This window comes from Strongylocentrotus purpuratus, unplaced genomic scaffold, assembly GCF_000002235.5.
Source record: "Strongylocentrotus purpuratus isolate Spur 01 unplaced genomic scaffold, Spur_5.0 spur5_scaffold_14, whole genome shotgun sequence".
NCBI lineage: Eukaryota > Metazoa > Echinodermata > Echinoidea > Camarodonta > Strongylocentrotidae > Strongylocentrotus > Strongylocentrotus purpuratus.
In genome coordinates, this window is record NW_022145599.1 from 15,271,405 (window position 1) to 15,415,583 (window position 144,179).

The 144,179-nt window shown below is 38.2% G+C and overlaps 9 protein-coding genes across 9 annotated transcripts; 1 reads left to right on the plus strand and 8 right to left on the minus strand.

Annotated features, from left to right (window-relative positions):
- Nucleotides 1-7,794: 7,794 nt before the first annotated feature.
- On the minus strand, nucleotides 7,795-8,952 carry LOC100888781 (5-hydroxytryptamine receptor 1A-alpha-like). The gene is made up of 2 exons (XM_030985097.1): nucleotides 8,607-8,952; nucleotides 7,795-8,045 (listed from the first exon to the last, which is right to left on the minus strand). The coding sequence occupies exons 1-2, from the start codon at nucleotides 8,950-8,952 to the stop codon at nucleotides 7,795-7,797; spliced, it is 597 nt and encodes a 198-aa protein (XP_030840957.1).
- A 9,690-nt stretch (nucleotides 8,953-18,642) lies between these two features.
- On the minus strand, nucleotides 18,643-21,017 carry LOC115923788 (D(4) dopamine receptor-like). Its single transcript, XM_030985098.1, has 3 exons — nucleotides 20,724-21,017; nucleotides 19,424-20,117; nucleotides 18,643-18,893 (listed from the first exon to the last, which is right to left on the minus strand). Exons 1-3 carry the CDS (start codon nucleotides 21,015-21,017, stop codon nucleotides 18,643-18,645), a joined length of 1,239 nt encoding a protein of 412 aa, XP_030840958.1.
- Nucleotides 21,018-30,779: 9,762 nt separating this feature from the next.
- LOC100891247 (octopamine receptor-like) lies at nucleotides 30,780-36,426 on the minus strand. The gene is made up of 3 exons (XM_030985099.1): nucleotides 36,112-36,426; nucleotides 34,751-35,459; nucleotides 30,780-31,030 (listed from the first exon to the last, which is right to left on the minus strand). The coding sequence occupies exons 1-3, from the start codon at nucleotides 36,424-36,426 to the stop codon at nucleotides 30,780-30,782; spliced, it is 1,275 nt and encodes a 424-aa protein (XP_030840959.1).
- A 22,054-nt stretch (nucleotides 36,427-58,480) lies between these two features.
- LOC100888856 (5-hydroxytryptamine receptor 1-like) lies at nucleotides 58,481-60,498 on the minus strand. Its single transcript, XM_030985100.1, has 3 exons — nucleotides 60,184-60,498; nucleotides 58,924-59,632; nucleotides 58,481-58,731 (listed from the first exon to the last, which is right to left on the minus strand). Exons 1-3 carry the CDS (start codon nucleotides 60,496-60,498, stop codon nucleotides 58,481-58,483), a joined length of 1,275 nt encoding a protein of 424 aa, XP_030840960.1.
- An 11,687-nt stretch (nucleotides 60,499-72,185) lies between these two features.
- On the minus strand, nucleotides 72,186-74,579 carry LOC100888937 (5-hydroxytryptamine receptor 1-like). Its single transcript, XM_030985101.1, has 3 exons — nucleotides 74,265-74,579; nucleotides 73,006-73,699; nucleotides 72,186-72,436 (listed from the first exon to the last, which is right to left on the minus strand). Exons 1-3 carry the CDS (start codon nucleotides 74,577-74,579, stop codon nucleotides 72,186-72,188), a joined length of 1,260 nt encoding a protein of 419 aa, XP_030840961.1.
- A 14,601-nt stretch (nucleotides 74,580-89,180) lies between these two features.
- Nucleotides 89,181-92,869, minus strand: LOC105440717 (probable G-protein coupled receptor 101). The gene is made up of 4 exons (XM_030985102.1): nucleotides 92,555-92,869; nucleotides 91,015-91,723; nucleotides 90,342-90,445; nucleotides 89,181-89,192 (listed from the first exon to the last, which is right to left on the minus strand). Exons 1-4 carry the CDS (start codon nucleotides 92,867-92,869, stop codon nucleotides 89,181-89,183), a joined length of 1,140 nt encoding a protein of 379 aa, XP_030840962.1.
- A 7,592-nt stretch (nucleotides 92,870-100,461) lies between these two features.
- LOC115923497 (5-hydroxytryptamine receptor 7-like) lies at nucleotides 100,462-104,426 on the minus strand. Its single transcript, XM_030984290.1, has 2 exons — nucleotides 102,705-104,426; nucleotides 100,462-102,458 (listed from the first exon to the last, which is right to left on the minus strand). Exons 1-2 carry the CDS (start codon nucleotides 103,105-103,107, stop codon nucleotides 102,208-102,210), a joined length of 654 nt encoding a protein of 217 aa, XP_030840150.1. The 5' UTR covers nucleotides 103,108-104,426; the 3' UTR covers nucleotides 100,462-102,207.
- A 20,087-nt stretch (nucleotides 104,427-124,513) lies between these two features.
- On the plus strand, nucleotides 124,514-137,441 carry LOC592077 (enoyl-CoA delta isomerase 1, mitochondrial). Its single transcript, XM_791618.5, has 8 exons — nucleotides 124,514-124,615; nucleotides 127,493-127,624; nucleotides 129,719-129,846; nucleotides 130,839-130,985; nucleotides 132,343-132,441; nucleotides 133,256-133,337; nucleotides 134,083-134,199; nucleotides 135,803-137,441. Exons 1-8 carry the CDS (start codon nucleotides 124,591-124,593, stop codon nucleotides 135,961-135,963), a joined length of 891 nt encoding a protein of 296 aa, XP_796711.2. The 5' UTR covers nucleotides 124,514-124,590; the 3' UTR covers nucleotides 135,964-137,441.
- Nucleotides 137,442-140,134: 2,693 nt separating this feature from the next.
- LOC100892875 (alpha-(1,3)-fucosyltransferase 6) lies at nucleotides 140,135-141,457 on the minus strand. Its single transcript, XM_030985029.1, has one exon. The coding sequence runs from the start codon at nucleotides 141,446-141,448 to the stop codon at nucleotides 140,189-140,191; it is 1,260 nt and encodes a 419-aa protein (XP_030840889.1). The 5' UTR covers nucleotides 141,449-141,457; the 3' UTR covers nucleotides 140,135-140,188.
- Nucleotides 141,458-144,179: the final 2,722 nt, after the last annotated feature.

Sequence of the window (144,179 nt, forward strand, 5' to 3'; positions counted from 1 at the left end):
AAACTTATAAATTTTATACCCACCAATCTACATTGATAAACTATATATTTTACAAAAACGTGACTTTCGTAATCCTAGTGTACCAATATTTGTTAAACTAAAAATTCTCCCAGAGTTTGAACTTTTAAAACTTAATATAGCAGTATTCATGATTAAGTATCACAAAGGAATTCTCCCAGTACCTTTCGAATATGTTAAGAATTAATTCTTCATTCTATACGTATCACACTCGTACACGTGATCATCTTTGTATTCCCATTACCCGTTCAATTAACCCGTTCTATTCTACAGGATTACATGAATTAATGGAATTCAATTTGCAACACAACATTTTCTCGTTTTAGAACTCTATTCAAACGATGCATTTTAAAAAAATGTCATCCTTGACTAAGTAGAACCTTTTTTCTCTTTCTCTTTCCCATCTCTTCTCTTTCTTCTCTTTTTCATTCTGAACTCTCCCTATTTGTTGTATTGCTCGTGTGTGTTTGTGTGTGATTATGGGTAGTGTGTGCATATACATAGGTTATACCTGAGGATAGTTAATGGTAGGTCCTTGTTTTCTTTCTTCCTCTTTAAAGTAATGCTTGCTTTCCATAATTGTATTGAACGAATCCGTTCCACTGGCTGTCTGTCGTAGCAACAAACGGAGTTGACAAAAGACTTAACTCCGTTTCGTTGACGATCAGCCATGCACAAGGAAGACGAAAGACTTGATTCATTCATGATATCTTCAGTAATTTTTGACGGATTTTAATGAAATTTGATATGAAGGTTCATAGTATCAAAACACAGCCAAAGTTCGATTTCGGAGTATGTAGGTCAAAGGTCATAGCTCATTAAATATGCGAATCTGGTTTCCATTCGATAACTTGAGTAATGTTTGACGAATTTTAATGAAATATAATATGAAGGTACATGGTATCAAAAACATGCACAGTCTAAGTTCGATTTCTGAGTATGTAGGTCAAAGGTGAAAGGTCATAGCTCATTAAATATGCAAAAACACCCAATTATATATGTGAACATGTGGTTAACTTCCTTGCCTAGTAATATAATAGTATAGTCCAATGGAGGTACTTGTTCCGACGTATATAGGCCAGTTGTACCCTGCGAGGGGATGCTACGCTTTGCGTTGAGTAGTTTTCTTTAAATTAAGAGACAGTTTATTACTTCTAAATCATTTTGATAATTTTGGTAATTCAGCGTTAATATTTCTTAAAAGGATCTGAAAATCTGAATTGGAACAAAATGCATTGGTGTCATATTCGAATAAAATATACTATAGTGCATTTGATGAAATATGAATATCCTTTACATAATTTTTATATAAAAAAAAATAACAAAGGGCCGAGGATTGACCCTTGTGACACTCGACACGTTATAGATAATAATTCTGATTCATTTTAATCATAACATTCATATTGTTCTATATTTGTTAAATAATTTTTAACCTTTGTATAGCAACACCCCTCAATCCATAGTATTCCAATTTACGTATAAGTATTGTATGGTCAAGAGTGTAAATTGCCTTGCTCAGATCCATGAATACTCCAATAACATGCTTATGATCAGCTAAGGCATTTCACACTCTATCAAATAATTTATTGTAACAATGCTATCTCCGTTGAATGAAATTTTCTAAAACCATATTGATTTTCATACAACAGTTCATTTTTTGTTAGAAAATCATACAGTCTATTATACATCAGTCTTTCTAAGACTTTAGAAATATTTGGTAAGATAGAAACAGGTCGGTAATTTGAAACTAGAGAAGAGTCGTCTTTATTATAAATTGGAATTACTTTTGCTACTTTCAGTGAGTCCGGAAAGACTCCTGTTGTAAGTGATAAATTACAAATATGTACTAGAAGCGTTACGATACTTCCTGCTAATTGTTTTAAAAAGTGCGTACTCATCGCATCATGACTACAAGAATAACTTATTTTTCAATGAATTGACAATATTCAACATTTCAACACAGTTGGTAGGCATAAAGAAAAACGATTTATCACATGGATTTGAAAGGAATTGTAAATAATCTGAACCATTGGATTTTTTTTTTCGATGCCTGAATAGATAATTTTGGTAATTCAGCGTTAATATTTCTTAAAAGGATCTGAAAATCTGAATTGGAACAAAATGCATTGGTGTCATATTCGAATAAAATATACTGTAGTGCAGTTGATGAAATATAAATATCATTTACATATATCAAAAATAACAAAGGGCCGAGGATTGAACCTTGCGGCACTCCACACGTTATAGATAATAATTCTGATTCATTTGAATCGTAACATACATATTGTTTTCTATTTGTTAAATGATTTTTAAACCATTGTATAGCAACACCCCTCAATCCATAGTATTCCACTTTACGTATGAGTATTGTATGGTCAAGAGTGTCCAATGCCTTGCTCAGATCCATGAATACTCCAATAACATGCTTATGATCAGCTAAGGCATTTATCACTCTATCAAATAATAGTAACAATGCTAACTCCGTTAAATGAAATTTTCTAAAACCATATTGATTTTCATACAATAGTTCATTTTTTGTTAGCAAATCATACAGTCCATTATACATCATTCTTTTTAGGACTTTAAAAATACTTTGTAAGATAGAAACATGTCGGTAATTTGAAACTAGAGAAGAGTCGTCTTTTTTGTATATTGGAATCACTTTTGCTACTTTCAGTGATAAATTACAAATATATACTAGAGGCGTTACAATACTTCCTGCTAATTGTTTTAAAAAGTGCGTACTCATCGCATCCTGACTACAAGAATAACTTATTTTCAATTAATTGACAACATTCAAAATTTCAACACAGTTTATAGGCATAAAGAAAAACGATTTATCACATGGATTTGAAAGGAATTGTAAATAATCTGAACTATTGGAATTTATTTTTGATACCTGAATAGGGCCTACATTTACGAAATAGCCTAATTATTAAACAATCTGCTATATCTTTAGAGTCTGAAATTTTCTGACCATCATTGTTAATATTAATTGTTGATCTTTTGGTATTTTGCTTTCGAAGAGTTTCTTTCATGACTTTCCAGGTAGATGCCCTATTGCCGTTAGCATTTTCAAATTATTTTACATAGGCCTAGTACATTTTACAAATTATTGTTGTTAATTTATTCCTATAACATTTATATTCGTATTTATTCTCGTTACTTGGATGTCGGAGACTACGTTTGCACAATATATTTCGTTTCTTAATCGAACGAAAAAATCCCTTCGTTTTCCATGGATGTTGTGGTTTTCTTTTATTTATATTTTGTTTAGTCTTTGGAATACATCTATCAAAGTGGGCTTAAAATATTTTCCAAAATAGTCCATATGCAATATCACTTTCACTACAAGATAGTTAAATCATTCCATGTTTCCATCATCAAATCATTATTTAAAGATAATATATTTTCCGTTTTAAATTCATGAGACATTGATATTTCATTTTGTTTTTTACGAGACATGAGATCAATATTACAAATAAGAAATATAGGAATGTGATCAGATATTTCACTGCAAACTAGACCAGCATTCATATATTCAGTAACAACATTCGTAAAAATATTGTCTATTAAAGTTGATGTGCTCTGCGTAATTCTTGTAGGTTTATCAATGGCTCCAATGAAAGAATTTGCTTGTAAAATATTCACACAAATATTATAATAATTATTATCCGAGTTCAACAGGTCTATATTAAAATCACCCATCAAGTATACATCTTACTAGTCTTATTTTATACGACAACAAATTAGATATATACATTGCAACTCCACTACCTCTTCCAGATTGTCTATCAGAGCGTATAAGTGAATAATCATTGATATTATATATAAGTGGTAAGTTGTCACTCAAGCAAGTTTCAGTAACACATATTACTGAAAAGTGTAATGTAAGAGAATAAGGGAATAAATAATATATCATTTTTAAAACAATCTTTACATTAAGAAAATACCACTAAGCCAAAGCTGCATTTTTCTTCTTCTTCTTCCTGCATTACTCTATATTTATTATTATTCAAAGGTCCGTTACTTCACGTAAATTGCAACTAATCAATTCAATCGCATTTTAAACTATCTCACAGGGTATGATCGATGTAGGCCGATTCAAAGAATAAACGTTTCGTTTTCATTGTAGCCTTTTAATGATAAACCATTCATTGTTTGATCTGCATTATATTTCTGCATTACTATATAAGGAAATAAATAGTACATCGTTTTTTTTTTGGAGCTTGGAGCTTTAATGAGCACAATTTCGTTTTTGCTTAGAGGGGGGGGGGGGGGGGGGGAGTAGTGACCACTGTTTTGTTTTCTTTATTTTTGGCCAGGGATGGGGCCCATGCCCCCTGGCCCCTATAAAAACAATGCTATGCACCTATTGAGGGGGGGGGGGTAAGAACACTTTTTTTTGCCTCCTTGAGCACAAATTATTAATATGTATATATTTTTTTTACATTAAAACAATATGAGGAGCGGTTTACCCCCCCCCCCCCCCCCCCCCGCGTACGCGCCTGCATGAATCAACGGATGGAATTAGGTTCTTCCAAATAAACGTGCTTGCCGCTCAAGATCGCGATCGCGAATGCATATAGCTCGGCAGTATTCACCCAACATTAAAGTGAGGTAAAGTGCGATTTTGCACGATATGCATTTTCACTCTGTTTGCAGAAGATAATATCGTCATGGCATTTTTTTTTCAAAGCTTATCTGCCATAGTTTACAGGAGGGATTAGAGCGCCCTGCAAGGTCACTGGACAGGTGGCTATCTCATCAACTCAGCTCTCAGTTAACATAAGAAAAAGAGGATCATGGGGGACCAATGGTCACCGATTAGGCATTGTTTGTTATATAGAGGGCGCAAGTAGCTACAAGTAGTGCAGTGGGCCTTTAAACACTTTTCCAGTAATTTTTGATTAAAAAAAATTTAAAAAAAAACTAAAATCATCGATATTATTCATTTTTATTCAATCATTTCCCCCAAATAATATAAAATTGAAGTTCATTAATATAAGTTTGTGTTGTAAGGTTTCATGATAATACATAACTGAGTAAACCCGTTTTAGGAGTCAGCTGAAAGGGCGCCATCCGTGTATCAGTTACTTGTAGTTTCGAGGAAGGATATGATTATTTAGATTCAATAATGTAAATTCATGTCAGTTTCTATTTCTACCGGTATAGTGGGGCAGGCAGACCGTCTGTTGGGATTTTGTTTCCTTTTCGTGCAAAATCATCATTTCTTGATATCCCTTCCATCCTCCCCAATATACTTGCTCAAGTTGCTCATATCATTTACCGTTTTACAAAGGTTTATAACCCCATCATCTGATTCCAGAATATACAACGTGATCTCAATGACTTTTGAGCAGGGGCGGTTCTACCGTTATAGAGAGGGTGGGTTTTCAAACCGACCCCTAATTTCTCACCTCGTCAATTTTCTCGATTATAAATGACAAATAATCCAGGCACGTGTAGAAAATCAATGTAAGAACTCCAGAGTTGGCACCAACCCCACCCCTAAGGAAAATAAAACCTTTGAGAAACCAACTTAGAGCAATGCCGAAGACTGTTGTTTACAGAAATCATTTTCGGAACACGTGATATGTCTGCATCAGGTTCGTAAATTGAAAAGGTGACGTAAACGAGCCTGTTATGAATACCTTGGGCATACTGATTTTTTTCTCGAAAGACTTGGCGATTGTACAAAGATATGAGTACTATCTCCATGCCTTCCATGGGGGAGTAGGCATATATTCTAATCATATCGGCACTTCATTGCCACCGACTAATTCTATTGAATTTGATGGAATTATATAAATAGACTTTGGACGAAAGGAGGCTTTGAATAAATTCACTGAGACTCCGATATATCCTGAAACAGGCGATACGACAGGAGTGCTGCCTTTGGTAACTCAGATAGCTACCCCCCCCCCCCACCCTCGCCCCGCCCCTTCGCGGTCCGTAAGAATCTGCCCCACCTTCAGAGTTTGAACAACAGAACGGAAGCTCAAGCCGTGCTCGTGGCGACACCTTTTTTCAATGTATGAGTTTATGCGACCATATAACTATGTTACAAATCAAATTATGTGTGACGATGAATATACATGGAAAAAAAATGAACATCAAACTCAAACACGTCCCTGCTAAATACGTTTATGTGGGTCATGAAAGCAACTGAGAGCAAAACATCTGGTTATTGGTTTTTTTAAAATTTATTTATAAGTTCAAATTCATTTATCCATTTATTTATTTATTTATTTCATTAATTCATTCATTTATTGGCTTGCCAGTTGATTTTTCCAAGCAATTTCACGTTTCGACCCTGGCTTGAAGAAAAATATAACCAATCTTCCAATTAGAAACCAGGAGTATTATAATAATGTATATAGATCGAGTGATAGAAAAACAACATTGACCTTTAATGTCTGTATATTTCGCCAATTCCAAATTATGCATAGTACCTTGCTTTGTATAGGGCCAACACACAGATTCCGGAATTGAACTAATCGTAACCTAATATTGCTAAACAAAATTTAAAAATGAAGAAAGCGAATTGATACTTTGTGAAAGAGACAACATTTAGTGCTCTGTCATAAAAGAGATGGCTTCAATGGTATACTGTAGTTTCGATCTCTAAATCAATTCTTGTTACAACTCAGTTTTAGATTTTAACACTCGGAGTGTGTCTTTTGCTTTGTCATCTCTTTCATTCAATGAAACCAAAAGGTCTCGTAATAATAATAATAAAATCCTTTAAATTGATAGTACATTTCAGAAGAAAAAAAAAATAGGATAATATTATTATCTCCATTCTAAACAGTATAGGTTATAATCATGACTTATAGGTCAACTGTCTATCCATAAAGTTTGATGATAATGATGGGGATTGATGATTGCTTTACCCGAATACTGTGTATGCTTGTTAGTAAGCAACCAGGGGACCGACGGCTTAAAGTCCTCCCTGAGGAACTTGGTATTATGAAGATTAATCCCTTACCAAATGGCACACCGATTTGGATTCGAACCCGGGACCTCCCGGTTGCGAGACAACTGCTCTACCACTGAGCCATCGCGCCTCCTCACATTTCTTGTGTAATTAATCCGGTATTGGATGAATCCCAGAGTTCTTAAGTCTAAAACGAGTCAAACTTCTTTAAAAACGTAACTTAGGTTTAAAATGAAACATGTATTCTAATGTTGAGCACAGTAACCGTAAACTAGAAAAAGAAATATAATGGATCGTGATAACATTTAATATTGAGTGCAAGCGGAAAAATTAATTGAAATAGATGGTTTATACGTGATAAATATGAATTAATAAATCGAAGACTGGATTACTCTTATACTCTTGATTATAAATTCATTTACTCGTGTTATTTAGACGATTAAAACATACACGAGACTAGATTTATTCAGCATTACATTCTTGTCATCCCGATCATAATTACAACCATTTCGACAACTGGCGATTCCTATCTTATAGTGGTATGAGCTTTCAAACATTCAAATTTCATTCGGCGTCTCATGATAATAACGCATAAGATGAAACAGTTTTCTAATTATCGTGTATGGTGTATTATTACTTCTCTTGTGATACAAATTAAATGTAAAGACTACGTTTCCTATTGGCGTTTTTCCTTCTTTTTAACAGACAATAAACACATTTATATGTATATTTTCGGCGGCTTTCCGCTCCATATTTGAACAAACCTTTATCAAAATATCATGCCCTTCGCCGAGTTTCCACGGCGAACATTTTATACTCTTTATGGAGAAAAAAAATCATGCTTCTCCGGAGTTGCATCTAATCACTGTATTCACTCCAATCGACCAACGTCTGAACATGTCACGGTAATGAGCTGCAATTCGTCTATTCATAAACGAGTAGATGAGAGGGTCAAGTAGGCAGTTGAAGAAGCCTAGCCACACCGTGGCCACGCCCATCCAATGGGGAATGTTGATGGATAGGAGACAAGTGTTAACGATATAGTACGGTGACCAACAGACCACCGTGGTTAGCACCAGTAGGGTTCCTGTTAAGAAAGAGACAAACAGACACTGTTGGAAAAAAAAGTGTTGGGTTGAAATTATATGAAACACATCAACAAGGAACAGAATCTAGATGGTAACATTATTTCAGTATTACAAAACACTTAATTTGATGGGAGATTCTGGAAAATATATTAACAGAAAATTAAAGAGAAGACAATGCAGAGGTGTAAATTTATGGGTGGGGTGTAGGCTGAGCTGATGATGACTATTTATTTTGTTCATCACGACATAAAATAACTTTGAGCGTAGGCTAAAGTTTTATGAAACGATGAGCCGTTCCCAAAACGACGAGGTGCAGGGGCTAGTAGAAAGACTTTGCACCCTCGTAACGCCAATATGTACATGTACATTTTTTGCGAGGGGAGCAATGAGAATTGATACATTCTGTCATGTTAAAACTTGGCATTTCATTTCGAACACTTGTGGTAAAACAAGCGCAAGATTAAACATTTCTACAAACTTGAAGAGATTTCAACACAGGAAGTACTTACCAGTCAGGACAATTCTTTTTTCAAGGTTGAGTTTTTTCTGCATGGACCTACGATCTTTTTTCTTGATTCCTGTTATCACAATCCCCTGTTGAATAGTCTTATTTTCCTCGATTTCTCCTTTAGCATGTTCAGCGTCAGGTTCCTCGGTGTTTGAAGACTGGGAGTAGTCCATAGACTCTGGAGTAAGACTCGAGCAGGTAGGTCCTTCAATCGACTGGCCCATGTCATCCATTGGCATGTCATTGTCAGCATGGGTCACACGGTCTTGGTCGTCGTCGTCCTTGTCTGTAACGGAACATACGTTGCTCTCGATACTAGGCTTCTCGTCGGCGTAGGACCTAAGCAACCGTTGTTGACGCCACACTTTCACAAACACACCAACAGAGCATAAAACCATCGTAGGTACTAAGACTACAAAGACGATGACGTTGAGAATAACGTAATAGAAACAGTCTTCCCGAAACTCTGGCGAGCAGTTGTGGGAAATAGTCTTATACTTGATCGAAGAGACGCCTCTGAAAAGGGAGGGTAAGGAGGATCCAATGGCGGCGACCCAACAGAAGACGATAAAGACAATGGTTCTTGATTTGGAAGGAGGAAAGCGGGTCGATCAGACTACGGCCAAGTAGCGATCCACGGCGATTGCCACAACTGTAGCAAGGTTCCCGGAGACAAAAAGAACGTTACCTTGAATCTGCGCACAATGATAAATGAGATTGCATTAATTTTTCATATCCAGGAGAATATCAGCTCTTCGACAAAACATCGGGATTATTATTTATGTGATGAGTAATCACCAAGTATAATGTATGTGAGTATCACACATGGCAACTATCCCGGGTAATTTGACACGCAACTCTGTATTTAAAAAAAAAACAACACATTTTTATCATAGAGATATGGGAATTTAGAAATCAAAGTATGCTGTAAATGATATAAAAACTATAAATCAACTTGCTGCCCAAATATTGATAATTTATAAGTGATTGCCGATTGATAGCTGCATCATTCAACCCCCGAGTATGTATGCAGCAAGTATTACAGGATTGCTAAGTTAGGGTTCATATTCAATGGAGTTTTAAACGATCGAGTTTTACTATTTTGTTTTTGAGGAGGAGAGGAGTCATAATAGATTTGTGATTTGGTATGTGAAATACGAATTATGAGACTCAATAGATTTACCAAAACACTTACATGTTCTTTTCATGAGAAGTATAAAGTTTCTTTAATATCCCAAATCGAAATATATTAAAATCGTATTTGAGAATGGTGGCGAAGAATTCAAAATAGAAAAAGACTTACAAGACACACAGCTTTGTTGTGAAGGAGAAAATAGCCTTGGTCGAACACGAATACTATTGTAAAGCCAAGGTCGTTTATGATGAGATTCAGGATCAGCCAGTTATGGAGGTTCCTTCTCAGAACCTTGTCTCGAAGAATCGTCGCCATCGCAATCAGATTGGCGACCAACGCTCCGTGGAAGATAACGACAATGGTGAAACCTTCAATGACGGCCACCACTGATGTCGACTCGTGGTAGATCGTGACACCATCAGGTCGATCGTACGGGGTTGGGGAGGTATCCTGGCTCGACATCGTATCACGAGGATTTGTTTTGAGAGACTGGTCTTTACAATGACGGATAGCAATGACCGCTTATAATTCAAATTATAAGAGGTGAGGATCAGTGAATCTGGACAGCTTGAAAACAGTCCTAGATTTATAAAAAAAAAAGTCCGTTACTTGAAATTGAAACCAATCAATTCAATCGCATTTCTAACTTTCTCCCTTGACGTATTATGATGTAGGCGGAGTCAAAGAATAAACGTTTCGTTTTCCTTTTTAGCATTTTAATGATAAAGCATTTATTGTTTGATCGTTGTTAAAGGACTACCTCAAGGAAATTATATAGTTAGAATTTGTCATGACCACCTAGCCAAAGCTGTATTTTTTTACTTTCTATTTACCCTTCCACGGGGTCCCTTTAATAAGTTTCAACATAATCATTTTCACAAAAAGATCGATACAATTAATGCACTATTCCATGACTTGTCATATAAATATTCAAACAATAAAATATTACAATGTAGTCTCGGCCGCACAGCGACATTTAGGATTATAAACTTGACAAAATAAAATGTGTACACCAATTCATTAATATAAAGTCATAACAAAATTTGGTAAAATATAACTATTTTTTCACATAATTATTTTTTTCAAGATTTGTTTTTGCTATAATATCTTTCCTTATCATATTAAGTTTAACAGCACAAAGTCCAAACAGTGGTATCTGATTATTGGCTGAATAGATTTCTTTTCTTACAATAATTTAAATGCAATTACAAGCGTTGCTATGACCTCCTTTCAAGCCAAACAATTCGTTTTGTGAGTTTGGCCTTTATATTTGTCTTACTGAAAAACCATTGCTCAAGTTTTGACCATTTTATGTTTGCATATGGGCAGTAACAACACATATGCATAATTGTCTCTTCACTGCTGTTACAAAATGTACAATATTTATCATCAACCATTTGGAATTTCAGCAATGAATCATTCATGTAAAGTATTCTGTTTAAACTCTTAAACTGGAACCACCTCATATTTATATCAACAGTTGACTGATCGAGAATCAGACAATATGAACACCTCAACACCATACTTTATCTTCTAGATCTAAACCCTGTTTCTATTTGGTGAGGCTGTTACATTCTTTCACATTATGTATGAGAACGAGTGCTAAATATGAGAACATCCTTTTTTCGTTTTCAATATAAAAACTTATGATTCAGGTATAATACAAGTAGGTTCCATTAACTTCGATGTAACACTATTTTTACAACAGGCCCGAATAGCATTGCATAACCAATAATATTGAAGGAAATTTATTTGTATATCAAATTTATGTTGAAATTCAAAAGACGAGAGAAACGTACCATCCGTTTTCAAAATGTCATTGATAAAGAGTACTCCTTTTATACACCAAAATTTAGGAATTGTATCGTCATTTACTTTTATCCTGGGATTATTCCAAAGAGGTTGACATGCCACAATCTTTTTTACAGGGATTTTAACCTGAAAAGGCAAAAAGCACCTCCTTCCAAAATGGATTAGGCACTAACAAAAACAGGTACGGAGACAAAGGATATCTCTGACGACCAGGGGCGGCGATTTCTTTTCATGACTGGGGGGGGGGGGAGAAATGCGAGAGACGAGGGAGCAGTAGCGTAATGCGCAAAAGCGTTTTTTTTTGGAAGGGGGAGGGGGGCAGAAAATAACCAAAGCTAAAAGTATTTACGATCATGTAGAGCAAAGCGAGCGAAGCAAGTGGAGCGTGGATTGCCCTAGGGTCCAGGGGCGGAGCCCCCGGAATCACAGGGTTTTAAGGGATTTAATTGCGGTCAGATGAGCAACCAGGGGCCGCCTAAGGACCCTTGGTGGGGTCCAGGGGGCAGAGTCCCCGGAAACTCAGGCATTTTAACTAGTTTCAACTGTGAACCAACTTCGAGGGGAAGGACAGGCGTTGAGCGACCTAACCCATTCCCTACTGGAACCGAGTAGTCCCTGTATTAAGCCCATGGGAAATAAGGAAAACAGTATTCAACGGGTTAAGCTACGGTCACAAAGGTTTGTACGAACCTCCCTGTTCTTACGAATTCCAGAGTTCGTAGAGATTCGTAGATGGGGCATAGTTTTTTACGTCCTTCTTATTGAGTTCATATACGAACGTAATTGTTCGTGATTTTTTCCTCGTAAGAATGCCTTTAGTTCTTCTTACGTCATACTTACGGTCATCTTACGGGTTCTTGTTCTCGCAAGATAGTCGTACGTGTAACTGACGCCGTGGAGGGGGGGGGGGAGTTTTTTTTTTTGCTCTGTGGTAGCATCAAAGTCATACTTCTCCTTTTTTTAGTTTCCCCGTTACCTCCTCTTCATCGCTATTAAACTGGCGTGTCGATGGTTTTCCCATGTGCGGACCCAGGGGGGGGGGGCGAGCTCGCCTCTCCCCCCCCCCCCCCCCCCGCAAAAAGAGAGAGAGAGAGAGAGAGAGAGAGAAGGAAAAGAAGGGAAAGGGAAAGGAAAAGAGGAGATAAAGGGAAGGAAATAAGAGGAAGAAAAAAAGAAAAAAAGGGGGTTTAAGTTGCAATTTTCCCGCCAACAAGTTGTAGATCGGGGGGAGGCCTCGCCTCCCCCCTCCCCTGCCCCCGCCAAAAAAGAGAAGGAAGGGGAAAGGAAAGAGCAGAGCTAAAAGGGAACAAAAAGAGAAAGTAAAGAAAACTGGGGTGAAAAGAAGGGGAGATCAGAAGCGATTAATCCAACCAACAACGTGTGGATCGGGGGGGGGGTAAGAAAGGCCTTTGCCTCCTCCCCCCAGCACACCTCAAGGAGAGAGAAGGAAGGGAAGGGAAAGGGAAAGAACAAAAAAGAGAAAGAAGAAAGGTAGGGGAGATCCATTGCAATTTTTCCGCCAACAAGGTGTAGATCTGGGGAGGGGGAAATAAAATTCGATACCGGTGATTTACAAATGTTGCTGAAATGACGTAATTTTCCGAGATTTTTTCTCACTTTTCAGTAAATTATACTTTTTGATACGTTTGTTGGAAAATGACAAATTTCTAAATTTGCAGTTAGGCAAGAAATATGCTTATTTAAAGGCCTACATGTCAGGACCCGCGGAACGGCGGGGCTCAGGGGCCTCGAGCCCCCCCCCCCCCACACACTTTTTTTGAAAAACTATATTAAAGGGAAATCGAGAAAAGAGAGAGGAAGAAAGAAAGAATAGTGACCTGTCAGTGTCACAAAATAATAAGGTAACAACATATGCTCTTCTGACCGTAATTAAATGCCAATACCCCATGTGCGTGGGCTTGGCCCCTTGACCCCGCTGGGGCTTTGCCCCTAGACCCATACGCCAATTAATGCTACGCTCTACCTGATCGTAAATACTTTAGCCTCTACCACCCACTTTGAAAAACGTGTAAGAGTAGGGTGGTGCGGATTTTTTTTTCTTCTGCCCCCCCCCCCAAAAAAAAAAAAACAGTTTTGCTCATTACGCCACTGCTGGTCACCGTTACGTACCAATATTTTGCTCGTATAATTTCAAATTTGGGCCCACCCCCCCCCCCCCCCCTAAGAAATCCTGGATCCGCGCCCGGGTTCTCCCTCCTCCTCCTCGTCGTCGTCATCTTCCACCGCCTCCTCCCGATCTTCCGATGGCCATCATTTCTTGATATGTTGTTGCTGCTCTCCTCCACTTTCTCCTTCCTCTTCATTTCTTTCCTTACGTTTGTTTCCCTTCCCTCTCTTCCCTCAAACAGATTTCCCTTTTGGTCCCATATTTCTTCGACAGGAGATGCACCCTCGACGAACACTATGAACAGAGTGAGGATTTGAACTTCGCGCGCTTGGCTTGATAACCGCTAAAACTCAAAAATTATATAAATTGTGTACGTACACCTTACGAGCAACTTACGAACGCCTTACGAACGCCAGTTGTTCGTACGAAGACCATACGAATCTTCGCTCGTAAGGCGTTCTTACGAATGCCGTATGGGCCCTCTATGACCAACTTGAGGCATTCTTACGGTCATCGTAATAATTTGAAGCTTCTAGAATTGTCCCTCGACCCTACGAAACGTACGAAGATTTTGCGTGGTTCTGACGATGTAATTACGGCGTTCGTACGGCCGCCTTACGAAGCGAGGGTTTCTTACGATGTTAAAAAAAATCTTGGACAAGACCATCGACCAATCTGCGATCTTACGAAAGGTCTACGAAAGGTCTACGAACGCTCGTTTCGTACGGCCTTCTTAAGAAGATCTTACGAAATGGCCTGAAAATCGTTCGTACGGCGTTCGTAGCAGCCCGTAAGGGTATTTGTGACCGAGGCTTATGAGCACCTAACGAACGCCTTATACGAACGCCAGGAGTCGTTCGTACGAAGGTCATACGAATCTCCGTTCGTAAGGCATTCTAACGAACGCTGTAAGAGCCCTCTATGAACAACTAAAGGCGTTCTTACGATCATCGTTATAATTCTAGGATTCTAGAATTGTCTCTCGACCCTACGAAATGTACGAAAATCTTGCGTAGTTCTTACGATGTTATTGCGACGTTCGTACGGCCGCCTTACGAAGGGAGGGTTTCTAAATCCCCTTCGAGTTCACACAAGAAACTTCTGAACTGTGTTGTTTACTAATATATTCCATAAAATCAAACATGAAGCAGCGGATGGAATTCGGTTCTTCCAAAACGCGCCTGCTGCTCAAGATTGCTAACGCGAATGCAACTAGCTCGGCAATATTCCCCCAACATTAACTTTAGACGAAGTGGGATTTTGCACATATACATTTTTGTTAACTCTGTTTGCAGAAGATAATATATCGTGTTGTTAATATTTTTTTAGAACACTCTTCCTGTTATTTTTAATACTTCTGGTGAAAAGTATTTAAAAAAAAAAAAACACTAAAATCTTCGATAAGTATTCACTTTTATTCAAACATTTACCCCCCAAATAATGTAAAATTGAAGTTCATAAATATAAGTTTGTGTTGTAAGGTTTCAATGATAATGCATAACTGAGTAAACCGGTGTTTGGAGTTAACTGAAGGGGCGCCATCTGTGCATCAGCTACTTGTAGCTTCGAGGTAGGAGATAATTATTTAGATCTCAATAATGTTAATTCATGTCAGTTGCTATTCTACTGGTAATAGTGGGGCAAGCAGACCGTCTGTTGTGATTTTTTTTTCCTTTTCGTGCAAAATCATCATTTCTTGATGACCCTTCCATCCTCCCCAATATACTTGCTCATATCATTTACCATTTTACCTAGGTTTATAAACCCACCTAGCATCCATCCATGAATGAACCTGCATTCAATCAGCAGATGTATTACATTTATTGTATTATTACCAACGCTCCTTCTCTCCCCTTTCCTTTTCTTCTCTGCAAGTCGCTCTCTTTTTTATTTTTATTGTTGTATCTAAGTTGAGGGTTCGGGCACGTCAAGCTACTTTGCTTATTTATGTAGCCCTCCTGCATCTAATGTATGTTAATTATGCATTCAATATATTTGTTTAATTTCGTTTATCATCTGTGTAAAAATCATATACACTTAAAATATTGTATCAAACCATATCATGTTCATGAAAATGTATGATGAAAGAAAAAAAAAAGATGCAGAAACCAATAAATCAAATCAAATCAAATCAAATCATCCGATTCCAGAGTATACAAGTTGATCACTAGTACTTTTGAGCAGGGGCGGTTCTAGAGAGGGTGGGGTTTTAAACCGACCCCTAAGTTTTCACCCCGTCAATTTTGTCGATTACAAATGACAAATGATCGAGGCACATGTAAAACAATCAATGTTAGAACCTGATACCACCGTCCCCGCTCCCAAGAAAAAGGATAAATTCTTTAAAAACCACTCCTGCTTTTGAGAAGCCAACTTAAGACAATGCTAAAGACTGTTGCTTACAGAAATCATTTTCGGAATACGTAATATGTCTCTGTCATGTTTGCAAATTCACCAGGTGACGTATAACGTACAAGCCTGTTGAAAATACCTTGAGCTTACTATTTTTTCTAAAGACTTAGTGACAGCAGATAAATATGAGTACCATATCCATGCATTCCATGGGGAGTAGGCCTATACTCCAATCATTTCGCCACTTCATTGATACGCCATTGCCAATGACTGATGTGTCATCTATTTAATTTGACGGAATCGTATAAATAGACTTGGAATGAAAGGAGACTTTGAATGAATTCACTGAGACTCCGATGAATCTTGAAACAGGCGATACGACAGGAGGGCTCTGCATTTGGTAACTCAAATAGTTAAACCCCCCCCCCACCCCCGCCCCTTCGCGGTCTTTAAGGATTCTGCCCCACCTTCAGAGTTTGAACAAGAGAACGTAAGCTCAAGTTGTGCTTATGGCGACACCCTTTCTTCAATGTATGAGTTTATGCGACCATATACTTTTGTTAAAATTAAATTATGTGTGACGATCAGGCGCGTACGCAGGGGGGTGTTTGGGGGGTTAACCCCCCCCCCCCCCCTTTGGTATTTTTATGTGTATAAACCCCCCTAAAAAAAAAAAAAAAAAAAAAAAAAAAAACCCTTTGGTATTTTTTTTTTTTTTTTTTTTTAATAATTAAAAAAAAAAATCATTCCCATGGCTGACCTAAAAAAGGTGACCTTACCCCCCCCCCCCCAACGGAGCAAAATGTCAAATTTTCAAATTTCGAGACAAAAAAAAAAGAAAAAAGGTGTCCTCTTACCCCCCCCCCCCCCCCCCCCCCCCCCCCGCTTATTCAGCGGCTGGCTGAGTCGATTTAAAAATGTTAAACCCCCCCCCCCCCCTTGAAAAAATCCTGCGTACGCGCCTGGTGACGATGTATATACATCGAAAATAAATGAACATCAAACTCAAACACGTCCCTGCTAGATACATTTATATGGGTCATGAAAGCAACTGAGAGCAAGAACATCTGATTATTGGGTTTTGTTTCATTTATTTATAAGTTCAAATTCATTTATCCATTCATTTATTTATTTATTTTTTTCATTTATTCTTTTATTGGCTTGTGATTTGATTTTTCCAAGCATTTTCACGTTTCGACCCTGGCTTGAATAAAAATATAAACAAATCTTCCAATTAGAAACCAGGAGTATTATAATAATGTATATAGATCGAGTGATAGAAAAACAACATTGACCTTTAATGTCTGTATATTTCGCCAATTCCAAATTATGCATAGTACCTTGCTTTGTATGGGGCCAACACACAGATTCCGGAATTGAACTAATCGTAACCTAATATTGCTAAACAAAATTTAAAAATGAAGAAAGCGAATTGATACTTTGTGAAAGAGACAACATTAAGTGCTCTGTCATACAAGAGATGGCTTCAATGGTATACTGTAGTTTCGATCTCCAAATCAATTCTTGTTACAACTCAGTTTTAGATTTTAACACTCGGAGTGTGTCTTTTGCTTTGTCATCTTTTTCATTCAATGAAACCAAAAGGTCTCGTAATAATAATAATCACTTCCTTTAAATTGATAGTACATTTCAGAAAAAAAAAATAGGATAATATCATTATCTCCATTCTAAACAGTATACGTTATAATCATGACTTATAGGTCAACTGTCTATCCATAAAGTTTGATGATAATGATGGTGATTGATGATTGCTTTACCCGAATAATGTGTATGCTTGTTAGTAAGCAACCAGGGGACCGACGGCTTTAAGTCCTCCCCGAGGAACTTGCAATGAAGAATAATGCCTTACCAAATGGCACGAGCGCACTGATTTGGATTCGAACCCGGGACCTCCCGAGACCACTCTCCTACCACTGAGCCATCGCGCCTACTCACAAATCTTGTTTAATTAATCCTGTATTGGATGGATCCCAGAGCTCTTAAGTAAAAAGCGAGTTAAAATTTCTTTAGAAAACGTATCTTAGGTTAAAAATGATACATGTATTCTAATGTTGAGCACAGTGACCGTAAACTAGAAGAAGAAGTACAATTGATTGTGATATAATATAATTTGGGTGCAAGCAGAAATTTCATTGCAATAGATGGTGGATACATGATATGATAAGTATGAATTAATAAATCGAAGACTGGATCACTCTTACACTCTTCAGTGTAGAGTCATGTAATCATGTTATTTAGACGATTAAAACATAAACGAAGCTAGATTTATTCAACATTACATTTTTGTCATCCCGATCATAATTACGACCATTTCGACAACTGTCGATTCCTATCTATTAGTGATATGAGCTTTCAAACATTCAAATTTCACTCGGCGTCTCATGATAATAACGCATAAGATAAAACAGTTTTCTAATTATCGTGCATGGTGTATCATTACTTCTCTTGTGATACAAATTAAATGTGAAGACTACGTTACCTATTGGCGTTTTTTCTCTCTTTTTAACAGACAATAAACACATTTATATATATATTTTCGGCGGCTTTCCACTCCATATTTGAACAAGCCTTTATCAAAATATCGTGCCCTTCGCCGAGTTTCCACGTCGAACATTTTATACTCTTTATGGAGAAAAAAAATCATGCTTCTCCGGAGTTGCATCTAATCACTGTATTCACTCCAATCGACCAACGTCTGAACATGTCACGGTAATGAGCTGCAATTCGTCTATTCATAAACGAGTAGATTAGAGGGTCGAGTAGGCAGTTGGAGAAGCCTAGCCACACCGTGGCCACGCCCATCCAATGGGGGATGTTGATGGATAGGAGACAAGTGTTAACGATATAGTACGGTGACCAACAGACCACGGTGGTTAGCACCAGTAGGGTTCCTGGAAAGAAAGAGACAAACAGACACTGTTGGAAAAAAAGTGTTGGGTTGAAATTATATGAAACACATCAACAAGGAACAGAATCTAGATGGTAACATTATTTCAGTATTATAAAACACTTAATTTGATGGGAGATTCTGGAAAATATATTAACAGAAAATTAAAGAGAAGACAATGCAGAGGTGTGAATTTATGGGTGGGGTGTAGGCTGAGCTGATGATGACTATTTATTTTGTTCATCACGACATAAAATAACTTTGAGCGTAGGCTAAAGTTTTATGAAACGATGAGCCGTTCCCAAAACGACGAGGTGCAGGGGCAAATGATGCTCCGCATTTTGCTAGTAGAAAGACTTTGCACCCTCGTAACGCCAATATGTACATGTACATTTTTTGCGAGGGGAGCAATGAGAATTGATACATTCTGTCATGTTAAAACTTGGCATTTCATTTCGAACACTTGTGGTAAAACAAGCGCAAGATTAAACATTTCTACAAACTTTAAGAGATTTCAACACAGGAAGTACTTACCAGTCAGGGCAATTCTTTTTTCAAGGTTGAGTTTTTTCTGCATGGACCTACGATCTTTTTTCTTGATTCCTGTTATCACAATCCCCTGTTGAATAGTCTTATTTTCCTCGATTTCTCCTTTAGCATGTTCAGCGTCAGGTTCCTCGGTGTTTGAAGACTGGGAGTAGTCCATAGACTCTGGAGTAAGACTCGAGCAGGTAGGTCCTTCAATCGACTGGCCCATGTCATCCATTGGCATGTCATTGTCAGCATGGGTCACACGGTCTTGGTCGTCGTCGTCCTTGTCTGTAACGGAACATACGTTGCTCTCGATACTAGGTTTCTCGTCGGCGTAGGACCTAAGCAACCGTTGTTGACGCCACACTTTCACAAACACACCAACAGAGCATAAAACCATCGTAGGTACGATGACTACAAAGACGATGACGTTGAGAATAACGTAATAGAAACAGTCTTCCCGAAACTCTGGCGAGCAGTTGTGGGAAATAGTCTTATACTTGATCGAAGAGACGCCTCTGAATAAGGAGGGTAAGGAGGATCCAATGGCGGCGACCCAACAGAAGACGATAAAGACGATGGTTCTTGATTTGGAAGGAGGAAAGCGGGTCGACCAGACTACGGCCAAGTAGCGATCCACGGCGATTGCCACAACTGTAGCAAGGTTCCCGGAGACAAAAAGAACGTTACCTTGAATCTGCGCACAATGATAAATGAGATTGCATTAATTTTTCATATCCAGGAGAATATCAGCTCTTCTACAAAACATCGGGATTATTATTTATGTGATGAGTAATCACCAAGTATAATGTATGTGAGTATCACACATGGCAACTATCCCGGGTAATTTGACACGCAACTCTGTATTTAAAAAAACAACAACACATTTATCATAGAGATATGGGAATTTAGAAATCAAAGTATGCTGTAAATGATATAAAAACTATAAATCAACTTGCTGCCCAAATATTGATAATTTATAAGTGATTGCCGATTGGTAGCTGCATCATTCAACCCCCGAGTATGTATGCAGCAAGTATTACAGGATTGCTAAGTTAGGGTTCATATTCAATGGAGTTTTAAACGATCGAGTTTTACTATTTTGTTTTTGAGGAGGAGAGGAGTCATAATAGATTTGTGATTTGGTATGTGAAATACGAATTATGAGACTCAATAGATTTACCAAAACACTTACATGTTCTTTTCAGGAGAAGTATAAAGTTCCTTTAATATCCCAAATCGAAATATATTAAAATCGTATTTGAGAATGGTGGCGAAGAATTCAAAATAGAAAAAGACTTACAAGACACACAGCTTTGTTGTGAAGGAGAAAATAGCCTTGGTCGAACACGAATACTATTGTAAAGCCAAGGTCGTTTATGATGAGATTCAGGATCAGCCAGTTATGGAGGTTCCTTCTCAGAACCTTGTCTTGAAGAATCGTCGCCATCGCAATCAGATTGGCGACCAACGCTCCGTGGAAGATAACGACAATGGTGAAACCTTCAATGACGGCCACCACTGATGTCGACTCGTGGTAGATCGTGACACCATCAGGTCGATCGTACGGGGTTGGGGAGGTATCCTGGCTCGACATCGTATCACGAGAATTTGTTTTGAGAGACTGGTCTTTACAATGACGGATAGCAATGACCGCTTGTAATTCAAATTATAAGAGGTGAGGATCAGTGAATCTGGACAGCTTGAAAACAGTCCTAGATTTATAAAAAAAAAGTCCGTTATTTGAAATTGAAACCAATCAATTCAATCGCATTTCTAACTTTCTCCCTTGACGTATTATGATGTAGGCGGAGTCAAAGAATAAACGTTTCGTTTTCCTTTTTAGCTTTTTAATGATAAAGCATTTATTGTTTGATCGTTGTTAAAGGACTACCTCAAGGAAAATATATAGTTAGAATTTGTCATGACCACCTAGCCAAAGCTGTATTTTTTACTTTCTATTTACCCTTCCACGGGGTCCCTTTAATAAGTTTCAACATAATCATTTTCACAAAAAGATCGATACAATTCATGCACTATTCCATGACTTGTCATATAAATATTCAAACAATAAAACATTACAATGTAGTCTCGGCCGCACAGCGACATTTAGGATTATAAACTTGACAAAATAAAATGTGTACACCAATTCATTAATATAAAGTCATAAAAAAATCTGGTAAAATATAACTATTTTTTCACATAATTATTTTTTTCAAGATTTGTTTTTGCTATAATATCTTTCCTTATCATATTAAGTTTAACAGCACAAAGTCCAAACAGTGGTATCTGATTATTGGCTGAATAGATTTCTTTTCTTACAATAATTTAAATGCAATTACAAGCGTTGCTATGACCTCCTTTCAAGCCAAACAATTCGTTTTGTGAGTTTGGCCTTTATATTTGTCTTACTGAAAAACCATTGCTCAAGTTTTGACCATTTTATGTTTGCATATGGGCAGTAACAACACATATGCATAATTGTCTCTTCACTGCTGTTACAAAATGTACAATATTTATCATCACCCATTTGGAATTTCAGCAATGAATCATTCATGTAAAGTATTCTGTTTAAACTCTTACACTGGAACCACCTCATATTTATATCAACAGTTGACTGATCGAGAATCAGGGGTTTAAGTTGCAATTTTCCCGCCAACAAGTTGTAGATCGGGGGGAGGCCTCGCCTCCCCCCCCCCCCCCCCCTCCCCTGCCCCCGCCAAAAAAGAGAAGGAAGGGGAAAGGAAAGAGGAGAGCTAAAAGGGAACAAAAAAAGAGAAAGTAAAGAAAACTGGGATGAAAAGAAGGGGAGATCAGAAGCGATTAATCCAACCAACAACGTGTGGATCGGGGGGGGGGGTAAGAAAGGCCTTTGCCTCCTCCCCCCAGCAAACCTCAAGGAGAGAGAAGGAAGGGAAGGGAAAGGGAAAGAACAAAAAAGAGAAGAAGAAAGGTAGGGGAGATCCATTGCAATTTTTCCGCCAACAAGGTGTAGATCTGGGGAGAGGGGAATAAAATTCGATACCGGTGATATACAAATGTTGCTGAAATGACGTAATATTCCGAGATTTTTCCTCACTTTTCAGTAAATTATACTTTTTGATACGTTTGTTGGAAAATGACAAATTTCTAAATTTGCAGTTAGGCAAGAAATATGCTTATTTAAAGGCCTACATGTCAGGACCCGCGGAACGGCGGGGCTCAGGGGCCTCGAGCCCCCCCCCCCCCCCCCCCCCCCCCCCCCACACACTTTTTTGAAAAACTATATTAAAGGGAAATCGAGAAAAGAGAGAGGAAGAAAGAAAGAATAGTGACCTGTCAGTGTCACAAAATAATAAGGTAACAACATATGCTCATCTGACCGTAATTAAATGCCAATACCCCATGTGCGTGGGCTTGGCCCCTTGACCCCGCTGGGGCTTTGCCCCTAGACCCATACGCCAATTAATGCTACGCTCTACTTGATCGTAAATACTTTAGCCTCTACCACCCACTTTGAAAAACGTGTAAGAGTAGGGTGATGCGGATTTTTTTTTTTCTTCTGCCCCCCCCCCCCCCCAAAAAAACAGTTTTGCTCATTACGCCACTGCTGGTCACCGTTACGTACCAATATTTTGCTCGTATAATTTCAAATTTGGGCCCACCCCCCCCCCCCCTAAGAAATCCTGGATCCGCGCCCGGGTTCTCCCTCCTCCTTCCTCTTCATTTCTTTCCTTACGTTTGTTTCCCTTCCCTCTCTTCCCTCAAACAGATTTCCCTTTTGGTCCCATATTTCTTCGACAGGAGATGCACCCTCGACGAACACTATGAACAGAGTGAGGATTTGAACTTCGCGCGCTTGGCTTTATAACCGCTAAAACTCAAAAATTATATAAATTGTGTACGTACACCTTACGAGCAACTTACGAACGCCTTACGAACGCCAGGAGTTGTTCGTACGAAGACCATACGAATCTTCGCTCGTAAGGCGTTCTTACGAACGCCGTATGGGCCCTCTATGACCAACTTGAGGCATTCTTACGGTCATCGTAATAATTTGAAGCTTCTAGAATTGTCCCTCGACCCTACGAAACATACGAAGATCTTGCGTGGTTCTGACGATGTAATTACGGCGTTCGTACGGCCGCATTACGAAGCGAGGGTTTCTTACGATGTTAAAAAAAATCTTGGACAAGACCATCGACCAATCTGCGATCTTACGAACGGTCTACGAAAGGTCTACGAACGCTCGTTTTGTACGGCCTTCTTAAGAAGATCTTACGAAATGGCCTGAAAATCGTTCGTACGGCGTTCGTAGCAGCCCGTAAGGGTATTTGTGACCGAGGCTTATGAGCACCTAACGAACGCCTTATGCCTTGGTCACAAATACCCTTACGGGCTGTTATGAACGCCGTACGAACGATTTTCAGACCATTTCGTAAGATCTTCTTAAGAAGGCCGTACGAAACCAGCGTTCGTAGACCGTTCGTAGACCGTTCGTAAGATCACAAATTGGTCGATGGTCTGGTCCAAGATTTTTTTTAGCATCGTACGAAACCCTCTCTTCGTAAGGCGGCCGTAATGACGCCGTAATTACATCGTAAGAACCACGCAAGATCTTCGTACATTTCGTAGGGTCGAGGGACAATTCTAGAAGCTTCAAATTATTATGATGAACGTAAGAACGCCTCAAGTTGTTCATAGAGGGCTCTTATGGCGTTCGTAAGAACTCCTTACGAGCGGAGATTCTTATGGTCTTCGTACGAACGACTCCTGGCGTTCGTAAGGCGTTCGTAAGGTGCTCGTAAGGTGTACATGTACATGTACGTAAACAATTTATGCTAATTTTGATTTTTTAGCGGTTATAAAGCCAAGCGCGTGAAGTTCAAATCCTCACTATGTTCATAATCATAATTTAATGGAAATTATTGTGAGAGGATGGGAAAGCATTGAGAAGACATGAGCCCCTGAACGCTGGCGTACTGATTTTATTGTTATTTCTTATTCGATACCATGCAGTGATTTACAAATGTTACTGAAAAGATATGATTTCCGGTATTTTTTCTCAATTTTTTTTGTAAGTCATACATTTTAATGCGTTTGTTGGAAAACTAGAAATTCCCAAATTTACAGTCGGGCGAAAAATATGCTTATTTAAAACCTTCATGTCAGGGCCTGCAGAACAGCTGGGCTCGGGGGCTCGAGCCCCCTCACTTTTTGAAAAAGTATGTTACAGAGAAAAAGAAAGAAAGAGAGAAAAAATAAGTGACCTGCCAATGTCACAAATAAGGTATCAAAATATGCTGATCTGACCGTAATTAAATGCCTAATTAAAACCCAAGAGCTTACAGGGGGTCCGCCCTAGGACCCCACTAAGGGCCCTAAGGCGGTCCCCTGGATGCTCATCTGACCGTAGTTAAATATCTAAAAACCTCTGAGCTTCCGGGGGCTCAGCCCCTCGACCCCACGCGAATTTACGTGTAAGAGTGGTGGTGATGCAGATTTTTCTTCTGCTCCCCCCTTCCAAACGTTTTTGCTCATTACGCCATTGCCCCTGGAAGGTGAGCCCCTGAAATGTTTGCCCCCCCCCCCCCACCCCCAATCCTAAACTGCTTCCGGTGCGCCTGTTCATAGTGTCGTCGAGGGTGCCCCCCTGTCGAAGAAATATGGGACCAAAGGGGAAATCCGTTAGAGGAAAGAGAGGAAAGGGAAACAAACGTAATGAAAGAGATGAGGAGGAAGGAGAAAGAGGAGGAGAGCAGCAACAATAATATCAAGCCATCGAAAGCGACCGGGAGGAGGCGATGGAAGATGAACACGATGACGACGAGGAGGGAGAACCATCAAGACGGCAGTTTGATAGCGATGAAGATGAGGCAACGGGGTAACTAAGAAAGGAGAAGTATGACTTTGATGCCACCACAGAGCAAAAACTTGTTGACTTTCTCGGTGAACATGGCTGCTTTTTTAATAAAGGAAGTAACAGATATGCTAACAGTAAACAATTATTTTCGGGAAACAATTATTTTCGGGAACTGGCAGGTAAAACAAAGAACCTTTTTTGGAAAGAAATGTTCATGGCTTACAGTACGCTCTTGTGATAACATTTCTTGCCAACCCTTATGGAATAATGATTACATTAAAATAGGTAATAGCTCAATATATAATATAAAATTGTGTCAAAAAGGAGTTCGCTTTGTCAATGATATTTTAGAGACAAATGGTGATTTTTTTTTCTCTCTGAAACATTTCCAAGAAAAGTATAATATTCAAATAAATTTTCTTTTTTATCGTGGATTATGCGATGCAATTAGACAAGGGTTTAACAATTGTACTATTTTTTAACATGGTGCCACAACCTCTTTTCCCAGATACAATGACATTTGTTATGAAATGTATTAAAGGATGTTTACATATCTATGCAACTTTTTTAAAGAGAAGAAAAGGACTATGTAAACGTGTATTTCGACCTGATTGATAAGAGTTGGGAAACATATTGTTCTATTGGATTTAATTTTACCATTGATGTGGGCTTACGATGGTTTCAGTTTGAAGTTTTGCAACGCATATTATATACGAAGGATCTACTGTTTAAAATGAATTTAGTCCCAAGAAAAGAATGTACGTTTTGTAATGAACAGATTAAAACAGTTATACATCTGCTATGTGATTGTACTAAACCAATTGTATTAATGTTATAAATGTAAATTACCTTGAATATATATTTGTTAATTTGTTTCAAATGAAAATCAATAAAATCCCTGTGGAGGGAAAAATATGGAGAACAAAAAACAGTAAGTTCAAGAATCACTTGATAGAGTTGCAGTTGTAGTCTTCTTGGCAATACTGCCATCGTGAAAAAAACTTTCAACACTCAAATTTTCGACCGTATACAGCAGCGCTTTTTTTGCAACCCGACCAAATATTTATAAAAATCGTAAGATGTTCTTACGAATGACTTGTGAATGCCGTGAGTTACACGTACGACCACCTTGCGAGATCAAAACTCGTAAGATGGCCGTAAGTCTGACGTAAGAAGAACTCAAGGCGTTCTTACGAAAAACGTACGAACTCTAGGGCCATTGTATAACCGAAAATCACTTCGTTTCTCAAGAAGGCCTTAAGTTCTTCTTGCGAATTAAACGGCGTTAGTACGAACTCCGTAAGAAGGACGTAAGAAACTATGTACCGTCTACGAATCTCTACGAATTCTGAAATTCGTAAAAACAGGGAGATTCGTACGAACGAATCGTTCGTACGAACATTTGTGACCGTAGCATTATACGAACGCCAGGAGTCGTTCGTACGAAGGTCATACGAATCTCCGTTCGTAAGGCATTCTAACGAACGCTGTAAGAGCCCTCTATGAACAACTAAAGGCGTTCTTACGATCATCGTAATAATTCTAGGATTCTAGAATTGTCTCTCGACCCTACTAAATGTACGAAAACCTTGCGTAGTTTTTACGATGTTATTGCGACGTTCGTACGGCCGCCTTACGAAGGGAGGGTTTCTAAATCCCCTTCGAGTTCACACAAGAAACTTCTGAACTGTGTTGTTTACTAATATATTCCATAAAATCAAACATGAAGCAGCGGATGGAATTCGGTTCTTCCAAAACGCGCCTGCTGCTCAAGATTGCTAACGCGAATGCAACTAGCTCGGCAATATTCCCACAACATTGACTTTAGACGAAGTGGGATTTTGCACATATACATTTTTGTTAACTCTGTTTGCAGAAGATAATATATCGTGTTGTTAATATTTTTTTAGAACACTCTTCCTGTTATTTTTAATACTTCTGGTGAAAAGTATTTAAAAAAAAAAAAACACACTAAAATCTTCGATAAGTATTCACTTTTATTCAAACATTTCCCCCCAAATAATGTAAAATTGAAGTTCATAAATATAAGTTTGTGTTGTAAGGTTTCAATGATAATGCATAACTGAGTAAACCGGTTTTTGGAGTCAACTGAAAGGGCGCCATCTGTGCATCAGCTACTTGTAGCTTCGAGGTAGGAGATAATTATTTAGATCTCAAAAATGTAAATTCATGTCAGTTGCTATTCTACTGGTAATAGTGGGGCAAGCAGACCGTCTGTTGTGATTTTTTTTTACCCTTCCATCCTCCCCAATATACTTGCTCATATCATTTACCATTTTACCTAGGTTTATAAACCCACCTAGCATCCATCCATGAATGAACCTGCATTCAATCAGCAGATGTATTACATTACCAACGCTCCTTCTCTCCCCTTTCCTTTTCTTCTCTGCAAATCGCTCTCTTTTTTATTTTTATTGTTGTATCTAAGTTGAGGGGTTCGGGCACGTCAAGCTACTTTGCTTATTTATGTAGCCCTCCTGCATCTAATGTATGTTAATTATGCATTCAATATATTTGTTTAATTTCGTTTATCATCTGTGTAAAAATCATATACACTTAAAATATTGTATCAAACCATATCATGTTCATGAAAATGTATGATGAAAGAAAAAAAAAGATGCAGAAACCAATAAATCAAATCAAATCAAATCAAATCATCCGATTCCAGAGTATACAAGTTGATCACTAGTACTTTTGAGCAGGGGCGGTTCTAGAGAGGGTGGGGTTTTAAACCGACCCCTAAGTTTTCACCCCGTCAATTTTGTCGATTACAAATGACAAATGATCGAGGCACATGTAAAACAATCAATGTTAGAACCTGATACCACCGTCCCCGCTCCCAAGAAAAAGGATAAATTCTTTAAAAACCACTCCTGCTTTTGAGAAGCCAACTTAAGACAATGCTAAAGACTGTTGCTTACAGAAATCATTTTCGGAATACGTAATATGTCTCTGTCATGTTTGCAAATTCACCAGGTGACGTATAACGTACAAGCCTGTTGAAAATACCTTGAGCTTACTATTTTTTCTAAAGACTTAGCGACAGCAGATAAATATCAGTACCATATCCATGCATTCCATGGGGAGTAGGCCTATACTCCAATCATTTCGCCACTTCATTGATACGCCATTGCCAATGACTGATGTGTCATCTATTTAATTTGACGGAATCGTATAAATAGACTTTGCATGAAAGGAGACTTTGAATGAATTCACTGAGACTCCGATAAATCTTGAAACAGGCGATACGACAGGAGGGCTCTGCATTTGGTAACTCAAATAGTTACAACCCCCCCCCCCCCCACCCCCGCCCCTTCGCGGTCTTTAAGGATTCTGCCCCACCTTCAGAGTTTGAACAAGAGAACGTAAGCTCAAGTTGTGCTTATGGCGACACCCTTTCTTCAATGTATGAGTTTATGCGACCATATACTTATGTTAAAAATTAAATTATGTGTGACGATCAGGCGCGTACGCAGGGGGTGTTTGGGGGGTTAACCCCCCCCCCCCTTGGTATTTGTATGTGTATAAACCCCCCTAAAAAAATATAATAAAACCTTTGGTTTTGGGGGTTTTTTTTTTGTTTTTAATAATTAAAAAAAAAAACATTCCCATGGCTGACCTAAAAAAGGTGACCTTACCCCCCCCCCCCCACGGAGCAAAATGTCAAATTTTCAAATTTCGAGACAAAAAAAAAGAAAAAAGGTGTCCCCCCCCCCCCCCCGCTTATTCAGCGGCTGGCTGAGTCGATGCGAAATTTTCGGCCCGATTTAAAATGTTAACCCCCCCCCCCCCCCTTGAAAAAATCCTGCGTACGCGCCTGGTGACGATGTATATACATCGAAATAATGAACATCAAACTCAAACACGTCCCTGCTAGATACATTTATATGGGTCATGAAAGCAACTGAGAGCAAGAACATCTGATTATTGGGTTTTGTTTCATTTATTTATAAGTTCAAATTCATTTATCTATTCATTTATTTATTTATTTATTTCATTTATTCTTTTATTGGCTTGTGATTTGATTTTTCCAAGCATTTTCACGTTTCGACCCTGGCTTGAATAAAAATATAAACAAATCTTCCAATTAGAAACCAGGATTATAGATCGAGTGATAGAAAAACAACATTGACCTTTAATGTCTGTATATTTCGCCAATTCCAAATTATGCATAGTACCTTGCTTTGTATGGGGCCAACACACAGATTCCGGAATTGAACTAATCGTAACCTAATATTGCTAAACAAAATTTAAAAATGAAGAAAGCGAATTGATACTTTGTGAAAGAGACAACATTAAGTGCTCTGTCATAAAGAGATAGCTTTAATGGTATACTGTAGTTTCGATCTCCAAATCAATTCTTGTTACAACTCAGTTTTAGATTTTAACACTCGGAGTGTGTCTTTTGCTTTGTCATCTCTTTTATTCAATGAAACCAAAAGCTCTTGTAATAATAATAATCATTTCCTGTAAATTGATAGTTCATTTCAGAAAACAAAAAATTGAATAATGTCATTATCTCAATTCTGAACAGTATAGGTTATAATCATGACTTATAGGTCAACTGTCTATCCGTAAAGTTTGATGATAATGATTGTGATTGATGATTGCTTTACCCGAATACTGTGTATGCTTTTTAGTAAGCAACCAGGGGGCCGACGGCTTTAAGTCCTCCCCGAGGAACTTGCAATGAAGAATAATCCCTTACCAAATGGCACGAGCGCACTGATTTGGATTCGAACCCGGGACCTCCCGAGACAACTTTTCTACCACTGAGCCATCGCGCCTTCTCACATATCTTGTTTAATTAATCCTGTATTGGATGGATCCCAGAGCTCTTAAGTAAAAAACGAGTTAAAATTTCTTTAGAAAACGTATCTTAGGTTAAAAATGATACATGTATTCTAATGTTGAGCACAGTGACCGTAAACTAGAAGAAAGAAGTAAAATTGATTGTTATATAATATAATTTGGGTGCAAGCAGAAATTTCATTGCAATAGATGGTGGATACATAGTATAGTATGAATTAATAAATCGAAGACTGGATCACTCTTACACTCTTCAGTGTAGAGTCATGTAATCATGTTATTTAGACGATTAAAACATAAACGAAGCTAGATTTATTCAACATTACATTTTTGTCATCCCGATCATAATTACGACCATTTCGACAACTGTCGATTCCTATTTATTCGTGATATGAGCTTTCAAACATTCAAATTTCACTCGGCGTCTCATGATAATAACGCATAAGATAAAACAGTTTTCTAATTATCGTGCATGGTGTATCTTTACTTCTCTTGTGATACAAATTAAATGTGAAGACTACGTTACCTATTGGCGTTTTTTCTCTCTTTTTAACAGACAATAAACACATTTATATATATATTTTCGGCGGCTTTCCACTCCATATTTGAACAAGCCTTTATCAAAATATCGTGCCCTTCGCCGAGTTTCCACGGCGAACATTTTATACTCTTTATGGAGAAAAAAAATCATGCTTCTCCGGAGTTGCATCTAATCAATGTATTCAATCCAGTCGACCAACGTCTGAACATGTCCCGGTAACGGGCTGCAATTCGTTTATTCATGAACGTGTAGATTAGAGGATCGAATAGGGAGTTGGAGTAACCTAGCCACACCGTGGCCACGCCCATCCAATGGGGGATGTTGATGGATAGGAGACAAGAGTTAACGATGCAGTACGGTGACCAACAAACCACGGTGGTTAGCACCAGTAGGGTTCCTGTAAAGTAAAAGAAAAAACAGACACTGTTTGAAAAAAGTGTTGGATGGAAATCCTATGAAACACATCAACAAGGAACAGAATCCAGACGGTATTACATTATTTCTTTATTTAATATAAAAACACTCAATATGGTGTGAGATTCTGGAAAATATGTTAACAAAAAATGAAAGAGAAGACAATACAGAGGTGTGAATTTTGGGGAGGGGTGTAGGCTGAGCTAATGATGACAATAATTATGTTTGTTCATCATGACATAAAATAACTTTGGGACATACGCTAAAGTTTTATGAAGTTGCAGAAACGATGAGCCGTTCTAAAACGACGAGGTGGAGGGGAAAGCAGGCGCGGATCCAGGGGGGAGGGCCGAGCGGGCCTTGGCCCCCCCCCCCCCCCCCCCGCAAAAAAAAAAAAAAAAAAGAGAAGAAAGGAAAAGAAGGGAAAGGGAAAGAGGAGAGAAAGGGAAAGAAAGAAGAGGAAGAAGAAAAGAAAGGGGGAAGAAGGAGATCGGAAGGGGGGGGGCGAAAGGGCCTTGCCTTCTAGGCTGTTGACCCCCCCCCCTCCCCAATCAAAAAAATAAGAGAAAGGAAGGAAAGGAAAAGAAAAAAGGAAAAGAGGAGATACTGGCGTACTGATAGGGGGGGGGGGGGGGCTTGGGGGAAATCAAATTAAAACGTGGTTTATTTCTAATTCCACAACGGTGGATTACAAATAATGCTGAAATAACATAATTTCCGAGATTTTTCCTCACTTTTTAGTAAATTATACTTTTGTATGTGTTTGTTGGAAAATGACAAATTCCTAAATTTACAGCCAGGCAAGAAATATGATTCTTGAGATTCCTACATGTCAGGGCCCGAGGTACGGGGGGATCGGGGAGCCTTGAGCTCCCCCTCCCCCCCCCCCCCCCACACTTTTTTGAAAAAAAGTATATTAAAGAGAAATAACATAGAATGAGAGCAAGAAAGAAAGAATAGTTAACTGCCAGTGTTAAAAAATAATGATGCATCAAAATATGCTCATCTGACCGTGATTAATTGCCTAAAACCTCTGATTTTTTGGGGCTCCACCCCCTGGACCCCACGCCAAATAGTGACCTGCCAGTGTCACAAAATAATAAGGTAAAAAAATTAAATGCTCATCTGAGCTTCCGTGGCCGGCTCCGCCGCCTCGACCCCACCAGGGGCCCTAAGGCGGGCCCCTGAATGCTTATCTGACCGTAATTTATTGCCTTAAGCCCCTGAGCTTGCGGGGTCGGACAAGGTATCAAAATGTGTTTATCTGACCGCAGGCGCGTAGCCAGGGGGGGGGGGGGGGCGGTCTCCCCAAATCGGAAGAGGACATAGGAGGAAAAAGGAGCAGACAAAGAAAATCTTTGAAATTCAGACAAGGATTAAGAATCGAGAACGGTACAACGAATCGTCTTCTTGCTCTCAATATCCTCTAAAACGTCAAAGGGTTCCACGCTTCGCGCGTGATTGAGGGGGAACTAAATTCCGACGAGGATTATTTTCGAGAACGGTACAACGAATCGTCTTCTTTCTCTAATGCTTTAATGAAAATTAAAAGCTTCCGCGTTTCGCGCGGGAGGGGGGAACCTGAATTCAGACGAGGATTAAGAGTCGAGAACTGTACAGCCAATCGTCTTCTTTCTCTCATAATCTTATGAAACTTAAAAGCTTCCGCGCCTTGCGCGGGAGGGGGGACCTGAATTCAGACGAAGATTAAGAGTCGAGAACGGTACAACGAATCGACTTCTTTCAGTAATAGTTTAATGAATTGTCAAAGCTTCCGCGCTTCGCGCAGGAGGGGGAGGGGGGACCTGAATTTAGACGAGGATTAAATGAAACGTCAAATGAAACGTCAAAGCTTCCGCGCTACGCGCAAGAAGGGGGAGGGGACCTGAATTCAGACGAGGATTAAGAATCGAGAACTGTACAACGAATCGTCTTCTTTCTCTAATGATTTAATGAAACGTAAAAGCTTCCGCGCTACGCGCAAGAAGGGGGAGGGGACCTGAATTCAGACGAGGATTAAGAATCGAGAACAGTACAACGAATCGTCTTCTTTCTCTAATGATTTAATGAAACGTAAAAGCTTCCGCGCTACGCGCAAAAAGGGGGAGGGGACCTGAATTCAGACGAGGATTAAGAATCGAGAACTGTACAACGAATCGTCTTCTTTCTCTAATGATTTAATGAAACGTAAAAGCTTCCACGCTTCGCGCGGAGGGGGGAACCTGAATTCCGACGAGGATTAAGAGTCGAGAACTGTACAGCCAATCGTCTTCTTTCTCTCATAATCTTGTGAAACTTAAAAGCTTTCGCGCTTCGCGCGGGAGGGGGGGGGGGACCTGAACTCAGACGAGGATTAAGAGTCGAAAACTGTACAACAAATCGTCTTCTTTCTCTCATGATCTTGTGAAACTTAAAAGCTCTCGCGCTTCGCGCGGGAGGGGGTGGGGGGGGGGGGACCTGAACTCAGAAGAGGATTAAGGGTCGAAAACTGTACAACAAATCGTTTTCTTACTCCAATGATTTAATGAAACGTAAAAGCTTCCGCGCTTCGCGCGAAAGGGGGGGGGGAAGCTAAATTCAGACGAGGATTAAAAGTCGAGAACGGTACAACGAATCGTCTTGTTTCTCTAATGATTTAATGAAACGTAAAAGCTTCCACACTTTGCGCGGGAGGGGGGGGGGAGAATCTAAATTCAGACGAGGATTATTTTCGAAAACGGTACAACGAATCGTCTTCTTTCTCTAATGATTTAAGGAAACTTAAAAGCTTCCGCGCTTTGCGCGGGAGGGGGGGGGAACCTGAATTCAGATGAGGATTAAGAGTCGAGAACTCTACAACGAATCGTCTTCTTTCTCTAATAATTTAAGGAAACTTAAAAGCTTCCGCGAATTTTAGACAAGGATTAAGAGTCGAGAACTGTACAACGAATCGTCTTCTTTCTCTAATGATTTAATGAAACGTAAAAGCTTCCGCGCTGCGCGCGGGAGGGGGGGAGAATCTAAATTCAGACGAGGATAATTTTCGAAAACGGTACAACGAATCGTCTTCTTTCTCTAATGATTTAATGAAACGTAAAAGCTTCCACGCTGCGCGCGGGAGGGGGGGGAGAATCTAAATTCAGACGAGGTTTATTTTCGAAAACTCTACAACGAATCGTCTTCTTTCTCTAATAATTTACTAAATCGTAAAAAATTTCGCGCTTCGCGCGGGAGGGGAAAAACTAAATTCAGACGAGAATTATTTTCGAGAACGGTACAACGAATCGTCTTCTTTCTCTAATGATTTAATAAAACGTCAAAGCTTCCGCGTTTCGCGGAGGAGGGGGAGGGGGGGGGGAACTCGCCCCTCCCTGCACCGACCCCCCCCCCCGCATTACGTCACTGTTGGTCACCATTACGTACCAATATTTGGCTCGCATAATTTCTAATTTGGCCCCCCCCCCCCTAAGGAATCCTGGATCCGCGCCTGGGGGAAAGGTAGGTTCGGCATTTTGCTAGTAGAAAGACTTTGCATCCTCTTAACACCAATAGGTATATGTACAATTTTTCCAAAGGGAACAATGATAATTTATACATTCTGTCATGTTAAAAATGGCATTTTATTTCGAACACTTGTGGTAAAACAGTACAATTAAATTGCGATTAGCGCAAGATTAAAACATTTCTACAAACTTTTAGAAATTCCGACACAGGCAGTACTTACCAGTCAGGGCAACTCTTCTGTCAATGTTGAGTTTCTTCTGCATGGTCCTATGATCTTTTTTCTTGATTCCTGTTATCACATTTCCCTGTTGAATAGTCTTATTTTCCTCGATTTCTCCTTCAGCATGTTCAGTGTCAGGTTCCTCGGTGTTTGAAGACTGGGAGAAGTCCATAGGCTCTGGGGTAAGATCCGATGGGGTAGGCCCTTCAATCGGCTGGTCAATGACCTCCATTTGCATGTCATTGTCAGCATGGGACACACGGTCGTGGTCGTGGTCGTCATCGTCGTTGTCTTCAACGGAACATACGTTGCTCACGACACTAGGTTTCGCGTCGGGGTAGGACTTAAGCAACCGTTGTTGACGCCACACTTTCAGGAACACACCAACATAGCAGAAAACCATCGTAGGTACGATGACTAGAAAGATGATGACGTTAAAGGTGGTGCCAGAGATGCAGTTTTCCTGAAACTCTGGAGGGCAGCTGTGGGAAATTGTTTTATACCCGATCGAAGAGACGCCTCTCAAGGCTCTCAATAAGGAGGGTAAGAAGAATCCAATGGCGGCGACCCAACAGAAGACGATAAAGACGATGGTTCTTGATTTGGAAGGAGGGAAGCGGGTCGACCAGACTACGGCCAAGTAGCGGTCCACGGAGATTGCCGAGACTGTGACAAAGTTCCCGAAGGCAAAAAGAACGTTGCCTTGAATCTGCACATAATGATAAATGAGATTGAATTAATGTTTCATATCCAGTAGAATATCAGCTTTTCGACAAAACATCGGGATTATTATTCATGTGATGATTAATCACCAAGTATAATGTATGTGAGTATCACACATGTCAATTATCCCGGGTAATTTGACATGCAACTCTGTGTAAAATCAACTTTCTGCCCAAATATTAATGATTTATTAGTGATTGCCGATTGCTAGCTGCAGCATTCAATACCCAAGTATGTAGCTTATGCAGCAACTATTTTAGGATTGCTCAATTTCTCAAGGGTTCATATTTAATGGAGTTTTAAACGATCGAGTTTTACTATTTTGTTTCCAGGAGGAGAGGAGTCATAATAGATTTGTGATTTGGTATGTGAAACAGTGGCGGATCCAGCGTTGAGAAAAAAAACCATGTAAAAACACGTGATTTTTACCTTTTTGGGGGGTTGGGCCCCCTCCCCTAAGAAATCCTGGACCCGCGCCTGATGTGAAATTCCAATTATGAGACTCAATAGATTAACCAAAACAATTGACATAATTCTTTTCATGAGAAGGATGAAGTTTCTTCAATATCCCAAATCGAAATACAGTAAAATCGTATGTGAGAATGGTGGCGAAGAATGCAAAATAGTAAAAGACTCACAAAACACACAGCTTTGTTGTGAAGGAGAAAATAGCCTTGGTCGAACACAGATACTACCAGGAATGATATGTTCATGATTGTAAAGCCAAGATCATTTATGATGAGGTTCAGGATGAGCCAGTTATGTAGGTTCCTTCTCATAACCTTGTCTCGAAGAATCGTCACCATCGCGATCAGATTGGCGACCAACGCTCCGAGGAAGATAACCACAATGGTGATACCTTCGATGACAGCCACCACTGACGTCGAATTGTGGTAGATCGTGACACCATCGCGTCGATAGTATGGCGTTGGTGAGGCACTCTGGCTCGACATCGTATCACTCATTTTGAGAAAGTGGTCTTTACAATGAAGGATAACAGCGACCGATTATGATTCAAATGATAAAAGATGATGATCAGCGAATCTGGACAGCTTGAAAACAGTCCGAGATTTATGAGAAAAAAAAAGGAGTCCGTTACTGGACATTAATTGAAACCAATCAATTCAATCGCATTTCTAATTTTCTCCCTTGACGTACAGGATATAGGCCGAGCAAAGAATAAACGTTTCGTTTTCATTGTAGCCTTTTAATGATAAACAATTCATTGCTTGATCGGTGTTAAAGGGATGCCTTAATGAAAATATCTAGTTAGAAATTGTCATGACCACTTAGCCAAAGCTGTATTCATTTCCTTTCTATTTATCCTTCCACAGGGTCCCTTTAATAATTATCAACATAATCATTTTCACAAAAGATCGATACAATTAATGCACTAATCCATGACTTGTCATTTAAATATTCAAACAATAAAATATTACAATGTAGTCTCGGCCGCACAGCGACATTTAGGATTTTAAACTTGACAAAATGAAATGTGTACACCAATTCTTTAACATAAAAACATAAAAACATTTGGTAAAATGTAACCATTTTTCCACAAAATTATTTTTCTTTACGAGTTTTTTTTAAAATATATATCTTTCCATATCATATTAAAGTAGATATACATTGATTTAAAAACTAACTTTATTTTAATTATTGCAAAGTTGAAACTTTGATTCGACAAGGTTATCACAATTCAATGCTTGGAAACATTCGAAGTTATGATTATTATAAATTACAAAACGCTTAAATACAGCCCCGGCATAGCACCTGAAGAGCTCTCCGAACGCTGCTGAGATTTGTGAGATCACAGTATGGACATGACTTGCACAAGCAGACGATGTCCCATGACATCTCACACATTTGCAGTGCCTGTGTTTTCATCTATACCTGAGTTCTTTCTCTTACTTCACTACCACAGGCTAAATGTATAATCTATTACCTCACTCTAAACCCCGCGCATGGTTTTATTTTGATGACAAATGCAGCGATACAAAAATAAAGGAATCTGACGCTTGTAAACAAAATAAGACGCCATTGTATATTCAGCTGTCCACACCGGGGTATGTTCGGCGTTTCAAGAGGGAACAAATGCCGTCCTTAATAAAATTCCGGGTTTTTTTCAATTTGAAAGTCTGGTTTCTTTGATTGTTAATTAACCCCTATCCTGAGTATTTACAAGCAAACGATTTCAGTTATCAGAATCGGGTCATACCCCCTTTTGAATGGTTTGACATGCCATTACATTTATATACACTAAACTCATTATAATTTGAGAAATAATAGCTTTGCAATAATGTTCATTCTGGGATGTCGTCTGCTTGGGCAGTGTTGGTCCATATAGTGACGTCACTAAAATATCGTTATTTTTCCGGCGAATCTCTCGTATATCCCAGCTGCTATGGAGGTGGTTGTATTTGTATTTTTATAAATCACCCGATATGTAGTTGACCTAAACCTTGTATGATGGCCATCTGTTAGCTTACCAGTTTTTAGTGATACATTAGTTGACATAAGTTTAGCAGTTCAATTTCGACCAGTGGTATCTGATATTTGGCTGAATACATTTCTTTTCTTAAAACAATTAAGATATTAAAAACGTTGTTATGACCTCCTTTCAAGCCAAACAATATTTTTTGTTTTGTGAGTTTGGCCTTAATATTGGTCTTACTAAAAATCATTGTTCAAGTTTTGACCATTTTATGTTTGCATATCGGCAGTAACAACAAATGCAAAATTTTCTCTTCACTGCTGTATCAAAAATTACAATGTTTATCATCAACTATTTGGAATTTCAGCAATGAATCATTTATGTAAAGTATTTTGTTTAAACTCTTAAACTGGAACCATCTCATATTGATATCAACAGTTGGCTGATCGAGAATCAGTAATATCCGTTTTCAAAATGCCATTGATAAACAGTGGCGGATCCAGGAGGCCGAAACGGCCGCGGCCCCCTGTTGGCGGAGCAAAAAAGAGGGAATGAAAAAAAGAGGAAGAAAAGAAGAGAAAAAAAGAAAGGAGAAGAGAAAATAAGGAGAAGAAAAAAGAAAGGAGAGGAGAAAAGAAAAGAGAAAGAGGAAAGAAACAGAGAGAGAGAGAGAGAGATAAAAGGAGAAAATAAAAAGAAAGCCCCCCCCCCCCTCCCGCCCCCCATCCCACTCCGGAGTCGGAGGGACTGCTTTCGTGTTCCCAAAATCTCTGGTAAAGGGGTACTTTTTACGCAACAAACTCCGGCCCGTACTAACTTTACACACCGGAGATAGGGGGTGCTTTCAAAGAGAGGGAACATGCATATGCGTACCCTAAATAACACTGGGTGGTATTCTCTTAAGTTAAGCCGGGACTAAGTCCAGACTAAACAAAAATTTTAGTTCGCACTTCTATGGAATGCTAGGTTTCATCTTCCTCCTTCAATATTCATGACAAAGATAATCTACCAAGGACTTTGTTAAAATTTAGTTTATACTCATATTATCTTTTTCTTCCTATTTCAGTGCAAAATTAATTTTTTGGACACTTTTCATTGAAGGATTAAAATAATCTGTTCAGGGTAAATTAGTTCACAACAGGCACTCCATAAAAGTGTGAACTAACTAAGCACGCGCTAACTTAGTACGCGCTACCGGAATACCACCCACTGAGTTTAGGGGGGGCGGGGTTTTATCCAAACTCAGATATTTTATACCCACCAATCTACATTGATAAACTATATATTTTACAAAAACGTGCAATACGACTGATACATATTAAGAGTGAATTTCTTCCTAGTCTACCACTATTTGTTAAACTAAAAGTTCTCCCAGAGTTTGAACTATTAAAACTTAATATATCAGTATTCATGATTAAGTATCACAAAGGAATTCTCCCAGTACCTTTCGAATATGACAAGAATTAATCCTTCATTCTATACGTATCACACTCGTACACGTGATCATCTTTGTATTCCCATTACCCGTTTAACTAACCCGTTCTATCCATTCTTGACTACAGGATTACATGAATTAATGGAATTCAATTTGCAGCACAACATTTTCTCGTTTTAGAACTCTATTCAAACATTAAATTTTTAAACAATGTCATCCATGACTATAAAGTAGACCCTTTAATATCTTTCTCATTCTCACCTCTTTCCTTTCTTCTCTTTCTCATTCCCACACTGCAAAAACAAGGGTGTTAAATTCAACACCATGGGTATCTATATCGGAAAACACCAGCTGGTGTTATTTAACACCAGGGTTTGGAATTAAATAGTCAATTCCACTCTTGGTGTTGAAGTAATTTTGCCTTTGGTGTTAATTCTAACACCATTATTTCAACTTGGTGTTAAAGTTCAATTCTATTTTTGGTGTTAAAAAATCGAACACCATGTCTTTCAACACAAGTGGTGTGTATAATTTAATCCTGATCTTTTTGTTAAAATCAATACCAATGATTTAACACTCAATTCAAAGAATCCTGCGATGTCTGTTGGAGTTAGTGGTAACAATTTTCTACCTTTTCTGTCTGCAGAACAAATTTTCACACTTAACAGCATGATTGCGCTGATGAAATAGGATATTCAGACCTTGACTAAAAGTGCCATAACCACGATATCCCGAAGAGATTCTTGACAGCTAGCTCGCGCATGCGCATGCACGATACGACGTCATATCATCATGTCAACTGTCGTCCAATGATTTTGCTCGAATCCACTAACTTATGCGCATGCGCAAGTTCAACACCATAACACCGAGGCTCGGAACATCAACCTGTTATTAAATATTTCGACACTCTGTTGGTGTTGAACGAACGTGAAATTAACACCAAGGGTGTTGGGTTTTTTTCCGTGCTGGTGATATAAATTTAACACCCTGGTTTTTGCAGTGCACCTCTTTCATTTCTTTCATTTCTTGCAAATGATCAAGCTTTATGAAAGCTTCAAAAACCAAAAAACAGAATTGAAATCGGTCAATGCGTTGTGATTTTATACCATTTTTTTTATATCGCAAAATTCCCGAAAAACCTGACAGAAATGGTCAAATTTGCAAAAATGGCATAATTTGACAAAGTTGACAACTTAATTCATCACTTTCTCGGACACAAATAATAGATTAAATTATCAGACACTAAAATATCACCTTTGTGGTAAAAAATACAAAAAAGAAAAATCATATATCCATAACCGTTTTGAAAACAGAAGCCAAAAAAATAAGTCATTTTAGCCATTTTGCGAATCTGCAGATATAAAAAAGTTGTGAAAATAACTAAGTCCGCCTAATTAATATGCGCATATGTAATCAAATCAAACCCGATCATGATACATCAGTGAAACCTATGTATATTAGACAGGTATGGAAATTTAATTTTGAAATTTAAAAAAAAATCATGAATATTTATCAAAATATGCAAATTAGGTCATTTCAGCTAATTATATATTCGCGCACTCATTATGCAAATTAGGAAAGTCAAACTGTTCATTTTTGGGGCAGTTTTTAAATCATATATTCATTGATCTTATTTACACCGATAATATTTGATCGATAATATTTTTACAAATGTACCTTCTTATATTGAATCTGGTATAGTACTTTCCGACTTGAGTGATCACTTCCCAGTGTTTGCTTTCATTCCCAATTTTCATTCACAGTGTAATTCCAGTAAGCAGGTGTCGGGTTTTCGTAATTTGTCCCATGTGAACATCGAACGATTTCGACAAAGTCTTATCTCTACTGATTGGTCTGAATTATATAATTGTCAAAATGTAAACGATTGTTATAATAGGTTCCTTGAAATTTTCGATGATTTATACAACCTGTATATTCCGATATGTATTCCATTGCGTTCTAATTACAAAAAAGTGCCCAGACTGCCCTGGGTCACTAAATCTCTTTTGAAGTGCATTAACCGTAAAAACAAATTGTTCTATAAATATAAAGTAAAAGAAACTGAGGGCTCTAAATTGAAATACAATAGATATCGTAATATTCTTACATCTTTATTGAGACAGGCTAAAAAAGATTATTATTCTTCACAATTCAATTTATATAAAAATGATGCTAAAAATACGTGGAAGATTATTAATAATGTCCTGAAAAGTAAAACTAAGTCTATACACATTGAGAGTGTGATTGATGATGGTGTGAAGATTCAAGACTCTCGTGATTTAGCTGAATCTTTTAATTCTTTTTTTGTTCAAATAGGGCCAAAGCTAGCTGAGAAAATACCCACATCTGGTAAACCCTTTCATTCTTTTCTCACAAATTCCAACCAAAGTTCATTCTTTTTAACTCCAACAGACTGTTCTGAATTAATTAGTATTGTCAATAGTTTTAAGAATAAAAAAAGTGCAGGTGCTGATGGCATAACTAATTTTCTTTTAAAAAAGGTAATCGGTGTGATTGCCCATCCTCTTGCTCATATTTTAAATTTATCTTTACTAAATGGTATTGTACCTCAAAAAATGAAAATTGCTAAGGTGGTTCCTATATTTAAATCTGGTAGTAAAGATGACTTGGGTAATTATCGCCCAATTTCCTTGCTTTCATCGTTTTCAAAAATGTTAGAAAAGCTTATTTATACTCGTACCTTTAAATTCATATCTAAATTTAATATATTATCGTCATCTCAATATGGTTTCCGACGTAAACACTCCACAACTCATGCATTACTCATGTTCATTAATAAGATTGCATGTGCTATTGATAATATGTCCCATACTATTGGCATTTTCCTGGACTTCTCCAAGGCCTTCGACACAGTTAACCATGATATTCTCTTATATAAACTATCCCATTATGGGATCAGAGGGAAGGCCTTGGAGTGGTTCAGGAATTACCTCACAGACAGAATGCAATATGTTAATTTAAATGATCATGACTCATGTCTACGACATATCACTTGTGGTGTCCCGCAAGGATCTCTCCTGGGTCCGCTCTTGTTTCTACTTTACATTAATGATTTCCAAACTTCCTCCCCCATTTTGTCATTCATACTTTTTGCCGATGATTCCAATATTTTCTTTACTCATCCAAATCCCAATATTATTGCTGACGTTGTAAACAATGAATTACTATCTGTTTTGGAGTGGATTAATGCCAATAAATTATCTCTTAATGTGACTAAAACGAACTATATGCTTTTCAGTAACTCCATAACATTACTACCTGGTAACATTTCCATTAATGACATAAACATTTTATTTGTTGAACACACAAAATTTCTTGGTCTTCTTATAGACTGTAAACTTAATTGGAAAATGCACGTTGGAAATTTATGTAAACTTTTATCACGAAATACCGGCGTCATCAACAGACTTAAACACTTTTTTCCTCTTGATGTCCTGTTGAATCTATACTCCACCTTAATTTTCCCTTATTTAAATTACGGTATTTTAGCATGGGGCAACTGCTCCAAGACTCAACTGCATAGTTTATTGGTCATTCAAAAAAGAGCCCTGAGAATAATTCACAATGTTGGTTTCCGGTCACATTCAAACATCTTATTTTTCAACAATAACCTTTTACATGTGTCTGATTTATTTCTCTATAATTTGGGTATTTTCATGTATCAACTTACAACAAATGATTTGCCTGATTCTATTGCTTCTCTTTTCACTAAGAACTTGGATATTCATTCATACCCTACCAGGAAAAGGAATGATTTTCACATCCCCCGTTTACGCACTTCATTTTCTCAAAAAACAATTGTATATACTGGTCCGTCTTTTTGGAACAATCTTCATCCTGATTTACTTCACTCTTCTTCTATTCATCAATTTAAATATAAACTCAAGTTACATTTGTTGAATGCCTACAATAATAATGATGATTAGACATTTCATGTATAATGTTCTTTTTTTATAACGTGTACCATTTTACAATTCATTTTACAATTCATTTGCAATTTTAGGCCTTCTTTTGCGTATGTGACATTTAAGTGGATTTTAAAAGGAAAGGAATAAATAATTCATGATTTCTATTGTTCGGCTTTTGTAAACGTTCAGGTGGTGCAAACATGTATGGTGCATACTCTGCTATTTATTGGCTCGTTACTACTCTTCGGTTTAATGTATTTCTTTTTCTTTCTTTTCTCTGTATTGTATTGTATTGAACTCGCAAACAACTATTTGTCAAACTACTACCGTCTTAATTTTAATTGTGTACCTCTCTCTACTGTAAACATTTTCTGTCCCTGTTATTTTTCAAGTCGCCCAGGAACCTATTCTTTACAAGCTCTGCTTTTCTATAGGTTCCTGCACATTTCACAGTTTGTACTTTTATCTGGGTTTCCTTTAAATGATATTAGTTGTCAAACAAATGTGATGATTACCTTGTCAATTAATATAATCATTTTGTTATATTATGAAACAATATGTCTTTTATGTATATTTTGTTATCTGTATTATTTCTGCATGTGAAATGTGAAATCAATAAACTCAACTCAACTCAACTCAACACCAAATATTAACCTTAAATTCCAAATATTTTTGCAATGCCAATAAAATATGGCGATGGAAATTACTTGGATCACCGTCACAGCTATTTCCTCATATGTTACACAAATAATTCAGAAAAGCCGATCATATGATAAGAATTTGTAGACTTTCAGCTACATCACAGTATATTTGCCTATTTGAAAAATGTCAGATTTCAGGATTTATGACGATTTTTCGAGAAACCATTCAACAGGCCATTCTACAGGGACTGAATTTCAGAGTAGCAAAAACTTTGGTGACCCCAATACAGTTGTGGCTACCTTAAGTGTAAATAAAAAATTGATTCAATGAGTGAAACACATGAGGATATTGCATGTTTGTAGGGGAGTTGTATACATTGAGGTGCATTTTCACCACGCAGAATAGCAGCGCGAGTCAATGGGCGATCAGCGGGCCATGTCACACATGGCTGAAAAGACAATATTCTAATTAAATATTTAACATATTTCTCACATGCCTATAACAATGAAATTACACAGAATTGTAGTTAAAGGTATGCTTGAAATATATGTGAAATACAAATTTAAAAATATTGTTTAGTTTTTTTTAAATACATTTACAAAAATTGCTATTTCTACCAACTGACTGCTGTTGTGTGTGTGTGTTCGCGGGGCAGACTGTTTGCACAGGCAGTGTGATTACCCTAATAGATACAGCTTTGTTTCGAAAAATTAATGCAGTCCATATATATCTTTTATATACCGAATTTACAAACAAATCTAGAAAGAATTATTATCTTATCCTTTTCTTGAGTAAAGATTGGTTGAAACATCACAGAAAATCAGTGACACTGTACACTGTATGTTAATCTGTATGGTATCCGCGCTCGCATAAAGCAACTTTTTAAACCAAACCAATGGGGATTTTAGCAAAATTTAACTGTGCGACCCGTTGCCCTGGGCAACGGACATCTTTCTCATTAACTATTGACCGTTAGGCGGGCATGGCTAAAATCACGATTCCAATTTCGACCAATCAGATGACTAGATTTATTCAACATACTAAATAGAGATATATAAAATAGATATACTTACCGCTATGAAAATCATCGTTGTTTCTATAGGCCCAAGGGGGCGTTACATCCTGATATGACCCCGAGTATAGAAACAGGTATGCTTCGAATTCGATGTATCATTCATAAATCGAATTCACAAACAAATCTACAATGAATTTGTATCTTATCCTTTACTTGAGTAAAGACTGGTTCAAACATCACAGAAAATCTGAGACACTGTCTGTAAATCTTCCCTGGAAAGTGGCCTGAATGTAACGATCATTCGGGAATCGTACACAGAAAGCACTGTATAGTATCTGCGCTCGCACAAAGAATTTGTTTACACGTAAACCAATGGGGATCTCAGCAAAATTTATTCATGCGGCCCGTTACCCGGGGCAACGGCAATCTTAAAAAAAACTATTGACCGGTAGGCGGGCATGCGGGCATTTAAAAAAAAAAAGTATTGACCGGCAGGCGGGCATGGCCAAAATCACGACTCCAATTTCGACCAATCAGATGACTAGATTGATTCAGTATAGTTACTAAAGAGAGCCTGAGGTATATAATAAGTAAGAGCACATTTTTTTTATTTTTTTTTGTGTCTCAAAATTTGAAAATTTGGCCGATCGATATTTCGTTTCGGTTTGGGGGGGGGGGGGGCATGGTCAGCTTTTTGGGTCACCCATTACCACAATTTTTTTTTTTTTTTTTGTATTATTATTATTTTTTAATTAAAACAAAAATCCAAAAGGAGGGGGGGGGTTCTTTCAAAACAAACACATAAAAAAACTTAAGGGTATTTCAACCCCCAACCCCCCCCCCCCCCCCTGCGTACGCGCCTGAAGGGACATTATATTTCAATTTACAGAGAATACAAATATTACGTGAAATAGTATTATAAATATATTGAACATGATTATTCCATCTCAGATTTTCATTGATCAACACACCAAGGAATTTTGTGCTATCCTTTTTTCCAATATTTCACCATCCAAAGTAATTTCAATGCCAGGAATATCGTTATTTTCCTGTTCTGAAAGTATATTTAGTTTGTTATCTCCTCGCCGACGAAGTTGGAGGGGGGTAAACAGTGCGTCCCAGAAAAAACGAAACCGAGAATTATCGGTGTTTTTTCATAACTTAATCACAATTATCATTAATAAATGACACATATTTGTAAAGCGAAGATCCTCCTCTTTCATTTCATGCAACTCTTATGATGCATATTTCAGGCATGAGTGAATAAAAACAATTTGAAGAGAGAAATCCAAAGAGTCATTTGGCGGGCGGTATCTGAATTTCGAAAAGAAAATCACATTTCTAAAAAATTCAATTTCTGGCCTTTCATATGACACCTCAATCAGGAAAAATGAGCCAGGAATAACAAAGTTCTGTTTGTTTACAGTAATGCTTGCATGTCCATAATTTGATTAAACGGGTTCGTTTTCACTGGCGGCCTGCCGTAGCAATTACAAACGGAGTTGACAAAAGACTTATATAACTCCGTTTCGTTGACGATCAGCCATGCACAAAGAAGACAGACTTGATGCATTCTTGATAACTTCAGTACTGTTTGACGGATTTTAATGAAATTTGATATGAAGGTGCATGGTTTCAAAATACAGCCTAAGTTGAATTTCCGAGTATGTAGGTCAAAGGTCATAGCTCATTAAATATGCGAATCTGGTTTCCGATCCATAACTTTAGTAGGCCTATTGTTTGACGGATTTTAATGAAATTTGATATGAAGGTACATGATATCAAAATACAGCCTAAGTTCGATTTCAAGGTATGTAGGTCAAAGGTCATAGCTCATTAAATATGCGAATCTGGTTTCCATTCGATAACTTGAGTAATGTTTGACGAATTTTAATGAAATATAATATGAAGGTACATGGTATCAAAATACATGTACAGCCTAAGTTGAAAGTTCATAGCTCATTAAATATGCAAAAACACCTAATTACATATGTGAAAATCTGGTTAACTTCCTTGCCTAGTAATATAATAGTATAGTCCAATGGAGGTACTTGTACTTGTACTTGTTATGGCTGAGTCGGCTGATGAGCTGCAAGCTGCATTATCAGCCGTACATCAGTATTGTGAGCTCTGGAAATTGTCTGTTAATACTAGTAAAACTAAAATAATGATTTTTTTTTCTCGAGGGAAAGTTCGTAAATACCCTATTTTTAATTTTGGTGCTAGTACAATTGATGTTGTTGATGATTATACTTATCTTGGAACCACTTTCAATTATAATGGTTCTTTCAATAAGGCTATAAACAAACAGGTTAATCAAGCCAGGAGAGCCATGTTCAATTTAACTTGCAAGGCAAGGAAGTTGTGCTTACCTCTTGATATTCAATGTGAACTTTTTGATCAGTTAGTTGTCCCGATTTTTTTATATGGTAGTGAAGTTTGGGGTTTTCAGAAGTTAGACTGTATTGAAATATTTCATAGAAAATTCCTTAAAAGCTTGCTTAAACTCAACCGTGGAACTGCAAACTGTATGGTTTATGGCGAAGTTGGTAGATTTGCTTTAGCTAGTAAAGTGGAGAAACGTATGATCAATTTTTGGGCGAGGGTTAGTCAGGGTAAAAAATCTAAGCTGTCATACATTATTTATAGTCTGTTACGTAAACTTCATGAAAGTGGTGATTTCGAATCAAGGTGGATTGTGAAAGTTAAAAGTATCCTAGACAAGAGTGGAATGTCAAACTTGTGGGTTGAGGATACCCCCTTGAACCTTGGTTGGGTTAAGTCAGCTTTGGAACTTAGATTAAACGATATTGATTTGCAAAACTGGAATAATGAAGTTTATAGAAAACCGTCTATGCTTAAATTATAGGCTTTTTAAACAGGAAGGTGGTTTGGAGAGTTATTTGTTGAAATTGGACGTATGTGATAGGATACCTCTTTGTAAGTTTCGTTGTGGTAATAATAAGCTGCCAGTTACCAAATGTCGTTATTTATCTGATCAGCCTCTTGAGTTATGTTCCCTATGTAATATTAAGGTGCAGGGTGATGAATTTCATTATGTTTTGGTGTGCCCGGCTTTCAATGACTTTCGTAAGCAGTATGTTAAGAAATATTATTACAGTAGACCTAACGTTATCACATTTCATCAGTTATTCAATGCAAATTCTGTTAAGCAGTTAAAGAACCTTTCCAAATGTTGTAAGATCATTATGTCTAATTTTGGATAATTTGTTTTGTCCTTTTTCATACCTTAGAGTTGTTAATTGGTTGTTGCCGTTTTTAGTAGCATAGTGTACATACATGTATATAGTAGTGTTAGTACTGCCAGTTGAGATGTAGGGTTTATTTTTATTTATTTTTAAAAGTAGACCTATACCCTTAAGCTTGCCTTCATTTGTTGTTCGCTGCCAAAGATTTTCTTGCTTTTAAAGATTTTCTGTGTGTGTTTTAAAAAAGAATGTCTATATGAATATCATTTTTGAACATTATATATGTACTATTCAACTGTATTTCTTCTATGCCCCAGGAGGGGCCGTTAAAGAAATAAAAAATCATTGTCATTGTCATTGTCATCATTGTTCTGACGTATATAGGCCATTTGTACCCTGCGAGGGGATGCTACGCTTTGCGTTGACTTGTTTTCTTTAAAAAACCATTTTGATAATTTTGCTAATTCAGCGTTAATATTTTTTAAAAGGATCTGAAAATGTGAATTGGAACAAAATGCATTGGTGTCATATTCGAATAAAATATACTGTAGTTCATTTGATGAATTATAAATATCATTTACATATATCAAAAATAACAAAGGGCCGAGAATTGACACTTGTGACACTCTACACTTTATAGATAATAATTATGATTCATTTGAATCATAACATTCATATTGTTTTCTATTTGTTAAATAATTTTTAAACCATTGTATAGCAGCACCCCTCAATCCATAATATTCCAATTTACGTATAAGTATTGTATGGTCAAGAGTGTCAAATGCCTTGCTCAGATCCATGAATACTCCAATAACATGCTTATGATCAGCTAAGGCATTTGACACTCTATCAAATAATTGTAACAATGCTAACTCCGTTGAGTGAAATTTCAAAAACCATATTGATTTTCATACAACAGTTCATTTTCTGTTAGAAAATCATACAGTCTATTATACATCAGTATTTCTAAGACTTTAGAAATACTTGGTAAGATAGAAACAGGTCGGTAATTTGAAACTAGAAAAGAGTCGTCTTTTTTGTATATTGGAATTACTTTTGCTACTTTCAGTCAGTCCGTAAAGACTCCTGTTGTAAGTGATAAATTACAAATATGTACTAGAAGCTTTACGATACTTCCTGCTATTTGTTTTAAAAAGTGCGTACTCATCGCATTATGACTACAAGAATAACTTATTTTCAATTAATTGACAATATTCAACATTTCAACACAGTTGGTAGGCATAAAGAAAAACGATTTATCACATGGATTTGAAAGGAATTGTAAATAATCTGAACCACTGGAAAAAAATTCGATGCCTGAATTGATAATTTTGGTAATTCAGCATTAATATTTCTTAAAAGGATCTGAAAAATCTGAATTGGAACAAAATGCATTGGTGTCATATTCGAATAAAATATACTGTAGTGCATTTGATGAAATATAAATATCATTTACATATATCAAAAATAACAAAGGGCCGAGGATTGACCCTTGTGACACTCTACACGTTATAGATAATAATTCTGATTCATTTGAATCATAACATACATATTGTTTTCTATTTGTTAAATAATTTGTAAACCATTGTATAGCAACACCCTCAATCCATAGTATTCCAATTTGCGTATAAGTATTGTATGGTAAAGAGTGTCAAATGCCTTGCTCAGATCCATGAATACTCCAATAACATGCTTATGATCAGCTAAGGCATTTACCACTCTATCAAATAATTGTTACAATGCTAACTCCGTTGAATGAAATTTTCTAAAACCATATTGATTTTCATACAACAGTTCATTTTCTGTTAGAAAATCATACAGTCTATTAAACATCAGTATTTCTAAGACTTTAGAAATACTTGGTAAGATAGAAACAGGTCGGTAATTTGAAACTAGAGAAGAGTCGTCTTTTTTGTATATTGGAATTACTTGTGCTACTTTCAGTCAGTCCGTAAAGACTCCTGTTGTAAGTGATTAATTACAAATATGTACTAGAAGCTTTACGATACTTCCTGCTATTTGTTTTAAAAAGTGCGTACTCATCGCATTATGACTACAAGAATAACTTATTTTCAATGAATTGACAATATTCAAAATTTCAACACAGTTTATAGGCATAAAGAAAAACGATTTATCACATGGATTTGAAAGGAATTGTAAATAATTTGAACCATTGGAATTTATTTTCGATATCTGAATAGGGCCTACATTTACGAAATAGCCTACTTATTAAAACAATCTGCTATATCTTTAGAGTCTGAAATTGTCTGACCATCATTGTTAATATTAATTTTTGATCTTTTGGTCTTTTGCTTTCGAAGAGTTTCTTTTATGACTTTCCAGGTAGATGCCCTATTGCCGTTAGCATTTTCAAATTATTTTACATAGGCCTAGTACATTTTACGAATTCTTGTTGTTAATAAAACCTATAACTTATATATTCGTATTTATTCTCGTTACTTGGATGTCGGAGACTTCGTTTGCACAATATATTTCGTTTCTTAATCGAACGAAAAAATCCCTTCGTTATCCATGGATGTTGTGGTTTTCTTTGATTTATATTTTGTTTAGTCTTTGGAATACATATATCAAAGTGGGCTGAAAATATTTTCCAAAATAGTCCATATGCAATATCAGTTTCATTACAAGATAGTTACATCATTCCATGTTTCCATCATTAAATCATTATTTACAGATAATATATTTTCCGTTTGAAATTTATAAGACATTGATATTTCCTTTTGTTTGACATGAGATCATTATTACAAATAAGAAATATAGGAATGTGATCAGATATTTCACTGTAAACTAGACCAGCATTCATATATTCAGTAACAATATTCGTAAAAATATTGTCTATTAAAGTTGATGTGCTCTGCGTAATTCTTGTAGGTTTATCAATGGATCCAATGAAAGAATTCGCTTGTAAAATATTCACAAAATTATTATAATAATTATTATCCGAGTTCAACAGGTCTATATTAAAATCACCCATCAAGTATACATCTTATTTTATACGACAACAAATTAGATATATACATTGCAACTCCACTACCTATACCAGATTGTCTATCAGAGCGTATAAGTGAATAATCATTGATATTATATATAGGTGGTAAGTTGTCACTCAAGCAAGTTTCAGTAACACCTATTACTGAAAAGTGTAATGTAAGAGAATAAAGGAATAAATAATTTATCATTTTAAAAACAATATTTACATTAAGGAAATACCACTAAGCCAGAGCTGTATTTTCTTCTTCTTCTTTCTGCATTACTCTATATTTATCATTATTCAAAGGTCCGTTACTTTACGTAAGTTGAAACTAATCAATTCAATCGCATTGTTTACTTTTGACCTAGACAGGATATGATGGAGGCCGATTCAAAGAATCAACGTTTCGCTTTCATTGTAGCCTTTTAAAGGTAAAGACTAGTTATGGTCATGCGATTGCATTGTGAAAGAAACGTTGTGGAATCGATCAGAAAAGGTTGATCATCTAGCATCTAGCATCTGAAAGGTTCTGGAATCATCAAAATGATAAGAAATTTGGCCCATTCTTCGTAAAGTTACAAGCACTATACACAGAAAGATGTATATAGGACTACCCTATATCTCTCACAGACCATGAGAGAAACAAATTTACCAAATCTATGAATTAGTAGGCGGTTTCCCGGCAAATTATGTATTGGTCAAAACATATTCTTTCACATGATTGGTAATGAGAGCTTCCATTTCATTTTTTGAAATTGGGGCGTTTCCAATACTGGTCTTTAACTTTAATGATTAACCATTTATTCACTGGCGTACTGATGGGGGGGGGGGCTTTGGGGCGCCAGCCCCCCCCCCCAAAAAAAAAATAAATAAATAAATAAATAAAAAAAAAAATAAAAAAAAATTGAACCATGACTTATTTTCACAAGTAATGTATAAATGTTCGTGATATCACATGATTTTCAACAAAATGCTAGTTTCTCCATTATTTCTCGCAAACTAACCCATTCCGAAATAGCCAGGAAGAGCATTTTTTGTTTATAGTCACTAAGCGCCTTATAGTGGCCACTAACAGTAACACTAATTCCTTTCCAGAAGCTACTGTGCAAAGCACTGCCGGGAGATAACGTGCTACCCACCACTGAGCATGCACAGATTTGCAAACGAGCGTTCCATACTTACATCATGTAACACTGCACATATACCGTTAAGGGGCCCCGTGGAGGAAATTGAATTCAGACAAGATTAAGAGTAGAGAACGGTACAACGAATCGTCTTCTTTCTCTTATAATTTAATGAAACGGCAAAGCTTCCGCGCTCCGCGCGGGAAGGGGGGGGGGAGTGCAACTAATTTCAGACTAGGATTAAGAGTCGAGAACGGTACAACGAATCGTTTTAATCTCTCTCTATTAATTAATGAAACGCGAAAAATGATTTCAGACAAGGATTAAGAGTAATAATTAAATGAAACGACAAAGCTTCCGCGCTTCGCGTGGGAGGGGGAACTGAATTCAGACAAAGACACAATAAAACGATTCGTCTTCTTTCTCTAATAATTTAATGAAACTTGAAAGCTTCCGCGTTTTGGGCGGGATGGGCGAAAATGAATTCAAACAATTAGGATTAATAGTAATAATTTATTGAAACGTCAGAGCTTCCGCGCTTTTCGCGAAAGGGGGGGGGGAACGGAATTCAGACAAGGATTAAGAGTCGAGAACGGTTCAACGGTACAATGAATCGTCTTCTTTCTCTAATAATAATATTAAATAAAACGTCATAGCTTCCCCGAGTTTGCGCGCCGGAGGGGCGAAACAAGCTTTAAGAGTCGAGAACAGTACAACGGATCGTCTTCTTTCTCTAATAATTTAATGAAGTGTCAAAGCTTCCGCGCTTTGCGCGGGAGGGGAAAAACTGAAGAATAACTTATTTCCTGGCCCCGGGTTTAAAGGCTTAAATTTGTAGATATTTGGACATTGGCATTTTTATATTTGTCGGTAATAATATTGGTGGCTCGTTTTGTCGGTAATCGGCGGCCTCTACACCCTCCACCACCCCCCCCCTCCCCCACTGAAAAAGATGTAGCGACACCCCTGATAACGACACAGTTTATACACTCGAGATAATTTTTTGCAAGTAATACTGGTGAAGTACCGGACCACCGTCTTTGTGCATTGTGCGGCATCAAAGCATAATTTATACAACGTCTCACGACGTGACAGGTCACTTTTCTCTAACTTCTAACCAATCAGAAGGCCTCCTTTTTTCCATGAAGTGCCGATGGACATTAATGCGCCAAATGTGGTTCTCAAATTGCAAAAGATCCCTACTCTTGGAAGAGGTAGGAGAAAGCAATTTTACATCATATTACTCCAGGAAGTGCTTGAAAATGCGTCTAATTTGGTTATAAAATTGCTCCGCTCCCTCGCCGTTAAAGCCTCGTTCTGTCGCTTCATCGTTTTACATATATTTCACCCCATGCCATTTTGTAACCCCCCCCCCCCCGGTAAGAAATTCCTGGATCCGCCATTGATGCCCATACCCCTTGAACCCCGCCGGGGCTTTGCCCCTAGACCCCACTTTGAGAAACGTTCAGCGGGGCCTGCATGTTAGAGTGGGTTGATTCGGATTTTTGTTGTCAGCCCCCCCCCCCAAACGTTTTTGCTCATTACGCCACTGCATTTATTGCCTTGATCTGCAATATCTTCCAGCATTACTATATGGTGTTCAATAAGTTCGTTCCGCCCCCCCCCCCCTACAGAAAAACATTTTATTGTGTTTAAAACTTAATTTGCACCATGCATTTTAGGTTATTTTGTTAATTTTCTCATTTCTAAACATTATTAGAGTTGTCACTTCCCAATTTATTAAAATTTGTATCTCTCCTTGGTGGTCGATCACCTGTGAAACACGCTTGGTCCAGTTATTGTCCACTGATGACGCAAAGAGTTCCTTATTGATGTCTAGGCTTTTCTCTGCTCGCCGGTTCCCCCCTTAAGTTGAGTTATTGTTCTGCAGTATTGAGTTTCAATATTTTTTCTTTCATAATAGACCATAGTTTATCTATGGGATTCATTTCTGTCAAATTTTCTGGCCAGTTCTTTTTCTTTCTTCAAGCTACTGTTGGTCTTGTTGGGCGCCATCTTTAAATATCTGAGGTTTACAGACCTTTTCCTCCTTTTCAATGTTTGACTTCGTATCTCAGCCCAGCAAAAGGTGTGGTCAATTTCTGCAGGCTGGATGCATTAGTATACATCCAGTACAAGTACATTTGGTTGGTAACAGACTGCGCTATTACTAAAGTAGTCATATTATATGAGCAGTTGAGTTGGCAGATAGGGGCGGAACGAACTTTTTGAACACGGTATATATATATAAGGGAATACAATAATAGTACATACATTTTTTTAAAGCTTAACATGAAGGAAATACCATTTAACCAAAGCTATATTTCTCTTACTCTTTTTCCTGCATTACTATATCAGGTAATAAATAGTCTATAATTTTTTTTAAATCTTTACATTAAGGAAATACCACTTAGCCAAAGATGTATTTTTCTTCTTCTTCTCCCTGCATTACTCTATACTATACACAATTCCACAAATACCAGCAACTTTCTTGTATTGTTATGGGCATTAAGAATAATAATACTATTTGGTTCTTAAAATAGTCTTTTGACGAAAGGATGCTTTGAATGAATTCACTGAGACTCCGATAAATCCTGAAACAGGTGATACGGCATGTATGCTGTTTTTGGTAACTCAAATAGCTGCCCCTCCCCGCCCCCGCCCCCGCCCCTTCGCGGTCTGTAAGGATTCTGCCCCACCTTCAGGCCAGAATTCACAAAGGAGGTTTGTCGACAAACCGAGGTTTATGTACGTCATATGACGCACGAAAACCAAGGTTTATCGACAAACCTCCTTTGTGAATTCGGGCCTCAGAGTTTGAACAAGAGAACGTAAGCTCAAGCTGTGCTTATGGCGACACCTTTTTCTTCAATGTATGAGTTTATGCGACAATACAATTATGTAACAAATTAAATTATGTGTGACGATGTACATATGGAAAATAAATGAACATCAAACTCAAACACGTCCCTGCTATATACATTTATATGGGTCATGAAAGCAATTGAGAGCAGAACATCTGATTATTGGGTTTTGTTTTATTTATTTATAAGATCAAATTCATTTAGCCATTTATTCATTTATTTTATTCATTATATTCATTTATCAGTTCGTCAGTTAATTTTTTCCACAATGTTCATGTTTCGACTCTGGCTTGAAGAAAAGTAAAATAACAAATCCTCCAATAAGAAACCAACGCTTGGGAGTATAATAATGTAAAGATCGAGTGAAAGAAAAACAACGTTGACCGGAAACACCTGTATGTTTAGCCAATTCCAAATTATGCATACGATCTTGATTTGTATTGGGGCCGACATATAGAATGAGGAAATGAACTAATCATAATCTCACATTGCTAACATTGCTTAACAACTTAAAGGTGAAATTCAAAGAAGATCACAAATATGTCAACTAATGTATCACTACAAACTGGTAAGATAACAGATGGCCATCGTACAAGTTTTAGGTCAACAACATATCGGGTGATTTATAAAAAAATACAAATGCAACCACCTCCATAGCAGCTGGGATATACGAGAGATTCGTCGGAAACATTTAATGACGTCACTATATCGACCAACACTGCCCAAGCAGAAGACATCCCATAGATAATGAACATAATTGCAAAGCTATTATTTCTCAAATTAAAATGAGTTTAGTGTATATAAATGTAATGGCATGTGAAACCATTCAAAAGGGGATATGACCCGATTCTGATTACTAAAATATTTTGCTTGTAAATACACAGGATAGGGGTTAATTAACAATCAAAGAAACCAGACTTTTAAATTGAAAAACTCCCGGAATGATATTAAGGACGGCAGTTGTTCCCTCTTGAAACGCCGAACATACCCTGGTGTGTGCAGCTAAATATACAATGGCGTCTTATTCTGTTTACAAGCGAAAGATTCCTTTATTTTTGTATCGCTGCATTTGTCATCAAAATAAAACCATGCGCGGGGTTAAGAGTGAGGCAATAGATTATACATTTAGCCTGACGGTAGTGAAGTAGAGAAAGAACTCGAGAGAAGATGAAAACACAGGCACTGAAAATGTGTGAGATGTCATGGGACATCGTCTGCTTGTGCAACTCATGTCAATTCTGTGATCTCACATATCTCAGCAGCGTTCTGAGAGCTCTTCAAGTGCTATGCCGGGGCTGTATTTAAGCGTTTTGTAATTTATAATAATCAATTCTTCGAATGTTTCCAAGCATTGAATTTTGATAACCTTGTCGAATCAAAGTTTTAACTTTGCAATAATGAAAATAAAGTTAGTTTTTAAACTCAATGAATATCTACTTTAAAACAATGTAGAAAGGGAGTGATCGTTTATGAAAGAGGCAAAATTAAGTGCTGTGTCAGAAAAGATATATCGAGGTTTCCGTTAGGTTTTTGATGGAACTGTAGTTTCGATCTCCAATTCATTGGTTACAACTCAGTTTAGATTTCAACAGTCGGAGTGTGTCTTTTGCTTTTCATCTCTTTCATCCAATGAAACCAAAAGCTCTCGTAAAAATAATAATAATTTCCTGTAAATCGATAGTACATTTCAGAAAACAAAATATAGGATAATATAATTATCTCCATTCTAAACAGTATAGGCTATAATCATGACTTTATAGATCAACTGTCTTTCCACCAAGTTTGATGATAATGATGGTGATTGATTAGTTAGTTAGCAACCGGGGAACCGACGCACAGTGGGCCAGGGAGGAACCAAAGTGCGCAAAACTAATTTTGGGGGGATTTATCTTTTATAAATTCAGAGAAAATGTTTGAATTTCCAGGAATTTCCGCTTAAATTTTATTACCAACATTTTCTCTGATGTCTAAGCTTTAAGTTGATACCAGATTTGGCTGCCCGATTCTGCCCATTATTATGTTAGAGCCGTTTTCCTTGCAACATTGCACCGAAAAATGTGTTTATTTTGGTCCGCGGTGTCAGAACGTGTGTCACGCGCCCCCACGCGCCGTGATTTATGACCGCGAATCCTTCATGATTCAGCCGCGGACCTAAAAAAAAAACACATTTTTCGGGGCAATGTGGCAAGGGAAATCGGCTCTAACATAACAACGGGCAAGATCGGGCAGCCAAATTTGGTATCAACTTAAAGCTTAGACGTCAGAAAAAATGGTGGTATTAAAATTTAAGCGAAAATCCCTGGAAATCCAAACATTTTCTCTGGATTTATAAAAAATAAACCCCCAAACATGAGTTTTGGCGCACTTTGGTTCCTGACCCACTGTGCGACAGCTTTAAGCCCTCCCCGAGGAACTTGGCAATGAAGATTAATCCCTTACTAAATGGCACTAGCGCACCGATTTGGATTCGAACCCGGGACCTCCCGAGACAACTGCTCTACCACTGAGCCATCGCGCCTACTCACATATCTTGTTTAATTAATACTGTTTTGGGTGGATTCCAGAGCTCTTAAGTAAAAAACGAGTTAAAGTAATTTCACGTTTCTTGTTGATCCTTATTACATATTTAGTTTAACCGTACTTTTCATTTCATTTGTTTTGTAAAGCGCTTAGAAACTGTACTTGTATACCAGCGCTATATAAATCTTAAATATTATTATTATTTATTAAAATTTCTTTAGAAAACGTAACTTTAGGTTTAAAATAATACATGTATTCTAATGTTGAGCACATGTGACCGTAAACTAGAAGAAAGAAGTACTATTGATTGTGATAGAATATAATTTGGGTGCAAGCAGAAATTTCATTGCAATAGATTGTGGATACATGATATAATAAGTATGAATTAATAAATCGAAGACTGGATCACTCTTACACTCTTCAGTATAGAGTAATGTAATCATGTTATTTAGACGATTAAAACATAAACAAAGCTAGATTTATTCAACATTACATTTTAATTACGACCATTTCGACAACTGTGGATTCCTATCTATTCGTGATATGAGCTTTCAAACATTCAAATTTCACTCGGCGTCTCATGATAATAACGCATAAGATAAAACAGTTTTCTAATTATCGTGCATGGTGTATCATTACTTCTCTTGTGATACAAATTAAATGTAAAGACTACGTTTCCTATTGGCATTTTTTCCTTCTTTTTAACAGACACTAAACACATTTATATATATATATATTTGGCGGCTTTCCGCTCCGTATCTGGACAAGCCTTTATCAAAATACCATGCCCTTTGCCGAGTTTCCACGGCGAACATTTGATATTCTTTCTATTGAGAACAAAAATCATGCTTCTCCAGAGTTGCATCTAATCAATGTATTCAATCCAATCGACCAACGTCTGAACAAGTCCCGGTAACGGGCTGCAATTCGTCTATTCATGAACGTGTAGATAAGAGGGTCGAATAGAGAGTTGGAGTAAGCCAGCCACACCGTGACCACGCCCATCCAATGGGGGATGTTGATGGATAGGAGACAAGAGTTGACGATGCAGTACGGTAACCAACAGACCAAGGTGGTTAGCACCAGTAAGGTTCCTGTAAAGAAAAAGAGAAAAGCAGACACTGTTTGAAAAAAGTAACAAGGAACTGAAGGTAAATGATAACATTATATATTCTGTCGTGTTAAACACACTTGTGGTAACACAGTGAAATTGACATTACGATTTTCACAAAATTAAACATTTCTACAAACTTTATTAAAGAGATTCCAACACAGGAAGTACTTACCAGTCAGGGCAACTCTTTTGTCAACGTTGAGTTTCTTCTGCATAGACCTGTGATCTTTTTTCTTGATTCCTGTCATCATATTTTCCTGTTGAATAGTCTTACTTCCCTCGTTTCCTCCTGCAGCAAGTTCAGCGTCAGGTTCCTCGGTGTTTGAAGACTGGGAGTAGTCCATAGGCTCTGGGGTAAGATTCGAGCAGGTAGGTCCTTCATTCGACTGGTCAATGACATCCATTGGCATGTCATTGTCAGCATGGGTCACACGGTCTTGGCCGTGGTCGTGGTCATCATCGTCGTTGTCTTCAACGGAACATACGTTGCTCATGATACTAGGTTTCGCGTCGGCGTAGGACCTAAGCAACCGTTGTTGACGCAACACTTTTAGGAACACACCAACATAGCATAAAACCATCGTAGGTACGATGACTAGAAAGATAATGACGTTACGGGTGGTGCCATAGAAGCAGTTTTCCCGAAAATCTGGCGAGCAGCTGTGGGAAATTGTCTTATAGCTGATCGAAGAGACGCCTCTGAATAAGAAGGGTATAAAGGAGGATCCAATGGCGGCGACCCAACAGAAGACGATAAAGACGATGGATCTTGATTTGGAAGGAGGGAAGCGGGTCGACCAGACTACGGCCAAGTAGCGATCCACGGAGATGGCCAACACTGTGAGAAAGTTTCCTAAGGCAAAAAGAATGTTACCTTGAACCTGCAAATAATGATAAATGAGATTAAATTAATGTTTCATATCCAGTAGAACGATCGAGTGATACTTTTTTGTTTTGAGTAGGAGAGGAGTGATATTAGATTTGTGATTTGGTATGCGAAATACAAATTATGAAACTAAATAGATTTACAAAACAATTAATAATAATAATAATAATAATAATAATAATAGCCTAATAGTCCACTCCAAATTTTATTAAACCGAAACGGAAATTCTTTTTGCCCAATTGATCGTGAGCCCGGCAGCCACTGAGCAGCGCCAGATCGACGTTGCTCTATCCCTTATTGTTGAACGCCAAACAAGGTAGCAACAACTCCCATCTTTTAACGTCTTTTGGTATGACGCGGCCGGGGTTCGAACCCACGACCCTCCCGGTTGTGAGGCGGACGCTCTACTGACTGAGCCAACACTCCGGTATCAATTACAAGTTCTTTTCATGAGAAGTATAACGTTCCTTTAATATCCCAAATCGAAATATATTAAAATCGTATATGAGAAAGGTGGCGAAGAATGCAAACTAGAAAAAGACTTACATAACACACAGCTTTGTTGTGAAGGAGAAAATAGCCTTGGTCGAACACGGTTACTACGAGGAATGATATGTTCATGATTGTAAAGCCAAGGTCGTTTATGATGAGACTCAGGATCAGCCAGTTATGAAGGTTCCTTCTCAGAACCTTGTCTCGAAGGATCGTCACCATCGCAATCAGATTGGCGACCAACGCTCCGAGGAAGATACCGACAATGGTGATACCTTCGATGACGGTCACCACTGACGTCGACTCGTGGTAGATCGTGACACCATCACGTCGATCGTACGGCGTTGGGGAGGTATCCTGACTCGACATCGTATCACGAGAATTCATTCTTAGAAAGTGGTCTTTACAATGAAGGATAACAGCAACCGTTTATTATTCAAATGATAAAAGATGATGATCAGCGAATCTGGACAGCTTGAAAACAATGCTAGATTTATACAACAGTCCGTTACTTGACTCAAATAGAAGCCAATCAATTCGATCGCACTTTTAACTTTCTCTTTTGACGTACAGAATATGACGTAGGTCGATTCAGGTAATAAATGTTTCGGTTTCATTGTAGCCTTTTGATGATAAACAATTCATTTCTTGATTGATGTTAAAGGGATGACTTACGGAAAATATCTAGTTAGAATTGTCATGACCACTTAGCCGAAGCTGTATTTTTTCTTTTCTATTTACCCTTCCACAGGGTTATCATTTTCACAAAAGATCGATACAATTCATGCTCTATTGCATGACTTGTCATATAAATATTCAAACAATAAAATATTACGATATAATCTCGGCCGCACAGCGACATTTAGGATTTTAAACTTGACAAAATAAAATGTGTACATCTTTTTGTTAATATAAAAACATGAGAAAAATTTGGTAAAAATGTAATTTTTCACGAAATTGTTTTCTTTAAGATTTGTTTTTGCTGTATATCTTTCCATATCATAATAAGTTTATCATATTTCTTTTCTTACAATAATTAAGATACAATTAATAGCGTCCTGATGACCTCCTTTCAAGCCAAACAACTTATTTGGTTTTGTGAGTTTGACTATTTTGTTGGTCTTACTGAAAAACCATTGCTCAAGTTTTTACCATTTTATGCTTGCAAATGGGCAGTTACAACACTTGCATAATTATCTCTTCACTGCTGTAACAAAATGTATAATGTTTAACATCAACGATTTGGAATTTCAGCAATAAATCATTCATGTAAAGTGTTCCATTTAAACTCTTTTACTGGAACCACCTCATATTTATATCAACAGTTGGCTGATCGAGAATCAGTACCATCCGTTTTCAAAATGTCATTGATAAACAGTGGCGGATCCAGGGGGCCGAAACGGCCGCGGCCCCCTATTGGCGGCGCAAAAAAAAGGGAATGAAAAAAAGAGGAAGAAAAGAAGAGAAAAAAGAGAGGAGAAAAGAAAATAAGGAGAAGAGAAAAGAAAGGAGAAGAGAAAAGAAAAGAGAAGAGAAAAGAAACAGAGAGAGAGAGAGAGAGAGAGATAAAAGGAGAAAAGAAAAAGAAGAAAGCCGCCCCCCCCTATCCCACTCCGGAGTCGGAGGGACTGCAGACGTGTTCCCAAAATCTCTGGTAAAGGGGTACTGTTTACGCAACAAAGTCCGGCTGGTACTGATTTTACACACCGGTGATAGGGGGTGCTTTTAAAGAGAGGGAACATGCATATGCGTACCCTAAATAACACTGAGTGGGGGGTTTTATCCAAACTCAGATATTTTATACCCATCAATCTACATTGATAAACTATATATTTTACAAAAACGTGCAATACGACTGATACATAAGAGTGAATTTCGTAGTCCTAGTCTACCACTATTTGTTAAACTAAAAGTTCTCCCAGAGTCTGAACTATTGAAACTTAATATATCAGTATTCATGATTAAGTATCACAAAGAAATTCTCCCAGTACCTTTCGAATATGTTAAGAACTAATTCTTCATTCTATACGTATCACACTCGTACATGTGATCATCTTTGTATTCCCATTACCCTTTCAACTAACCCGTTCTATCCATTCTACAGGATTACATGAATTAATGGAATTCAATTTACAGCACAACATTTTCTCGTTTTTAAAATCTATTCAAACGTTAAATTTTTAAACAATGTCATCCATGACTAAGTAGACCCTTTAATATCTTTCTCATTCTCACCTTTTTCCTTTCTTCTCTTTCTCATTCCCACACTGCAAAAACAAGGGTGTTAAATTCAACACCATGGGTATCTACATCGGAAAACACCAGCTGGTGTTATTTAACACGAGGGTTTGGAATTAAACAGTTCAATTCCACTCTTGGTTTTGATTATTGAAGTAATTTCGCCTTTGGTGTTAAAATCTAACACCATTATTTCAACTTGGTGTTAAAGTTCAATTCTATTTTTGGTTTTAAAAAATCGAACACCATTTCTTTCCACACAAGTGGTGTGTAGAATTTAATCCTGATATTTTTGTTAAAATCAATACCAATGATTTAACACTCAATTCAAAGAATCCTGCGATGTCTGTTGGATTTAGTGGTAACAATTTTCTAACTTTTCTGTCTGCAGAACGAATTTTCACACTTAACAGCATGATTGCGCTGATGAAATAGGATATTCAGACCTTGACTAAATATCCCGAAGAGATTCTTGACAGCTAGCTCGCTCATGCGCATGCACGATACGACGTCATATCATTATGAAAACTGTCGTCCAATGATTTTGCTAGAATCCACTAACTTATGCGCATGCACAAGTACAACACCATAACACCATGGCTCGGAACATCAACCTGTAATTAAATATTTCGACACTCTGTTGGTGTTGAACGGACGTGAAATTAACACCAAGGGTGTTGGTGTTTTTTTTCGTGCTGGTGATAGAAATTTAACACCCTGGTTTTTGCAGTGCACCCCTTTCATTTCTTCTCCTTCTCTTTCTCATCTCTTCTCTTTCTTCTCATTTTCATTCTGAACTATCCCTACTCGTTGTATTGCTCGTGTGTGTTTGTGTGTGATTATGGGTAGTGTGTGCATATACATATGTTATACATGTACCTGCGGATAGTTAATGGTAGGTCCTTGTTTTCTTTCTTCTTCTTCTTAATGTACGCACATACCGTGCTCCTCAGAAAAAACGAAACCGAGAATTATCGATGTTTTATCATAACTTAATCACAATTAATATAATTCATAAATGACACATATTATTTGTAAAGCTTAGATCCTCTTCTTTCGATCATTTGATGCAACTCGTATGATGCATTAAATCACGCATGAGTGATTAAAAACAATTTGGAGAAAGGGTACCAAAAAGTCATTTGGCGAACGGTATCTGAATTTCAAAGAGAAAATCACATTTCTAGAAAGTTCATTTTCTGCCCTTTCATATGACACCTCAATCAGGAAAAAATGAGCCATGCAGGAATAACAAAGTTCGGTTTGTTTAAAGTAATGCTCGCATTCCATAATTTTATTAAACGAATCCGTTCCACTGGCTGTCTGCCGTAGCAACAAACGGAGTTGACAAAAGACTTAACTCCGTTTCGTTGACGATCAGCCATGCACAAAGAAGACCAAAGACTTGATGCATTCTTGATAACTTCAGTAATGTTTGACGCATTTTAATGAAATTGGATATGAAGGTGCATGGTATCAAAATAAAGCCTTAGTTCAGTTTCCGAGTATGTAGGTCAAAGGTCATAGCTCATTAAATATGCGAATCTGGTTTCCATTCGATAACTTGAGTAATGTTTGATGAATTTTAATGAAATATAATATGAAGGTACATGGTATAAAAAAAAATGCACAGCCTAAGTTCGATTTCTGAGTATGTAGGTCAAAGGTGAAAGGTCATAGCTCATTAAATATGCAAAAACACCTAATTATAATATGTGAAAATGTGGTTAACTTCCTTGCCTAGTAATATAATATAGTCCAATTGAGGTACTTGTTCTGACGTATATAGGCCATTTGTACCCTGCGAGGGGATGCTACGCTTTGCGTTGACTTGTTTTCTTTAAATTAAGAGACAGTTTATTACTTCTAAACCATTTTGATAATTTTGGTAATTCAGCGTTAATATTTCTTAAAAGGATCTGAAAATCTGAATTGGAACAAAACGCTTTGGTGTCATATTCGAATAAACTATACTGTAGTGCATTTGATGAAATATAAATATCATTTACATATTTCAAAAATAACAAAGGGCCGAGGATTGACCCTTGTGACACTCTACATGTTATAGATAATAATTATGATTCATTTGAATCATAACATTCATGTTGTTTGCTATCTGTTTAATAATTTTTAAACGATTGTATAGCAACACCCCTCAATCCATAGTATTCCAATTTACGTATAAGTATTGTATGGTCAAGAGTGTCAAATGCCTTGCTCAGATCCATGAATACTCCATAACATGCTTATGATCAGCTAAGGCATTTGACACTCTATCAAATAATTGTAACAATGCTAACTCCGTTGAATGAAATTTTCTAAAACCATATTGATTTTCAAACAACAGTTCATTTTTTGTAAGAAAATCATACAGTCTATTATACATCAGTCTTTCTAAGACTTTAGAAATACTTGGTAAGATAGAAACAGGTCGGTAATTTGAAACTAGAGAAGAGTCGTCTTTATTGTATATTGGAATTACTTTTGCTACTTTCAGTGAGTCCGTAAAGACTCCTGTTGTAAGTGATAAATTACAAATATGTACTAGAGGCGTTACGATACTTCCTGCTATTTGTTTTAAAAAGTGCGTACTCATCGCATCATGACTACAAAAAAAAATCAATGCCTAAATAGGGCCTACATTTACGAAATAGCCTACTTATTAAAACAATCTGCTATATCTTTAGAGTCTGATATTGTCTGACCATCATTGTTATTAATTTTTGACTTGGTCTTTTGCTTTCGAAGAGTTTCTTTTATGACTTTTCAGGTAGATGCCCTATTGCCGTTAGCATTTTCAAATTTTTGTACATAGTACATTTTACGAGATAGTCTACTTCTTATTATTAATTTATTCCTATAATATTTATATTCGTATTTATTCTCGTTACTTGGATGTCGGAGACTACGTTTGTACAATATATTTCGTTTCTTAAGCGAACGAAAAATTCCCTTCGTTATCCATGGATTTTGTGGTTTTCTTTTATTTATATTTTGTTTAGTCTTCGGAATACATCTATCAGAGTAGGCAGAAAATATTTTCCAAAATAGTCCATATGCAATATCTCTTTCACTACAAGATAGTTACATCATTCCATGTTTCCATCATTAAATCATTATTTAAAGATAATATATTTTCCGTTTGAAATTTATAAGACATTGATATTTCCTTTTGTTTGACATGAGATCATTATTACAAATAAGAAATATAGGAATGTGATCAGATATTTCAATGTAAACTAGACCAGCATTCATATATTCAGTAACAATATTCGTAAAAATATTGTCTATTAAAGTTGATGTGCTCTGCGTAATTCGTGTAGGTTTATCAATGGATCCAATGAAAGAATTCGCTTGTAAAATATTCACAAAATTATTATAATAATTATTATCCGAGTTCAACAGGTCTATATTAAAATCACCCATCAAGTATACATCTTATTTTATACGACAACAAATTAGATATATACATTGCAACTCCACTACCTCAACCAGATTGTCTATCAGAGCGTATAAGTGAATAATCATTGATATTATATATAGGTGGTAAGTTGTCACTCAAGCAAGTTTCAGTAACACCTATTACTGAAAATTGTAATGTAAGAGAATAAAGGAATAAATAATTTATCATTTTAAAAACAATATTTACATTAAGGAAATACCACTAAGCCAGAGCTGTATTTTTCTTCTTCTTCTTTCTGCATTACTCTATATTTATCATTATTCAAAGGTCCGTTACTTTACGTAAGTTGAAACTAATCAATTCAATCGCATTGTTTACTTTTTACCTAGACAGGATATGATGGAGGCCGATTCAAAGAATCAACGTTTCGCTTTCATTGTAGCCTTTTAAAGGTAAAGACCAGTTATGGTCATGCGATTGCATTGTGAAAGAAACGTTGTGGAATCGATCAGAAAAGGTTGATCATCTAGCATCTAGCATCTGAAAGGTTCTGGATTCATCAAAATGATAAGAAATTTGGCCCATTCTTCGTAAAGTTACAAGCACTATACACAGAAAGATGTATATGGGACTACCCTATATCTCTCACAGACCATGAGAGAAACAAATTTACCAAATATATGAATTAGTAGGCGGTTTCCCGGCAAATTTTTTATCATCATGTATTAGTCAAAACATATTCTTTCACATGATTGGTAATGAGAGCTTCCATTTCATTTTTTGAAATTGGGGCGTTTCCAATACTGGTCTTTACCTTTAATGATTAACCATTTATTAACTGGCGTACTGGTGGGGGGGGGGCTTGGGGGCGCCAGCCCCCCCCCCCCCCCCAAAAAAAAAAAAAAAAAAATTTAACCATGACTTATTTTCACAAGTAATGTATAAATGTTCGTGATATCACATGATTTTCAACAAAATGCTAGTTTCTCCATTATTTCTTGCAAACTAACCCATTCCGAAATAGCCAGGAAGAGCATTTTTTTTGTTTATAGTCACTAAGGGCCTTATAGTGGCCACTAACAGTAACACTAATTCCTTTCCAGAAGCTACTGTGCAAAGCACTGCCGGGAGATAACATGCTACCCACCACTGAGCATGCACAGATTTGCAAACGAGCGTTCCATACTTACATCATGTAACACTGCACATATACCGTTAAGGGGCCCCGTGGAGGAAATTGAATTCAGACAAGATTAAGAGTAGAGAACGGTACAACGAATCGTCTTCTTTCTCTTATAATTTAATGAAACGGCAAAGCTTCCGCGCTCCGCGCGGGAAGGGGGGGGGGGGAGTGCAACTAATTTCAGACTAGGATTAAGAGTCGAGAACGGTACAACGAATCGTTTTAATCTTTCTCTATTAATTAATGAAACGCGAAAAATGATTTCAGACAAGGATTAAGAGTAATAATTAAATGAAACGACAAAGCTTCCGCGCTTCGCGTGGGAGGGGGAACTGAATTCAGACAAAGACATAATAAAACGATTCGTCTTCTTTCTCTAATAATTTAATGAAACTTGAAAGCTTCCGCGTTTTGGGCGGGATGGGCGAAAATGAATTCAAACAATTAGGATTAATAGTAATAATTTATTGAAACGTCAGAGCTTCCGCGCTTTTCGCGAAATGGGGGGGGAACGGAATTCAGACAAGGATTAAGAGTCGAGAACGGTTCAACGGTACAATGAATCGTCTTCTTTCTCTAATAATAATATTAAATAAAACGTCATAAACTTCCGCGAGTTTGCGCGCCGGAGGGGCGAAACAAGCTTTAAGAGTCGAGAACAGTACAACGGATCGTCTTCTTTCTCTAATAATTTAATGAAGTGTCAAAGCTTCCGCGCTTCGCGCGGGAGGGGAAAAACTGAAGAATAACTTATTTCCTGGCCCCGGGTTTAAAGGCTTAAATTTGTAGATATTTGGACATTGGCATTTTTATATTTGTCGGTAATAATATTGGTGGCTCGTTTTGTCGGTAATCGGCGGCCTCTACACCCTCCACCACCCCCCCCCCCTCCCCCACTGAAAAAGATGTAGCGACACCCCTGATAACGACACAGTTTATACACTCGAGATAATTTTTGCAAGTAATACTGGTGAAGTAACGGACCACCGTCTTTGTGCATTGTGCGGCATCAAAGCATAATTTATACAACGTCCCACGACGTGACAGGTCACTTTTCTCTAACTTCTAACCAATCAGAAGGCCTCCTTTTTTCCATGAAGTGCCGATGGACATTAATGCGCCAAATGTGGTTCTCAAATTGCAAAAGATCCCTACTCTTGGAAGAGGTAGGAGAAAGCAATTTTACATCATATTACTCCAGGAAGTGCTTGAAAATGCGTCTAATTTGGTTATAAAATTGCTCCGCTCCCTCGCCGTTAAAGCCTCGTTCTGTCGCTTCATCGTTTTACATATATTTCACCCCATGGCATTTTGTAACCCCCCCCCCCCCCCCCGGTAAGAAATTCCTGGATCCGCCATTGGTGCCCATACGGGGTTCAAGGGGTATGGGCATAAGATCTTGATTTGTATTGGGGCTTGATCTTGATTTGTATTGGGGCCGACATATAGAATTAGGCAATGAAATAATCGTAATCTCACATTGCTAACATTGCTATCAAAACAACTTAAAACAATGAAGAAAGGAAGTGATAGTTTATGAAAGAGGCAAAATTAAGTGCTCTGTCAAAAAAGATATACTGAGGTTTCCACCAGGGTTTTGATGGGACTGTAGTTTTGATCTCCAAATCAATTGTTGTTACAAATCAATTTTATATTTTGACACTCGGAGTGTGTCTTTTGCTTTTTCATCTCTTTCATTCAATGAAACCAAAAGCTCTCGTAATAATAATAATCATTTCCTGTAAATCGATAGTACATTTCAGAAAACCAAAAATAGAATAATATAATTATCTCAATTCTGAACAGTAAAGGCTATAATCATGACTTATAGTTCAACTGTCTATCCATAAAGTTGAATGACAATGATGGTGATCGATGATTGCTTTACCCGACTACTGCGTATTCTTGTAAGTAAGCAACCAGGGGACAGACGGCTTAAAGTCCTCCCCGAGAAACTTAGCAATGAAGAATAATCCCTTACTAATAGCACGAGCGCACTGATTTGGATTCGAACCCGGGACCTCCCGGTTACGAGACAACTGCTCTACCACTGAGCCATCGTGCCTCCTCACATTTCTTGTTTAATTAATCGTATATTGGATGAATCCCAGAGTCGAAAACTAGTCAAACTTCTTTAAAAACGTAACTTGGGTTTAAAATAAAACGTGTATTCTAAAGTTGAGCACAGTAACCGTATACTAGAAGAAAGAAGTATAATTGATCGTGATAGAATTTAATTTGAGTGCAAAGCGGAAAAATTAATTGAAATAGATGGTATATACGTGATAAATATGAATTAATAAGTCGAAGACTGGATCACTCTTACACCCTTGAGTGAAGAGTAATTTAATCATGTTATTTAGACGATTTAAACGTATACGAAGTAAAATTTTATTCAACATTACATTTTTGTCATCAAGATCATAATTGCGACCATTTCAACAACTTATGATTCTTATCTATTAGTGACACGAGCTTTCAAACATTCAAATTTATCTCATGATCATAACGCAGAAGAAAAAAACACTTTTCTAATCATCGTGCATGGTTTATCATTACTTCTTTTGTGATACAAATAAATGTTAAAACTACGTTTCCCTTTTTTTTTTAAAACAGACCACAAATATATTTTTACACCCTGTTGCCTAGTTAAAATATTTTTGTGGAAAAATGTCTTACTGAAAAAAAAGGACGAAAGCTCAGGACCAAAGAGTTCTCTATGTTAGATGTGTCCAATCCCTGGGGGATGTGGGGGCAACGATGAATATAATTCTCATCTATCGGCGACAAGTTTGATAGTTTGTACTCCCTCCCTTGACTGTGAATGTTCATTTTGATCACCACCACCCCCTTCCTTATTGATTGTTTTTTAATGTTGTTCAGTGATGATGTATGCTTTTTTATCACGCAAAAAAAGGTCATAATAAAATTTCGTCTTTTTATACCTAGGCGTTGTGTGTCCAGACAGGTTTTGTATCCGGACAGTTGATTTAAAACAACTATTTGAAGAACTCTACAAGCAATATTTCCTAAATCTTCTTAGACTTGTTTTGGACAATATTAATATCGTACATTTTATGATGTTTATGGCAAAAGAGAAGGCTTCACTTTTTGTTAAGTCTCCGGACACCCCCCCCCCGCCTTTTTCACACTGCATATAAAGATATTGACTGGCAGGGGATGTAATATTATAGATATATTGACTGCTATGAGAGGCATAGCTGTTTCTATAGCTCAAGGGAACATTAAATCCTGCTATGACCCCGAAGCGCACCGTGGCGGGCGTCGCGCCGAGGGGTCATAGCAGGTTGTAACTTCCCCGAGAGCCAGTATGCCTCGAATATTACAGCAGTCCATATATCTATAATATTACAACCCCTGCCAGTCAATATCTTTTATAAACCGAATTCACAAAATAGTTTACAAAGAATTCTTGCCTTATTATTATACTTTTTTTGAGTAAAGATCGGTTAAAAAATCAAATAATCTGAGACACTGTCTGTTAATCTACGCTGGAAAGTTGCCTGAATCGCACACACACTGTATGGTATCTGCACACGCACAAAGACATTTTTTACACGTAAATCAATGGGGATCTCAGCAAAATTTAACTATTTCCCGTTACCCGGGCCAACGGGCATAGTTCATTTCTTTGCGGGTACGGGTAAAATCACGACTCCAATTTCGACCAATCAGATGACTAGATGTGAACATTAGGGGTGGGGGGGAGGCGTCTATTTTCGAGGACAAACCGAATTTAGAGAAAAAACTGACTAAAAAAAAATTGAGAAAAAAAAATTGAGAAAAAAAAATTAAAAGGGAAGAAATAAATTTCACGAAAAAAAAATGTCAAGGGAAGAAAAAAATTGTAATTCTCCCAAATTACGAAATGTTGTGTTTTCCTCGAAATTGGTAGTGAATTGGGATTTAGGGCGATATACATGTTACAAAAATATACGAATTTTCGTGACGTAACAGCACTTGCGAGGATGACCGGTTGGGTAATATAACAATTACGATCCTCGCAAGTACTGTTACGTCACGAGTTCTGGACCAATCAATATATTAGTAGATTTGTCGTGGAGTATAAAAACAAGATATGGTATATTTTTGCGGCGGCTTTCCGCTCCATATCTGAACAAGCCTTAAAGAGAAGGTTGAGGTCTGGGAAGAGGTGAAAAATAATTTGTGAGCGTTATCATTGTTATTATGCAAGTGTGGAAGAACATCAGATAAAACATGTTCCCTGAAAAGCATGGCTCTTCAGATGCCTTCATATTCTAAATATGTCATGTAACATCGTAAAATCGGGACGGAATTTTACACCACGTGTTCGTGTAGTCCAATATACATGTTTATGTGAACAGTGTTTGTAACTTTACCAAGACATGGCCAAAGTTCTTATCATTTTGATGATTCCAGAACCTTGCAGTATACACCAATACTATGTGCTAGATGTTCAACCTTTTCTGGTCGATTCCACCCCGTTACTTTCACAATGCAATCGCATGACAAGAAGTCAACTTCATCTTTAATGCCTAGGTCACATTTGCCGCGGCGGCCATTTGGTCAAAAATATATACGGCCAATGGCAATTATAGGGCCGCCACAGCATTCCCACGGTCACATACGGTAGCGGTCACATAATTATGTTAGGTTAGCCGCTCGGCGTATTTTTGAATTTGTGGAGACAGAAAATCTGCGGCTCCCGTACGGCCTTTGAAGTTATTACGCCTAGGGGCGTCCCTGCGGCGGCCGTAGATTTTTGACAAATACTATGGTAGATGCAAGGTAGCCACAAGGTGCCTGCAGGGCGACCGAAGGGGGATCATACGGCGACCGTCCCCAGACTGATGCTACCGCTTTACCCCTGGAGTATATAAAACGCAAGGCCACCGTACACCCGACGTACGGTCGCCGTGGAACCGCTCTACGGCATGACTACAGCGTGTCTAATCGCTACCGCGAACCTAGAAATGAAAACATTTATAACTCCGCGTTTTAATCCCACGGCGACCCGTACGGTCTGTACAGATAGGGATACGCCCTAGAGTGACCCTGAGGCAACAGCAGATTCTCCGCGGCCACCGCAAGTATCTCTCGATTTTGGGGGCGTACGGCCGCCGAATCCTAGCCGTAGAGCAAATGTGACCTAGGCATAAATCAATAAATATATCATGCCATTCGCCGAGTTTCACGGCGAAATGGTTATGCTTTTCATGGGGAAAAAAATCATTCTTCTCCGGAGTTGCATTTAATCACTGTATTCAGTCCGATCCACCAACGGCTTAACATGCCCCGGTAACGGGCTGCTATTCGTCTATTCATGAACGTGTAGATTAGAGGGTCAAATAGGGAGTTGGAGTACCCTAGCCACACCGTGGCCACGCCCATCCAATGGGGGATGTTGATGGATAGGAGACACGAGTTAACGATGCAGTACGGTGACCAACAGACCAAGGTGGTTAGCACAAGTAGGGTTCCTGATAAGAAAGACAACAACCCAAAAACAGACACTGTTGGAAAAAAAAGTGTTGGATGGAAATCATATAAAACATATGAACAAGGAACATAAGCCAGATGGTAACATTATTTCTTTATTATTAAACACTCAATATGATGAGGGATTCTGTTAAATATGTTTACAGAAAATTAAAGAGAAGACAATACAGAGGTGTGAATTTAGGGGAGGGGTTTAGGCTGAGCTAATGATGACCTATGTCGGTTCATCACGACATGAAATAACCTTAGGGCTTAGGCTAAAGTATTATGAAGTTGCAGAAACGATAAGTCGTTCCCAAACGACGGGGGTGGGGGGGGGGGGGGTGAGAGGGGCAAAAAGATGTTTCGCATTTTGCTAATAGAAAAACTTTGCATCCTTAAAACGCCAATAAGTTAATGTACAATATTTGAGAGGGGAGCAATGAGAATTAATACATTCTGTCATGTTAAAACCTTGCATTTGTGGTAATACAGTCAAATAAGGATTGCGATTTGCGCAAGATTAAACATTTCTACAAACGTAAGAGATTCCAATACAGGAAGTACTTACCAGTCAGGGCAACTCTTTTTTCAATGTTGAGTTTCTTCTGCATGGACCTATGGCCTTTTTTCTTGATTCCTGTCATCATATTTTTGCGTTGAATAGCCTTATTTCCCTCGTTTCCTCCTTCAGCATGTTCAGCGTCAGTTTCCTCGGTGATTGAAGACTTGGTGTAGTCCATAGGCTCTGGGGTAAGATCCGAGCAGGTAGGCCCTTCACTCGACTGGTCCATGTCATCCATTGGCATGTCATTGTCAGCATGGGTCACACGGTCTTGGTCGTCGTCGTCGTTGTCTGTTACGGAACATACGTTGGTCTCGATACTAGGTTTCGCGCTGGCGTAGGACCTAAGCAACCGTTGTTGACGCCACACGCTCAAGAACACACCAACATAGCAGAAAACCATGGCAGGTACGATGACTACAAAGATGATAACGTTGAGGATGACGTAATAGAAACAGTCTTCCTGCCACTCTGGAGAGCAGCTGTGGGAAATCTTCTGATACTTGATCGCAGAGACGACTCCAAATAAGGAGGGAAAGGAGGATCCAATGGCGGCGACCCAACAGAACACGATAAAGACGATGGTTCTTGATTTGGAAGGAGGGAAGCGGGCCGACCAGACTACGGCCAAGTAGCGGTCTACGGAGATGGCCACGATTGTAGCAAAGTTCCCGAAGGCAAAAAGAACGTTCCCGTGAATCTGCACACAATGATAAATGAGATTGCATTAATATTTCATATCCAGTAGAATATCAGCTTTTCGACAAAACATGCCAAGACCATCACACGGGGATTATTTTGTATGTGATGATTCGCCAACAAGTATAATCTATAAAATTATGTGACTATCTCACACGGCAACTATTACCCAAATAATTTGCCATGCAAGTTATGCAACCCTGTATAAACAAAAAAATATCATAAAATATTGATGATTTATTAATGATTGCCGATTGGCAGTTACAGCACAAATCCCCCGTTTATGTATGGAGCAACTATTTCAGGACTGCTTGATTTCTGAAAGGTTCATATTCAATGGAGTTTTAACGATCGAGTGATACTTTTCTTTTTGAGTAGGCGAGGATCCGTATTAGATTTGTGATTTTGGTATGTGAAATACCAACTATAAAACTAAATAGATTTACCCCAAAAGTATTACATATTCTTTTCATGAGAAGTATGAAGTTCCTTGAATATTCCAAATCGAAATAAGGTAAAATAATATGAGAATGGTTGCGAAGAATGCGAAATATAAAAAGACTCACAAGACACACAGCTTGGTTGTGAAGGAGAAAATAGCCTTGGTCGAACACGGATACTATGAGGAATGATGTGTTCATCATTGTAAAGCAAAGGTCGTTTATGATGAGGTTCAGGATCAGCCAGTTATGGAGGTTCCTTCTCAGAACCTTGTCTCGAATAATCGTCACCATCGCGATTAGATTGGCGACCAACGCTCCGAGGAAGATAACCACAATGATGATACCTTCGATGACGGCCACCACTGACGTCGACTCGTGGTAGATCGTGACACCATCAGGTCGATCGTACTGGGTTTGGGAGGTATCCTGGCTCGACATCGTATGTTAAGATGCTAAAGTATAACTTTCGCTACACCGTAACCTACCGCCTATTACTGAATAAGTTCACTCCAGCGGATACGTTATATACCCACTGATGCACACCGTAACATTTGGGGAGCACATGTGATTTGTAGCGCAACACACGCGAACCATGAAGGTGACCCGGAAGGGACATCGAGAATTAAAAAAATTTGTTCTGAAACTCTATACGCGACAGAATATGCATCTTGTCGCATATTTTGTAACGAATTTTGTTATTGCTTTAGTTATCTTCTTTCTCCTCTATCTCTGCTTTCTTTCTTTCTCTCTCCCTCTCTTTATTAATATCTCTCACGTCTGTAACCTCTCTCTCTCTCTCTTCCTCTCTCTCATCTCCTTCTCTTTCTCTCGTTATCCTTCGCCCTCTTTCTCTTCCTCTCCCTTTCTGTGTTTCTCTCTCTCATTTCTCTCTCATTTCCTTCCTTCCTTCTCTCTCTGTTTATCTTTTCCTTTCTCTCTCTCTCCATTTTTTAAATTTCACTCTCTTCCTTTCTCCCTCTTCTCTCTTTCTATGTAATAATAACTGCTGCTTTGCTACAGCCAAGCTTTAAAGCCTCTTTAAATTGTTGGGAGGCCCACACATTTGATGGCTTTTTTCACTTAAATTGTGTAATTATGTGAAAAAGGAAGTCATTTAAGGCACAATTCTGCAAGGATTGTTAAAACAAAAAGTGTTTGAAAACGAATAGACCGCAATGGCTCCTCGCTGCAAGCAATAAAGAAGTATATCGCTACCAGAATACTAAATTTGGGTTTTCTGCGTACAACACAAAACCTAAATTTGACTTTCCTTCATCAATACTCGTCTTCCAACATATTTGTTTTATAAATCATTGCAGTGTAATCATTCAAGTGTATGTTAATTGACGACCTCTTTCACATCATTATGTAATTTAATTTAAATTTTGCCATAATATTTAGGGCAAATGTTGGGCTCCCAACACTTAAGAGGGGTTTTAAAAGGGCTTTGTTTATAATCTGTTCAGTACATACATTCAGAAACATGAGAAAAAGCTCAAAACCATATATACGCGTACCATTCTATACACTGTTGTTCATATATTTGGAATATTTTATTTTTACCCCAATTTATGGAATTATTTTGACAATGATTTATTCCTAATAGATCTAGATAATAGTATAGATTCTCAGATTTTATTGCATAATAATTTGCCAGTGTTTGTTGTGCGTGACAGCTAAAGCATGTGTATGCTACTATGCTTATCAACTAGGGGACCTACGCCCTTAAGTCACAAATGACAGTAATGAGGATTAATGCCCCACAAAAGGGCACTAATATAGCACATCGACACGGTTTTGATCCTGGGGCCTCACAGTTACGAGGCCATTGTTTTGTCACTGAACCATGACTGTACGCAGTGGGGGCTAGGGTAGGGGGCAGTTCCCACAAATAAAATAAAAAATAAAAAATGCAATAAATTTTCAATAATTCATTGAATCCCCGCCCCCCGGTCCCTAACATAAAACCATCCTTACGGCTCAAGGCATGGGCACATAGAGGATTTTTTAATGTTAGGGACCGGGGTAAAATGCAATGAATTATTGAAAATTTATTGCATTTTCTTTTTTATTTGTTCAAACCTCGTTTTGGTTCTAAACATACACATGATTGTTTTATGGTGAAATAATAATGCCTGTGAAAATTTCAGGTGATTAAAGCCATTCTAAAGTGTTGGGAGCCCCACAAATGTCATGGCAAAAATTCAATTGAATTGTTTAAGTATGTGAAATTATGAAATACACATGTAAAACATAAACATGACATGCGAGATGACAATCTCGGGCAAGATTTCTTTGTGTAGACCTATCCCCATCCCCCTCAGAATCTTTATGGATGGTATAGATATTTTGGTTTTGATTATTTTCATTTTTATTTTTTAGGGTAAGAAAAGAGTTTAAAAACGTCGAAATAATTTTTAAAAAAAAATAAGTATAAATGTAGATCTTTAGCCCCTCTAAAGGAGGGAGGGAGAGAGAGGGAGAGAGAGAGAGAAGAGAGAGAGAGAGAGAGAGGAGAGAGAGAGAGAGAGAGAGAGAGAAAGGGAGAGGAGAGAGAGAGAGAGTTTGGTATCACTGCATTCATTATGACTATTAGGACTATGTAAGTATTACAGTCATCCCTCACTTGAAGCTGATGACTAACATAAATAAGGAGCAGGCACCAAAATAGCAAAATGTTGATGTTATATTTCATATTGGAAGTGGTATTTGTCCCCTTTCCATGAAATGTACTAATACTATAACTGTAATGAGAAACTGTGATGCATAGACTCCTGTACACTGGTCAGTTCCTCATCGGCCATCCGCTCGCGCCGATAACACGTACGATACGCCCTCGATGCCCGTTTGCTGAAGTGAACTTTTTTTTCAGAAACTTCGGCGGCGGGTTTTACTCCGAGGGGGGGGGGGGGGGGGGGGGGTACTCAGTACTTTGTTTTGACGGGGATGTGCCGCTCAAGCCTCGACTTTTCTCGATTTCTCAATTTTCGGTTGTATTTGGCATGCAAACACCTGAACATTTGGGAAATTTTGAAAAAAATGGACCAGTATATTTTATGTTTAGGGATTTTGGGTGAAAAAGTGACCCATTAGAGCGGCACACCCCGTATCTCTAAATATGTGAGTACCTCATACTTTAAAAGGGGTGTAGCATGACGATTCTACGTGTCTTTCCCGTGGCCTGACTCGTGGCCGATCGGGTATTGCGGTGGTCACAACCCGCCGTACTTGCATGTGCGTGCTGTCTACGTGCAAAAACGTGGGCAAAATTTGGGTATCCGTACGTGGTGAGTACCGCCTCCGTACGGATTTGGGAGCACGCAGACACACCGTAGCACTTTTAGTGCACGAGGAACTTTCGCTGCGTTCGGGCTGCGGTCGGGCTACCGATTAACCCCAGTGCGTGTGACGTGCGTGCCCGGTACTGCCAACGAGCGCACAACGCACTGACTCCGTGCGTTTTTAAAATTTGTTACCCACGGTCACTTGCTCTACGGAAGGCGCACTAAGTACGTGCGTGCTGCGCACGTGATAAGTGCGTGGTCCGTGCTTACTCGCCACTTCCCCAGTTCAACTGTCCAATGAGCACGCAGAACTCACGTGGACCGTACCGAATAAGCACGTGCTCCGCACTTACAACGCACATTGTGTGCACTGATTTATGCAGTATATAGTCTCTGCGGTGGAATGGGCGGCATCTTGAGGCAGCAGCAGCTGGAAATTCTGGAGAACATCGGAATGTTGTCCTATATATACCCCGACATCGGGCGGAAAAACTCACCGAGTTCATCGCACGTGCACGCACTTACGACGTGCGAGTCAGGACACCGTACGAGGGCAGCACGTGTAAGTACGGCCTCCGAACGATAACGTGGCAAACGCAAAGAGACCGTACGCTGTAAGCACGTACAACGCACTTACCACGTGAGCAACGTACGATGCACGCAACCGCTCACGACCAGGCGTGGCGTGCGGGCCACGTACTTACACCGTGCGTGTGACGTAGGTTGCCGGTACTACCTCCCTACCTTTGCCACTCCCTCCCTACGTGTTCAGAAAAACGTGGCAGCCGTGGCCTCCCCAAAAACCGTACGGACTAAAAACACGAACGGTGGGTTGTGACCAACGCTTAACGACTTCGGACGACGGGACCGCAGTATTCACGTGCGTGCAACATACGTAAAACCGAATCGTGCATGAGGAGAACTTCGGTCTGTTTCGTGAACGCTTTAGCGCGCGCTGACCGTTAATCAAGTCCATTAGTTACTTGCAGTTGTCCAAAAGAAGTTGTAGATGGCGTTAAGTAGTATTTGCCATGCTACACCCCCTTTAACGGAGTTTGGAGTTTTCGCTTTTAAGCAGCCTAACAATCATATCACGATAATTAATTCTGAGAAAGTGGTTTTTACAATGACCGCACATAATTCAAAATCAGGTGATGATCAGCGAATCTGGACAGCTTAAAAACAATCCTAGATTTATAATTACACAAAGGTCCGTTTACTTGTCGTAAATTGAAATCATTCAACTCAATCGCATTTATAAACTTCCTCCTTTGACAGGATATAATGAAGGCTGATTCAAAGAATGAACGGCACGTTTTCATTGTATCCTTTTGATGACGAACCATTTACTGCTTGATTGGTGTAAAAGGGATGCCCCAAGGAAAATAATAAAATTGTTTCATGACCACTTAGCCAAAGCTGTATTTTTCTTCTTCCTGCATTATGATATACCGGAAATAAGGAAAAAATAGTATGTAATTTTTTTTAATGTCAGCATTAAGAAAATAATAATTAATAGCATTTTCTGACTACACGTCAAATATTTGTTTAAAATCAAGTTTATATTTTGTCCGCTCTTAATTTCTGCTAATGATTGATCATTCTAAAGTCATAACTACTAAAGGGATGTTTTTATTTGGCATGCTTGAAATGGATCGCACCAGAGTTTATGAATCTATCGGATATTTTTCTATGTCCGGGTTTCTTTCTTCTTATAGGATTACAAAGGTCCGTTACTTCACGTAAATTGAAATCAATCAATACAATCGCATTAATAAATTTCCTCCTTTGACAGGATATGACGAAGGCCGATTCAAAGAATTAACGTCTCGTTTTCATATTAGCATTTTAATGATAAACCATTCATTGCTTGAGCGGTGTTAAAGGGATGCATCAAGGAAAACAATTAATTATAATTTTTCATGACCACTTTATAGCCAAAGCTGTATTTTTCTTCTTCTTCTTCTTCCTGCATTACTAATTAAGGGGGAAAACAGTATATCATTATTTTGTTAAATCTTAACATTAAGGAAATACCACTTAGCCAAACCTGTATTTTTATTATTCTTCTTCCTGCATTACCCGATATTATACAAACATCCACAAACTCCAGCAATTTTGTTGTATTAATATTTGCATAATGAGTCACTGCGTGTCCTCTTCTTCTTTTCTCCCTGCATCACGATATAAGGGAATAATGAGTTTGTAATTATTTTTGTAATGTTAGCATTTGAAAAATATTAATTTATGTCCCGTATTTGAAACCAGGGGATATTTATTCATAAACGGTTATATAAGCGGTTGAATTTATGTTCTTCTTCTTCTTCAAGATAATCTGCCTCCTTCAATACTGAAGATTCTTGCAGATGCCGTATACTCGGCCTGGTTGGGGTATGCAGGTGGACCATTACACCGGGGTTTCCCCCTTCTCTTATACGAATAGTGCAATGGGTTCTTAACGTGCAATGGTGGTGACTCTCCTGTACACGGGGCCTCCATTTAACATCATATCCGAGGGACGGAGTGTTTTCCACTTGACATAACCTGCGTCTATGAACAAGGGAAGGGGCACGTTAACACACAACGCAGACTTCAGTCATCCGCCTGAATGGCAGTCGAACCCGGGATCTTTGGTTCGACAGGCAGACGCTTTACCGACTGAGCTAACTCGCCTCCTTAACAGTATCCGGCGTTTCCATGAAGCGAAATACAATGTTTCCCTCTGGCCGAACCCTAAATCGAAGTAAAGATGCACAAGTTTGCCCCTGTCAACGGGCGCGGATTCAGGCGGAGGCACAGCCGGCCTATGCCCCCTCCCTTAGGAGTCTAAACAAAAGGAAAAAGAAAAAAGAAAGAAAGATAGGAAAAGAAAGAAAGATAGGAAAAGAAAGATAAAAGGGAAAAAATAATCATTCATATGGCACATGTCGTAAAAATGTCAATGACATTATCATCAACCATGTCATTCATGAGATATAAAGCGAAAAAAATCCATACAGAAAGAAAGGAAAAAATATAAACAATGTGAGTCCAAAAAAGTATACACCTAGGAAATTGCTAATTATTTTAAAAATCATCTTCAGGGAATAATTATACATCTTATGAAAGAGTGTTTCATCCCAAATTATTTGGTATCATTTTGTGTGGTACGCGTTAACGCTTGGATGACCAGGAGACATTGTTTAAGAGAGTGCAACAATTAACTTGCGCCAAACGTCTAATGTGATGTTTGAATAAAACAATTAGGGATTTCGGTATTAATTCGGTCTTTGCAGATCCAAATAAAATCCCTAACAAAATTAATCATGCCACACATATAAGATATAAAATATCAAAGAACATTTGTGCGCGTGTGTATGTGTGTGTGACTTTGCTGATGCAAAAAGCATATGCAATGCATCTCATTTGATACATTCAATTAATTCTCTCACTTTAATACTTTGGCGCAAGTCAATTTTTGCACTCCCGCAAACAATGCCTCCTGTTCATTCAAGCGTGAACACATATTACACAAAAATGATACCAAATTTTTCGGGATATTTCCCCATATTTTCACAAAGTAGGTCAAGGCCAAATACGAGGTGGGTGTTATTTCCTGTTATTTTGAACTCTCATGATCTTTCTTTCCTCATCCGGTGCAGAGGTCGCCTCAGATGATCTACGGATCAACATAGTCTACAACAGTCCCAGAGAACTATTAAAAAGGGATATATAAAGAGAGAGAGAGAAAGAGAAGGAGGGGAGAGAGAGAAAGAGAAAGAAAGAAGGGGAGGAGGGAGAAGGAGAGAGAGAGAGAGGGTGAGATAGGGGGTATAGAGAGGTTCAGAGAGTTAGAGAGAAAGAGTAAGAAAATATTGCCTCTGACAAAGTTAAGGTATACAACAAAAGTTTTCATCTAGAAAGTTGCTCGTGTGATGTTTGAATAAAACAATCGGGATTTGGGTATTAATACGGTCTTTGCAGATCCATATAATATCCCTAACAAAATTAATCATGCCACACATATCAATATCGAATATCAACGAACATTTGTGCTCGTGTGTGTGACTTTGCTTCTCCAAAAAGCATATGCAATGCATTTCATTTGATACATTCAATTCATTCTCTCACTCCGCTAATACATAATATACATGCTGTAGGCATCACTTTGACGCAAGTCGATTTTTGCACTCTCGCAAACAATGCCTCCGGTTCATCCAAGCGTGAATACGCACCACACAAAAATGATACCAAATGATTTGGGATAAAACATTCTTTCATAAGATCTATAATAATTTACTATTGATAGATGATTTTAAATAATTAGCAATTTTCTAGGTGTAAACTTTTTTTTGACTCACACGAGTTGTACTAGGCAGATGACCTGATAGTTTGCAGACACAGAACCTTGCCAGTTGCTGTGCGTAACAGTGTCTGCACAGTGAGACTAGGCAAAGGGCATGCTGCAAAGGCTGTACTAAGCTGATTTGATGTAGACATAGACTGGTAGAGCTAGACTTAGTTCAGAATCTGATCAGTTCTTAAAGGTATAGACCAGTTTTGGAAACGCCCCCCTGTCAAAAAACTAAATGGAAGCTCTTATTGCCAATCATGTGATAGAATATGCTTTGACTAATACGTGATGATCCCGGTTGATGATACAAATTTTGCTGGGGAAACCGCCTACTAATGATATATTAGGTAAATTATTAAATCTATTTGGACTGGATGCGCCGCATATTTTTTTTACACAACTGTTTTGCCATTTTCGCGAAAAAGTTCCAAGACGTGCTCTGGTGAAAGAGTCTAAGTCGTCAGCGCACTATATGTGCAAGCACGTACATCCAGGGAAGGGAAAATTATTGAAAGGGAAAAACAAGAATAGTGGAGAGGATATGGAGAAGGAAAAACAAGGAAATACATAAGTAAAGAGAAGAGGATAAGTCAAAGGAAGAACATAGAAATAAATAATTGAAGGGCTAAGAGGATCATAGACTAAGGAAAAATGGGGAAATACGTAAAAAAGGAGAAAGGAAATCTATCAGATTAAAACAAAGAAATAGATGACGAAGGAGAAAAGAATAGATTGAAGGAGAAACAAAGAAATACATGAAACAAAAGAGAAGAGGTTAGAATGAAGGAGAACAAAAGAATTACATAACGAAGGAGAACTTGGGGATAGATTGTGGAAAAACAAAGAAATATATAACGAAGGAGAAAAAGGATAGCTTGAAGAAAAAATAGAAATACATGACAAAAGAAAAGAGGATATATTGAAGGAGAACACAGAAATACATAATGAAAGAGAAGAGAGGATAGATTTAACCCGAAACAAATAACGAGTATGTACAATGTGTAACACTGCTAAGGGTAATGCTAGACTCTGTCTCTAGTCGTTTGCACAGTATATTTGACTGAAGTGGCTAAACAGTTGTGTAAAAAAAAATATGCGCGGACTGGATAGATATCGCGTAGTACCATATACATCTTTCTGTGTACATTGCTTGTAACTTTACCAAGACTGGGCCAAATTTCTTATCATTTTGATGATTCCAGAACCTTGCAGTACACACCAATACTTTAAAAAAAATCCTCTGTACGGCCATGCATTATGGCTCAAGGCATGGGCACACAGAAGATTTTTTTTTTCTGTTGGGGACCGGGGGGGGGGGAATTCAATGAATTATTGATAAACTTTGTTTGTTTTTACCCTAGCCCCCGCTGCGTACAGTCATGCTTCAGTGGCAAAGCAATGACCTCGTAACCACTCAGAGGATCAAAAGTGCTGATAGTCCCAAACACGCAAAATTTCGTTTCCAACCTGCTTTTTCGTATTTCCGATAAAACCCTATAGTTAGTATACTTCTATGCCATGGTATTGCTGTTTAATGAGGCATGAAGTGAACATATCTATTGTCGGCGCTGATGGTCAACTACAATCATCTTATTGCCCCAGTCTGCTGCTACCCAGGATTTTATTGTGGACACTTTAAGCTTCATTGTTGGTAATTTAATCCAGCTCTACCGAAACCAACGATTACCATGGCAGATACAGACAAAGCCCAAATGAATACAAGGGGGAAGGAGAAAGAGAAATCTGCTTTGCTGGCATCAGTGATACAGGACATCTTTCGGGATAAAAGATTCATCGACTTAGTGGAAGAGCGCGTTAATAAACAACTAGCTGACATCAGGGAAACCATCGACACTCAACAGGCAAGGATCTTCGATCTCGAAATCGTAACAGACAGCAAGTCGAAGGAGATCGCAAACTTCCAAAACCAACTTGAAAATCAACACGAGCAGATTAAAACACTACAACGCAAGCTCGACCAACAGGAGCAATACTCCAGGCGAAATTGTCTCCTGTTCTTTGGCTTCGAGGAACGCAGTGAAGAAGATACCGATGACATCATTCTTCAAGTGGCAAATGAAGTTCTCCAGGTCAATCTCTCCAAGGATGATCTGGAACGTACCCATAGAAATGGCTCCAGGCAGAAACATCAAGAAAAGAACCTGCCACGCCCAATCATCGCGAAGTTTACATCATATAGAAAGCGCCAGGAAGTAATCCCCAATCGACGGAAGCTCGCCGGTAAGCGGAAGTCCATCCAGGAAGATCTGACGAAAGCAAATCAAGACCTGCTTGCACATGTACGAACCTCTGAGAAAGTAAAAGCAGCATGGACACGAGATGGTCGTATTCCAATGACTGACAAAAACAACAAAAAACACTTGATCTTGTGCAAAGACGACCTACGGAAGTTTTAAAGTCTGGTTAGGGTAGGCACATTCTGAACTAAGTGAGTGAACTTTTCATTTAATTTTTTCCCCCTCATTTAACAAAAATACTTGTTACATACTTTGTTATTACAGTATATTAATTGTTATTTTCTGTATTTATTGTACCCCTATGTTTTGTTGTTTGTCTTTATGTAGACGGATTGCCATGGTCATATTTAATGTTCTCCTTTTACATGGATGATACACATGACGCACAGTATCCCATATGCTTAAACCCAGTGTTTCCATTTTCTGATTTGAGCGATGATGAATTTAAGAATATTTTTTCAACACCATTGCATGAACATAAAATTAATATAAATAAATTTTAAAATACATTCAAACATTCTTTAGAATGTGATCCAGCGTGTGACAATGATGACGATGATTTTTTACAGGACGATATTGTTGAAAGTAATTATTATTTGGAAGATGAATTTATGTCTTTACCAAAATTAGATTCTGATTTTAGTATTATACATTTCAATGCAAGAAGTTTATCCAAGAATTTTTTAGCTATAAGTGAATTTATTCATTCATTAAGTTACTCTTTTTCTATTTATGGTTTCACGGAGACATGGATTCAAAGTAATACCCCCATTTTATTTCATTTAGAAGGATATTCATTCATTCATATTGATCGTATCAGTGGTAGAGGAGGAGGAGTGGCTTTTCTTGTTTTGGACTCTTTGAATTTTAAAATTAGAAATGATATTTTATTGCAATGCGATGGTAATGAATGTCTTTTTATTGAGATTACGAATAAGAATGGAAAAAATATAATTGTTGGAATAATTTATAGGAAACCGCAATCAAGAGTAGAAAGCTTTATTAACGCATTTTATGTATGTTTATAAAAACTTAATAAAGAAAATAAATTTATTTATATTATGGGTGATTTTAATATTGATCTTTTAAAATGTTCAAATAAATATAGTGCTGATTTTTTAGACATGTTACATTCCTCATCACTCTTCCCACTTATTGTTAAACCCACACGTATTTCTGTAAATAGTGCAACTCTTATAGATAATATATTTACAAACAATGTTTTTTCATGTATAACCCCGGGAATAATTTTTAATGATGCATCTGACCATCTACCAATATTTCAAATAACAGGGACAATTATTTGTAGAGATTATGTGTGTAATATTCCTAAAAAACGTATAATCAATGAACGTACTATAAATAGTTTAAAGTTAGATTTGAATGATGAGGATTGGAATGGGGTTATGTATCCCAGTAATGTAGAAGTAGCATATGGTCGGTTTAAACATAGATTTATGGTATATTATGATAAAAACTTAACGTATTCTACTAGAAAAAATAAGAATAAGTGCAAGAAACCTTGGTTAAGCGAAGAATTATTGAATGTAATCAAAAATAAAAACAAGTTGTATAGAATATATTGTAAGAATTCTTCTTCTAATAATAAACTTAAGTATTATAAAGCTCGCTACAAGGTAAATAAATTATTAAAAATGGCACGCAAGGCATATTATGCAAATAGATTTAAGAAAACTAAAGGTAATATTAAACAAACATGGTCTGTAATAAATGAAATATTTGGTAAATCTAGGAAGACTTTGCCTTCATATTTTATAGTAAATGGACAAAATATACATGATCCACATGATATTGGAAATTCTTTTAATGATTTTTTTTATTAATATTGGATTGAATATATGCAATACTATTCCTGTAAATAATATTGTAAATTATAGAGATTTTCTGCCTCAACCATGTGTTACATCTTTATTTCTAAAACCTGTTAATGCAAATGAAATAACTACAATTGTGCAATCATTAAAAAGTACTCAAAGTTGTGGAGTAGATGATTTTAATCCATGTGTAATTAAGAAAGTTATTGATTATATTTTAGAACCTCTTATTCATATTTTTAATATGTCTTTAAGTACAGGAATTATTCCATCTGATATGAAAATAGCCAGAGTCACCCCAATATACAAAAAAGATGATGTTCATAATTTAGGCAATTACAGACCAATCTCAGTTTTAACTTTTTTTTTCAAAAATCTTAGAACGAATTGTATATAATCGTTTGAATACATTTTTATTAAACAATACAGTATTACATTCTTGCCAATATGGATTTACCAAAAATGTATCAACTGAAATGGCTCTAATTGATGTTCATGATTATTTAGTATCTTCCTTAAGTAATAAATTACACACTGTAGGTCTTTTCTTAGATTCAAGCAAAGCCTTTGATTCTATAGATCACAATATTTTGTTAGATAAATTGAATTACTATGGAATAAGAGGTGTTGCTTACACATGGTTGAAAAATTATTTGAATAATCGACACCAAATAGTTGTATATAACAATGTTTTATCTGACCCAATGCAAGTCACGTGTGGAGTCCCTCAGGGCTCAATTTTAGGTCCTCTTTTATTTCTATTGTACATAAATGATTTAAATTATTGTTCAAACATTTTGAAATTTGTCCTTTTTGCTGATGACACAAATATCCTCTATTCTCATAAAGATATTAATATTTTATGTCAGACTTTAAATAATGAGCTGCAGCATGTATCGCAATGGTTCAATAGTAATAAATTGTCTTTGAATACATCTAAATCAAATTTTATATATTTTCATTATAAGCAAAAAATTATTTCAGCTGATTCATTAAATGTATTAAATATAAAGATGAATGATGTTCCGATAAAACGAGTGCAATCAACTAGCTTTTTAGGTGTAATTATTGACCAAAATTTAACTTGGAATGCTCATATACTTATCATTTCAAACAAAATTTCAAGAAATATTGGTGTCATCAGCAAATTACGTCATATCTTGCCACAAAATATTTTGATTTTATTGTATAATACAATGGTTTTACCGTATTAAATGTATTGTAATGCTGTATGGGGCAACACATACCCAACGAGATTACAACGACTGCATATATTACAAAAACGTATAGTAAGAATATGTCTTATGTCTGATTTCGATGCCCATTCAATACCATTATTTCAACAACTACAGTTTTTAAATATTTTTCAATTGAATCAATATTGTATATCACTCATGTTTTTAAACATAAAACTGATAAACTGCCGATTAATCTTACCACTATGATGAAATGTAAAAAATATGTTCATAATTATAATACTAGAAATCCTGATAACTATTTTATTGAAAAATGTCCATCAACAAATTCCTTATTTACTTTTAGACACACTGGCCCGAAAATATGGAATTCTCTCCCCAAAGATATACGTGATACTGCTTTCTTAAACTCTTTTCAATCTAAACTAAAAAAATACTTCATCTGTTTTTAAATCTATAATAATATTTGCATGTTAATACGTCTCCTATGTTTTGTACACTGTTTTGTTATTGTTATACTTTTTATAGCCAATTGTTGGAACTTGTATATGTATCTTTTAATAACAAGGAGCTGCCTCGACAGAACCTTATGGTTTTATTTGCAGTTTCCCCAATTCATTTCTATTGCTGTTTAACTTTTTATAATTCCGATATATTTGTAGACATGTTTCCATTTTGTGTGTATTTTGTGTTTTCTATATTGTATATAATCTGTATCTTATATGTTTTTTATGGACTTGAATTGAAATAAAACTTGAACTTGAACTTGAACTTGAACTGTGAGGCCCCATGATCAAAACCGTGTCGATGTGCTACATTATGCTAGGAGTCCACTGGGCCATCGCCAGTTGGTGTCAGTTTGCGCCAATGCAAATTACTGTGGCGCCTAGTGGCGTGTAGTGGCTCAAACTGCCTCCCAACTGGCTCGTGGTGGCCCGTAACGGCACCAAATTTAAATGTGGCGGCAAGAAAATTTCAAAATGTTTGAAATTTTCGTCGCGCCACTTGCATCGAGCAATCAGCGCCAAGTGTCCGCCAAGTGGCACCAAATGGCGCGAACATATCCCCCTTTGGCGCAAACAATCCGCCTATTGGAATCCACTGGAATGTAATGGCGCGCGCCTGACCAACAGGTCATCAAACATCTCTAGGGACACCCTGGTTAAGTTCTTGAACTTCCTCCTGTCATTCTCCCTCAGCTCTTCCATCAAAGTGTGGTACTGTCCACGTTCGGCCCTCAACTGTGGGTGGAGCATGGGTCTAAACCACCAGTTGTGCTTCCTTTTCTTCTTAGGAGGCTCTTCTTCTTCAGGATTGGCCAGCATAAGTTGATAGGTAGTGGCCACCTCAGCATCTCTCATCATCTTCTGATGGAGCAGCATCATCACTCCAACATTATCAAAAGCCTCAGACATATTAAAATTGTAAATATTTAGTAGAGATGTTGTTCATACAGCAGCTGAGGAGGGTCTGAACCAGGTAGCCGATGGCCGGTATTTATATAGTCGGCAAGTAGCGTCAAGCGGCGGCAAGTTCAAACCAATTTGGCGACCTTTGGCACAAACTAATCACCAAGTGGCGCAAAGTAGCCGTCTATTGGCGCGAATGGCGCCAACAAGGTGAATTTTGGAATCAAATGGCCGTGTAATGGCGCGAACTGGCGCAAACTGGCGCAACATTTTGGAGCAAGCCGGGTGGCATTTGGCGCACGCCATATGGCACCCAGTTTATTCCACTTGGCGACATATGCCGAGCGGACATTAAATCGGCGCCACAGCGAGCCACTACGCGCCAATCACATAATCTTTGGCGCGAACTGGCACCAACTGGCGCTGGCCCAGTGGACTCCTAGCATTAGTGCCCCTTCTGTGGGGCATTAATCCTCATTACTGTCATTTATGACTTAATGGCGTAGGTCCCGTAGTTGATAAGCATAGTAGCATACACATGCTTTAGCAGTCACGCAAAACAAACACTGGCAAATTATTATTCAATAAAATCTGAGAATGTATACTATCCTCTAGATCTATCAGGAATAAATCATTGTCAAAATAATTCCATAATTTGGGGTAAAAAAAAAATATTTCAACTATATGAGCGACAGTGTATATGGAAAATAAATGAACATCAAACTCAAACACGTCCCTGCTCAATACATTTATATGGGTCAAGAGAGCAACTGAGAGCAAAATTATTGAGTTTTTTAAAATTTATTTATTTATATATTTCAATTCATTTAGCCATTTATTCATATCAGTTCATCAGTTATTTTTTCCAAAATGTTCATGTTTCGACTCTGGCTTGAAGAAAAGTAAAATGACTGATCCTCCAATATGAAACCAATGCTTGGGATGATAACAATGTAGAGATCTTGGCAATGCAGATTAATCCCTTACTAAATGGCACGAGCGCACTGATTTGGATTCGAACCCGGGACCTCCCGAGACCACTGTTCTACCACTGAGCCATCGCGCCTACTCACATATCTTGTTTAATTAATCCTGTATTGGATGGATCCCAGAGCTCTTAAGTAAAAAGCGAGTTAAAATTTCTTTAGAAAACGTAACTTAGGTTTAAAATAAAACATGTATTATAATGTTGAGCACAGTAACCGTAAAATAGAAGAAAGAAGTACAATTGATCGTGATAGAATATAATTTGAGAGCAAGCAGAAATTTCATTGCAATAGATGGTGGATACTCTTACACTCTTCAGTATAGAGTCATGTAATCATGTTATTTAGACGATTAAAACATAAACGAAGCTAGATTTATTCAACATTACATTTTTGTCATCCCGATCATAATTACGACCATTTCGACAACTGTCGATTCCTATCTATTAGTGATATGAGCTTTCAAACATTCAAATTTCACTCGGCGTCTCATGATAATAACGCTTAAGATAAAACAGTTTTCTAATTATCGTGCATGGTGTATCATTACTTCTCTTGTGATACAAATTAAATGTGAAGACTACGTTACCTATTGGCGTTTTTTCCTTCTTTTTAACAGACAATAAACACATTTATATATATATATTTACGGCGGCTTTCCACTCCATATTTGAACAAGCCTTTATCAAAATATCGTGCCCTTCGCCGAGTTTCCACGGCGAACATTTTATACTCTTTATGGAAAAAAAAATTCATGCTTCTCCGGAGTTGCATCTAATCAATGTATTCAATCTAGTCGACCAACGTCTGAACATGTCCCGGTAACGGGCTGCAATTCGTTTATTCATGAACGTGTAGATTAGAGGATCGAATAGGGAGTTGGAGTAACCTAGCCACACCGTGGCCACGCCCATCCAATGGGGGATGTTGATGGATAGGAGACAAGAGTTAACGATGCAGTACGGTGACCAACAGACCACGGTTGTTAGCACCAGTAGGATTCCTGTAAAGAAAAAGAAAAAACAGACACTGTTTGAAAAAAGTGTTGGATGGAAATCCTATGAAACACATCAACAAGGAACAGAATCCAGACGGTATTACATTATTTCTTTATTTAATATAAAAACACTCAATATGGTGTGAGATTCTGGAAAATATGTTAACAAAAAATGAAAGAGAAGACAATACAGAGGTGTGAATTTTTGGGAGGGATGTAGGCTGAGCTAATGATGACAATAATTATGCTTGTTCATCATGACATAATATAACTTTGGGACGTAGGCTAAAGTTTTATGAAGTTGCAGAAACGATGAGCCGTTCTAAAACGACGAGGTGGAGGGGAAAGGTAGGTTCCACAATTTGCTAGTAGAAAGACTTTGCATCCTCTTAACACCAATAGGTATATGTACAATTTTTCCAAAGGGAGCAATGATAATTTATACATTCTGTCATGTTAAAACGTGGCATTTTATTTCGAAAACTTGTGGTAAAACAGTACAATTAAATTGCGATTAGCGCAAGATTAAAACATTTCTACAAACTTTTGGAAATTGAAACACAGGCAGTACTTACCAGTCAGGGCAACTCTTCTGTCAACGTTGAGTTTCTTCTGCATGGTCCTATGATCTTTTTTCTTGATTCCTGTTATCACATTTCCCTGTTGAATAGTCTTATTTTCCTCGATTTCTCCTTCAGCATGTTCAGTGTCAGGTTCCTCGGTGTTTGAAGACTGGGAGAAGTCCATAGGCTCTGGGGTAAGATCCGAGCAGGTAGGCCCTTCAATCGGCTGGTCAATGACCTCCATTGGCATGTTATTGTCAGCATGGGGCACACGGTCGTGGTCGTGGTCGTCATCGTCGTTGTCTTCAACGGAACATACGTTGCTCACGACACTAGGTTTCGCGTCGGGGTAGGACATAAGCAACCGTTGTTGACGCCACACTTTCAGGAACACACCAACATAGCAGAAAACCATCGTAGGTACGATGACTAGAAAGATGATGACGTTAAAGGTGGTGCCAGAGATGCAGTTTTCCTGAAACTCTGGAGAGCAGCTGTGGGAAATTGTTTTATACCCGATCGAAGAGACGCCTCTCAAGGCTCTCAATAAGGAGGGTAAGAAGAATCCAATGGCGGCGACCCAACAGAAGACGATAAAGACGATGGTTCTTGATTTGGAAGGAGGGAAGCGGGCCGCCCAGACTACGGCCAAGTAGCGGTCCACGGAGATTGCCGAGACTGTGACAAAGTTCCCGAAGGCAAAAAGAACGTTGCCTTGAATCTGCACATAATAATAAATAAGATTGAATTAATGTTTCATATCCAGTAGAATATCAGCTTTTCGACAAAACATCGGGATTATTATTCATGTGATATGATTAATCACCAAGTATAATATATGTGAGTATCACACATGTCAATTATCCCGGGTAATTTGACATGCAACTCTGTGTAAAATCAACTTTCTGCCCAAATATTAATGATTTATTAGTGATTGCCGATTGCTAGCTGCAGCATTCAGTCCCCAAGTATGTAGCCTATGCAGCAACTATTTTAGGATTGCTCAATTTCTCAAGTGTTCATATTTAATGGAGTTTTGAACGATCGAGTTTTACTATTTTGTTTTGAGGAGGATAGGAGTCATAATAGATTTGTGATTTGGTATGTGAAACAGTGGCGGATCCAGGGGGGGGGGGGCAGGGGGCCCGCCCCCCTCCCCCTTGAAGAAAAAAAACCATGTAAAAACACGTGATTTTTACCTTTTTTGGGGGGTGGCCCCCCCCCCCACTAAGCGAATTTTCGACCGGCACGATAAAAAAATAGTGCTCACTACCCCCCCCCCCCCCCCCCCCCCCCACTGAGCGACTTTTCGGCCGGCACGATTTTCAAATTTTCGGGAGCAAAAAAAAAAAAAGTTGGGCCCCCTCCCCTAAGAAATCCTGGATCCGCGCCTGATGTGAAATTCCAATTATGAGACTCAATAGATTTACCAAAACAATTGACATAATTCTTTTCATGAGAAGGATGAAGTTTCTTCAATATCCCAAATCGAAATACAGTAAAATCGTATGTGAGAATGGTGGCGAAGAATGCAAAATAGTAAAAGACTCACAAAACACACAGCTTTGTTGTGAAGGAGAAAATTGCCTTGGTCGAACATAGATACTACCAGGAATGATATGTTCGTGATTGTAAAGCCAAGATCGTTTATGATGAGACTCAGGATCAGCCAGTTATGTAGGTTCCTTCTCATAACCTTGTCTCGAAGAATCGTCACCATCGCGATCAGATTGGCGACCAACGCTCCGAGGAAGATAACCACAATGGTGATACCTTCGATGATAGCCACCACTGACGTCGACTCGTGGTAGATCGTGACACCATCGCGTCGATAGTATGGCGTTGGTGAGGCACTCTGGCTCGACATCGTATCACTTATTTTGAGAAAGTGGTCTTTACAATGAAGGATAACAGCGACCGATTATGATTCAAATGATAAAAGATGATGATCAGCGAATCTGGACAGCTTGAAAACAGTCCGAGATTTATAAAAACAAAAGTCCGTTACTTGACATTAATTGAAACCAATCAATTCAATCGCATTTCTAACTTTCTCCCTTGACGTACAGGATATGATGTAGGCTGAGCAAAGAATAAACGTTTCGTTTTCACTTTTAGCTTTTTAATGATTAAGCATTTATTGTTTGATCGGTGTTAAAGGGCTGCCTCAAGGAAAATATCTAGTTAGAATTTGTCATGACCACTTAGCCAAAGCTGTGTTTTTCTTTTCTATTTACCCTTCCACGGGGTCCCTTTTATAATTCTCAACATAATTCATGCACTATTCCATGACTTGTCATATATATATTCAAACAATAAAATATTACGATATAATCTCGGCCGCAAAGAGACATTTTGGATTTTTAACTTAATAAAATGTGTACACCAATTCTTTAACATAAAGACATAAAAACATAAAAACATAAAAACATAAAAACATTTGGTAAAATGTAACCATTTTTCCACAAAATTATTTTTCTTTACGAGTTTTAAAAAAAATATATATCTTTCCATATCATATTAAAGTAGATATTCATTGATTTTAAAAACTAACTATATTTTAATTATTGCAAAGTTGAAACTTTGATTCGACAAGGTTATCACAATTCAATGCTTGGAACCATTCGAAGTTATGATTATTATAAATTACAAAACGCTTAAATACAGCCCCGGCATAGCACCTGAAGAGCTCTCCGAACGCTGCTGAGATTTGTGAGATCACAGTATGGACATGACTTGCACAAGCAGACGATGTCCCATGACATCTCACACATTTGCAGTGCCTGTGTTTTTATCTATACCTGAGTTCTTTCTCTTACTTCACTACCCACAGGCTAAATGTATAATCTATTACCTCACTCTAAACCCCGCGCATGGTTTTATTTTGATGACAAATGCAGCGATACAAAAATAAAGGAATCTGACGCTTGTAAACAAAATAAGACGCCATTGTATATTCAGCTGTCCACACCGGGGTATGTTCGGCGTTTCAAGAGGGAACAAATGCCGTCCTTAATATAATTCCGGGGTTTTTTCAATTTGAAAGTCTGGTTTCTTTGATTGTTAATTAACCCCTATCCTGAGTATTTACAAGCAAACGATTTCAGTTATCAGAATCGGGTCATACCCCCTTTTGAATGGTTTGACATGCCATTACATTTATATACACTAAACTCATTATAATTTGAGAAATAATAGCTTTGCAATTATGTTCATTCTGGGATGTCGTCTGCTTGGGCAGTGTTGGTCCATATAGTGACGTCACTAAAATATCGTTATTTTTCCGGCGAATCTCTCGTATATCCCACCTGCTATGGAGGTGGTTGTATTTGTATTTTTATAAATCACCCGATATGTAGTTGACCTAAACCTTGTATGATGGCCATCTGTTAGCTTACCAGTTTCTAGTGATACATTAGTTGACATATTTGTGATTTTCTTTGAATTTCACCTTTAAGTTTAACAGTTCAATTTCGACCAGTGGTATCTGATATTTGGCTGAATACATTTCTTTTCTTACAATAATTAAGATATTAAAAACGTTGTTATGACCTCCTTTCAAGCCAAACAATTCCCTTTGTTTTGTGAGTTTGGCCTTTATATTGGTCTTACTGAAAATCATTGTTCAAGTTTTGACCATTTTATGTTTGCATATCGGCAGTAACAACAAATGCAAAATTTTCTCTTCACTGCTGTATCAAAAATTACAATGTTTATCATCAACTATTTGGAATTTCAGCAATGAATCATTTATGTAAAGTATTTTGTTTAAACTCTTAAACTGGAACCATCTCATATTTATGTCAACAGTTGGCTGATCGAGAATAAGTTTCCATCCGTTTTCAACATGTCATTGATAAACAATGGCGGATCCAGCGGGCCTAAACGGCCGCGGCCCGCTATTGTCGGCGCAAAAAAAAGGGAATGAAAAAAAGAGGAAGAAAAGAAGAGAAAAAAAGAAAGGAGAAGAGAAAATAAGGAGAAGAGAAACAGAGAGAGAGAGAGAGAGATAAAAGAAGAAAATAAAAAGAAAGCCGCCCCCCCCCCCCCCCCTCCCGCCCCCCATCCCACTCCGGAGTCGGAGGGACTGCTTTCGTGTTCCCAAAATCTCTGGTAAAGGGGTACTTTTTACGCAACAAACTCCGGCCCGTACTGACTTTACACACCGGAGATAGGGGGTGCTTTCAAAGAGAGGGAACATGCATATGCGTACCCTAAATAACACTGAGTTTGGGGGGGGCGGGGTTTTATCCAAACTCAGATATTTTATACCCACCAATCTACATTGATAAACTATATATTTTACAAAAACGTGCAATACGACTGATACATATTAAGAGTGAATTTCTTCCTAGTCTACCACAATTTGTTAAACTAAAAGTTCTCCCAGAGTTTGAACTATTAAAACTTAATATATCAGTATTCATTATTAAGTATCACAAAGGAATTCTCCCATTACCTTTCGAATATGACAAGAATTAATCCTTCATTCTATACGTATCACACTCGTACACGTGATCATCTTTGTATTCCCATAACCCGTTCAATTAACCCGTTCTATTCTACAGGATTACATGAATTAATGGAATTCAATTTGCAACACAACATTTTCTCGTTTTAGAACTCTATTCAAACGATGCATTTTTTTAAAATGTCATCCTTGACTAAGTAGAACCTTTTTTCTCTTTCTCTTTCCCGTCTCTTCTCTTTCTTCTCTTTTTCATTCTGAACTCTCCCTATTTGTTGTATTGCTCGTGTGTGTTTGTGTGTGATTATGGGTAGTGTGTGCATATACATAGGTTATACCTGAGGATAGTTAATGGTAGGTCCTTGTTTTCTTTCTTCCTCTTTAAAGTAATGCTTGCTTTCCATAATTGTATTGAACGAATCCGTTCCACTGGCTGTCTGTCGTAGCAACAAACGGAGTTGACAAAAGACTTAACTCCGTTTCGTTGACGATCAGCCATGCACAAGGAAGACGAAAGACTTGATTCATTCATGATATCTTCAGTAATTTTTGACGGATTTTAATGAAATTTGATATGAAGGTTCATAGTATCAAAACACAGCCAAAGTTCGATTTCGGAGTATGTAGGTCAAAGGTCATAGCTCAGTAAATATGCGAATCTGGTTTCCATTCGATAACTTGAGTAATGTTTGACGAATTTTAATGAAATATAATATGAAGGTACATGGTATCAAAAACATGCACAGTCTAAGTTCGATTTCTGAGTATGTAGGGCAAAGGTGAAAGGTCATAGCTCATGAAATATGCAAAAACACCCAATTATATATGTGAACATGTGGTTAACTTCCTTGCCTAGTAATATAATAGTATAGTCCAATGGAGGTACTTGTTCCGACGTATATAGGCCAATTGTACCCTGCGAGGGGATGCTACGCTTTGCGTTGAGTAGTTTTCTTTAAATTAAGAGACAGTTTATTACTTCTAAATCATTTTGATAATTTTGGTAATTCAGCGTTAATATTTCTTAAAAGGATCTGAAAATCTGAATTGGAACAAAATGCATTGGTGTCATATTCGAATAAAATATACTGTAGTGCATTTGATGAAATATGAATATCCTTTACATATATAAAAAAAAATAACAAAGGGCCGAGGATTGACCCTTGTGACACTCAACACGTTATAGATAATAATTCTGATTCATTTTAATCATAACATTTATATTGTTCTATATTTGTTAAATAATTTTTAACCTTTGTATAGCAACACCCCTCAATCCATAGTATTCCAATTTACGTATAAGTATTGTATGGCTAAGAGTGTAAATTGCCTTGCTCAGATCCATGAATACTCCAATAACATGCTTATGATCAGCTAAGGCATTTCACACTCTATCAAATAATTTATTGTAACAATGCTATCTCCGTTGAATGAAATTTTCTAAAACCATATTGATTTTCATACAACAGTTCGTTTTTTGTTAGCAAATCATACAGTCCATTATACATCATTCTTTTTAGGACTTTAAAAATACTTTGTAAGATAGAAACAGGTCGGTAATTTGAAACTAGAGAAGAGTCGTCTTTTTTGTATATTGGAATCACTTTTGCTGATTTCAGTGATAAATTACAAATATATACTAGAGGCGTTACAATACTTTCTGCTAATTGTTTTAAAAAGTGCGTACTCATCGCATCCTGACTACAAGAATAACTTATTTTCAATTAATTGACAATATTCAAAATTTCAACACAGTTTATAGGCATAAAGAAAAACGATTTATCACATGGATTTGAAAGGAATTGTAAATAATCTGAACTATTGGAATTTATTTTTGATACCTGAATAGGGCCTACATTTACGAAATAGCCTACTTATTAAACAATCTGCTATATCTTTAGAGTCTGAAATTTTCTGACCATCATTGTTAATATTAATTGTTGATCTTTTGGTATTTTGCTTTCGAAGAGTTTCTTTTATGACTTTCCAGGTAGATGCCCTATTGCCGTTAGCATTTTCAAATTATTTTACATAGGCCTAGTACATTTTACGAATTCTTGTTGTTAATTTATTCCTATAACATTTATATTCGTATTTATTCTCGTTACTTGGATGTCGGAGACTACGTTTGCACAATATATTTCGTTTCTTAATCGAACGAAAAAATCCCTTCGTTTTCCATGGATGTTGTGGTTTTCTTTTTTTTAATATTTTGTTTAGTCTTTGGAATACATCTATCAAAGTGGGCTTAAAATATTTTCCAAAATAGTCCATATGCAATATCACTTTCACTACAAGATAGTTAAATCATTCCATGTTTCCATCATCAAATCATTATTTAAAGATAATATATTTTCCGTTTTAAATTCATGAGACATTGATATTTCATTTTGTTTTTTACGAGACATGAGATCAATATTACAAATAAGAAATATAGGAATGTGATCAGATATTTCACTGCAAACTAGACCAGCATTCATATATTCAGTAACAACATTCGTAGAAATATTGTCTATTAAAGTTGATGTGCTCTGCGTAATTCTTGTAGGTTTATCAATGGCTCTAATGAAAGAATTCGCTTGTAAAATATTCACACAAATATTATAATAATTATTATCCGAGTTCAACAGGTCTATATTAAAATCACCCATCAAGTATACATCTTACTAGTCTTATTTTATACGACAACAAATTAGATATATACATTGCAACTCCACTACCTCTTCCAGATTGTCTATCAGAGCGTATAAGTGAATAATCATTGATGTTATATATAAGTGGTAAGTTGTCACTCAAGCAAGTTTCAGTAACACATATTACTGAAAAGTGTAATGTAAGAGAATAAGGGAATAAATAATATATCATTTTTAAAACAATCTTTACATTAAGAAAATACCACTAAGCCAAAGCTGCATTTTTCTTCTTCTTCTTCCTGCATTACTCTATATTTATTATTATTCAAAGGTCCGTTACTTCACGTAAATTGCAACTAATCAATTCAATCGCATTTTAAACTATCTCACAGGGTATGATCGATGTAGGCCGATTCAAAGAATAAACGTTTCGTTTTCATTGTAGCCTTTTAATGATAAACCATTCATTGTTTGATCTGCATTATATTTCTGCATTACTATATAAGGAAATAAATAGTACATCGTTTTTTTTTTTGGAGCTTGGAGCTTTAATGAGCACAATTTTGTTTTTGCTTAGAGGGGGGGGGGGGGGGGAGTAGTGACCACTGTTTTGTTTTCTTTATTTTTGGCCAGGGATGGGGCCCATGCCCCCTGGCCCCTATAAAAACCAATGCTATGCATCTATTGAGGGGGGGGGGTAAGAACACCTTTTTTTGCCTCCTTGAGCACAAATTATTAATATGTATATATATTTTTTTTACATTAAAACAATATGAGGAGCGGTTTACCCCCCCCCCCCCCCCCCCCCGCGTACGCGCCTGCATGAATCAGCGGATGGAATTAGGTTCTTCCAAATAAACGTGCTTGCCGCTCAAGATCGCGATCGCGAATGCATATAGCTCGGCAGTATTCACCCAACATTAAAGTGAGGTAAAGTGCGATTTTGCACGATATGCATTTTCACTCTGTTTGCAGAAGATAATATCGTCATGGCATTTTTTTTTCAAAGCTTATCTGCCATAGTTTACAGGAGGGATTAGAGCGCCCTGCAAGGTCACTAGACAGGTGGCTATCTCATCAACTCAGCTCTCAATTAACATAAGAAAAAGAGGATCATGGGGGACCAATGGTCACCGATTAGGCAATGTTTGTTATATAGAGGGCGCAAGTAGCTACAAGTAGTGCAGTGGGCCTTTAAACACTTTTCCAGTAATTTTTGATAAAAACAAAACAAAACAAAACAACTAAAATCATCGATATTATTCATTTTTATTCAATCATTTCCCCCAAATAATATAAAATTGAAGTTCATTAATATAAGTTTGTGTTGTAAGGTTTCATGATAATACATAACTGAGTAAACCCGTTTTAGGAGTCAGCTGAAAGGGCGCCATCCGTGTATCAGTTACTTGTAGTTTCGAGGAAGGATATGATTATTTAGATTCAATAATGTAAATTCATGTCAGTTTCTATTTGTACCGGTATAGTGGGGCAGGCAGACCGTCTGTTGGGATTTTGTTTCCTTTTCGTGGAAAATCATCATTTCTTGATATCCCTTCCATCCTCCCCAATATACTTGCTCAAGTTGCTCATATCATTTACCATTTTACAAAGGTTTATAACCCCATCATCTGATTCCAGAATATACAACGTGATCTCAATGACTTTTGAGCAGGGGCGGTTCTACCGTTATAGAGAGGGTGGGTTTTCAAACCGACCCCTAATTTCTCACCTCGTCAATTTTCTCGATTATAAATGACAAATAATCCAGGCACGTGTAGAAAATCAATGTAAGAACTCCAGAGTTGGCACCAACCCCACCCCCAAGGGAAATAAAACCTTTGAGAAACCAACTTAGAGCAATGCCGAGGACTGTTGTTTACATAAATCATTTTCGGAACACGTGATATGTCTGCATCAGGTTCGTAAATTGAAAAGGTGACGTAAACGAGCCTGTTATGAATACCTTGGGCATACTGATTTTTTTCTCGAAAGACTTGGCGATTGTACATAGATATGAGTACCATCTCCATGCCTTCCATGGGGGAGTAGGCGTATATTCTAATCATATCGGCACTTCATTGCCACCGACTAATTCTATTGAATTTGATGGAATTATATAAATAGACTTTGGACGAAAGGAGGCTTTGAATAAATTCACTGAGACTCCGATATATCCTGAAACAGGCGATACGACAGGAGTGCTGCCTTTGGTAACTCAGATAGCTACCCCCCCCCCCCCACCCTCGCCCCGCCCCTTCGCGGTCCGTAAGAATCTGCCCCACCTTCAGAGTTTGAACAACAGAACGGAAGCTCAAGCCGTGCTCGTGGCGACACCTTTTTTTTCAATGTATGAGTTTATGCGACCATATAACTATGTTACAAATCAAATGATGTGTGACGATGTATATACATGGAAAAAAAATGAACATCAAACTCAAACACGTCCCTGCTGGATACGTTTATGTGGGTCATGAAAGCAACTGAGAGCAAAACATCTGATTGTTGGGTTTTGTTTTATTTATTTATAAGTTCAAATTCATTTATCCATTTATTTATTTATTTATTTCATTAATTTATTCATTTATTGGCTTGCCAGTTGATTTTTCCAAGCAATTTCACGTTTCGACCCTGGCTTGAAGAAAAATATAAACAATCTTCCAATTAGAAACCAGGAGTATTATAATAATGAATATAGATCGAGTGATAGAAAAACAACATTGACCTTTAATGTCTGTATATTTCGCCAATTCCAAATTATGCATAGTACCTTGCTTTGTATGGGGCCAACACACAGATTCCGGAATTGAACTAATCGTAACCTAATATTGCTAAACAAAATTTAAAAGTGAAGAAAGCGAATTGATACTTTGTGAAAGAGACAACATTAAGTGCTCTGTCATAAAAGAGATGGCTTCAATGGTATACTGTAGTTTCGATCTCCAAATCAATTCTTGTTACAACTCAGTTTTAGATTTTAACACTCGGAGTGTGTCTTTTGCTTTGTCATCTCTTTCATTCAATGAAACCAAAAGGTCTCGTAATAATAATAATCATTTCCTTTAAATTTACAGTACTTTTCAGAAGAGAAAAAAATAGGATAATATCATTATCTCCATTCTAAACAGTATAGGTTATAATCATGACTTACAGGTCAACTGTCTATCCATAAAGTTTGATGATAATGATGGTGATTGATGATTGCTTTACCCGAATACTGTGTATGCTTGTTAGTAAGCAACCAGGGGACCGACGGCTTAAAGTCCTCCCTGAGGAACTTGGTAATGAAGATTAATCCCTTACCAAATGGCACAAGCACACCGATTTGGATTCGAACCCGGGACCTCCCGGTTGCGAGACAACTGCTCTACCACTGAGCCACCGCGCCTCCTTACATTTCTTGTGTAATAATAATCCTGTATTGGATGGATCCCAGAGTTCTTAAGTCTAAAACGGGTCAAACTTCTTTAAAAACGTAACTTAGGTTTAAAATAAAACATGTATTCTAATGTTGAGCACAGTAACCGTAAACTAGAAGAAAGAAATATAATTGATCGTGATAGCATTTAATATTGAGTGCAAGCGGAAAAATTAATTGAAATAGATGGTTTATACGTGATAAATATGAATTAATAAATCGAAGACTGGATTACTCTTATACTCTTGATTATAAATTCATTTAATCATATTATTTAGACGATTAAAACATATACGAAGCTAGATTTAATCAACATTACATTTTTGTCATCACAATCATAATTACGACCATTTCGACAATTGACGGTTCCATATCTATTTTAGTGATATGAGCTTTCAAATATTCAAATTTCATTCGGCGTCTCATGATAATAACACTTCAGAAAACACAACTCTCTAACTATCGTGCATGGTTTATCATTACTTCTCTTGTGATACAAATTAAATGTGAAAGCTACGTTTCCTATTGGCGTTTTTTTCCTCCTTCTTTTTTAACAGACAATAAACACATTTATTTATATTTTCGGCGGCTTTCCGCTCCATATCTGAACAAGCTTTAATTAAAATATTGTGCCCTTCGCCGAGTTTCCACGGCGAACATGTTATACTTTTTATGGAGAAAAAAAATCATGCTTCTCCGGAGTTGCATCTAATCATTGTATTTAATCCAATCGACCAACGTCTGAACATGTCACGATAACGGGCTGCAATTCGTCTATTCATGAACGTGTAGATTAGAGGATCGAATAGGGAGTTGGAGTAACCTAGCCACACCGTGGCCACGCCCATCCAATGGGGGATTTTGATGGATAGGAGACAAGAGTTAACGATGCAGTACGGTGACCAACAGACCAAAATTGTTAGCACCAGTAGAGTTCCTAAAAAGAAAGACAAAAAACAGACGCTGTTGGAAGAAAGAGTTGGATGAATATCATATCAAACACATCGACGAGGAACTGAAGTAAAATGGTAACATTATAATATATATTCTGTCTTGTTAAAGCCTGGCATTTTATGTCAAACATTGTCTTGTGGTAAGACAGTCAAATTGACATTACGATTTTCACAAAATTAAAAATTTCTCCAAACTGTATTACTGAGATTCCAACGCAGGAAGTACTTACCCGTCAGGGCAACTCTTTTTTCAAGGTTGAGTTTCTTCTGCATTGACCTACGATCTTTTTTCTCGATTCCTTTCATCACATTTTCCTGTTCAATAGTCTTTTTCTCCTCGTTTTCTCCTTCAGCATGTTCAGCGTCAGGTTCCTCAGTGTTTGCAGACTGGGCGTAGTCCATAAGCTCTGGGGTAAGATTCGAGCAGGTACGTCCTTTAATCGGGTGGTCAATGACCTCCATTGGCATGTCATCTTCAGCATAGGTCACACGGTCATGGTCGTGGTAGTCATCGTCGTTGTCTTTAACGGAACATACGTTGCTCACGACACTAGGTTTTGCGTCGGCGTAGGACCTAAGCAACCGTTGTTGACGCAACACTTTTAGGAACACACCAGCATAGCATAAAACCATCGTAGGTACGATGACTAGAAAGATGATGACGTTCACGGTGGTGGCATAGAAGCAGTCCTCCGGATACTCTGGCGAGCAGCTGTGGGAAATTGTCTTATACCTGATCGAAGAGACGCTTCTGAATAAGAAGGGTATAAAGGAGGATCCAATGGCGGCGACCCAACAGAAGACGATAAAGACGATGGATCTTGATTTGGAAGGAGGGAAGCGGGCCGACCAGACTACGACCAAGTAGCGATCCACGGAGATTGCCAAGACTGTGACAAAGTTCCCTAAGGCAAAAAGAACGTTACCTTGAATCTGCACACAATGATAAATGAGAATTAATTAAATATTTCATTTCCAGTAGAACGATCGAGTGATACTTTTTTTTTTTGAGTAGGAGAGGAGTCATATTAGATTTGTGATTTGGTATGCGAAATACCAATTATGAAACTAAATAGATTTACAAAACAATTACATGTTCTTTTCATTAGAAGTATAAAGTTCCTTTAATATCCCAAATCGAAATATATTAAAATCGTATATGAGAAAGGTGGCGAAAAATGCAAAATAGAAAAAGACTTACAAAACACACAGCTTTGTTGTGAAGGAGAAAATAGCCTTGGTCGAACACAGATACTACGAGCAATGATATGTTCATGATTGTAAAGCCAAGATCGTTTATGATGAGGTTCAGGATCAGCCAGTTATGGAGGTTCCTTCTCAGAACCTTGTCTCGAAGAATCGTTACCATCGCAATCAGATTGGCGACCAACGCTCCGAGGAAGATAACGACAATAGTGATCCCTTCGATGACGGCCACCACTGACGTCGACTCGTGGTAGATCGTGACACCATCAGGTCGATCGTACGGGGTTGGGGAGGTATGCTGGCTCGACATCGTATCACGAGAATTCGTTTTGAGAGACTGGTCTTTACAATGACGGATAGCAATGACCGCTTATAATTCAAATTATAATAGGTGAAGATCAGCGAATCTGGACAGCTTGAAAACAGTCATAGATTTATATTAAAGAAAAAAATCCGTTACTTGAAATTGAAACCAATCAATTCAATCGCATTTCTAACTTTCTCCCTTTACGTACAGGATATGATGTAGGCCGAGTCAAAGAATAAACGTTTCGTTTTCATTTTTAGCTTTTTTTATTGATAAAGCATTTATTGTTTGATCGGTATTAAAGGGCTGCCTCAAGGAAAATATCTAGTTAGGATTTGTCATGATCACTTAGCCAAAGCTGTATTTTTACTTTCTATTTACCCTTCCACGGGGTCCTTTTAATAATTCTCAACATAATCATTTTCACAAAAAGATCGATACAATTCATGCACTATTCCATGACTTGTCATATAAATATTCAAACAATAGAATATTAGGATATAATCTCGCACAGGGACATGAAGGATGTTTAACTTGACAAAATAAAATGTGTACACCAATTCTTTAACATAAAGACATAAAAACATTTAAAAAAATAAAAACATTCGGTAAAATGTAACCATTTTTTCGCAAAATTATTTTCTTTAAGATTTGTTTTAGATATATATCTTTCCATATTACAGTGGCGGATCCAGGGGTGGGCCGAAACGGCCGCGGCCCCCCCTATTGGCGTAGCAAAAAAAATTGAGAAGGAAAAAAGAGAAAGAAAGAAAGAAGGAAAAAAAGGGGGGAAAAGGAGAAGATAAAAGAAAAGAGAACAAAAAAGTAAAGAAAAGAAAGAGAGAGTTAAAAAAAGAGGAAAGAAAAAGAAGAGAGGAGCCGGGGAGAAAGAAAGACAACGAAATGGCACTAAAAATTAGTGACAATGGCAGTAACGACGAATAAGGGAAAGACAAAGGGAAGGGGGTGCGTGAAGGCGGATGCATTGAGGAGAGGGGGGGGGGGGGGGAAGGGGTGACTGGCCGTATTCTTATTTATAGGTTATGCGAAACTGAGTCGAAATTATGCTTCTTTTCAAAACAATCTTAGCATGCTTGTTTATGTTAAGCCGGAGTGCATGAAAAGGTTAGTGTAGAAACACTTCTGAAAAGGCCGCGCCCGGCCCCTCCAAAGAACGGCAGAATGGTAATCTATAAATTATGGGGTCATTCTTGATGGCTTTGGAGTCGTTATTAAGGAGGGGGCCGGCCCTACTCAAATGGTAGTGACTGTAACGATGGATAAGGGAATAAGGAGGAAGGGATGCACATGCAGGCGCGTATACGCAGGGGTGGAGGGGGGAGGGGGAGGGGGGAGGGGGGTCGAACCCCCCTCAAATTTTTGTCAAGTTGGTCCTGATGTGTATAATGCGTAGACTAGGGGTTCTCAAACTTTTTCTTTGACGGTCCAGAAGCGATTTCTATGAAAGCTGTAAGGTCCGAAATGACACTTGTATACTGAAGATAATGAGGCTTGTTTTTGGTCTATATCTGATCCAAGGAGAATTGTTACAGTTTAAAAAAACAGAACCGCCAGTGCTTCCACTCGTTTAAATAGAGTTTCCTGAAAAAGAACACCCAATATCCTGGAATTTGAAAGAATTTTCTTAAAACTTTCAAAATGCCTCTTACTTGGATTTCTTATTTGGATGAATCGCTATGACCAGCGCTCAAAATACACGGGGGCGGTGGGCGATTCGCCCCCGTGAGCTACATAATCGCCCCCGTCAGGTTGCTCACGGGGGCGATTGCAAAATTAAAAATCGCCCCCGTGGAATTATAATATAAAGATTTTCTTTTCTGGTATAACTTTAACACGATATTGAGTTTCAATTTTCAAATGAAATGGAACTTAGATTAGCGTGCAAGATTTCTTGTTTTATGAGTAGGCCTATTATTACCGATTCAGCTCACAGTGCAGTGCCGCCGTCAGCAGTGGTTATAGGCCTACTGCGCCCTTAGTAGCGGTACGTGTGCACGCTGCCGCGCTATGTCTGCTGGAGCTGGAGGCGATCGCGCAAGGGCAGAAACATGGTCATGGAGAAGTTTTTCGTTGTGAAAGCGTTAACCCGCTGAAATCTGGTGATTTCAAATGACTAGCAAATAATGAACCTCGACCAGTAAATCAATATTAGGGACCTTTAGATTTGCACGATGGGAACGTGGACTGAAACGTGTGACCTCCTTTTAAGGCAGTGCCAGTGCTTAAAAGGACGTGACATGTGACTGCCAGTGCCTTAAAAGGACGTAACACGTCCACGTCCACGCAAATCTAAAAGTCCCTATTGAGAAGAAGAGGAAGACCAAGATGTCGTGGAATGATATGGTAACATGGGCAGATCTACGGGGGGGGGGTTAGGGGTTTAACCCCCTCCTCCCACCCCCGGCCCCCTTGGGCTGCCAAGTGAAAATGTGATATTAAAGCGGGGGGGGGTGCTGGAGAGGAGGACTACTAATCTATTTTATTTTTTTCATGGGGGGGGGGAGTGAAGCGCCGTTTTAGCATGACTTTCTTTTTAACTCTTACTTTCACCTATCTCAGATAACCCTAAGTTTTTGGTTGCTGCTTTATATGTAGTTGATAATGCATGATTAAAGTAAAGAGAGAGAGAGAGAACCACCATCATTTTGCAATGGTTCAGGGTTCGTGTAATGTACATTTGAAACCATTTCTTAGCGTCTCAACCCTAACAAAATGGCAAAACTATTTTTGAGGAAAAGCATTATACTGAATTAAATAAAGAATAATAGCTTTATATTGCATGATACTAATACTGATACGGGCTAAAGACAATGTGGTATTTGTTTAGAGGTATTCCAAAATGACATTCTGATAATCAACATTTGTTCTGGTATCATAATGTATATACGCATAATACAACTGATCTTTATGATTTCTTAACGTGACATAGCTTCTTTTCCCCCTGCAAACAAAAAAGAAAACAAGGTTATTTAATAAAAGGATCATGCGACAAATAATCATTGTGATTCAAATTGATGCAAGGATTTTTTTTGAATAAGCAATGCTTTTCACCAGAATCTTCTTTGTAAAAACGACTTTTACAAATCTCAGCCATGCAAATCTGCCACTGTGTTGTAAGATCACTTTCAGATTAGGAGAAGTGTATTCTTTAATGAGTATTTTACATTGAATGGAACGTCTCAACTCAGTAAGCATGACTGTGATTTGTAAAAGTTGTTTTTACAAAGAAGATTCGGGTGAATAGCAGTGCTTATTCAAACAAATATTCGCATCAATTTGAATCACAATCATTATTTGTCGCTTAATCCCTTTTAATGACCTTGTTTTCTTTCTCGTTTGCAAGGGGAGAAGAAGATATGTCACGTTAAAGACATCATAAAGATCAGTGTTGTATGCGTATATATTATATACACAGGCCAGTAACAGCTATGTAGCTTGTAAATTTGTAAGAGGGAAAATGCTGATTGGAATGATAATGATGAAATAGCAAATAATTGAGGAGTATCATAGGTACCAATTCAATGGATATTTGTATAAAAAAGAGCCCCCGTCAGTACTAAAAGAGCCCCCGTGAGAAGGCTCACGGGGGCTCTTTTTTTTTGGGGGGGGAAGAGCCCCCGTGGACAAAAAATTAATTTGATCCCTGGCTATGACGTTTTAATATAATTTATATCAATTATTGAGTGGGCTTATTTTGCTTTCTAATGGATCCATACAACATGGCAGAGCTTGAGGGGTCTGGCAGAGCCTTTTCAAGAGAGAAATTGTCTTTAGGAGAAAAAAGAGGTTATTTCTAAAATGAAATGAAAGGGTTATTGACTTTCAAGAGAGAAAATTGTCTATAATGCTATGGTCACATTACCCAAAAGTAGACTGCTCGGCGGCCGAGCGGCGAGTTTTTAGCCAATTCTGCCCGGCGCCTGCCCGGCCACCGAGCGGCGACCGCCCAGACACCGATCGTTTTTAGGGCATCGCTCGGTCGCCGCTGAAGTTTTAGCGCGGAGTTAAAATTTGGGCGGCGCCTGCTCACTTTTCACTCGCCGCCCAAAATACGCTCGGTGCCTAGGCGGTCGCCGCCCGGGCACCGACCTAATCGCTGGGCGATGCCTAATTCAAGCAGCGACCGAGCAGGCTACTGATCGTCGGTCGCTGCTCTGATTTGTGACAGCGACCGACCGATCAGTAGCCTGCTCGGTCGCTGCTGGAATTAGGCATCGCCCAGCGATTAGTTCGGTGCCCGGGCGGCGACCGCCCAGGCACCGAGCGTATTTTGGGCGGCGGGTGAAAAGTGGGCAGGCGCCGCCCAAATTTTAACTCCGCGCTAAAACTTCAGCGGCGACCGAGCGATGCCCTAACAACGAGCGGTGACTGGCCGGTCCCCGCTCGGTGGCCGGCCGGTCGCCGCTCGGTGGCCGGGCAGCCGCCGGGCAGAATTGGTTAAAAACTCGCCGCTCGGCCGCCGAGCAGGCTACTTTTGGGTAATGTGACCATAGCATAAGAGAGGAAGAGAGGTTATTTCTAAAATGAAATGAAAGGGCTCTTGTCAAATAGCCCTTTCATTTCATTTTTTCTCTCGAAATAAACTCTCTTTCTCTCTTATAGACGATTTTATGAGATGGAATCTTCAATCTGAAGCCTTTTTGTGCTCTTTGAAAATGGCACACTGAATGGGGGCAGTGCAATTTAAATTTCAAGGGATGGATTAGAGTTTTTATTGAGAGTCAAATAGCCCTTTCATTTCATTTTAGAAATAAACTCTAATACATTCCTTGATATTTAAATTGCGCCGCCCCTATTGTGTCATCTTTTTAAAGAGCACAACAGAGCCCTCAGATTAGGCAGCAAGTAGCAAAACAAACCCGTAACACTGGACACAACATTCAATGGGATGATGCCCATATCATTGAGTTTGAAACGCACTTCTGGTCAAGAATGGTAGAAGAAGCATCTGCATAAAAAGGATGAATCCTTCACTAAATAGGGATTCTTGCTATACACTTTTACCTTTGTGTAACTAATAAAAGGTCCACGGGCGTGGTTGTTAGAAGCTTAAACTACATAAAACTCTCTCCAATTTTGCAGGGGGAGAGCCTTTGTCGGGAGTCTTTAATAATAAAAGGGATAAATCCTTCACTGAATAGGGATTCTTGCTATATGTTACCTTTCTTCGCTCCAGTGATCTCGAGGCAGCAGACAGCAAGAAATTGTGTAAATAATTTGCTGTTGCCGAGAGTCTTGCATGGGGCGGAGCCCCAGGAAGTTCTTGAACTTTAAAAAAAATTAGGAAATTCCAAATAGTCGTCATGAGCGATAGAAATTGTAATTTCCTCCTTGAAAGTCACATAACCCCTTTCATTTCATTTTAGAATTTAACCTCTCTTTCTCTCTTAAAGACAATTTCATATAACTTCTGTTTTCGTATTGTTGTACTTTCGTCCGCAGACTACTTAAGCACATGTCGAGCCAACTCAGTCGGAAATGTAATAATATGTAGGCCTAAGTGTAAAGTTAAGTTTCATGTTCTTCCTTTTTTCTTTCTTTCTTTCTTTCTCTCCCTCTCTCTGTCTCTCTCCTTTTCCTCTATCTTCTTTTAAAAAAAATTATTCTTTCTTTTCTTCTCATTTTTCTGTGTGTGACATGCGTTACGCGTACGTCTATCAATGTCTTAATATGGTAGATTTACATTTTGATGTTTCCCTTTGTAGGTGCACCTTATATTCCAGAAAGTGCCCTATTTTGATGGTGCCCCCCCCCCCATGTATTGATCTCGATAAAAAATAACTTTCTCATTAATTCTATTTCCAATATATCTAATACTTGCACTAATCTCCAATTTAAAAAAAAATCGTCTACTTTCTCTCAAGACAACATTATATAAAGGATTCATTAATGCAAGGCTATCACGCGAGTAATCTCTCAATTTCTAACTTCCTGCTTTCCTCATCTCCCAGTCTCCCTTGCTTCAATATTCCTCGTTACTTCCTTCTAATTGAACTCCAACTTAATTGATGTTATACACTGTATCTTTTCTTCAACTACAGGTAGATGCAAATGTTACTCAAAATCCATTATATAAATCACACTCAGGATACAGCCAATCGACGAGAATTGCTTCAATCTATATTTTACATGTATCATTAATATATGGTTTTACAATGGCTATGGTGATGAGTTGTCTAGGTAACATGTTGATGTGTTTGTTAAATGTATTACCATGGTGCACCTTCTTGGTTACAAAAAAAAATATGTGTATGTATTAACGTAAGTTCGTGCCTTTACATATCACAGTAGAAATCAATGTTTTATATTTGATGCAGAATAATATTAATATTTGAAGATTAGAAACACAAACAGTTTCCATAACCGTTCAAATGTTTCAAGAAAAAGTTAAGCAAACTTTCTCCTGGATGTAAATTGGAATTTTAAGCGGTTTCATTGGAATTAATCGAGAAATTCCCCTCGCTAGCGTGTAAATAAAAAATACGCCGGCCGGTGTGACCGCGCCGTTTGTCCTACCAGTTTCGTTTGTCCGTGCGGATTGCTATCCGCGCAGTCTGTCCCCCCATTGCTTTACGTGTATATTTGATAAAAAGGAAGAAATTTGGCAAATCAATGTATTTAGACTCATTGTAAATCATGTGGTTGGCATTTTTTCTAGAAATTACATAATAATAACTCTTTACAATTTTTTAAAGCAAATGGGCCAGTCCTTTTGAAAGTAGAAGTGAATATTTTCTTTAAAACATTTATTCTATGAAGGCATACTCGTGATATTGGCCCCACAATTACTGTTGTAATCGATTGTACGTGGCTTCGTACTTACGGTCAGATGAGCATATTTTAATACCATATTCATGACACTGGCAGGTCAATAATTGGCGGATGGTCCAAGGGGCGGAGCCCCCGGAAGCGCAGGGGTTTTAGACATTACAATTAAGGTCAGATTAGCATCCAGGGGCCAGCCTTAGGGCCCAAGATGGGGTCCAGGGGGCAGAGCCTCCGGAATTAGCTCAGGGGTATGGGCATTTAATTACGGTTACATGAGCATACTTTCTTTTCTATTTCTTTCTATTTAATTCTCTTTAATATACTTTTTCAAAAGTGTGGGGGTGGGAGGGGGGGGGGGGCTTGAACCCCCCAAGCCCGCCGTTCCGCGGGACCTGACATGTCGGCCTCTAAATAGTAAATAAGCACATTTTTTGCCTGACTGTAAATTGTGATATATGTCATTCTCCAACAAACGCATAAAAAGTATTCAGCAACATCTGTATATCACTGGTATCAAATTAGAAAAAAATAATCACTTTTAAAGTTTATATTGGTGGGGGGGGGGGTAGGAACTGGCTGAATACTTACACCTATGGTGTCGAGGGGCTCTTTCTTCATTTTTTTATTCGGTAATAAATAAGGTTAGTTGTGTGGGTGTCACTCAGGCGCGGATATACGGGGGGCGATGGACCCGCCCCCCCCCCCTCTTTGAAAAAATAAGAAATGAAAGGAAAGAAAAGAGAAAGGAAAGGAAAAAGTGAAGAAAGAAGGGCTAAAAACACGAGTTAGAAGTAGACCCATCAGGGCACTCACTTATCCGTATCAGGAGGAAAAATACACGGGGGCTCGGGGTGAATTAGCCCCCGAAATGCCAAAAAGAGCCCCCGAAAGTCAAAAAAGTAACCCCCGAAATGTTTAAAGTATTTTTTCTCTGATCCGTATATAGGAAAAGGCCCTGGGGCAGCTTGCCATACTCCGATATTTGGGTCGTTTTCCGATCAGAACTAGCCCTAACTATCATTCCAGGATTTTTTGATTCAGAACCTAAAACAAAGTTACCCAATCCCTTTAAGTTTAAAAAATAGACTTCATTGAACTGTAATTAGGCTTAGGAATCGGGGGGAGGGGGATTGGGGGGCGCAGAAAAAAAATATTGGGGGGGGGGGGGCTCAGAGATCATTGAGCCCCCCCCCCCCCCCAATATTTTTGGCGGGGCATATAGATATCATTAATTGAGCCCCCAATATTTTAAGTGGGGCTCAGATATCATTGAGCCGCCCCCGAGACTTATTGCGGGGCTCGGATATCATGAACCCCCTCCTCCCCAATGATTATATTCTAGGCATGAAACTCATGTATACCTATAATCTACAGACGTACCATTCAAATATAAACATTTTATAAATATTTATTTAGGGAGGAGAGAGGGGGGCTCAGACATCGGATCTCGCTTATCATTGACCCCAAAAATATATTTGGTAGATCTCGGATATCATTTAAACCCCCAAATATTTTGGAGGGACTCTGATATCATTGAGCCCCCCCCCCCCATATGTTGGTGGGGCTCAGATATCATAAGCCCCCCCCCCCCCCTCAAGTATTTTTGGTGGGGCTCGGATAAAATCACGGAGCCCCCCGATATTTGTGGGGGGCTCGGATAACATCACGGAGCCCCCCAATATTTTTGAGGGGCCCGGATATCATTGAACCACCCCCCCCCCCCAAAAAAAAAAAAAAAAAAAAAAAAATATATATATATATATATATATATATATATATATATATATTTCAGCCGGGCTCGGTTATCATGAGCCCCCTCCCCAATATTTTGTTTGTGCTGATGAGTTGAGGGAAGTGTATGCCGGAGATATTGACTTTGTAGCATTAACTCGGCAGCTAACAAGCCTCCAAGACGTGTGCGACGATGAGAGTAAACCTATCAAATATACATTAAAACAATTTGTGAGATTTTCAACAACAGTCCAATCTATCAGAGATCATTCTCAGAGGTGCACATCCTTCTTCTCATTTACCTTACAATCCCGGTTACAACGGCAACTTGCGAGAGAACATTCTCTGTCTTGAAACGGATCAAAACTTCTCCGATAAGTACAATGACCCAAAGAAATCTCAACCAAAGCTTAATATTACACGAAATCTCGTAAAGATAAACTGAACTTGAAAACTATTGCCCAAACTTTGTTTTCAGGAATACAAGAAGACAGAACTTCTTTGGCACATTTGTCTGAGGCTGCATGAAAAGAAGAAAAGTCTGAAATTTTTCGCCGCGATGACATAGACGAGGAACAAAGAATTTATTTTCAGGTGCAAATTAAAGACAAAGACAAAGTGCCACATTTCCGTTTTTAAATATGTCCGATTATAGGCATGTGTGACAATAAAAGTTTTGTTTTTCACGTTCCTGGGGTATTATTTTTTCCAAAGGTGTTAAATGTGTGTTTTGTCATACTTAATAAAATAAACTGAATATCTTATAATTCAACGATTTCTTCAAGTAGGCCTACTTTTATTAATTTCTTCAACTGCTTAAAAGTAAGGCTACAAATGCTTTGTTATTGTAGAGCTGTAGTGTGAACAGGCTACTTAGTAATTCACATGTATAGATTGCACATCATTATGCTCGATCATCCTCTCCTATCTGATTGTTTTCATTCCTCTGTTAGTCATCCTTTATTTGCTACCTATGATATTTGAATATTCATTATTTCCTTTTATTATATAAATGATCATGTAAATCCCTATATATGCAAAATAAACCATGGAGGTTTAAAGTTGTAAAGCCCATGGCAGTTCAACACACGCAATCATGAAATAAAGGTGTCTTCATCGAAGTGTCTCTGTAAGTTTAGAACCACGCCCTGTGCCTACCCGCTCAGGCCACTCTACATTCAGGGGCGTCGCTAAAGGGGGGGGGGGGTATGGGGTTGAAGTCGGTGGTATTTTTTATGTCGGTCGGCCAGCAATTTGTTCCCCTTAAAGCTGTGACTTTTTATCGGACAAAGAAACATTTTTGAAACTTCAGACAATGATTTAGAGTCGGTTCAATGAATCGTCTTCTTTTTCTAATAATTTAATGAAACGTCGAAGCTCCCGGGCTTCGCACGAGAGGGGGAGAAACTGAATTCAGACAATTAGGCTTAAGAGTAGAGAACGGTATACAACAAATTGTTTTCTTTCTATAATAATTTAATGAAACGTCTAAGCCTCCGCGCTTCGTGTGGGATGGGGAAACTGAATTCAGACAAGGATTAAGAGTCGAGAACGGTACAACAAATCGTCTTCTTTTCATAATAATTTAATGGAACGTCTAAGCTACTGCGCTTCGCGCGGGATGCCTTTCACCCATCCCCTCCCCCACCTAGGGAGCGCTTTGCGCACTCTTTAAGTGATTTGCTTGCTCAATACCGCCCATCCCTGAAATAAGATCCTAGCTACGCGCCTGCATTAAAATATATAGCCATGATGCTTACTAAGTTGACGAAATAATTTGTATATTGATGTCGTCGACGACAATGACCATTTGCGCATAACAATTTAGCCTTTGGCCCCGGGTTTATAGGGTTAAATTTGTAGATATTGGAACATTTGATTTTGTCGGTAATTAATTGGTGGCTTGTTTTGTCGGGAATCGTTGACCTCTATCCCCCCCCCCCCCCCCCCCCCCCCCCCCACTGAAAAAGGACTAGCGACGCCACTGACGACACATCAGGCCTATACTTGCGTTTTGTGAGAGGCTCAAGTATCCGGGCCAGCTATTTATAGTTGAGTAAGTTTTGAAGAAAAACAAAAACGAGTACTCGCTCTCCAATCGTATTGGTTATTGGGGAATTTCGAATGTCATCACATATGTTTTTTTTCCTTTTAACATAATAATTGTTTTGCGACTCAATTCAGGCCTGACTAAATATAAACTTTTTCGTAAGGCAACAGACAAGTAATTTAGTCATATACCTGATTAACATTTGAAGATTTCCTACACTAGTGCCTGGCCGTGCGTGTTCCATATTTGAACACTAAGTTGCACCTGAAATTGCAACATGTGCATTATAAGCTCCAAACGCTTTCTTTCAAACAAATACACCAACAAAAAATCCCCAAAGCTTGAATGCATACTATTTCACAAGATGTAATTAAACAATATGAATTATATTAATGATACACTGACATGTACATGCAAATGCATGATAATTTTTGCGCTTCTTGCTCCCAGCAAGATAGTTTCCTTCTACATTTAATTTTGTTGCTGTTATGAGTTTATGAGTTTATATTCATATTTTTGTTATCAAACAAGAATAAATAAATGAATATATAAATACATTTGTACAATGATAATTGCAAATTGATGATATCAGAACCAATGAAAATCGCAACTGATCTTCCCTAATTACTTTTCTTTTCTTCCTCTTTGTTTTCTGTCCCTTTCTCTCCTCTTTCCCTTTCACTTCCCTTACTTCTCTCTCTCTCTCTCTCTCTCTCTCCCTCTCTCTCTCTCTCTCTCTCATTTAAGTTTGCTGAGGGTGGCAGGGGCCCTTCACCCCCTCCCCCCGATCCACGCGATTTTGGTGGGATTAATCGCAACTGATCTCTGCTTCTTTTCACCCTTTTCTTTTCTTCTTCCTCTTTTGTGTTTCATTTTAGCTCTCCTCTTTCCCTTTCCCTTCTTTCTCTCTTTTTTTGGCGGGGAGGGGGTGGGGTGGTCGGGGAGGGGAGGGGGCAGAGACAAAGGCCTTTCTCCGCGATCCACATCTTGTTTGCAGAAAAATTGCAACTGATATTCCTTCTTTTCTTTTCCTCTTTTGTTTCTTTCCCTTTCCTTCCTTCTCTCTTGTTTGGCGCGGGGGGGGGGGGGGGGGACAACAGCATGGGCGGCAAGGCCCTTCCGGCCCCCAATCTCCTTCTTTTTGCTTTTTTCTTCTCTTCTTCTTTTTCTCTTATTTCCCTTTCCCTTCTTTTCCTTCCTTCTCTCTCTCTCTTTGCTAAGGGGGGGGGGAGGGGTATAAATCGGGACAAATTGCAACTGATCTCCCTACCTTTCTTCTTCCTCTTTTTTCCCCCTTTCCCTTCCCTTCTCTCTCTCTCTCTCTCTCTCTCTCTCTCTCTCTCTCACACATTTAAGTTTGCTGAGGGAGGCAGGGGCCTTTCGCCCCCTCCCCCCGATCCACACGAATTTGGTGGGATTAATCGCAACTGATCTTTGCTTCTTTTCACCCTTTTCTTTTCTTCTTCCTCTTTTGTGTTCCATTTTAGCTCTCCTCTTTCCCAACTGATAATGATATCCCTTCTTTTCTTTTCTTCTTTTGTTTCTTACCCTTTCCTTCCTTCTCTCTTGTTTTGCGGGGGGGTGAGGCAACAGCATGGGCGGCAAGGCCCTTCCGCCCCCCGATCTCCTTCTTTTCCCCTTTTTCTTTTCTTCTTCCTTTCCTCTTCTCTCTTCTTTCCCTTTCCCTTCTTTTCCTTCCTTCTCTCTCTCTCTCTTTGTTTGCCAGGGGAGGGCAGGCGAAGGCCTTTCGCCCCCGATCCACACCGCGTGATGGGAAAAATCACAATTGATCTCCCGTACCTTTCTTTTCTTTCCCTTTCCCTTCTCTTCCTTGCTCTCTCTTTTAAGTTTGCTGTAGAAGGGGGGGGGGACAAGGGCCATTTGCCCTCCCCCCGATCCCCAACTTGTTGGCGGGAAAACTGCAACTGATATCCCCTTCTTTTCTTTCTTTCCCTTTATCTCCTCTTTTCCCTTTTTTCTTTTCCTTCTCTTCCTTCTCTCTTTCTTTTTGCTTGGGGGGGGGGGGGGCAACAACCTGGGAAGCAAAGCCCTTTCGGCGGCTCCCCGATCTCCTTCTTTCCCCTTTTCTTGTCTTCTTCCTTTCCCTTTGTCTCTTCTTTCCCTTTCCTTTATTTTTCCTTCCTTCTTTCTCTCTCTCTCTCTCTCTCTCTCTCTCTCTCTCTCTCTCTTTTGCTGAGGGGAGGGGGGAGGGGGTGGCAAAGGCCTTTCGCCCCCGATCTCCTTCTTTTCCCCCTTTTCTTTTCTTCTTCCTCTTCTTCCTTTCCCTTACTCTCCGCTTTACCTTCTCTCTCTCTCTGACTCTCTCTCTCTCCCTCTCTCTCTTCTTTTTTTTGTTGGCGGTTTGGGGTCAAGACCCTCTCGCCCCGCCCCCCCCCCCCCCCCCCCTCCCCCATGGACCCGCGCCGGGAAGACCTGTAGTGTAGTCCCTAGCTAGCTGGCAAAGCTGAATATGGGTTATCCAGTCGTTTCATTCATTAAGTATAATTATACTTGTATTAGTGGGGGCTGTTAGGGATATTTTGGTGCAGATTCTTCTAAAAGCACCAAATTTGCCCCAGAGGTAGATTATACCATACTATTACGATTTCTGCCGGACGCCAAGAAGGGCGCTCTCTGGGACTGCCATCTTGGGCAAATCCAAAATGGCCACTATCTGAGTTAAAGGTCAAGCGTAGTTCCAAAAGGAAAAGCGCTTGTATGATTATAGTTTATATATTTATAGGGTTTTGGGGGTCAGAGAATCTGATTTTGATGTTCTTTCATTGATTTGAGGTCTCCTTGGGGCTGCCTTACTCGTCATATTGGTCAAATCCAAAATGGCCGCCATCTGAGTTACAGGTCAAGTATAGTTATGAAAGGAAATGGGCTAGTATGATAAAAGTTGATGAATTCATTGGGTTTTCGGGGTCGGATAATCTGATTATGATGTTCTTTTATCCATTAGCGAGTTCGTAATTGCACACTCCGCATGCGCCAAAATCGGGAACGAACTTTTACAAAGATTACATGAACATAAAGAGAGCTGAGAGAGGAAATGTAATTTGTTTTTGTGTGCTGGCCTTTCCTTTGTGAATGATCACATCTGACACATCAGTCACCGAAAATCATTTCTGAATGTCGGAATTGGTTCTTTATAGTAAACTTTACTTGAAATCTGGTCATCGGTAAAGTATTATCGGCATTATCGTGATCCAAGTCCCCAGGGACTCGACTTATGTCTAGACGTTGCATAATGCAATTCGTATTGGTATTTTATTCCATCTCAGAGTGATTATAGACGTTATTTTTTAAGGATAATAAAGATAAAGCTGTCTGGGTTTTTAAATTGATATTTAAATTGCACTGCTCCTACTTCGTGCTTTGTTCACACTCTCCCTGTTCTATAAAGGGTGTTTTCTCTATTTGATCATCAACAGAAGCAAAATGCTAGGCCACGAACTTTTCGAAGCGTGACCAGATTATAAGTATGCTTAAATGGGGGTATTGATGTATGTAGAAAAAACAGGATTAAGATCCCATGCAACGCTTCGAAATTTAAAAGAAGAATAAGAAAAATAAAGTTGAGATTTCACTTTTATGTCTAGACGTTGCACAATGCAATTCGTTTTGGTATTTTAATTCCATTTCAGAGTGATTATTTCTTAAATGAAGTGAAAGGACTCTTGAAAATAAAATAGCCCTTTCAGTTTCATTTCGCACCAGAAAGCACGATCACATCACTCCAGTCATCCGCACCCTACATTGGCTCTTAATTCCCCAACGTATCCAATTCAAGATTCTTCTTCTCACGTTCCACATCATCCATCAACACGCACCATCATACCTGATTGAACTGATCTCACCCAAACAGACTACCGGCATGAACCTTAGATCATCATCCAGACCCCAGCTCGCACTTGGTCCTCGCACCCACAACCGCTATGGTAACAGGGCCTTCTCAGTCTGTGCCCCCACTCTTTGGAACATTCTCCCCGCCCATATCCAGGACTCACCCACCATTGACATTTTCAAAAAGAATCTAAAAACTCATCTATTCCAAAAGCAACCCAAATAACTCTAAAATAAGTTCGAATAAATATTACCATGCCTTCATTATGTCTTTTCAAATTATTACTATTACTGATATAATGTGTTAATTTCCAAGGAATTTACATGTTTTGTTAATTTCTTTAGTAATATTAGTAATGTTTGATCTTCTTGGTAATTTGAGTAATGTCAATTTGTTAAGTTATGATAGAAATATTTGATTTTCTTGTTAATATAAGTAATGATAATTAGTTGTTATGTAGGTAGTATTTTGTTTTCTTGGTAATTTGAGTAATGTTAATTCCATTAGTAATATCGATTTTGTTTGAAGTAATTTTGATTTGTGTACATGTACAGCGCTTTGAAACTTTTGTCACAAGCGCTATATAAATTTGTCATATTATTATTATTATTATTATTTCATTTTAGAAATAAACTCTAATCCATCCTTTGATATTTAAACTGCACTACTCCTACTGTGTGCTTTTTCACACTCTCCCTGATCTATAAAGACTGCTTTCTTTATTTGATCATCAACAGAAGCGAAAGGCTAGGCCACGAACTTTTCGAAGCGTGACCAGATTCCAAGTATGCTTAAATGGGGGCATTAATGTATGTAGAAAAAAAAACAGGATTAAGATCCCATGCAACGCTTCGAAATTTAAAAGAAGAATAAGAAAAATAAAGTTGAGATTCAACCTTTATGTCTAGACGTTGCATATGGCAATTCGTTTTGGTATTTTATTCCATCTCAGAGTGATTATAGAAGTTATTTTTTAAGGATAATAAAGATAAAGCTGTCCGGGTTTTTAAAGATAATGCGTCAAAACAAATCGAACAAGCTATTTATTTCTTTATTCATGGTCTGTTTCTACTGTTTATCTATTTTCATTGCCAACCCTCGAAAACGAATTTAGTATGCATTTCACAGAGGAAGTTTGCATAGGAGAACTATATATATATATATATATATATATATATATATATATATATATATATATATATATATATACAAATTATTTATTGGGCTTATTTTGCTTTCTAATGGATCCGTACACTATGGCACAGCTTTAGGGGCCTGGAAGAGCCCCTACCAGGGGTTCCAGGGCGGAGCCCTAGGATGCTCTCGAGTTTATTTGACTTTCAAGAGAAAGTGTCTCTAAGATATAAAGAGAGGTTATTTCTTCAATGAAGTGAAAGGACTCATGAAAATAAAATAGCCCTTTCATTTCATTTTAGAAATAAACTCTAATCCATCCCTTGATATTTAAATTGCACTGCTCCTACTTCGTGCTTTGTTCAAACTCTCCTTGATCTATAAAGGGTGCTTTCTCTATTTGATCATCAACAGAAGCAAAATGCTAGGCCACGAACTTTTCGAAGCGTGACCAGATTCAAAGCATGCTTAAATTAAGATTAAGGATTAAGATCCCATGTAACGCTTCGAAATGTAAAGAAGAATGAGAAAACTAAAGTTGAGATTCGACCGTTATGTCTAGACGTTGCTTAATGCATTTCGTATTGGTATTATCTCCCGTCTGACAGTGATTAGAGACGTTATTTATATGGATAATAAAGATAAAGCTGTCCGGGTCTTTGAATATAATGCTTCAAAACAAATCGAACAAGCTGTTTATTTCTTTATTCATGGTCTGTTTTTACTGTTTATCTTTTTTCCTTGCCAATCCTCGAAAACGAATGTATTATGCATTTCACAGAGGAAAGTTTGCATATTGATGAAACATGTGGGCGCAGGCCAAGATTTAAACCCACTCAAGTGTGAATTTGGCGCATCTTCACTCATCTTCTTCAACTAGGAAATGGACTTCATTGTAGCCTTAGGACAGGATGGTGAAATAAAATTGATAAAAGAACATCATAATCAGATTATCCGACCCCGGAAACCCCATGAATTCATCAACTTTTATCATACTGGTCCTTTTCCTTTTGAAACTACGCTTTACCTTTAACTCGGATGGCGGCCATTTTTTATTTGGCCAATATGGCCAGCATGACAGCCCCAAGGAGACCTGCAATATTGATACAAGCAACATCATAATCAGATTCTCTGACCCAGAAAACCCCCTTACTATATATTTTTTTTTATCATTTTAGCTCTTTTCCTTTTGGAACTACTATTGATCTGGAACTATCAAATGGCGGCCATTTTGGATTTGACCAATATTACCAGTATGACCCGAGGAGATCTCAAATCGATGAAAGAATATCATAATCAGATTCTCTGACCCCGAAAACCCCATAAATATATAAACTTTTATCATACTAGCCCATTTTCTTTCGTAACTACACTTGACCTGTAACTATCAGATGGCGGCCATTTTGGATTTGACCAATATGACCAGTATGGCAGCCCCAAGGAGATCTTAAATTGATGAAAGAATATCATAATCAGATTCTCTGACCCCCAAAACCCCATAAATATATAAACTATTATCATACAACCGCTTTTCCGAACTACGCTTGACCTTTAACTCAGATGGCGGCCATTTTGAATTTGCCTAATATGGCATACCCAGAGGGTACCCTTCTTGGCGTCCGGAAGAAATCGTAAAAGTATGGTATAATCTACCTCTGGGGCAAATTTGGTGCTTTTAGAAGAATCTGCACCAAACAACCCCTATTTAGCCCTAACAGCCTCCACTATATTGACTATGTATATGTGTGGACTAGAGTACGGACATTCGGTGCGGCAGGCGGACTATTGGTGCGAGACCTCTTCCGCATGGATTGTCCGTCAGACATTTGAGGCGCACACGGAATGTCCGACACGGACATTCTGCGCGGATAAAATCCGCACCGATCGTCCGCTCTCGATCGATCTCTAATAGTCGGACGATCGGTGCGGGTTACATTCTACGCGGTCACACCGGCCATACGTAAATGGCAGTGACGGTAACGACGAATTAGGAGGAAGGGGTGCATACGTGAACTACAAGCGTATTGGGGATGATCATACTATCATTTTAGAGTGTGCAATCTGGGTCAGAATCCAGCATAATATATTTATAAAAAAAGAGGTTCACATAAAAGCACTCATGATAAAGCCGCGCCCGGCCCCTACAACATCATTTTGGATTTTCAGATGATGGGGCGGGTGGCAGGGGTAGGGGGCAAAGTTCGCCCCACTCTTCAAGTACCCCCCCCCCCCTAAAAGGGCCACTTTTACTTTGTAAAGAAGTGCCCCTTCCCCTTTTTAACTCGGATAAGCGCACATTTCATCAACACATGTGCCCCCTTTCCTATCTGATAAGGGCTATTTAGAAAAATGAGGCCCTTCATAAATAAAAAGTGTCCCTTTTCATCTCTGGTAAATGACCATTTTCATATATATGAAGTTAATTCGTTTCACTTCAGTGCGCTCTTCACCTCCGATAATTGCCCCTATTCGAATCTGAGAGATGCTCATTTTACCTTGAAAAGTACCCCTTCCCCTCCTGATAAGTACTCTTTTCATCTATGATGGGTGCCCATTTTCACCTTTGCTAACTGCCCTTTAATTTTGAATCGTGCCCCTTTTCCTTTCTATATAGGGACCTATCCCCTTTTCATAAATGCCCCTTTTCACCTCTGATAAATCAATTTCTGATGGATGCCTCTTTTCCGTCGACAAATGCCCATTTCCCATACTCATAAGTGCCCTATCTCATTTCTGGTGAGTGCCTCCTTTCAGGTGTAAGAAGTGCCCAGTTTGAACCTTTGATAATTACTCTTTGTACCTTGACACATGCTCCTTTTCTTTTCTAATAAGTGTCTTTATCCCTTTCGATATGTGTCCCCTTAACCTCTCATCATCGGGGGGGGGGGGCACGTGCCCCCATAACCTGCTCATCATTAGTCTTGCACCAAATTTAAAGCGACTAAGAGTAATTCCCCCTAAAGCTCGCTCGCTCGCTCGCATTTATAGATGATACAATTATAATTATGTCACTTTAAAACAAATGTTTTTTTAGTCTTCCGTGATGCTTATAACCCCATCATGATTTCCCCCCCCCCCTCTTTATAAGATGTAATTTTTTACTCTACGACCTCACAGATCTTAAATTTTTTCTCGCTCGCTTTGCTCGCTCGCAAATGAATATTCAGACAATCACACTTAGCCGAAAGTGTGATGCTTAAGCAATAACTTGTATGATATATAAAGAAAAACAAATATTGAAATCGTCCCTGATAATGGGATCACAATGAAAGGGTATATACCAATGTCTAAAAAAATGTATATTTTCGCTTTGAGATTTCGCTTTGTAGGTGCCCTTTTTTGTTGGTGCTTTCCACTTTGGAAATAGCTCCTCCGCCCCTGCTTACGCATTAGCGCCAGCGTTAATTTCACGCTGGCGCGCACAGGGTGTGTGTGTGTGTGGGGGGGGGGTTCCTCTCTAGCTCTGAAGCTGATTTTTTTTTTATACCTAGATTCGTGCGATTCGGTTAATACTTTTAGAGGGAGTCTGATGGGTGATGTGCCCCCCTCTGAAGCTGACATTTTTTTGGATTTTTGAAACTGGATTCGTGCGTTTTGGTTAACAATTTTTTGGGGAGTCTGATTTGATTTCAAAACACCTGCAGTTAATGCGTGATGGTGTTGCAGCCTCTCTTTCCCCGAAAATTTAAAAATTACCAATATGCATTTGTTATATCTTATCTCGTATATTTTGGTGACAATTAACACTTTTCACAACATACATAAGCTCAAATTTCCGCTCACTCGCTTCGCTCACTCGCCAAATTATTAAACCAGGAAATAGATATTAGGGCAAGAGGCTTCAGCCCCCACTGATGGAAATGTCAAAAAAAAATTGCGCGCGAGCATAACTTGAAAACGGGGAATGTTGATATCGGACAAGAGATGTGACGTGAGCATGTCCCCTTTCCAAAATAATTGTGCCCGTTTGTAGGTACCAATACACTATTAAAGTACAGTGCTTCTAATATGACCTTGTCAGTATTGGTAAGTTTATATAACGGTCTGCGCGAATTTCGAATTTCCGGCCCCCCCTATTGGAAAATCCTGGATCCGCGCCTGATATTATATTAAGTTTAACAGCTAAAAGTTCAAACAGTGGTATCCGATATTTGGCTGAATAGATTTCTTTTCTTACAATAATTAAAATTAAATTGAAAGCGTTGTTATGACCTCCTTTCAAGCGAAACAATTCATTTTGTTTTGTGAGTTTGGCCTTTAAGTTGGTCTTACTGAGAAACCATTGTTCAAGTTTTGACCATTTTATGTTTGCATATCGGCAGTAACAACAAATGCATAATTATCTCTTCACTGCTGTAACAAAATTTACAATGTTTATCATCAACTATTTGGAATTTCAGCAATGAATCATTAATGTAAAATATTCAGTGTGAAAAGAGCATTTAACCCCACCTAGGCTATAGTACGGGGTTAAGCAAAATATTGCCAGTGTGAAAACAGTATAATCAAAGCATGGTTCGGGGCATGGTTCAATTACTTTACCATAAAATGGTTCACATCTGCCCAAAAGAAATGGTAGAATTTTAATTGCCTAGGGGATTTATTGTTTTTCATATTTTGTAACATAGTATTAACTTCATCAATACTCAGTGGACATTCAAGTAATAAAGACATTTCTCAATTCTCAAGACAATTTGGGGTATCAGAATAATTCATTACAATTTCCAAATTTGAAAGATTTATAAAATAAGTCACTTTTGCACTAAAACTGTGTATATGTAGGATTTTGCTGTTTGAAGGAGTGAATTTATATCCTTATTGTGCATACCGGAATTAGATATTTTACTGTGGCATTCTTCAATGTATTAGCTTTCAATTGGGCAAGAAAAAAAGGGTTCCTCCGATCCCTGGCCCCACTGTACATGTGCGACGGAAGCGATGTGAGGCAAGCGGAGGACATGATATCAGCTGTAGCGCCATCTGTTGATTGATATTGCACAGCTTTCTGCTAGAACTTTATTTTAGGTACTGAGCTGGGCCAGTGAAAATATGTCTTTCCTCTCCCGTTTCATCAGTAAGTATGACAAAACCACAAGTTATACCATATTGCGTGATACTAGTTTACAAATATCTGAGATGTTTTAAGTAATTAATTGTTTTTTTAAAGAAAAGATATCTCCACGAATAACCCAAACTGATTGTGAGGGCCCACCTATTGACTTTCCTTGAGCCATTTCGCACAATAAATTGAAGACGGTGATTTATGAATGTCACAAGAAGGTCAGTACAAAGTCAAGTTTAGACGATCGCCTTTTCCTTGCATTGAGCATATTATTAACCTCGTTATTGTTCTACAGTATTTTCATGTAGATCTATGTGAACAACACTCAAAATGACATAGGTCTAGTACTAGATCTAGTAGAGTAAAGTACCCGGTAATCGGTCAGCTCCGGTTTTCGGCCAATTGGTTGGATACATGGTAAAATCACTTTAAAATACATCGCATAATAGCATAACACATATCCCACACATACCATACCATGCCAGTGTCACTGAAGAACCACATTTGCAATGAAAAATATATCCTAAAATATCACATTTTAGCGATGTAATCGGCGGTCCCGCTACCCAAATCTGAAAAATCGAGTTTCTTACGCGTGTATGTAAGAAATATGGGTACCATAAAATGAGCTTTATTTCAAGTATTTTTCAGATATAGAGCCCGATTTTGTGCTGGTCGCAAGCTCAAAAGTATCTCATCGCATGTATTAAATCAATGCAGCCGCACACCGCGACGCACACACGATATGTCTGTCTAATTCAGATTCCAACTTCCGATCACCGCTGTGCCTGTATTCGGCCAGGCGAGCACCCGGGAGCTCCGGCGTGGGATACCTGCTCCGCCCGCTTGTGCTATACATCAGCGCAGAAACGCACGGCGCGCGCGAGCGCTTCCTATTGACTTTGTACATGCGGCCGTAAACTGAAACGCTCGGCCGATAACCGGCTCCAAAACAGTGAAAATTGAAATGAATATTGTCATGGCAATTCGTGATTTTTTTTGGGGATTCTTTTTTTGTTTAAATAATAATAATATTTGCTTCATGATTTGAACAAGAAATGATAATAAATAGGAAGTAAAGAGTCCAATAAATAGGATTTTGTCTTAAGTGGCCGAAAACCGGGTACTTTACTCTAGTAGTAGAGATGATGCTACTTTATATTTGAAGACTCAGAATAGTTAAAAATGAGAGGCCTTGGGCTTGGGCTTGGCTTTGCAAGTTTTGCACGTAACAATACAAGTTTTGGTAGCCTATTTTGGAAACGTCTCCCATTCACGGCCGTTGGGGCAGCTCTAGGTGGGACACGCTTCACACACGTTGAATCCTCGACCAATGCACCCTGGCCCTTCTCTACAAGATCCATCACCATCGCTGCTACATACTTTGGAAGACACGACCACAACCTGAAGTACAGAGATGCCAAGTTCAAAGATCAGCTATGCATGACATTTTCATGACTCGGCGTGCAAGCGCACAGGCAAGGGTATAGCGTACGTTAAATGTACATTTCAAAATTGCGCATGCGCGTGAAGCAACGTGATAGACGGCCTGCATGCATGCTACGTGCTAGAACGTCCAATAGCTACCGTAGCTACATACGAGTCGGCCCGGCTTGACCAACGAACTCCCACGAAACGAGTGCTCTGATTGGCCATTGGCTATGTTTTGGTAGGTGGACCCGGAAATATATCGGCCGCCGGGTAATATTTTGAATGCATGAACGTACTGCTTCGCGGTTCTGAGATACAAATTGGATAATTCATATAAGTAAGTCCGTAAATTATTTATTTAATATTAAGTTATCAAATTTTGAAAACTGTAATTAGGACAAATGACATACCGACCTAATTTACATCTGATTTTATAGAAATCAGAAAATTAGATCTAAATAAAGAAAATCGGGGGAGAAATGTCGGAAACGAAAAGCTGTTCCGCTGTGGCTCTAATTTACCCGCACGGTACAAGATCTCTGGGTTGCCATCTGTATTGGGGAATGACAACAAATGTCAGTTTTATTAAAGAAATGACCCAAATCAGATGGTTATTGCTGTCTAGCTACGTGCATGCGATATACGTACATGTACACAAACCCATGCGAGGAGCTAGCGAAGGCCTCGGGGCGGTCGGCCAGTTTTTAGTCTAGCAATTACTACCTTTTTTCCCTTTTTTTCCCCAGTCTGACCCTGACGCGTTTTTCAATGCTTCACAGACAAAACAAATGAAGTTTTGAACTCCAAGTCCAAGTAGTGCAAACATTTTGATGGGAAAATTGTCTTGTATCTTTTGTCATTTTGTAAGTAGAAAGTCTCCAATTTAGAGGAGGCGAATTGGCTAGTTGGCTTAGTCGGTAAAGCATCTGCCTGTCAAACCAAAGATCTCTGGTTGGAATCCCACCCAGGAGGATGACTGGAACTTGCGCTGTGTGTGCCCGTCCCGTCCCCCTCCCCGTGCCCCCTCCCCTTGTTTTATAGATGCAGGCTATGTTAAATGGAAAACACTCGGTCCATCGGAAAGGATGTTAAATGGAGGTCCTGTGTAGAGAAGAGTCACCACCTTTGCACGTTGAGAAGTGAGAACCTGCTGCACTATTCATATAAGTGTATGGGGGAAACCCTGGTGTAGTGGTCCGCCTGGACACCCCTGTATATAAACATCTGCAATAATCTTCAGTATTTAAGGAGGCAGATTATCCAGAAGAAGAAGAAGAATATGGAAGATTGCCTTACAAGTAGAAGGGATAGAGTTTCCCACTGGAACTTGGCCTGTGCACCTCTAGGCCTACCGGGTATCATAAATCCATGCCAAAATTTTGACCATCTAGTGAAAGTTTCTAATTTGATCTTTATCTTTGCAGACCTAGTAATGTTCAGTTTATTCATTTTGTATAGGACCCTGTGTGCACCATGCCCAGAGGTCTTCGGCAGCATCACATCTGTCCAGGAATGGTGCCCCAGCTAGCCAGACCCTCTCCAGGCTGTTTAGCAGTGACGCTGGACTGGTCAAGGTAGACAAAGAGCAAGGTAATTAATGATGTCCTAAGTCCATCGCACACTACATGATCTGGCTACGATCAAATTTGTTAAGAATTTGTAATAGCATTTGATGTCATTTAAAGTTCTTAAGTCCAAATGATCGATGATCTGAATAGGCATATGATTTATTATAATCTAAATTTCAATGGATTTAAAGCTTCTTTGAAGGAGAAAAAGCTAAATCCGCTCATAGTCATAGAGAGGTTGTACCATTACTGCGACCGTCTACAATTTGAAGCCAATCTGCTGTAATTCTGACTAGAAGGCTTCAATGCACTAAAATTTCAGTTGTAAGAAGTCTTATGATTATTTAGAACCGAGAGCATAAAGATGAAGGTTGATATCCAAAAATAATATTTAAAAAATGAAATTTTGAAAATCAGATTGCAGGAAGATAGTATAGTGTGCAGTGGGCTTTAGTGGAGGATGATGTCGGTAAAATTTAAACCAGTTAAAATGAAGATTACATTCATAATTTTTGACCAGTTAAGTTTGACATAGAACAAGGTCATGCTGTCACATTAGCACAAAGTTGACAAAGAGTTCACAGAGACAGTGCTGGCAAAAGTTGATGAGCAAAAATGTTTATCACATTCTATTATTCTATTTCTGGACCATTCAAGTTCAACAAAGGAAAAAGTAATGATCGCTTTAGTGGTGCAAGGAGTTGATAGAGATGGTGTTGGCCAAAGTTAACCGAGCAGAAATTGATATTTCCTAACCTTTTAATTCTGGACCGGTCAACATGGACAAAGAACGAGGTAGTCATTGATGTCTTAGTGGCACAAAGACAAAGATGTAATGGAGACAGTGCTGGCCAGATTTAAAAGAACAAAATTGCTATCCTAGAATTATAACTTTGGACCAGTGAATTTTGTAAAAATTTAAAAGAGGTTAATTTATCTTAACCTTTTAATTCAGTGAATGTCCGCACTTTTTGAAAGACATGACATTTAATCTTTTTTTTTTTATCTTATTGATTCCCGAGGACAGTAGTGTGGTAGAAGTGGATGAAAGAAGTTAGGGGTGATGTTGCAAACAACTTCAGTATTCAGTGATCATATTCAGTTTGCAAGCTGGCCTACAATTGATATTTAAAAGAATATTGCTGTATGGCCAGGATGGAAAATGGAATCTTTCTGTACGTTTAATTTTTCTGCTGGGCCATTTTTATTAATGAGGTGGTTTCCTTCCTTGTGTGAACAAAGAACATTTGGTTTGGTATTTAAGTACATGTATATATATGCTGTCCTACACTTGAATCCTCCTCTAGTCGACAGCCTGATCAATGATTTGTGAGATAGTTTTCTGCCTTGTGTGAACAAGCCCAAAGTGTACACTCTATTTCATTTATTGCAGGATATGCTGTCCTAAACATGAATCGTCCTCCAGTCAACTGTCTGAACAAATTATTGTGAGATGTTTTACTTCCTTGTGTGAACAAAACCTAAGTGTAAACTATATTATCATTTGTTTTAGGATATGCTGTCCTACACATGAACCGTCCTCTACTAGTCAACTGTCTTAACACAAAATTTGAGATGGATTACTTCCTTGTATGAACAAACCCTAAGTGTAAACTCTATTTCATTTATTTCAGGATATGCTGTCCTACCCATGATTCGTCCTCCAGTCAAAAGCCTGAACACATAATTGTGAGATGGATTACTTCCTTGCATGAACAAAACCTAAGTGTAAATTATATTATCGTTTATTTCAGGATATGCTGTCCTACACATGAATCGTCCTACAGTCAACTGTCTGAACACATAATTGTGAGATGTTTTACTTCCTTGTGTGAACAAACCCTAATTTTAAATTCTATTATCATTTATTTCAGGATATGCTGTCCTACACATGAATCGTCCTCCAGTCAAAAGTTTGAACACATAATTGTAAGATGGATTACTTCCTTGCATGAACAAACCCTAAATGTAAACTCTATTTCATTTATTTCAGGATATGCTGTCCTACACATGAATCATCCTCTACTAGTCAACTGTCTGAACAAATTATTGTGAGATGCTTTACTGCCTTGTGTGAACAAACCCTAAAGTGTAAACTCTATTTCATTTATTTCAGGATATGCTGTCCTACACATGAACCGTCCTCCAGTCAACAGTCTGAACACAGAATTCCTCCAAGAACTGACAGCTAATATCGAAGAGCTCGAGAGTGACAGGCATATGCAGGGTCTTATCATTACATCAGTGAGTGCAGTCACACACATTCTAATTGTTGTATAAAAGATTCTAGTAGAATACGGGCCTATTAGTTAAGGTACATGAAGGTAGGCCTTATGAACGGGTTTCTGTAATACCGACCGTTTTAAATCATAGACATACAAAAAATAGTAACATTTTGAATGTAAAGACCACTCAGGTTAAAGAGGAAGCCGTTTTTTTTAGCTGGATGAATAGGCATATTTCTTTACATAGATATTTATTCTACTAAAAAAATTAATTAACTTTGTTGCACAGATTAGGTTCATATGTACAGAATTTATTTTGGAATTACTTATAAGGAGAAAATCATAAATTCTTACCAGTATTGTAGTTAAAACCTCATGGTCCAAGTTTGAGAACGAGAATTTCCCATCCGAGACCAAGACCGGGACCTTATCAAAATTAAGTTATCATCTAGGGTTGTTTGTTTTAAAATGAGTATGTAGTAACAGAAGTGTGACCTAATACAACTGACACCTGACCTCACCAGGTCTTACCAAACTTCTCGAGAGTGTGTTTGTAGTTTTCTTTTCAGTTGGGACTTGAGAAATCTCACATGTTTTTATTGAGACTTCGAGGTCGCAGACCAAGATCGAGACCGAGACATCTAGGTCCGAGACAGAGACCATATAAAAATGGGTCTCCACTCTCCGGACAGTCTCAAGACCTACAACGCTGATTCTTTAGACCAAGATTGAGACCGAGACCCTATCAAAATGGGCCTCGGGACAGTCTCAAGACCTACAACGCTGATTCTTTAGACCAAGATTGAGACCAAGACCCTATCAAAATGGGCCTCGGGACAGTCTCAAGACCTACAACGCTGATTCTTTAGACCAAGATTGAGACTGTGACATCTACATGTAGGTCCGAGACATAGACCGTATAAAAATGGGCATTTGGACAGTCTCAAGACCTACATCACTGATTCTTACCCCTCTCCCCCTCACCCCTCCCCTTGTCTTCTCACCTTCCAGGCATGTCCAAAGATCTTCTCGGCGGGACTGGACATAACTGAGATGTACCAGAAAAGTCCAGAATCGACGGACCGCTTCTGGCGTAGCCTCCAAGACTTCTGGCTGACCCTCTACGACAGCAGGCTGGCTACAGTGGCTGCAGTTACGGTAGGATGAGCTTTCACACACTCCAACAAGAATCACCAATATAACTACCTCTTTTTCGGTCATGATTTGTCTGCTTCTTCCTTCTTCCCTTTTTCCCCTTTTCCCTTTTCCTTCTTCTTATCTGTTTTACTTCTCCTTGTTGTTGTGTTATGTTGTATTGTGTTTTCCAAGTCTTTGTAGGCAAAATTTGAAACAATTATATTTTTTTTCCTTGGGTTCCACAAACTACAAGCACTGCTTTTTAGTGGATCCCCCCATTCCTTAGAAATTAAGAATTTCTTGTAATAATTTTATTATGTGCACAGTTACCAGAAAAAAATGAATTATGTATGAAAAAAATGTAATATCTTTGTTTATCTTACTGTTGGAAATAAATATGAATTGAATTGAATTGAATATGCTCTGGCGACGATTGCTCTGTTTGCTATTTTCATTTTGTCAAAATGGTAGGGTTAGTTTTAGGGTCGTCGCAACTGGGTGTGAGGTTAGGTTTAGGTTAAGTGGCTAGATTAGGTGAAGCGTTGGGTTGAGTGATCAGGTTTAAAGTTAGGAATTTGTTTCATGTAGCATGTTGACAATGGAGCAATTTTGGAGTATGTGTCCTGCGCAGAAGATTCTTCTTAGTGTGCATGCCCTTTTATGGTATACTTGCCATCTTGATGGGGGTCTTTCTAGCATGAGCAGTAGAGAAATGACTTTGAAAAATTTGAAAAATGGACAAATAACGTGCAGCTGAAATAATGATGATAATATCATTGCGATCTTAATTGTTGTTATTGTTATTAGTAGTACAGTCAAACCTGCTTTAGTGACCACCTGTCTACAAAGACCACCTGTCTACACCAAGCATATTTCTTGTTTCCCTTGAAAATGGTCTCTCATTGAAACATGTACTAAAGGAACCTGTCTACAACAACCACCTGTCTATAACAAGCACGTTGTTTGTTTCCCTTGGGCGGTCGCTGTAGACAGATTTGACTGTAGTAGTAGTAGGATAGTGTTAGTGGTGGTGGTGGTAGCAAAAGTAGTAATAGTAGTAGGATTCAGGGTTGTAGGAGTACAGTCAAACCTGTCTATAGCGACCGCCCAAGGGAAACACAAAAAGTGGTCTTTGTAGACAGGTTCCTTCAGTGCATGATTAAATGAGAAACCATTTTCAAGGGAAACAAGAAATTTGGTTTTTGTAGACAGGTGGTCACTAAAGCAGGTTTGACTGTAGTAGTAGTAGTAGTAGTAGTAGTAGTAGTAGTAGTAGTACTAGTACACATAGTTATAATATTAGCAGTACTACCATCATTCATAGTGTCATTATTATTATTATTCAAAACCCTGCATTCTCTCTCTCTCTCCAATGTAGGGTCATTCCCCTGCAGGAGGATGCGCAATAGCTATGTCATGTGACCACCGGATAATGGCTGAAGGGCCTTTCACCATGGGCCTCAACGAAGTCAACTTGGTAACTTTGCTTTCTTTCAATGAAACCATGTCCATGCATTGTTTCCCGTATGACATCTATGACATTAAACCATTTCTTCCGTCTAAAAATGAAAATCTCTTCTTAGGATCATTGAATAATGATTTGTTCTTGAATAGTGGTAATGTCAAATTATTTTTCATTTTGAACAGAAATATCTGGGGAAAAATATGTGTCGTACGAAACACACACCGCCCAAATTTTTGCACTGCAACCTCACAAATCTTATATTTTTTCCTTGTTTGCTTCTCTTTATTTAAGTAGAACTTTAACGAGGGTATTAAAAGAAGGAAAAAAGAATACCAGTAGATAATGTAAATGCACGCCTGCGAGATCAGTGATATCTAAAATTCTTTATCGACTTATAAAAGAGTCCAAAAGATTTTCTCTTCTTTAAAATTCCATTCATCTCATAAACTCATCGTTAAAATCTCCTATGTAGAAGAATAGATGTAGAACTCAAATTTCTAAATGAATATTATTTGTATAATCATAAGAAAAATGTAACTACATGTATATCACTGCGGTGGAAGAAATTGTCAATGAAATAGCCTTCACATAGGGATCTTACCGAAGCTCCCAAAGATAATTCTTATTTGACCTCGTGCGGATACTGTCAAACATATATTTCTCTGAATACTAGCTGTACCTATTTTTCGAACAGCTTGGTCAAATCGAACTGTTCTGAATTGTATACGCTGTTGTAACAGCCAACAAAAGTAAATTCGTATATTTGTACCTCATGTTTTTATCAGTTTCGCGGCCGTGAGAATCTTTATTTTCTGTTTTATCACAGGGTATTGTGGCACCGTTTTGGTTCAAAGATACAATGCAGAATACGATTGGCCAGAGGGAAACAGAGAGGGCGTTAGGGCTAGGTAAGCTTCATGTAATTTTACTTTAAAAGGGGCAGGATGCCAAGATGTCCTTTATTTTGAAACTCTCAAATCTGATTTTTTTTTTTTTTTTTTTTTTTTTTTCTCTCTCTTTTTTTCTCTTTTTTTTCTTCTTCTTTCTTTTAAATATTTATTGCTAAAATTCAAAGCATATAACGTCACACAAAAGACTTGGAAGATACGATCAGAATGTTGCAGAGTAATTTAGAAAAAGCAATGTTTTGCACACAGATATATGCACAACTTCAATTCTCATTCATGGATTCGTGTACAGTGAGGGACAAAAAATGATGTCCTTCCCCTCTTATGACGGCGGACGCGGTTAACTATCTGGCACATGTAAAGAGAGCATTTATTACCCCAAATTCAACAAATTCTCTTCCAATATTTCTTTCTTTCTTCCATTAGTCTAGAGGTGTTGTGGTCTAGTTGATAAGTCTTTGGACTGTGATCCACAAAGTACAGGGTTCAAATCCCTGCCACAGCACCTTTGGCAAAAGATTACTTTACATTTGCCACATTTGCCTCATTTAACCCAGGTGAGGTAAATGGGTACCTGGCAGGAATTCATCCTTTAAAACTTAGCATGGGTACCAAAATGGGAGCCATGCTAAAGGGGGAGCATCTAGTCTGACAGATATGAGCTCTATACAAGAACTAACAACATTATATTATTATTATTGAATATTACCTTTGAGTTATCTTCTGCCTTTTTTTTACCTGACAGGTCTTTTGTACAAGCCTGATGAAGCCCTGAATGTTGGTCTGATCGATCAAGTAGTACCTCTTGAGAACGTTGTTGACCAGGCCAGAGAGGAGATACAGAAATGGATCAAAATACCAGGTAGGGACGCTATCACAGTCTTCCAGCTCATTATAGAAAATGGCGTGCTTCCAATCAACCAAGTTTTGTATTTGTAAGATTTTTTTTTTTAATAATTAAAAAAAAAAAAAATTATAATCATCAGTATAAGCTAGGTGTGATGATATTTGCTTGCCTCTTGGACATGATAGAGTGGGTATAATGTTATATATGCCAATATTTGCTTCTATTTTTTGTTAAAGGCATATTGATTAATAATTAATTCACTCGTCTTTTAGTTGTAAAGATCTAGACGTCATTGTTTGTTTGCCTGGGTGTCATAATGAATGGATGATGATGATGATGATGATGATGATGATGATGAAGATTATAGGTAAGGAAAGGTACGGTATTTATTCATCAACATATTGCAGCTGAAGGCTGAATTGCATGCATGATTTACAAATATTTGATTAAAAAACATATTTACAATTCATTATTGAACAATACTTCAAGATCATGAAACACATCAGGAACACATGAATATTAAAAAGGAATTAATGAATATCAGGCAAAAGTAAAACCCAGAAAGGGAGAGAAGTACCGTAAAGGAAAAATAGGGAGCAAAATGGGGAGCAGGAATCGTCTTCAATTCACTATTTTGTGTGTGATAAAACTCTATCAATGTTTCCAATTATTTGAAATATGAAAATGAAAGAAAGGTGTATTGTTGGATATTCAAGCAATAAGCGATCATGGATCCAGGAATTTCTTCCCGGGGGCACACGGGGGGGGGGCACGCGGGGGGTAAGAGGACATATATATTTGATTTTTGGTCCCCACAAAAAATGGCAACAACTCAGCCACCCACTGAAAAAGCGAGGGGGGGGGGGGGGGACATTAATTTTCCTTTTTTTTTTTTTTTTTGATTTGATTTTTGGTCCCCACAAAAAATGGCAACAACTCAGCCACCCACTGAAAAAGCGAGGGGGGGGGGACATTAATTTTCCTTTTTTTTTTTTTTTTTTGGTCGGGGGGGCACATCCCTGTTTGGCAATACATTTTTGGCGAATTCGGGCTGATTTTAACATATTTTTGGTTGGCCGGGGGGGGGGGGGGGGGGGGGGGCCCTGTGCTCCCCCCCCCCCCCCGGATCCGTCCATTAAATACATGTTCTAAAAACAACAATAGTTAGATGAAACAGAACATGAGTAGATGTCTCAGGTTCGATCCTGGTCTGGGACCTCAAAGTCTCGATAAAAACACTTGAGATCTCTCAAGACCCGACTAAAAAAAAAACTACAAACACACTCTCAAAAGTGTGTGATAATGATGATAAATATTGATGTGGATGATGATGATGATAATGATGTGATGGTGATGGCTGTGGTGAGGATGATAGTGAGGATGATATAATAATAATGATAATAAATAATTGATTGATGATGATGAGGATGATGATGATAATGAATAATAATAATAAATTGATGATGATGATGATGATAATGAATAATAATTAATTGATGATGATGATGATGATGATGATGATACCATGTAATAGTGCTTTACCTGAGAATACAAAGCAGTGGATTTCATACCATTAATGGGTTTTCATTCCAATCTTTGTTTTCTATTCTACGTTTAGGTGTAGCGAGGATGGCTTCTAAACGTATGATCCGTGAGTCCACCCTCACCAAACTCAGAGACATCAGAGAGGACGACATCAACATGTTCACCAACTTCATTCAGATGGAAGCCGTCCAAAAGCATCTAGGGAGTTACATGGAAAAGCTCAAGAAAAAATAGATTATAATTGTGTCCAATTTCGATATTTGGTAATTTACGTTGGTCCTCAGATCAAATCTTGGCTTTTTATTTGTATATGTTATTCAAATTTGTTAACTTTATTTGTCATGAGAAATCATGATGCTTAAATTATTTAAAGTTGAGCAGCAAGCATTCCTTACCGGTACACATTGATATATCCATTAAAGGTATTGTATATCGGGAAGCACATGATACTGGAAGCACCCTATGAATGTTATGAATTTTATGAATTATCCACCCATAAGCCATATTATCACGATATAAAAAAATATTCAAAAATTCTTTCTTGATGTTTTGTTAACACAAATACAAATGGGATTACATGATTTCCTTTATGATCAACTTTTAATAATTCAGAAAAGTTCTGTCACGCTATAGCCACTTTGTTCGGTGCCATATTCTATGTCATCAGGGACATTGTTCTGTTACATTTCTTCAATTTGTGGGAGAATTACATCAAAAACTGATTGATTTACATTTTTGTATTGATTATGATTGATAGGTTACATGGGCATTACTTTTATGGTTCATATTACACCTTTCTGTCTGTTTGGAGCCTAAAAGGCATTAAATCATGTGTTTTTACTCAGAGTTAATGCCCTTCTGGCTCTCAACAGACAATATATCATTGGTATGGACCCAGAAGGGTGTTAACTCTTGTGACACACAGGTAATGCCTTACTGGCTCTCTTAAGATGATATGTCTGTGTTATTTGCCGTTAGTCATGGTTGAGAGTGATAGCAGGGTTTCGCATTATTTTTCATGTTTGGTTTATGAACCTGAAAACGCTGTGTGATGAATTTTATATTCCCACAATTTCAAAATTTCCTGTCTTCATTAAATTATGAAATTAAGAAGAAGAAGAACAAAAAAGGGTGACTAGTTTCTTCTACAAAATGAACATTGCAAATTCCTGACCAATAAGGTGCCCACTAAGGATACAGATGCAAAATTTGCTTAATTAACTTAATAAGTTTTCTTCAGAGTCCCTAGGTACCTATGACTTTCCTCTCTTTACATGAACTTTTGTGTCTGCATAAACGAAAGGGAAAGCTGATAGCATGAGGTGACACTCCCTCGCAAAGATGATTTCACATGAGAGCTTATGTCCTCTGGCTGAATATCAATTTTCCAGTTTCTAAATTTTGTAAGCGAGCTATTAAAGCAAGTAAGCAAAAGTGTTGACACCTAATTACAGGGAAATGATTTTTCATCTAGAAATATGAAATTATATGTTAACTACAATAAGACTACATGACTGTCCTTGGATGCACAAATATTGGTAATTCCAGAAGCGGTGGAAAAATACTTCTGAAACATCTGTTTTTTTGTTCCTTTAATTCAAACGTGGGCTATGACTGTGAGAGCTGATTTTTGGAGGTTGATTATGATATAATGTATCTTATATGACTCCAAACCTATGACAATTTAATAAAGAGATTTATTGCAAAGCAAACACTTGATGCTCACATCAACACGTTTTGTTATTTTCATGCTATCTATCATTTATGGACACACGATTTCCGCTTAATATGCACCTGGGCAAATATTTGCTGAAATTATGCCCTCATTTTTTTTTAGGAAGACATGTTGTTTCAGCATTAGGAAATAATTGTAGGCTTGCTTTGAATCAACGCGTCCGATCGGGTGGTCGCGCTACACCACGACAGAATTTTGTGAAATGTAAGCGGAAGATCATGTGAAGATGCGCGACCTTCCGTAGATTTGCCGTAGGGTTTTCACTAAGTGTCGGGTGAATTGGACCAGACCCAGGGGCGTCTCTAGGGGAGGGGGGGGGGGTGGTGCGACACCCCCATCTGTCGGGATATTGTCGGTAAAATTGCGCTGCCGTCGGGAAGAAAGAGAGGGAAAGGGAAAGAAAAGAAAGGAAAGAAAGGAAAGTGAGAAGAAAGAAGGGAGAAAAAAGAGGGAGGAGAGGAAAAGAAAGGAAAGGAGAAAAGGAAGGGGGAAAAGTACTTAAATAGAGAAAAAGGAAACAAAAGAAACGAGGGGGGGTGGTGAAAGAGAGGAGAGAGGGTGGGGGGGGAGGTAAGAGCCTGAGGGAGGAGGGATGGGAGTAAAAGAGAGGGGGCGTTGTTGGGTGGAGTCGTCTCGTCGAGGAAGCAAGAAAGACACGCATAAATATGTTGCTGTGTCGGGTCAGCTGTGTCGGTATTCGTGCTCGATCCTCGTGTACTATATCAATGCAGATGTTTGAAATGCTGTGACGAATTTTTTCATTTCATTTCATTTATTTTCATATTTCTCATGTTACATATACATTTCAAATAAAGTACAAATTGTTTTTTTTTTACAAAAATCAGAGGTTTACAAATTTTGGGGAAACTAAATTTAAACAAGGATGGTACAACGAATTGCTTCTTTCTCTAATATTTAAAGGACACGTCAAAGTTTCCACGCTTTGCGCGGGAGGTGGAGAACTGAATTCAGATAATTAGGGTTAAGAGTCGCGAACTGGTACAACGATCCGTCTTCTTTCTATAATAATTCAATGAAACGTCAAAGTTTCCACGCTTCGCGCAGGAAGGGGGGAATCTGAATTCAGACAAAGATTGAGAGTCGAGAACGGAACAACCAATCGTATTCTTTCTCTAAAAATTAAAGGGAAACTGAATTCAGACAAGGATTAAGAGTCGAGAACAGTACAACGAATCGTCTGCTTTCTCTCATAATTTAATGAAACGTCAAAGCTTCTGCGCTTCGCGCGAGAGGGGGAAACTGAATTCAGACAATTAGGGTTAAGAGTCGAGAACGGTACAACAAATCGTCTTCTTTCTATAATAATTCGATGAAACGTCAAAGCTTCCGCGTTTAGCGCGGGAGGGGGAACTGGATTCAGATAAGGATTAAGAGTCGAGAACAGTACAGCGAATCTTCTGCTTTCTCTCATAATTTAAGGAACCGTCAAAGATGAGAGGGGTTTTATTTCACAAACATTACCCCGACACTTCTGGAAAAAGGGGCATGTTTTCACAAAAGTTAGGGTCACCCGACCAAACGGGTTGATCCGATGGTTCGAAGTAAGCCACTTGGCAAGATATATAAGTGATGTGTGGAATTTATTGGAAAAATTAATCTTATTTTTTATTTTGTCGTATTTTCCAAAGGGATGGTAGTATAGCTGGAATTAACAAATGCAATTTTGCGTAGTACACAATTCCATTACTTTAATTTATTTTGTACACAAAATGTCAGCTTATTTATTTTTTGTAAATTTCAAGGATAGTAAAGACTCTTCAGTTTTGTTTTTTTTTTGCAGCCCGTGTCCATGTTACTCATACTATCCATACTACATATTTTGCACAGCCCATTTGAAAAGTAACCCAAGAAAACGATTTGAAAGAATTTTTGAAAGACCGATTCAGGTAAAAACAAAAACAAAACAAAAAAACAAGATACATTGCGATCATAATACATATTCGACAACTTGAGACACCTGATGAACTTTCAATCTTTCAGTTATTGTTGGTCAGGCTTTACGCATCTTTTCCATTTTCTGCATTTTTTGTTCTTCTTTCATGAAATCGACTAGTCATGAAAGTTGTATTGCACTTCAGGAATGAGCAGCTGTTTGAAAATTTCGAGGCTTTGAAACGGAATTCATGTCTCAGGCAAGTTCTTCAGTTTTTTTCATCCCCATCTATATTCTAATATAGCTGCCTCTTCTATAAGCCATTTCACACACAGCTAAAATTCATCGAATCTAGAGATGATTAGTATAAACGTGTTTCACTCAACAGTTTTAAACATGTTTATAGAAAATTTTCCCAGTGTGAACATCGTTTATACGATATTGGGTTAGATACGAAGTCGCGATCCATACGCCCCTAAAAGCAGGCTGCAGATACAAAGTTCGTATCTATAGAGAGCTTGACATTTTATGTGTGAAAGTTTATTCGTGTTTAAACGTGTTTCAGACGTGTTTAAACTGAATGGAGCGTGCGCTTTGATTGATATGACATGACCTTCAATGCGCAATGGCACTACTGCGCATTTTACGAGCAGTAGTTAATCACGAAACGATTAACGATCGCACCGAAATTTCTGTGTGTGAATGATGTCGTATGTTCAGGTGATTAGTTTAAACACGTTTATACTAATCATGTTTATAGAATTTTAGCTGTGTGTGAAAAGGCTGCAAGTCACACGGTCGCAAAGACTTTCGAGATATCATCTTGTAAGTTATTTCCAAGGTGACCAATTATTTATATCTCCTCGTTCAATGAACCGCGCATCTTTATCCTCCCGACATCCTAAAAAGTACTTCGTATCTCCGACACGTTTAATAGGAACTCGTTCGTTTTCTCGCGGAGATAGCAACGGCAGCAAATCACAAAACGCCGTCGGTCGAAGATTCGGATAAATCTTCTCGACCCGACCGTACTTTCGCCACGCGAAGAATCCGCTGTATCGCTCGTCGTCCTTATCAAGCTTAATCAAGTAGTCGGCAAGATCTTTGGGTCTAGCGAAATCCGCAGCGTAGATGAAGGAACCGGGCGGAGCGATTTTCTCGTACGTCTCCCTCCGACCGCCGTACACGACGGGGACTACGCCGTTCAGAAGACAGTTATCCCAGAATTTCTCCGTCATGTAATCGTCGCATTGGGTGTTCTCCAACGCCAAGTAAAACTTATACGATTTCATCAGGTTGACGCATTTCTTTGAGAACCTTGGCAGACAGGTCGCCTGACCGCATCTGCCGTGTATGTCGACATGGATGAATTCTTGAAGCCTCGACACCCACTCGTATCGCGGCCAAAATGTAAAGTTACAATTGCTGGCCATCCATGCCAATATCTTGGTCTTTCCTTCCGTATAGTTCACGGGTTGATCAGGGCTATCCATGGGGCTACCTTGGACGTACCGTCCGTACGGGTGAACCACATCACTTGAAGAATGATACGTCATAGAATAGTGGAACTGAATATCCCTTACAGAATTATCCCAAAAAGTCATCATGTTGGCACTCTCCATTGCGTAAAATACTATCTTCACTTTCTTTGGCAGAGTGTTCAAAAGTCGCTCCGAAATTTTGCTCGCGTTAGGTCTTACCAAGAGCGGGGCCAAGTTCAGTAGGGTAGCATCGCTCGCAGCAAGGATAGTATCATCATTGGTTGGTATGAGGTTGATATCGCAGGGCTGGTCTGGACATACGACATACCCTGTCGGCGAAGATTCGATGTTGCCCGAAAAGCGTTGGCCATCTTCGAACAACCGTTTTAGATCGCTATACTCTGGCCAGTATCCGAAGGGTGTAACATTAGGTGTATATAAAGTTATTAATCGGGTACACTTACTACGAAACTGTACAGCATTCATATTTGATAAGTTTGCGTTTCCACCTTGGTTATGGGAGTGTACACCTGTCATACTTTTCATAGCAGTTTTATTGGCAATATTCACTACCTCCATGCCTTCTGATGGCACGTTGCCCTTTAGCATGTTTCGAAACAAGTTCTGTCTGTGTCCATTGTTTGTACTTAGTCCATTAACAGGTTCTTTCAAGGTGTTATTGTATCTTCTCGCTCGCCTTAAGTTGATTACGCGCTTTCTCAGCTCTCTCCGATTTGTGCCATTTCTTCGACTTTGAGGTTTCCCTTCGGTCCTTCTTGCTGACAAACTAGCACTTGCATTGACTTTGGTGTCGCCAGCCGAAACATCTCCGTGTTGCTTCCTCTTTTTGTTTATTCTGCCATCAACATCATTCCCTTCTTGCATGGGTAGATGGACTTTAATCGTCTCCTTAGGGCCGAGTAGTTCAGTCGGTCTTCTTTGAGTATCGCTTCGGACGAGACCACGATGGTCTTTCTGCACGCCTTCACGCCGGTCTCGCAATTGGATGTCACCAAGAGGGATGCCTTCATCCACCTTGTCGTCACGGGTTAGTACTGATCCTGACGGGATCTTGTCACCGTGGGAGCTCACTGGGTCCCGATGCCGCACAGGGAGGATCCGATCGGACTCGTGAACCAAAAACATGTCATTTTCAGGTTGTCCGGTTCCTTGATGGAGTGACTGAGTTTCCAGGTATATCAGGTTAAGCGCAAATACATATGCCACAAGGACCAGCACTATCCAAAGGACTCGCCTCGAGTTTCCCTTCCGACGTAGCGTTAGAATTTCCATGTCCAAAATAACCTGTGGTAAAAAAAAAAGTGAATTGAACGTCGATTTCATAGATTTACAAATTTGCTCCTTAGCGAATGCTATCACTTTTAATTTGAACACAGCAATCAATTTTGTCTTCAAAAAAAAATTGTCAAGAAAGAAAATATGCCGGTTTGTATTTGGCAATTTTTGTGTTGCTTTAGTATAGCAATTTGCTGAGTAGAATCACAAAATATGAATGATGATAACTCTCTATTTTGTTAACGCCAATTTTTTAAGAATGTAAATAGGAAGGACAATAGAAAACTACTTCGATCAAACGGTGCTACAGCAGCTACAGACTAGAAAGAAGAGTGGATACAGTCTGTCGCGTATCCAGGTATTTCAGAGCCTCGAGCAAGCAATGACATAGTGGCCCTTCCAAACATATTGCATAGGCCTAATTGTACAAGCAATTGAAGGGAACGAATTAAAAAGACACCTTCATGAATTCGTCATCACAATGAAATATAAATACTTCAGAATATATTTGCATTTTACAACCTCAAAAGCTCAATTTCTACATAATCCTTAAGGGATGTGACTTTTCTTCCTTTTAACCAATAAATCAAATCAAATCAAATCAAATCCCCATTCTCTTTTTCTCTTTTACAGTTACGTTGGGCCTCCTCTCTTTTGCTTTTTTTGGGCCCCCTCCAAGTGCCGCCGGGGCAGGTGCCCTTGTCTCCCATTTGAAAGCCACTGGATATAACATTGATAGTCAACTCGCTCTATGTACCTCTGTCATCAATTTGTGACAAAACAAGATTAAGAGATAAAGGGAAAACAAGTAAGTGACACAACACACATAGGCGCTACACACAAATACAGGATGTCTAATTATCTACACGAGGGAAGGTATAGGGGGAATAGGAAAGTCCAGGTTTTGCCATATTTTTCAACTATTGCCTCTTTTATTTTGTTTTCTGTATGATCAATAAATAGAAATGCAAAGATCTGCATTATGATATTGAAAGAGCACTCTCATTTTTGCCTCACACACCCCAGTATCTACTTGTTGTTGTTCTTGGGTTTTAAGGCTGACCAATCTAAAAATATTATTTCTGCCACTCCCACCCCTATTGCTTTTATATTTGTTTTATTTCCATAACAAAAATACATGAATAATGATAAATATTTGTTCACCAAGGGAAGCCTCATTGGTTTGTTATGTGCTTCTTAATGGCCCTGCCACTATGATTATCCCGTCGACTGCCAGGTACCCATTTACATCTAGGTGGAGATTGGAATGGCACATATGGATTAATATCTTGCCAACGGGCGTTAGTGCCGGGCTGTGATTCGAACCCTCAATCCTTGGGTTGAGAGTCATACATACCATACATATAGCATGTAAGATTAGAAATTGCCCGATAGCTCATTATTTTAGCTCTTATGGCAGACAACAGCTGTACACCCATCGGGTTCCAAATATTTCAAAACGATTATGGCATACACTTTACAAACAGAAGAAATTAATAATACGATCACGATTTCACGTGGAAAGTAGGCTTAGAAATTCAATGTCTCATTGAGCCTATAAAAACAATTCTCTTTGAGGGCCCTGTAATCAATATAATTCCCCGCTCAAAATATTCAAAGGAATTTCTTCCTACCGGGTACACATGCATTTATCAGGAGGAAGAAGATGGAGGATAAGGGGAAGGTGAAGAATCATTCCAGCGACAATAGTGATTAAAAACTTATTACATCCTCTATGATCGAGGTATACACATGCACATTACATACTTTGTGGTAAGAAGGAAGAAAGCAAGGAAGTAGGAAGGCAATGATAAAAGAGAGAGAGAGAGTTTAGCCCGGGTTCAAATTCATTTTTCGTGAAATTATGAAACTCGGCACTGATGATGATATATCTGCCATGTTATTGCCAAGTGACGCTACATAAAAATAATACCAGAGTGCCTTCTATTGTCATCGAATATTGTTCAAATAGCATTGTAGAGACGATTGTAGAGACTGCTAACTAATCTGACCAATGGAATCAACCGAGCGGAATCAACTGTTA

Bases quoted from the DNA above. Each gene is read 5' to 3' on its own strand.
- LOC100888781 (XM_030985097.1), bottom strand. From the start codon at position 8,952: ATGGTTTTATGCTCTGTTGGTGTGTTTGTGAAAGTGTGGCGTCAACAA. The intron at 8,046-8,606 runs GTAGGTCCATGC...CTTTCTTAACAG, and splicing joins AGGAATCAAGAAAAAAGATC to GAACCCTACTGGTGCTAACC.
- LOC115923788 (XM_030985098.1), bottom strand. From the start codon at position 21,017: ATGTCGAGCCAGGATACCTCCCCAACCCCGTACGATCGACCTGATGGT. The intron at 20,118-20,723 runs GTAAGTCTTTTT...CATTGTGCGCAG, and splicing joins ACAACAAAGCTGTGTGTCTT to ATTCAAGGTAACGTTCTTTT. The intron at 18,894-19,423 runs GTAAGTACTTCC...CTTTCTTTCCAG, and splicing joins AAAAAGAATTGCCCTGACTG to GAACCCTACTGGTGCTAACC.
- LOC100891247 (XM_030985099.1), bottom strand. From the start codon at position 36,426: ATGTCGAGCCAGAGTGCCTCACCAACGCCATACTATCGACGCGATGGT. The intron at 35,460-36,111 runs GTGAGTCTTTTA...CATTATGTGCAG, and splicing joins ACAACAAAGCTGTGTGTTTT to ATTCAAGGCAACGTTCTTTT. The intron at 31,031-34,750 runs GTAAGTACTGCC...TTTACTTTACAG, and splicing joins CAGAAGAGTTGCCCTGACTG to GAACCCTACTGGTGCTAACC.
- LOC100888856 (XM_030985100.1), bottom strand. From the start codon at position 60,498: ATGTCGAGTCAGGATACCTCCCCAACGCCGTACGATCGACGTGATGGT. The intron at 59,633-60,183 runs GTAAGTCTTTTT...CATTATTTGCAG, and splicing joins ACAACAAAGCTGTGTGTTAT to GTTCAAGGTAACATTCTTTT. The intron at 58,732-58,923 runs GTAAGTACTTCC...TTTTCTTTACAG, and splicing joins CAAAAGAGTTGCCCTGACTG to GAACCTTACTGGTGCTAACC.
- LOC100888937 (XM_030985101.1), bottom strand. From the start codon at position 74,579: ATGTCGAGCCAGGATACCTCCCAAACCCAGTACGATCGACCTGATGGT. The intron at 73,700-74,264 runs GTGAGTCTTTTT...CATTGTGTGCAG, and splicing joins ACAACCAAGCTGTGTGTCTT to ATTCACGGGAACGTTCTTTT. The intron at 72,437-73,005 runs GTAAGTACTTCC...CTTTCTTATCAG, and splicing joins AAAAAGAGTTGCCCTGACTG to GAACCCTACTTGTGCTAACC.
- LOC105440717 (XM_030985102.1), bottom strand. From the start codon at position 92,869: ATGTCGAGCCAGAGTGCCTCACCAACGCCATACTATCGACGCGATGGT. The intron at 91,724-92,554 runs GTGAGTCTTTTA...TATTATGTGCAG, and splicing joins ACAACAAAGCTGTGTGTTTT to ATTCAAGGCAACGTTCTTTT. The intron at 90,446-91,014 runs GTAAGTACTGCC...TTTTCTTTACAG, and splicing joins CAGAAGAGTTGCCCTGACTG to GAATCCTACTGGTGCTAACA.
- LOC115923497 (XM_030984290.1), bottom strand. From the start codon at position 103,107: ATGGTTTTATGCTATGCTGGTGTGTTCCTAAAAGTGTTGCGTCAACAA. The intron at 102,459-102,704 runs GTAAGTACTTCC...CTTTCTTTTTAG, and splicing joins AAAAAGAGTTGCCCTGACGG to GAACTCTACTGGTGCTAACA.
- LOC592077 (XM_791618.5), top strand. From the start codon at position 124,591: ATGTCTTTCCTCTCCCGTTTCATCA. The intron at 127,625-129,718 runs GTAATTAATGAT...CATTTATTTCAG, and splicing joins CAAGGTAGACAAAGAGCAAG to GATATGCTGTCCTACACATG. The intron at 132,442-133,255 runs GTAACTTTGCTT...GTTTTATCACAG, and splicing joins GCCTCAACGAAGTCAACTTG to GGTATTGTGGCACCGTTTTG.
- LOC100892875 (XM_030985029.1), bottom strand. From the start codon at position 141,448: ATGCTAAAGGGCAACGTGCCATCAGAAGGCATGGAGGTAGTGAATATT.